General features: G+C 37.2%; 2 protein-coding genes and 2 long non-coding RNA genes across 7 annotated transcripts; 3 read left to right on the forward strand and 1 right to left on the reverse strand.

Annotated features, from left to right (window-relative positions):
• The first annotated feature begins 36,561 nt into the window (after positions 1 to 36,561).
• LOC113056542 (uncharacterized) lies at positions 36,562 to 40,048 on the forward strand. The gene is made up of 3 exons (XR_003277705.1): positions 36,562 to 37,874; positions 38,009 to 38,086; positions 39,435 to 40,048. It is a non-coding gene; the product is annotated as an uncharacterized LOC113056542 (long non-coding RNA).
• A 5,199-nt stretch (positions 40,049 to 45,247) lies between these two features.
• Positions 45,248 to 48,027, reverse strand: LOC113056140 (mRNA decay activator protein ZFP36L2-A-like). Its single transcript, XM_026222683.1, has 2 exons — positions 47,780 to 48,027; positions 45,248 to 46,948 (listed from the first exon to the last, which is right to left on the reverse strand). Exons 1-2 carry the CDS (start codon positions 47,819 to 47,821, stop codon positions 45,869 to 45,871), a joined length of 1,122 nt encoding a protein of 373 aa, XP_026078468.1. The 5' UTR covers positions 47,822 to 48,027; the 3' UTR covers positions 45,248 to 45,868.
• A 20,071-nt stretch (positions 48,028 to 68,098) lies between these two features.
• On the forward strand, positions 68,099 to 107,860 carry LOC113056141 (protein phosphatase 1B-like). Of its 4 annotated transcripts, XM_026222687.1 has the most exons (7): positions 68,102 to 68,476; positions 93,844 to 94,689; positions 95,759 to 95,876; positions 96,351 to 96,462; positions 98,799 to 98,856; positions 105,749 to 105,811; positions 106,066 to 107,860. In XM_026222687.1, the coding sequence occupies exons 2-6, from the start codon at positions 93,859 to 93,861 to the stop codon at positions 105,776 to 105,778; spliced, it is 1,149 nt and encodes a 382-aa protein (XP_026078472.1). In that variant the 5' UTR covers positions 68,102 to 68,476; positions 93,844 to 93,858; the 3' UTR covers positions 105,779 to 105,811; positions 106,066 to 107,860. The 4 variants fall into 4 exon arrangements, with proteins under 4 accessions (XP_026078469.1, XP_026078472.1, XP_026078471.1 ...); XM_026222684.1 differs by lacking the exons at positions 105,749 to 105,811; positions 106,066 to 107,860 and adding an exon at positions 99,469 to 103,791 and having other exon boundaries at positions 68,099 to 68,476; XM_026222686.1 differs by having other exon boundaries at positions 105,749 to 107,860.
• A 4,568-nt stretch (positions 107,861 to 112,428) lies between these two features.
• On the forward strand, positions 112,429 to 116,167 carry LOC113056142 (uncharacterized). Its single transcript, XR_003277664.1, has 4 exons — positions 112,429 to 112,854; positions 113,938 to 113,978; positions 114,071 to 114,185; positions 115,535 to 116,167. It is a non-coding gene; the product is annotated as an uncharacterized LOC113056142 (long non-coding RNA).
• The last annotated feature ends 25,544 nt before the right edge of the window (positions 116,168 to 141,711 follow it).

Raw genomic sequence — 141,711 nt, forward strand, 5'->3', positions numbered from 1 at the left:
TGTCTTTTTAAAAGTCTTTGTCTATTTTTCTTAACAGGGTTTAGAGGTTTGTGTTGGATGTTGATATATAAGCCTAGTCACCCAGAAACATGTCATAGCAATGATTTCATATGTTTCTATTTAAATGTATGTTCTTGGCGTGCATTTACATGTAAACATGACATTTACAAATTTACAAATCTTTTGCTATGATCAGATTTCATCTTAGCTCTAGTGTCATGTCAAAATCCCACAAAACAACTGCTTTTGATTTTTTATCCAGAAATAGTCCTAGAGCAGAATTCAGAAATAAATTATTTCACATCTATCTATCTATCTATCTATCTATCTATCTATCTATCTATCTATCTATCTATCTATCTATCTATCTATCTATCTGTCTGTCTGTCTGTCTGTCTGTCTGTCTGTCTGTCTGTCTGTCTGTCTGTCTGTCTGTAATAAACTAATTATATAAACCCCCCACCATAAACAGGTTTGTATTTAACATTAGGCAGTCCAATAAGTTTCAATCTTATACTTTTTATGTTGTTCAGCAGTTAGTCATATTTTAAACATGCTCATACTTTTTAACTAGGCTATCTAAACTCTATCCAGCAACCATTAGGCCTATATCATATGAGAAAAACTCTGAAATCATTGGGGGGGGATCTCCCTCCTCTACCTCCTCTACCTTTATGTGAAGAATTAATGAGCATTTTTAACTTCTCAAGTTTTATTTTGTTGCCTTATCATGGCTAATGGATTACTATTAAAACACCATCAGCACAAGTGCTTGTGTATGAGGTAAGACCTGTGCTTGTAAAGTGTGTGTGAGTATGTGTTTGAGTGAACATGTTGAGTAATCAGTGGTTAAAGAAAGGAGAAATTTATGGGAACCAAATTTCAAAAATAGGTTTAGGCAAATTTTTGGAAGAGAAGAGTAAGAAAGTAGATAATTGAGGAAGCAAGATAATTGAGAAGAACACACACACACACACACACACAATAAAGGAGGCGGGAGGCGAATGGATTGTCTGGATCAGATTTCTGTGGTAATGGTTGGGTGGGTCATTGGTTAAACTGCTCTCACAAACACATTCCAGAGCTGAGGCAGAGCGCATCTGGTGTGCAAGTGCAGACAAGCAGAGCCAAGAGCTTCATCACAGCACTTCTCTTTCTACATCCCTCCCTTTCTCTTTTTCCCTCTCGGGCTCCATTTCCACATCATTCTTTTTTTTCATTAATTCTTTAACACCATGGTTAACCTGCATGTTCAGTTTGAGGTCTCAAAGACCCCAGGGCCATTTTAATAGCTAAAAAACATACTTAACATAAAGTATCAGGTTGACATCCCCTAACGTTATTGGAATCGATTTTAAACAGAATTAATAGCCTGCTTCAAATAGTCTCCTATAACAAAATGCTACATTTAAGCACAAGCACAATTAGCATCACCAATACCAGACTGGAAAGTTTGTCCACTTTGCAGTAAAATAAAAAACGGTCCCTCGATGGGAGTCCTTACAGCTCCCAGTGAGTTTGGCTAATACCATTTTGGAGGCAAATCCAGTTGGAGTTATTTGAAACATTGTCTTTGATCTTTCAAGTTGTTTGATTCCACTCAGCGGGTGTTACACTGCATCGGTTCATGAGAAGTTTAATAAAAAATGCATCCATTAAAAAAAAGTGTCTCACACGGGTCAACTGTCTGGCTGAGGCCACTGCTGCTTGACAGGCCACTGCTGCGTGTTGTCACGAAAGCTTATCTTTTTCACGTGTTTTTAAGTCTTGCAACTTGCCAATTTAAACATTCAAAAGAGTTTAATGAATTCAAACACAAGACGCAGAAAAGCTCAACTGAGTAGCTGGTTACTCAATCGCTGTGTTCGCACGCAGAGAACAGACAGCAACATTAAACTGGGCTCTCCTTTGCAAAGTTCTCCTCTAAGTTCCTCCTGCAACAGAATGAACAAATCACAGTTTAAACAAACAGAAAAGGATGTGAAAGAGTCCAATTCAGCACCGCGGTGTCCTGGTGTTCTGGTGTTCAGGGCTCACGCACAGAGAGGCGTCTAAAATGCTTGAACACTGAATTTCCCTCTTTTTGCTCTTGTACCGACAAATACATACAAAATATGTCTTGGAAAGTATGTTAAAAAAATGGTTATGTCTTAAGTGCATGTAAACAGTTGAGAAAAAAATCAAGTGTGTATTATATTGGAGGCATTCATTGTATCTTAAATGACCTCGCCTAATTTAGCTACTGGTTGCTGTAATGTTAATCCAAGAAAATGAAAGAAAGAAAATCACTTACTGCTCTTGAATGAATTACTTTGTAGTTTTAACAAGAATTGCTACACAGTCAAACCAACATTTAATCAGACACCAGTTATAATATTTTATATATATATTTTTACTTGGTGCAAGACACTATAATTCATTTATGTAAGTGTGATATATCATTCCCCCAAAATTCTTCATACAGCGGACTACTAGTGAAATTGATATAAAAAAATAAAATAAAATAAAAAATTGGGACCAAAAATTATTGAGACACTTTGACCTGACTATGTTTTGCTTACATGTTTTTTCCTGAATTGCTAATGCAACCTTTTCACACCACAGACTGAACAAAATTAAGCCTTACTTGGTAATTGGTCAACAAAGTATTGTGTAAATATTATCATACTGTTATCTGAAGTTTTGGTTGATTGTAATCCATTGTATGAGGTCAGCGTTGCAGATGTCCCAGTGAGTCTTGTGAAAACCAACGGTTAACAGGAGCAAAGGAAGCAAAGTTTCCTTACTTTAGCAACTTAGAAAACTAGTTTCCTCTTGGCTTATATTGAAATCCTTCTGAAGTTCTTCTTTACAAATCCTCATTTTGTGAGGATCATCAATAGTGACCGTTGTTTTGTTTTGATCTCTCTGCTACATTTCCGAGTGCATCACTTCTGAGCGGCACATGCGCAAAGCTGACCTCATATGTCATTCTCCTGCTTCATTTACAACAGTGAGCTGTTTTGTCATCCGAAGGTTTTAGATCCACTGTTCTCGACTGGAGCTGCTCCCATCGTTATTGTATTCTATGCACTGATCTATTGTAGATCCATTATTGATCAGTGGTTCCATGTGTGACTCAAATGCTCTCCAACCAAATATAAAAGCTGCTGTCGGTTAATATTATGAAGGTTTGTTGGAAGAACTCAAGGCTCGACTAACTCAAAAAGTGAAAAGATTTTCCAGTTTTATGAACGTTGCCATCTTTGATACAACTTTGTTCCCTGTCACTTGACTTCTGTTACACATTCATACAAACAGTATCTGAAATGCTATTGTAAGTTACTTCCAATGTTTTAAAAATCAATGTAATAATCATTTAAATAATAAGCTTCTTGAAGCAGCGTTCTGGTTGCCCATCAGTGATTTATGAAAACAGCATAAATCTTCACTCGGGATTTAGTGCTAGTTAACCAGTTTCGTACATCTGTTACTACTCTGTGTCCCACAAGAGTTTATCTATAAAATACGAGCCATTTACACAAATGATAAGATCAGCTTTAGCTCCTTCACACAAACACACATGTGCCTTTACCCATAATGCCCTGTGGACAGACTGCTGGAGTTCTTCTCTGGGGAAATAATGGCTTAGATCAGGGAATTGATGCTTGGGCCTGAATGTCCATTGCCAACCACACTTTAGTTTAAAACATTACTTTGAACTACTCATTTGAACAATAATGCATAATGCAGTTACAGTTAATCAACCTTACTCATCTCAGTCCATACGGTAGCCTTCTGCACATCAACTGATCTTTCAGTATGACTTGTGTTAAGATGTTTTTTTTTCATTTGACTGAAGGTGATCAGATACATTCTCCACTTACATGTTCACATTGCTTACGTTGTGTTTTCACTCGGCAACAGTAATAAGACCCTTGGAACATTACGATTCTGTTTTGTCTCACTTTGGCGGAGTCTCTAACAGCTGCTTGGGTGATTTACGCATACAACATTCTGTTCCTCCTCTACTCCGCTGAGACATCATTCGGTGGTGCTTCATATTCCTCTTCACACTTTCTTAAAGCGTCATAGTCACAAAAAGTTCGTTAGATTTCTTCCCTTTCACAAATGAAATCTCTATTCCACCTCATGGGGGGGGGGGGGGGCATCTGGTTTTCATTTTAGGTGTGAGTCAGAGATAAATTAGAGAACTATGTGGTGAAATTCCTGATTAAAACATTGGCAGCATCTTGAATCTCTCAAGAGTCATGAATCTTGGTAAAAACTCTAAAATTGTCACCTTTAACCCAACAAAGTTGAGTGTTTCAACCAAAAATTATCATTGCCTTTGTCAAAATGCAGAATTATTGGCCAAACAACAATAATAATAGTAAAAACATGACACAACTTGCATTGTATGTGTTTTATATCAGGATTTTTAGAAAGCTCATAATGTTTCGACATTGTCCAATAAAACTGCCTCGCAAAAAATGAGAAGTAGAAGTAATTTAATATTAATACAAAGTAGTGAAAACCGACATGCCGAACTGGCTTGATTTACCTTTAAGATATACCTAATGCTGGTTTCTGCATGAAGGAACTGACGTTTTCATAATCACTCTCTTCTTATCTCTTTTTCCAGTGACTGAACCTCATTCCCAATCGCCCTTATTTGAGCCAAGATAACCTGCGCAGACATATCACTGAGGAATGCTTCACAGAGGCCTTTTAATCACAAAAGCTGCACATTTTTCTTCTGTTGGCACATGACTGAAAGAAACAACAAATGGAAGTTTTGGACAACTATCTCTAATATCAAGGCTTTTGCTTATGCTTAAGGGTCAAGACAACATCTTCACGGAGCTGACAGCACATGGGAACATCTTGAGCACTATGCATTCTTCCTCTGACATAACTGTTGTCAGATTGACTGACAGGCTTCATCATGTGCTACACTGCTAAATGCTTTGTAAAGTTGAAATAAAACATGCCTGTGAGTTTTCCAGACAGTTATTCTTACCATTCTTGTCAATTCCTGCGGATGATAGATTGTGGGAATGGAGATAATGTTTCTGGAAAAAGTGGTTTATGTGGTCAGTGAATAAGTGTCTGCACTAGGAGCCCTGAGCCATGCTGTTTCCAGAGGAGGACATGCCGTTCCTGTCCCTCCAAATGCTTGGGAATAAGTAGCCGCCAAGCTGTGGCTCCAACGAACCATAAATTCTGCTTTTTTTCACCCGTTAGGCTGCAATTATATAATTTTAGATCCGCTGAGTAACAGACAGAGAGGTCAAATGTCCATGGTTCATATTTTGAGCTCTGAATAAATGTTGGTCATATGAGAAACCACAGTTGCTTAAATCTCCCTCTCTCTCAATATGCTGCCATTTCTGCTCCAAACAGGGGGAATATGAATCGAGCATTTTGTAGGTCACACACTGGATACAGTACATGCCAAAGATAAATGAGGCTATAGATTCATGTTAACACAATTAGTGACAATGAAACGGCTTAATATATTTCTGCTTATTTCATTTGAAAATGAAACCTATGATCTTGGCCCAGATACTCAGTGCCCCATGGTTGTGGTTTATTGTTATAGGAAGTGGAATTATTTCCAGAGAAAATGGAGCTGTATAAATGCATAAAGCAGGCCACTTGGACAATGCAGTAGCAGGATATTCTTTTTTGTCATTTCCTGTCACTGGGATGTTTTTCATTTGCTGTCATGCATTGTTTTAGATGAGTCTGGTGCCAATAGGGGGATGGTGAATATGAATGAATTTTTGCTCTCTGTCCTCTGGAATCAGAATCATTTTCTTTAAAAAAAAAAAAAAAAAGGAAAAAAAATGAGTTTTCAAGCCTTTTGATGCCATATAGATCACCTTGTGAGTGACTTCCTTCTTAAAATATTTTTATGTATAATGATAATTATTTTTTTATTACTAAATTACAGATTACAGATCTAAAACAAGAACTGTCAATAAAAGTTTAAAAGTCCTGATATAAAACAGATTTAACTTAAATTTACATAAACAGGCAATATAAAAGCTTCATTTGAAAAAGAATTTTCGCGTTTCAGACAGAGCCCATGTGTTTCTTGTATGGGATCTCTATCCTCAAAGACATGATCTGTATACTGTCAAAACTCCTCCAGTGATTTGTGCCATCGACTTTATTTAAAGAACATCAAACAATGCATTGAAAGTGTTTTGAAACTTGGACTGACTTATGGTAATGAGTTGGTGCAAAGCTTTGTACAATTCATTGCGTGTCAATCCTAAAAACCATGAACATGTCTTGGGATCAGCAGGCTTTTAAGATGAACTCATTTGAGGTTTCAATGTTTTTTGTACCATCATCTGGTTCAGCTTTTAGCCCAGCCTCCCTCCTTCCCACCTCCCCTGGTCCCATATGATATTCCCTGTGCTGTAAGGTCTACTAATGACATCACAGCACACATATCGATAGACCTCAAACATTTTTCACCACAACCAGGCTCAGATGGCACAACTAATGGTCTCCATATGAAACATCTACAGAAAAAAAAAACTCATGGGGGCTGAGGGGAATAGGGATTTACTGAACAGTACTAACCCTTGAGAATCCCACTAAAACCTGTATGACATATAACATATTTCCATATATAATCCAGGGAGACCATTCCTGATTGTTAGAATTTGGTATTTGTTTGATGTACAAAAAACTATTAGAAGAAATCTTGATCTCATTATGAAATAAAAGATCTGCAGTGTTATCACAACCAATAATGCAACGCTAATATTACTTTCACACTGACAATAATTACATCATTGAATGTCACTAAGTTTTTAGCAGGCATTCCTGTGCCTTGGTGGGTTTTTTTTCCTTTTTTTTTTTTAATAACTTATATAACAAAAAAAAAAAAAAAAGATTAAGAAATTCCATTTAAAAGTCATGTTGCGTTTCAAATTGTAAGGGCAGACTTGCTTAGTATAGAGATGGGGAGTCGACTTCAAAAGAGTCGATTCCTCGACTCAGAATAGCTCAATGTTTAATGCAATGCAATTTGCTTTTCCATGCAGGTTATATGCAGCTCTTTTGTTGATTTTGATTGCTTCAATTGTCCTCATTTGTAAGTCGCTTTGGATAAAAGCCTCTGCTAAATGACTAAATGTAAATTTATTTTATTTATTTTTAATATCAGTGCTGTTTATAGCGCCATCGCCTGACTATAAAAAATGTGAAGAATTCATAGCGCATTTAAAGGTACCGTCACGCCAAATGGAGTAGAAGAGTCGATTTATGTAAACAAACAAATATTTTCGCGGGCGCGCCAAATTCGAATTGGTGGAGATTTTGTGTGAATAACGAGTTTAACGTCGGTCTTTTATCCACAAAAAGCTATCATATGAATTGAAATGTAGTAGGTAGGCCTACTTATATGGATTAGTTTTTTGTGACATTTGGAGCTTGTCAGTTACAATTATCACCCTCCCAATCCTTATCCTTGAGGTTCAATGAGAAAAACATCAAATGAAGGTGAGTAAATGAAAGTGTTTTTCCCCTTTCATATAAATCCTTTAAAAAATATTTTATTTATTTTATTTTTAGAGATGTTCCGATACCCTTTTTCTCTTCCCGATACCGATTCCGATACCTGGGCTCAGGGTATCGGCCGATACCGAGTACTGATCCGATACCTGGGTGTATATCTGTATATACAGCTGTATATACTACTAGCCCTGTGTAAATTGCTAGAATTTTTTTATGGTGTGCTTCAGACAGATCCCTCAATAAAACATGAACAAATACATGGTGAACTACTGTATTTATTACAGTATTTTTATTATCTAACATGAATTTGACAGTATTATTTATTTTCTTATGCAAAAAAGAACTTCAAATGCAGCCAAAAATCTAACACCGCAAACTAAAAAAGGTATTTAAGTTTTACAATATAACTGTATAAAAAAACTGCAACAAAAAAGATCTATTAATCAGATAATCTCTTTACAACAAAACAAGTAAAAAACAAGCAACCATCTAGGCATAATTATTATTATTATAGAGACGTATTATTATTACTGTAGGCTACAACAGTAGCTTTATATATTGTCAATTTACTCATGTAAACCAAACATTTATTTTAATGGGCTGCCATGAAGATCTTTGAGTGTCTGTGTTTATGATATGACAGTATTCTCAAATGAAACGGTAAATTCTCATGAAGTGACGGTTTATGCGTTCGTGTCCTCATGACACACAGCAGAGACTACAAAACAGCGAGCTCTCGCGCATCTGTGCCAGTCACCCACAGAGATGTAGATTTTGCGGGAGTAATATTTAAATAGTATTTTGCAGTTTAATATTCACAGACACTAGTATATATTCGGCTACTGTCTGGAGCCCTGCGCTTTGACTTACACGGAAGCGACTGAACGCAGCTGCCGGTACTGAATATACTCGAGAGTCTGTAACTACCGGTACTACAGAGACATACTGCTAACCACTGATCTATAATATAGTAGCGGCTTCACTGTGTTTTGGCAGTTTAGAATGTGATGAGTGATCCAGTCATATATAGATAAGGGCTGCTAACGCGTTTTCATTTCTTCTTCGCTGCTCTAAACAGGGGTTGCTTGTGGCAACACAGCACAACTTCCTGTGTTTTCAATGCATTTTGAGCAGCGAAGAAGAACCGTGCAGCGGTTAGGCAAAGCTTGCGGTCATAACTAGGTCTTTTTTAAGAAAATGGTATCGGATCGGTATATGGGTTCATGTACTCGCCGATGCCGATGCCAGAATTTGTTGTGGTATCGGAGATATTTCCGATACTAGTATCGGAATCGGAACAACTCTATTTATTTTACAATATCACGACAGGTAGCCCAATTTATTTAACATTTTTATGTTTTTGCTCACTGCTCATTTAATGGCTTTCATCTTATTTCTTCCCTGGTTTCTCACTTCTGCCTGGATATTTCCAGATCTTCAGGGAGAGTGTATGAAAATCTCTCTTCCCTCTTCCCTTTTAAAATGATGATGCTTACTTTTAAAGCATTGCATGGCCTGGCACCACTTTACTTTACAGAATTGTTACATCCATACACTCCTAATTTGACTCCTCTCAGTAAAATGGTTGTTCCTCAAACACGATTAAGATCTAAGGATTTTCTCTTCTTATGCTCCCGTCCTTTGGAATACTCTGCCTCTCGAATTTAGAGAAGTTCAGATTAAGACATATTTAAAAAAAACAACAACAATAACACACACACACACACACACAAAAATTTTGTATTGTTTTTATTGTATTGTTTATACTGTGTTCAGCGCTTTGAGAAGCTGCTTTTAAAGGCGCTTTATAAAAGAAAGTTTATTATTATTATAAAGTCCATCATTTCATGGGTATCAGGGCTTCAAATTATTGCTGTTGATAATCAAAAGTCACATACACACAGTGTTTTCAATAATTTAGTTGTTTGAAAGTCATGTTCCCATTAGCTAAATGTGTGTGGGTGTATGCTTTTATTCACAGTATCATTTATGTTTGATAACAAAAGGCCTGGTTGCCTTGTACCTCATCATTAGGAGCATTCATCAAGCAAAAGACACCAGATGCTGGCAAAAAATAAATAAATAAAATGTTTGTAAAATATTGATGCCATTTTCCTTTTGCAGGTTTAGCAAATACATGTTACACACAGCACAACAGATCCCATAAATCTGTCAAATGATACCTAAAAAAGATGTGCATGCACAGATCTTGTGAGTACATCTCTTTTTATTATTTATCTGTGTGTAATTGTTCTTTTTGCTGTAAGCCAGGTGCCACTTATTTATTATTTCACAGTATTCCTCCATTTCTTTTCTTACATATTGATGATGTTATTTTAATGTAAAGAAACCAAACAAACCAGTATTTACCATTAGGAATTATTTTTTACACTTGACACATAACAAAAGACATAAGGATATGATCAAAAAGTGCTTGTACAGCTTTTATGATATGCTTATACGATATATTTTATCACTTACCACAGACCAAAACAATGCTGTCTGCTGGGCTCAATGCACTCATTGTATATGTGCAAAAGATTTTTTTTAAACAAGAATTCCTCCATTGCACACACACACACAAACACACACACACACACACACACATAAATATCTTATCTGAAAATGTGGGTTTCTGTCTGCTTGTTTGATGCACATCATGACACGTCTCTCTAGCTGGATCTAGCTGGATTTGGTGGTGATTTCCAATTTTTTTTGAATGAGATGGCAGCAAAGTTTTTGGCTTCTGTCTGGATATTTTAACTCTAGGATATCAGCCTGAGATCACCAGTGAATTCATTATTTTCTGAAATATGAAAACACACGCCGACACCGCCACAGACTTTTGCACCATTAGTCTACATCTTCATAACAAAAATGAGTGTGACACATCAATATTTTTCAGATTATGTCAGGAAACTGGCTTTCTAAACATAAAAATCCTTGTTTTTCTAGTTTCTGAAATATGCTAATAACTTCAGAGAGCTTATGGAAGTTGAATGTAGAAAGAAGAAAAAAGGAAGTTGGAAGGGAGGGAAGTAGATGGGGTTTGTACAGTGTACAGCTGGAAAGCACTACAGTAGAGGCCAAATGTGTTAATTGTATACTGCTCTTGGCTATTTGGTACACTGTAATCACTGCATTGGGAACTCCCTGTGCTTCTGCAACAGAACATTTGCTTCCTCTATGAGATCTGTTTGTGGGGCTGCTGTGGCATGTGTGAAGCTGGGTTGACCCTACACTGAAATATGTTTCTCCATCAATCTTATTTTTAGTTAGCGGATGTCGTATAGTATACTGATGCACAGCTTGGCCATATCCCTGTTTATGGTTGGATTCCATCTGTAATCTAAAAAAAAAAAAAAATCCATATCAGTCAACACTTCTTAAAATACATTTTATTGCTGTCTGTTCTGTCTGGAGAAGCTCCAGTTCCTGGAAGAGCTGAGATGTTTGAGAGTGATGTTGAATACATATGCAGTCTATCTGTCAACAGATAGCTTGGTTTATATTTGTTGAATTTTTTTTCTTTTCTTTTTTTTATATAATGCCACCTGATTGCGTGCACACACATGCACATGAAGATGTGTCTACACAATATTCATCTGCCTCGATCATGTCTCATAAAAGTGTAACACAGGCCTAGTTTTAAAAATAGCTGCAGTCTAATAAAAGCAGATGAACTGGTGTGTCAGGGAGGTCAGGTGAGGTGATGTAAAGAGAGACAGGGTGAGCAAAACGGTGGGTGACTTGCTCAAGTAAACATGAGCTCCCTTAAAGTTTTACTTTCATAGAATTACTCGAGAGAAGAGATATGATTAGACTTCCAGCTGATCCCTGGGAGGTTTATTAAGTTCAAGGTCTCGTTTACAGGCTGTTTACTCTATGCATCAGTGTAAGGGTTAGCTGATGTCTAGGCCCAAATGGAATGTACCAACTTATTTAGCAACTGAAATATTCTCAAATGTAGAGTTCTACACTATTATAGATTGCTAAATACACAAGTTAGCCAAATATTTAACAAGCAAACATTCGAGGGGAAGTTGGCACGTTTAGTAGGATTTTTGCTGGCTCCCAAATTATGCACTTAGTACACACAATATACTCTGCCATAGAATGCATAAATTATAGAACTTTGGCCATTTCATATGGAACATTTAACAGTGTTTTGTTAACAGAAGCATGTGCTGTTTTCCAAATGTGCTGTGCTAGCTTATCACTTTTAGCCCTTCCCCACAGATAAAGTTGCAACTCTCAAGTGCATAAAGTGTCCAGTACACTTTGTTCTGTACAGTATCATCTGGTACTCATAGTGCACTACACCTCACTTTTTTATGTGAGCACACCTTTTGAACTATAAAATGATGTAGAAAAGTTCATAAGTATCAGACATCGGAATGACAGGCTTTTAAATATGCAGAGGTGAATGTGCACAGATTTCATGGAAGCCTGATCATGTCTTAGAGTTTTACTGTGTCATTTTGTTCAGTATTTACTGTTCTCATTTTTCATATCAAACATGATTTCATGACATAACAAAAGTGCACAAATGTAAAAAATTATGGGGTCAATACATTTTTTTTTTTCAAGAAATTAATACTTTTATTCAGGATGTATTACCCTATTAAAAAGCCTATGCCATAATTTATTTTAAATACATTTAAAAACCCCGGAATGTGTTATTTGTTCATTCTCTTTAACCTTTATTTACAGGTGCTGGTCATATAATTAGAATATAATCAAAAAGTTGATTTATTTCACTAATTCCATTCAAAAAGTAAAACTTGTATATTATATTCATTCCTTACACACAGACTAAAATATATTTCAAATGTTTATTTCTTTTAATTTTGATGACTATAACTGACAACTAAGGAAAATCCCAAATTTAGTTTCTCAGAAAATTAGAATATAACTTAAGACCAAAACAAATAAAGGATTTTTAGAAATCTTGGCCAACTAAAAAAGTATGAAAATGAAAAGTATGAGCATGTACAGCACTGAATACTTGTTGGGGCTCCTTTAGCCTGAATTACTGCAGCAATACGGCGTGGCATGGAGTCGATCAGTCTGTGGCACTGCTCAGGTGTTATGAGAGCACAGGTTGCTCTGATAGTGGCCTTTAGCTCTTGCGATATGGCATATTGCTTCTTCCTCTTCACAATACCCCATAGATGTTCTATGGGGTTAAGGACAGGCGAGTTTGCTGGCCAATTAAGAACAGGGATACCATGGTCCTTAAACCAGGTACTGGAAGCTTTGACACTGTGTGCAGGTGCCAAGTCCTGTTGGAAAATGAAATCTGCATCTCCATAAAGTTTTCAGCAGCAGGAGGCATGAAGTGCTCTAAAACTTCCTGGTATACGGCTGTGTTAACCTTGGACCTCAGAAAGCACAGTGGACCAACACCAGAAGATGACATGGCACCCCAAACCATCACTGACTGTGGAAACTTTACACTGGACCTCAAGCTACATGGATTATATGCCTCTCCTCTCTTCCTCTAGACTCTGAATCCCTGATATCCAAAGGAAATGCAAAATTTACTTTCATCAGAGAACATAACTTTTGACCACTCAGAAGCAGTCCAGTCCTTTTTGAAGCGAGACACTTCTGACACTGGTTGTTGTTCAAGAGTGGCTTGACACAAGGAATGCAACAGCTGAAACCCATGTCTTGCATACGTCTGTGCGTAGTGGTTCTTGAAGCACCAACTCCAACTCTTTGTGAATCTCCCCCACATTTTTGAATGGGTTTTGTTTCACAATCCTCTCCAGGGTGTGGTTATCCCAATTGCTTTTTTCTACCACATTTTTTCCTTCTCTTTGCCTCTCTATTAATGTGCTTGGACACAGAGATCTGAGAACAGCCTCTTTTGCAACAACCTTTTCTGTCTTGCCTTCCTTGTGCAAGGTGTCAATGGTCGTCTTTTGGACAACTGCCAAGTCAGCAGTCGTCCCCATGATTGTGTAGCCTACAGAACTAGACTGAGAGACCATTTAAAGGCTTTGCAGGTGTTTTGAGTTAATTAGCTGATTAGAGTGTGGCACCAGGTGTCTACAATATTGAACCTTTTCACAATATTCAAATTTTCTGATACTAAATTTGGGATTTTCCTTAGTTGTCATTTATAAACATCAAAATTAAAAGAAATAAACATTTGAAATATATCAGTCTGTGTGTAATGAATGAAATGGAATTAGTGAAATAAATAAACTTTTTGATGATATTAATTATATGGCCAACACCTGTAACTGACTAAAGTACAAAGAAAAAAATTATTCCAGTCACATATTCCAGTTACCGATATCATTTGCTCTGCCGCACCCCCAGACCATGACAGATGTTTGCTTTTGCATCTGTCGCTGATGAAAGTCTAGATGGCCCCTCTGGTCTTTGGGACTGAGAACTCAACGTCCATTTTTCCCAGAAACAAGTAAAAAAAAAAAGTGGACTCATCTGAGCACAGCACACATTTCCACTGTCTTTTTGACTGAGATGAGCTCTGGCCTCAAGTTGCATTTATTGATGCAGTCGCAGACTGTGTGAAGTGACAGCGGTTTACCAAAATACTCCTGAGCCTGCGGCTATATTTAACAACGCAGCATGAGGGTTTCTTAGGCAGTGCCATCTGAGGTCTCAAAGGTCATGCACATTCAGCTGAGGTTTCCTGCCTTGCCCTATACAGACTGAGATTTTTTTGGATTCTCTGAATCTTTTCACAATATTATGTATGGTAGTTGGTGAAAGACCTAAATTATTAGCAATTTTGCATTGAGAAATGTAATTTTTAATTTTCTTGACACTTCTCTCATGAAATATGTCTCAAAGTGATGAGCCATGTGTCATGGTTCTGTTTAGTTTCATCATGGACTTAGTTGTGTTTTCATGGACTTGTCATTGGTTTTCTTCACAAGTCTTCCTTTTGTTCAGTTTTCCCGCCACTCTTTAGGTGTCATGGTAATTCATTTAATTTACTCAGGTGTTCATCATTATGGCCCTTATTTGTCTTGCAATTAAGTTGTTGTTGTGTGATCTTTCATTTGTCTGTGTAATACACAGCTGTCTCACAGTTTGGCATGCTGTGGATTTATTCAATAAACCTCCTTTAATTTTCATTATTGTCCTCATCCTTGGAGTATTTGTGACACCATGATGCTTGCAAAGACTGAGATGCTCCTTTTATACCCAAACATGATACCCTCACCTATTACCAATTCACCTGCTTACTGTGAACTTTTTCAAAACAGTTTTCTATAACCCTTTCACTTTTATTTTGCCTTTGTCCCAACTTTTTTGGAGTGTGTTGCAGCCATTAAAATCAGCATTTCTTTGTATTTACAAAATTCAAGGTGGTTATATTCTAAACATTTTCTTTGTACTTTTGTCAGTTAAATAAAAGTTAAAGAGCATTAACAATCACTGATTCTTGATTTTATTGCATTTTACAAAACGTCCCAACTTTTCTGGAATTGGGTTTGTAGTTCCTCTGTGAGCTGATCTCGCTGGCTAGCTGCTGGGCAGCAGATAAATATTTGAAGAAAAATGAAAGAAGGAGGCCTGAGCCAAGTCCAAGTAAGTTTTCCAAATATTTAAGGAGTTCTACTGTGAAAACAGTCTCACTTCAGATGAAATGCCTGGAGAGCTAATTCTAATAAAAGCTCAGGAGGATTATTTATTTTTGATCAGAGAGGTTGGATTAATGAGAAATAGGGCAATGAATGTGATTATGAAGTATTCATCAACCCACAATAACTGGGCTCAGGTATCATCTCTCAGTAAGATAGCAAGCTTCACTAATATCAGCACAGCACCTGCATCCACTAGGGGGTGGTCTCATGTCACAGGACTTACAGGCAAGGAAAACAGTTGTTTTTTCAGCAAGTTGTGCAATATATAATAAAATGTTTTTTTTTATTTTATGTGAAGGTCTCAGTTTACTGTTTTTAAACACTGCTTTAGACTTTATTTGCTTTGTGCCTTCAAAGAAATCTGTTCAGGCTATGCATCGGTGAGGGGGCCTGGCTGTGATGGCTGCCTGGTACAGTCTGCTGGCAGGGTGAGGTAGAACTGTCCCTCCAAATGAACATAATAAAGCAGCCAAGGGCCTTTCAGAGCCTCACACTCTGTGTCCACTGCACACATGGGTCTTCTAATCTTTCCGGTAATCACTATAAACTCAACAGGTACATTCTGGAGTGTTATCTGAGAGCGTGGTGCAGGACGGCCAGCTGACTCTGGCAAACACAGCAGCACTCTCTTGCCAATGCAGGGTCAGAGTCTCACCCAAGACAGGAAGAGCAGCACAGAAACATCAGCTGCTGCATTCCTTTTATACATCTAAGACAGGAGGTGCGTTCCATTCGACCGTAAGTGTACTGCGAAGTGGACTTCACAGGGTATTCTGCCATCTTAAGAGAGATTCCAATGTGAAGTGAGCGAACATGTTCAGTTCGCAGGGCACTGTTGACCGTTCTGACTCTGCTGCTGCGCGCACTGACAGTTGGTGGATAATCGTGTCGCGCAGCAGCAGAGTCAGAACGGTCAACTAACGATGGAAGAGTTTACGTATGTTTGTAGGTATCCATTCATTTCGTCATTGTTATACAAACTTTATTTACCTCAGTGTTTACTATGGCTGTGCACGGGAAGAAGGTGCACGAGACCACTATGCAATTATATGGCCATTTATTAGAAACACATATATACACAGTTAACCAAATAGAAGTTTATTTTCATGTTTGCCTGACAGTTACAGCAGGGCTTCAATTCTGTTAATAGTCAAGTAATAGCAGCAATATCAATTAAAGTGTATAATAAACATAAGTTTTTCATTATATAGTACTCAATGTTTTTTTATTGTATAGTGTAAATATTTTAAATGTGATTGTAAATAAAATTTAAAATATGAATGTAGTCCTATATATTTATGTTAGATCATAATCTGCGCGACCCCATCATTGACTTATTTTGATGACGTTTGCAGGGCATTCCAAATGAGGGATTATTGTCAGTGAAGTCCACTTCAACTGATATACCGTGCTCATGGAGTAGGGAGCAGTGAACACTGCGTAGGGACCCTGTCGAATGGAACACACCTAGGGTTATTCAAATCTTGTCCTGGAGGGTCAATGCGCTCCAGAGTTTAGCTCCAACCCCGATCAACACTTAATGTAACACTTTATGGTCCCTGATGGTCCATTTTGAACATCCTGTTGATAGTAAGTAATGTTGCACCTACATGTCTTCTAACTCTCATCATATTAGTAGACTGTTTGCTTAATATCTGCTAACTCTTTATTGTTATGGTCTCCCAACAGACATTCCACTAACTATATCCAGTTTAAACATTAGAGCATGATGTTAGCATAGCTAATATTATGATCTAGATTTTCCACTAAGCCATATCATGCGTTCTGTTTTATTTTCGATTAAATGTGCCCTAGTCTTAAATCTTTAACTCTCCACTGCTCCCTGACATCTTATCTCAATGGTGCCTCCTGGACCCACCGAAGTACCCTTCTCGTCAGCTCCAAACTCTGCTTTTACCTCTGTATCTCTGCAATCTTTACACAACTTTGTTAAAAGATGAAAGTCATCTCTTTGGAAGCCTAACATAAAAAGTTCTGGAGGTGGGGATGGAGTTTGTCTGTGTTAATGGTATTGCACCAGTGCTAGTTTCCTATGTCCTTTCCAGCATTGAGGGATGAGTCCTGAGAAGGGAAGTGACCCTTTTGCCATTGGCTGTGCTAGTGCTGGTTGCTCAGGTCTGTCCACCTGGAGAGTGTAGGGGGCAGAGGCGTAGGTTTGATTTTGAGATTGGTGGGGACATTCCCGGAAGCTGAGGATTCAGGAAATGAATAGTATAACAAATAATGACAAGGAGGCAGTTTGGCTGACTTATTAACTTTACTCCGCTTATAGTGTAATGCAATAATTAATTATGTAATGTTACAGGTAACAAATGACAAGGAGGCAGTTTAACATACTTATTAACTTTACTCCGCTTATAGTGTAATGCAATAATTAATTATGTAATGTTACAGGTAACAAATGACAAGGAGGCAGTTTGGCTGACTTATTAACTTTACTCCGCTTATAGTGTAATGCAATAATTAATTATGTAATGTTACAGGTAACAAATGACAAGGAGGCAGTTTAACATACTTATTAACTTTACTCCGCTTATAGTGTAATGCAATAATTAATTATGTAATGTTACAGGTAACAAATGACAAGGAGGCAGTTTAACATACTTATTAACTTTACTCCGCTTATAGTGTAATGCAATAATTAATTATGTAATGTTACAGGTAACAAATGACAAGGAGGCAGTTTAACATACTTATTAACTTTACTCCGCTTATAGTGTAATGCAATAATTAATTATGTAATGTTACAGGTAACAAATGACAAGGAGGCAGTTTGGCTGACTTATTAACTTTACTCCGCTTATAGTGTAATGCAATAATTAATTATGTAATGTTACAGGTAACAAATGACAAGGAGGCAGTTTAACATACTTATTAACTTTACTCCGCTTATAGTGTAATGCAATAATTAATTATGTAATGTTACAGGTAACAAATAATGACAAGAAAGCCGTTTAACATACTTATTAACTTTACTCTGCTTATAGTGTAATGCAATAATTAATTATGTAATGTTACAGGTAACAAATAATGACAAGAAAGCCGTTTAACAGACTTATTAACTTTACTCTGCTTATAGTGTAATGCTACTTATCCCGCGATTGTCATACATTGAAAAAAAACAACACTGTCCCAGAATCAATATTTGACGCGATTTGTCCCGTATTTTGGTTCACATAGCTGTTGTTTTCTTTCTCCTTCACTTACCGCATCTAGGTTTCGGAGGAATTTTGCCGCTTCTCACAACCGAATTAAGCTACAGCCTCTCACAAGTTAGAAAGAAAAAGCACAGCCAATCGGATTAGCGATGTGGGTTCGCGAGGCGGGACTTCTACGAGATCACCAATTGTTGTGTACCAGGAATTGCGCTTTTTTCACAGAACGCTCTTGTAAGAGTGGTTTTATATATAAATATATTTTAATTTATATATAAAATTTTTTTTATATAAATATATATATTTAAAAAATCTAAATTATTGCAAGGGACAAATCAGTGGTCATTGGATATTGGTAGGGACACGTCCCTAGCGTCCCTACTAAATTCTACGCCCCTGGTAGGGGGCACTAGGGAAAGGGTCAGTTACACTGCTCTCAGAGCAGTTTCCGGTCTTTTTCAACATCTGCAGCCCACTGGGGTTACATCACTCACCGTAATCTGCAGCTGTCAACCCCAGTACACCAGCTTCCCCATTGTGCATGGATACTGCTCCTGACCCCCTTCCTGCCTGCCCCACACCGTTTCATGTACCCCCCCAACCCCAGAGATAAACGGCAGCGAGTCAGATTACCCAGAGTCCCTGCTCCTCTGAAGCAGCCCATTCACAGGCCTCTGGATAGCGATAAGAAGATGAATCGTAGCACTGTTCTGTGCACTTTGTGGAAGCCGCGCTGCTCCATCTAAGAGACTCTCTTTGTGTGTTGATGCTTCAGCTGTGTGTGTATGTATCTGCATCCATGTGCAATGGCAGAAGGACTATTTCTTGTGTATTAGAGGCCAAGTTGAATGACTCTTTAAATTGTAACAAATGACCTGGGACAGAATGAGCTGAGTGGTTTGTACAAGAACATGCTGAGCAGGGCTCAACAATAAGGATGGATGCTTGCTGGCCACGGGCCAGTTTAGGAGAATTTCTGATGAGACTGGTTCTTGCTGTTTAGGAACACTGTTGCACTGACATTGAAAATGTAACATTCATTGATCTAATACAATAATTTTAAACTTTGCTAATTTAAACAATTGGTAATTTTACATTGGTGTTGCAAATTTTGCTGATTTGTTGCTGAGGTTTTCAAAAAAAGTCTCGGAAGCATCAGTTAGAATATGATGAAAATGGCTAACCAGTCATTAATATTTTGCATCGAATACCATTGTATTTTTAGCAAAAGTGTTAGACAAAAAAAAATATTTGTATGAAAAATAACATTATTTATAATACAAAATGCAGAAAATAAATATAAATAAATGTAACAAATATAGGTAATACTTTAGTTTAGAGTAAAATTCACATTATTAACTAGTTGCTTATTAACATGCATATTATTAGTGTATTTGCTGTTTATTAGTACTTATAAAGCACATATTAAAGCCTTATTCTGCATGACCATATTTTAGATCCCTAAATCCTACCCCATACCTTAATGTAACTACAACCTTACTTAAGGAATTAGTGATGAGGGGCCGTTGAATTTTTAGACAATAAACCTGAGGTGGTGCTGTAGCCACAACATGAAGTGGATTCCCCGTTACACCTTGGATGTGCATTATTTTAGAATAATTCAACGGAATGAAGTAAAGTATTCTGCTTTATAATATGTACAGTTTACCACACCTCAAGACATTGTTCAGATGTTGTATTTCAAGACATTCATCAGTTTTTGTCCTTAAAACGCTCTCTTGCGTATAGACTAATTTCTTACGGTTGGAATATACTACACGACTTTTGCCCTAATTTACCTTGATTTTCAGTTTTAGACTATTACTTCATCAAGTTGGAGGATATCAAACATTTTCAGGGAGAGAGAGATTAAGTGTGTGTGAATCACCTGAGTCTGTACGTGTCTCACCAGTGTTCGGCAGCAGCGTCTTTCCTAATAGCATAACTGTAAACTCATCTGCTTCAAGAACGGTGCCGTTATTACCTTGTTAGTTAAAAATGGCATGTAGCTTTTTAGTTGCTAAACTATTTTAAAATCATCAGCGCAGCACTGACAACGTGTTTCTGTTTGAGTGTGTGTTTGTCCTGTACAGTATGCAAGTCATTGAGTGGGAGAGAGCGGGAAAAAGAGAGTGTGCTTTCCATGCAGCTACTTGGAACTACTTTAGCCATGCGTTTCCCTGAAGATAATTGCTGAACTTAGAATGTTCATCAACCAATCAGATTTAAGCATTAAACAGCCCTGTAGTAATAATTACTTATATGCAGCAAATTAAATATCATTCTGAAAACAAAAATGTTGTCAGGTCAATTAACACTGCTTATCTTGATAAGGCAAAATACACAAGAAACTATTTGCCCCTAACTGTGGCAAGTTAAATAAAGGTCAGGTTAGGTACAGGGTCTAGACAGACATTAGGTTTTACCCTGTCACTCCATCTTTAACGTGCGTTATGAGCCTATGTGGAGACCGCAGGCTTGTGCAGCCATAAGCCATAGGCCAAAGCAACCTGCGTGCCAGACTTGAATGTGCACTTGGCAGAGATAGACAGTTTGTGGCTGGATGGGAACTCTATTTACAGATGCTCTGTCAGCCCAAACCATATTCAAAATGTCGGATTTCCCCTCTTGCACTGGATTGCTATGTTTGTAATCAAGTTACTCATCCACATGGCTGGAGTCATTGGCATTTAGTCATAACGGTTCCATTCAATTCATAATTTTCAGTTGGTTTCACTTACAGTTTACATCAAACTAGTATGATTGAGATGATGTCAAATTTGACTTGATAATGTTAACCTTTTGCTTAGACTTTTTATAGGAAATTGACTATTGAATATTTGACTGTTTGAAGCCTATAGTCTTTTTTACTGAAAGGGTGGTGAATTTGTACCTTAATCAGAAGGATTCAGCAGGTAATTATGAGTAATTTGTCAGGAAGTAGCAGGATGAACAAAAAGCTTAATTGTAACTTTTTTTAGTAAATCTCCACCTTAGCTGATATTCCATGCTCTGTCTCACCTGATTTTGATTCTCACAGGTATGGCCGCCCTGGGTAACCCCATCTTCTGTTTTAATAACATGATAACCCTTCATGTAAATCTTCATGTCGTAATCATTCAACCTGACACAGACAGGATAACAGGAAAAAAATTCGAGAAAACCGCTAATCTATTCTTTGAGTGGATGTGGTGTGTGAATTGTTTTGAAGTTGTTATCACTCTGAAGTAGCTTTTTCATGGACTATGGTGTAAAAAACAAAACATCTGTGACATTTACGGTAAAATACCAGGAGTTGTGGTTGCCAGAACTTTGCAGAAAAAAACAAATATGGTAGTTCACATTTCAGAGTTCACAGTTAAAAAATGAGCATTTTAGTAACTGTTATAATGTTAATATACCAACCTATTGAATTACTTATATCAGTTTTGTTCCATTGTAACACATTTACAATCACCAAAACACGTGTTTTCACATTTGAAAGTGTTTTACAGTAAAATAACATCAAATTACAGTTAAACAATTAACGTTTTTTACAGTTTAAATCATTATATTTTTTTACAGTGTATGTTTGATATTTTTATTTAGTTCGTTTCATTTAAGTACCAAGTTTGTCTTAAGTGTATTGCTAAAATTATCACAAAACTCTCCCACTGTTAGAAACATTGTCAGACATGAATTTTATGATTTTTATGAAACCAAATCCAGACCTTAATAATTACAGCAGACACAGCAAATCTGATGACAGGTCAGCATAAAAAGGGAATTTCTCTTTTATGCCCAGGCTCTGTGCCAAAGAACTGGCAATGCTCACGTTGGAAAATAGTTTCCATAAGATGACTCCCATGGGTTTATAAATAAAGATAAACTAAGTGAGTTACTCATAATCTTCTCCATGAAAAATCAGTATGACTTGTTTGGAAAGAAGTTGGGTGGGGGTAATAGAATACTGTAAGCCGTGCTAACTTGTACCATCTGTGGCAATCTCTCTCTGACTTTCAGCTTTTGTAAATCTAGAGTTATTTTTGGTCCAAGCCATAGCGATGAAGGACATATGGACAGCTGCAGTAAATAATGATTCTGCTGATGGTTTTCCTATTCGAATTGAGATGTTATGGTTTGGTATCATTAAAAACACATTAAACAGTTTCTTTGACAGATATTTTTTCATGATTAGATTTGCAATCAAGCCGAATGTATATAAACATACAAATATATCACACAGTATTGGCTAAATATATATATTTTTCCATTTGATTGCTATTTCACATGGTAAATAAGTCATATTTTATCCAAGTTTGAATGTTGAATTTGAAATGCTCGTTTTCACTCAATATCCTGTTGATCTTGAGTACCTATAGAGTAGTACTGCATCCTTCATAACTCCAAAAAGTCTTTAGTTTTATTATATTCATAAGAGAAAGATAGTCTGTACCGATTTTTCCCGGAAAAACACGACCGACTGGAGGCGTGACGTGTGGGCGGGGCTAAAAAAATCACGAGCACTAGTAGGCTTTTGCGTTGAGAGCGTTTGGAAGCTTTGACATTATCGTGAGGACAAAACCATCATCCAAAACAAACCATGGTTAACAGTCAGATTCAGCCGTTTATTTATGATCCAGAATCAGATCCCGAGGCTGAAACTGAACGAGAGCAGCAGCAGCAACGACTCGCTCCGAGCGGGGCTCGAACCCGGGTCCCCGGCATGGGAGGCGGACGCACTAACAAGGAGGCAGAGATATTTGAAGCAGTTTTACTCACCACCTGCGGTTCCAACACACGATCGTGACCCTTTTTCGTTTGGGACTGCATTATTCTTAAGAAATAAACGATATGCAAATCCAGCGTCAAACTGGGCCTTGTTTGTAAAACAAAAACACCTGCACAACTCCGTTGATGCTCTGTAAAAATAAACTCCATCCACTGGTCCCTTAATGCTGTTTCTCTTTTGGTAATCTGTGCAGGGTTGTCTTGCCCTGGCAACCAAAAACACACTCCTTTAGTGACATTTCGCGACGATCTCGCTCTGATCAGTGAAGTCTGTTGTGCTCTCAGTGCTCTGCTATACGGGAGCAAACCGGAAGGAGTATTTTTGGAACAGAATTTTTGGAATGCATGAAATAGCATTTCACCCCCCCTTTAAGGAATCTGAGGAATCATTCATTGAATATTTTACTATGTATTTTTCATTATTTCCTGTCCCAGTGATAGAATATTTTAATATATCTAAGCTAACAGAGTGTGTTAAAAATGTAAAAGATTGGATGACACACAATTTTCTCCAATTAAATTCGGATAAGACAGAGATATTAATTATTGGACCAAAAAACACTACACAGAATCTTGTAGATTACAATCTGCAACTAGACGGATGTACTGTTACTTCCTCTACAGTCAGAAATCTGGGTGTTATATTAGACAGCAATTTGTCTTTTGAAAATCATATTTCCAATGTTACAAAAACTGCATTCTTCCATCTTAGAAACATTGCCAAGCTACGAAACATGTTATCTGTTTCTGATGCAGAAAAGCTAGTTCATGCATTCATGACCTCTAGACTGGACTATTGTAATGCACTTCTAGGTGGTTGTCCTGCTTCTTCAATAAACAAGCTACAGGTCGTCCAAAATGCAGCAGCTAGAGTCCTTATGAGGTCAAGAAAATATGATCATATTACCCCAATTTTACAGTCTCTGCACTGGCTACCTATTAAGTTCCGTATCAGTTACAAATTATCATTACTTACCTATAAGGCCCTAAATGGTTTAGCTCCAGCGTACCTAACTAGCCTTCTACCACGCTACAACCCATCACGCACCCTAAGGTCACAAAACGCTGGACTTTTGGTCGTTCCTAGGATAGCAAAGCCCACTAAAGGAGGTAGAGCTTTCTCACATTTGGCTCCCAAACTCTGGAATAGCCTTCCTGATAATGTTCGGGGTTCAGACACACTCTCTCTGTTTAAATCTAGATTAAAAACACATCTCTTTCGCCAAGCATTCGAATAATGTTTCTTTTTAATTGTGAGTGTAGTTGCATCTGTTCAAAGTTGCATTTTTATTCATTAGCTTGGGTTAAACTAATTTTACTTTGTTGGATCAGCAGCTATGCTAATGATGTCTGTATTTTGTTTCTATGTTTCGCCACGGGATTTACATCCCGTGGTAACTAGGATTTACACAAGCTCCAGTCTGGATCCAGAACACCTGAGAAGAGATGATGCTGACCCTCAGAGGACCCCAGATGATGCTAACCTTGAATCAACAAACAGAACTAACAATTATTGCTAAATGTGTGACTGAATCATATAATAACTTAATAATATTGATAGTTCATCGTCTAGCTGACTACGTCTTGTATTATTATTATTATTTTTTTCTAAAATCCTGTCAAATGTGCACAAACTACTAGCTACTACTAAATATTGTAGAAACATAATTTTCTGTAAAGTTGCTTTGTAACGATTTATTTTGTAAAAAGCGCTATACAAATAAACTTGAATTGAATTGAATTGAATATATTACATAATTGATAAATTAAATATTTTATAAATAAACAGCACTACGTATGTGTATGTGTCTCTGTGTGAGCTAACTCTGACAGAACTTTCCTTTGGAGACATTCTCAACTGGAATGTTGATTCATATATATAAAGCAGATGCTACTGTATAATGTAAAAAATACTCCTTATAATGTACTGCAATAGCTAAGGGAGGGTTTGTTTCATATGTAACCATGCAACCAAATGAATTGAACTCATGCTGAATGGAAATTAGACGCTTGTAGCTTGTGAAGTGGATTCAAATCAGAAAATTTATACCTGGCATTAATCAAAAAGCATGGGATCAGATTAAATTAGGTGAACTTCAGAGAAATACAGAAGCCACATGTGGCTAAATTTATGTGCTCACATCTGTATTTTTACATATATGGATATGGCAAAAAGACAAGGGCTGATGGATAATATTCTCTCCAGATGTATTTCATCTCAGGAAGATCTCCTCTCCCCTGACCCAACTCCCTCCTCTGCTTCTGATGTCGTAGGCCATATAAACGCCTCCTCTCATAAATATTATTTCAAAATGGATTTAATAACCAGCCCATGACGCATTCTTCTCTCTTGAGATCCTTCAGTGGACATTAGAGAACACAACAGGGAGAGTGTGCTCCAGAAATATCTTACAAACTAAGGGTAAGATATCAATCATAATAACAAATATCAATTCTAATAAGAAGTTAGATGCATACTGAAAATTACTTTGAGAAAGAATGTGTTTATAGACTATGCTAAATCAAGCACAATAAATAATCTAAAGGTGGTAAGAGGTTACCCATCTGGATTTCCCTTTTCATCATCCAAAACAGGTTACAGCCCCCATCAATGTCGAGCCGTCAAATATATAAAGCTTTCTCTCATTTTCTGTTTGATCTTTTGCACCAACCTTTGTCTTTGTTTTCAAGACTTCATTCTTCACACTGTAATGCATTAAACAGACAGGCTTTAAAATAGAGGCAGACATAGGGAGGTTTGCAGGCTTGATACTGTGTGTGCAGGACACCAAGTAGAAAAAGATGAAGTCCAGACCTCTGAAAAGGCCCACATGTGGGGAGGGTTTGACCCAGAACCTGTCTAATCTCCAGCTGAATTATCCAGAAGAAATATGTTAGAGTGCTGCATGCGTGTGTGTGTGTGTGTGTGTGTGTGTGTGTGTGTGTGTCTGCACAGGAAAAGAAGAGGGCAGGTCAGTGGAAATAAGTTATGTAACTAACTCAAGGGACACAGAGCAATAGGAGGTCAAAGGAGGGGCCGACAGTGAAGCTGTAGGAGTAAGGGGGAAGGGGGAAGGAAAACTAAACACAGAGCTCCTGTGACGCCTAAACATGGTTTTAATCTGCTGCATCAACACATTAGGCCTAAACCAAAATCAGTGGATTGAATTCATGCTGTTTTTCCCCCCTTAAGCTATTGTATACTAAAGCTGTTCAGTTTACAAAAGAAAGGTCTATGCCACCACCAGCGTAGCAAAATCAGCACAATGTTCCTGTTTACAAAGAGCTTTTTAGAAAGCAAATGGATTTCTCACACTTTTTCTGGCCGTATGCTTTATCCATGTTCTGGACTACTACTGTAGCTTTGCATGCAAGCGCCGATTACTTTTTCCACTTTATTTAAGAAGCATTTCAGGCCCGTTTTCATCTTTCCTTGCAGACTCTGTCTTTTAGTGAAAGCAAAAGGCTTTCATAAGAGCTGTGTAGCTGATTGTCTGCATAAGACTGGACATCAAAAGCATCTTTGGGAGCTCTTTTCTCTATTAGAGGAGAGAGTGGAGCATGCTGGGGTTTGGGGCTACATTCCACAAGATCATTGTTCCCAGAATGCACCTTCATCTTCAACTTGGGGGACCCAGAGGAAAAAGGGTTTTAATCACCGCAAAGCCTTTGCAGAGAAATATTGTAAGGGCTTGTGTGCACATGAGAGGGAGAAGAAGAAGGGGGAGAATTGGTTTAATTTTTTTTCTTTCTTACATTCAGGCACCATGGTCATCATTCTCACAGTGGAAATAATGGTAATAGCTGGTAAGTCGTGGTGGTTTATATCTTGCACTTGCCACATGCATTAACAAACCTTAGGTGTGACATAATGAGCAGTTGTCTTTATTAACCAGGAGAGCTGAAAAACACATTCTTGTATTAAGGGTTTTGTGCATGTGTGATCACACACACCTAATGTGATGCATCTAAAACTGCTGGCCATTTTAAAGTGAGGGTTAACCCAACTTTGAAACTTTTGTTAACATTTACTCACCCTCTAGTCATTCCAGTCAACCTGTGATTGCCATGAATTCAATATTCAATAAACCTGAAAGGAATTGCAAACATTTGTACATCTCAAAAAATGTTCATCCATATAGTATGCATGTTTTAGATGTTTTCAGTGTTTCAGTGATTTTTTCAATGATTGTGCACATGCATTTAAATGTATTAAACACAATTCACAAATGTGATTATTAATGAGATCGCAATGCTTCATTAGACTTCACACCATGAAACGTGGACTTCACATTAATAGCACCTGTCAAAAAAAGACAAACACGTATAATATCTTCCTGCTAATTAATGATACAAGTGTCTGCCCTGTTTGACTGGTTTGTGTGCTACTGTTCACAGTCATGAAGCAGTAACACCATCACAGAACTTACAATATCTCTTGTCAACAGTGAGAAATTTTAATTTGTGTCTGTTTGTGGGGGGCAAGTCTCAGCTGGTTGCAGCGTGTGACTGTTAAAAACAGGTGTAGGCATGCCTGTTGCTTTAGGATCAATTGTAGATCTCTTTCTACATACTGCATGCCCTTCCAATTCCAGCCAGTCTCAGCTGTTGCAGGGCAGCTCAGAAGATCAAGCACTTTGATGTTGAGGATCCTGTGATTGTTTGTTGCAGGAACGTCATGTAGAGGTCCCATCAAAAATATGGTAGCAATTGGACACCATTGTGGTGGAGATGGTGTGGGAAGACGAGTTGTCAGTGGTACCATTGATGACCCACCTTGTTCTACTTTGCTCAGTGACGTTTCTTCTTGGTTGAGTTTAACTGAATTTATAGTCCCCCTCTGGGAGTCTTTCTTCATCATGTTCAGACAGAGAACATTCTCTAGGTGTGCACTGATAGACTGGAGATGAAAATTGTACCCCAGCGATCCATATGTTGCTTTGAAATACAGCTTAGGTCAGTTTTGTATATTTTTTATGTCCTTACTGGATTTTAAATGAGGGACAGTAAAGAAACGCAAGTCTATAAAACTTCAGGATGGCAGATTACATAATGCTTGAATTATTGAACCTTGACAGTTTTATTGCCATCTAGTATATGCTGCATTCATATTCATGTTTTATATGCTTTATATTGCTCAACGTGACACATGTTCTTCACACCTCAAATGAATGTGTCAGTTAACTGACATCTGTTCTTCACATCTAAACTGATTATTATTATAGCACCCATATATGATGTTGATGGAGCGTTTAAGTTCACATAGGTTGCGTGTTCAAACACGTTGATTTTGGGTGAACCTGTTTTACTCCGAGGTTTTATATATTTATTATTGTGACTTCTTGACACCAACTGGGAGGAACAAAAATCATGACACTTCAGAGAGTGTTAGGATACTGCCTGTTCGTGCATGTTAGTTTATTTTGGCACTCTGGTGTGTTAAAACTTGCATTTGACTCTAGTTTTAATCATGCGGCATTCTTAAAGAAAATGCTCACTTGGACATACTAATGGCATGCTAGCCACACTCCTGCTGCAGAGTAGGAGACCTCATGGTGGATTTATATCAGGCTCCAGCTTATTGGGCTGGAGACCTGTCCAGATGGGCCCGGTAAAGATCCCAAAAAACTAGCACACCTGCTCCTGCCTGGTCAATCTCCATAAACCACCAAATGAGATGCACAATACAGTCAGCACCAATGTGGGGAAAATAAGCCCAAAATGTGAAACACAAAAGCCTTGACTGTCCATCCACATCCCCAGACTGGACAGCAGGCGATGGGACAGGAGGCAAGAGAAAGAGTGGTGTAGATACGTGCATGTCTGTCTCCGTGACAGCCTGTGGGACATTCAAGGACAATCCCATGAGGCTTCATTGCCAAGGCCTGGTGCACATTGGCATTGTGGTCCAATGGTGTGTCCGCTACTATCTGAGCCTTAGAGTGAATGGAGATTTTAATCAAGACATTGACATAGAGTTTGCGAGCAGTGTTTACAAAGAATGACAGTACCTTACAGTTGGTTTCGAGTGAAGCTTGATTGCATCTAACTTGAACTTGGACATTAAGTTCTTCGATAAATTTCAGCAAATGTGTGTTAAAAATGAAAACGGTCAATATTTACTCACCTGCATGTTGCTCTAAACCTGTATGACTTATTTTCTTTAGAATGCTGATGATATTTTGATAAATGCATGATGACTAAAGCTCTCAGTCATAAACGTATCATAAAAGTAATCCATAAGTCATGCTATAAAATTATTGTTATCACTGACAATCTTTGAATAAGTGAGTTGAACTTGAGAATTAGGTCACTTTGATCTGTGAATGAATCAGTAAAAACTATTTTTGTGAACTGGATCAGTGGATAAAAAAAAAAAAAGAATGACTCAAAAGAATTAGGCACCACTACATCTCTTATGATCTTGAACAGTGGGGTGAATGAATTTTAAGTGATTACTTACTTTTGGTCAATTCCACACTAAAAGCTTGTATGACTTTATAATGCTTGAGCTGCTTCTGAAATCACATACTCAGTAGTAATTACATTAGGTATTACTTTGCTACTAAAAAAGTAAGTTTTATATAGTATTAATGAAATCGAGCATCGCGTTAGTTCAGTCAGGTCACGTGAGTCACGCTTGCATCAGTTGACAGTCAGCTGTTCCTGACGTGTACCAATCCAGTCTTGACACCTATCTCCTGCGGTGTATTTAAATTCTCATTATTCAGTGTCTCTCCATCGCATTGCTGCTTGCAATTAACTCCCTCCTCCAACCCCAACTCCACCAACTGAACCTGTCATCTGATCTAATTTGTTCTTTCTTTACAGTGTCTTCATTGGAAGCAGTCTCCATGACATTTTGTTTACAACTCATGTAATTGAGAATTGTAATTATGTATGCTTATGGTTCTGTTCTGTACCCCAGTGGGGTTTGTCTTGCTGCTTTCCCTGCTCTGTCCAAGCATGGCTGCATGGACAGGCGTGTGGAGTGTTGTCCAGAACATAACCATACCGCCAACACTAACTGTATGCAATTATAATTGTCATTAAATATACTTGACAGAAGTGGTCCTGATTGAAATCTGGACATACGACATCCACCATGTGGTCATGCGTTAATTGCATCACTTTAATGCCATCCTCTCCTGTGGCTACATGGGACAGTAAAGTGTCCATCAGATGCACACTTCAAAATCTCTGAGGATGTAGTAGATCATCTGGCAACTTTTTTTCTTACTGTTGTATAAATACTATGAATTCCGACATACAATTCCTTCCATATTCCTTTTTTTTTTTTTTTGCATAGTAGGGAATTAGGCATATTCGGACACAGGATTGGAATATAGTACGAGTCATACAGTATGTACCACTTTTAGGATAGTGTGTCATTATAGAGCTTGTCAGCCCCAGTCGTCATTCACTTTCATTATATGAAATACCTCAAAAACTCACCTTTTCTATTCCACAGAATAATGAAAGTCATTTGAGTAAATGATGAATCTCTTTCATATTTTTGTTTTATGCTAATTAATGAGCTAGTTTTGCTGTTTCTACATTTTGTTTCCAAAAGACTGCACATCATAGCTTCTGCAGCCCACTATATATCCCAGCCGGGGAGAATGGATGTGGAGATCTGTGACCTGAGATCTTAATTCCATCAGGGAGTGCATTCACTGGAAATGTTAATGACAGTTTTGCCATGCAGTTCATTACAGCACCCATGACTCCTCTAGTCCCTCGCTCAGATGGACAGAAGCAAGAGGGAAGGCCTTTGAAAGAGGGAAGAAAAAATGAAACCTTTTTGAGACCAAGCACAAAAGACACAGGGAGATGCTGAATGTGGTGGCTGCCAAGCACTTAGAATTCATGATTGGGTTTTCTTCCTCCTCATTGGCAGTGGTTCCTGCTTGAAAAGAAGGTTGAGGGGGTTAGTTTGCTTGAAGCGACAGATTGCAGATGTCTGTATTGGACTCTTTGAAAGTGTGCACCCCTCCTCTCCTCCACCCCCAGAAGAAAAGCCCCATACAGTACACTGTTCTTTACTCATTCTATCATAAGAGCTCAGGAGGACCAGACACTTTTCTAATAGAGTTACCCTTAAAAATCTCCAGAGCTGAATACAACATGGAATTTTAACTCTAACTTAGTATGCTGGCAGGGCCATAAGCACCATAGGCATCAAAAGCCGTGTTTCCACTGTCGAGCCAGTGCGAGCCAGGGCTTAAAACGGGCCGGACGGGGCTAATAGCCTCGGGCCAGTAGCACCGAGGCAAGAATAGCGCAGCGTTTCCACTGTCTGTCCTGAAGCACCGCTGCGCTTCACTAAAATACGCCCTTTACATGCCTCTCAGGAACAACGTCACGAAATCCCATCATTTCAGCAATAAAGAGAAGTTATCAGAAAACTAGGAAATAAGTCACTGGAACTAGCGCAATCACAAAACGAACATGATTAAAGTGGCCGTTTGTTAGCATGCTTTGTTAAATATTTAAATTCAAAAGCATCAACGTTTTACTATAGAATATGTGATACATTGATCATAATGAATTCATTTATCAGGACTCAAAATTAGTCACACAGAAATAATTTTTTTTCTATTTGATTTATTTATTTTTAACGCTTAAGCGTTATGAGAATAGTCTGCTTATTAAGTCAAGTCTGTTTATGTTTATTTGTAGCCTATAAGTCACATTTAAAATGAATGATAATATCTCTATTTTTATAAAAGCTCCCCAAAAAAAACAAAAAACATTCTTATATTTTTATGTGGAGCTAAACTCTCGAGATGAGATTATGACAGATAATATAAATTACTAAATAAATACACGATTGTGTTAGAGAACAGGGATGCTGCAAAAGATCCCAGGCCCTATGCATAGGCAATCCTAATGGGCCCCCCTCCACTTATGAAATATATATGAAATATATATTCCAGACTTTTCAAGGGCCCTCTCTTCCTTTGGGGCCCTGGGAACCAGTACTGGTTTTACCCCCAGTCTGACGCCCCTGATGGAGAATAAGAAGCTGATGTCTGATTTCTTCAAGTGGTCATATTTACCATGTTTACTATGGTAATGTTAATGCCTAGTGTGCACAGTATTTTGTATCGTTTATAAATATTTCTAGCTTGTATGGTGATTTATAATCCACATCGGATCAAATTATTTCAAACACACGCTGCTGACTGAAAGTGAGTTTTGAGCTCAACTTATTTTAAAAAAGTTTTTAATTATAATTTTCGATTATAATTTTTTATTATACTTATTTACTTCTTATACTTTTTGAAATGATCCACGGATCCACTAGCACGCCCGTTTTAAGCTCGACAGTGGAAACGCGGCTAAAGAGGGACATGTTCCCCTCCAATACTCAGAATAGTGGTTGACCAATATGGATTTTACTGTGGTTTGTTCTTGAATTATTACATTAGGTCTTCCTGATCTTACATATGTGGTTACATCATTATCTGCTGAAATAAATATACATTCTATTTATTTGTACTTTGTTATAAATCAACATTACATTGAAATGAACAAGACTAGTCCTCTCAGTTCTCATTCTACAGGCTTCAAGAGGTTCTCCAGTCTGTGTGTACAGCACATGTCAAGCGTTGACAGTGTAACCTAGATAGAGGGAAGAGAACACAGATCCCAGCTGACTTTTCCCTTACTTTCTCACGCACACACACACACACACACACACGAACCACAGAACCCGTCTTAGCATGACAGATTAAACACTAAAAAAGGTGAAAGGGACAAAATGAAGGAGTATACTATAAAAATGAAGTGTAATTTTTCCACCACTAGTGGCACCATGCAAACTGAATTGTTTGTTTGAAACCTATATATATATATATATATATATATATATATATATATATATATATATATATATATATATATATATATATATATATATATATATTAAAAAAAAACAAGACTACATTAGTTTTGTGATTTTCTTTGGTGCAGATAGTGTCACACATAATGTTCACTTCACCTTTAAAAACAAACATAATTGTCCTAAAACACTGTGGGTTTTTTTCTTTCTAGCATCAGTCGTGGAAAAGTTGATTTATGTCAGTAATTCTACTCAAATATTGAAACTCGTGTAATAAATAAATTCAATGCACACAGACTGAAGTATTTAAGTCTTTGATTATTTTAATTGTGATGATTTTAGCTCACATTTAACAAAAACCCACCAATTCACCATCTCAACAAATTAGAATACTTCATAAGACCAACTAGCAAAAATAAAATAGAATAAAATAAAAAAATTTAGTGAATGGTTGGCCTTCTGGAAAGTATGTTCATTTACTGTAGATGTACTTAATACTTGGTAGGGGCTCCTTTTGCTTTAATTACTGCCTCTGCCTCAATTCAGCTTGGCATTAGGTGATCAGTTTGTGCCACGGCTGAGGTGGTATGAAAGCCCAGGTTTCTTTGACAGTGGCCTTCAGCTCATCTGCATTTTTTTGGTCTCTTGTTTCTCATTGACAATACCAGGTCTGGTGAGTTTGCTGGCCAGTCAAGCACATCAACACCATGGTCATTTAACCAACTCTTGGTGCTTTTGGCAGTGTGGGCAGGTGCCAAATCCTGCTGGAAAATGAAATCAGCTTCTTCAAAAAGCTGTTCAGCAGAAGGAAACATGAAGTACAGTGACTTTGGTTTTCAAAAAACACAATGGAGCAACACCAACAGATGATTTTGCACCCCAAATCATCACAAACTGTAGAAATTAACACTGGACTCCAAGCAACTTGGGCTATGAGCTTCTCCACCCTTCCTCCAGACTCTAAGACCTTGGTTTCCAAATGAAATACAAAACTTACTCTCATCAAAAAAAAATAATACAAAAATAAAAAATATGACTTTGGACCACTGGGCAACAGTCCAGTTCTTCTCCTTAGCCCAAGTAAGACACCTCTGACATTTGTCTGTTTCAGGAGTGGCTAAGCAATCGGAATATGACAAATGTAGCCAAATTCCTTGACACATCTGTATGCCTTGACCCCAGCCTCAGTTCATTCCTTGTGAAATTCACTTAAATTCTTTAATCGATTTTGCTCATCCTCATGAGGCTGCGGTTTTCTCTGTGGTTCCACACTTTTTCATTCCACTCAATTTTCTTTTAACATGCTTGGATACAGCACTCTGTGAACAGCCAGCTTCTTTGGCAATGAATGTTTGTGGCCTACCTTCCTCATGAAGGGTGTCAATGATTGTCTTCTGGACAACTGTCAGATCAGTAGTCTTCCCCATTATTGTGTAGCCTAGTGAACAAAACAGAGACCATTTTGAAGGCTTGATTAGCTGTTTGGCATGTCACCATATTCTCATTTGTTGAGATAGTGAATTGGTGGGTTTATGTTAAATGTGAGCCAAAATCATCACAATTAAAAGAACCAAATATTTAAACTACTTCAGTCTGTGTGCATTGAATTCATTCACAATTTGAGTTGAATTACTGAAATAAATGAACTTTTCCACGACATTCTAATTTATTGAGATGCACCTGTATGATCCCATTATAATGGACATCAAAACATTATAATATTCCTTCCATGTTTATTTTTCTTATGTTTCAAATACCTTAAACAAATTGTATTGTTTTATCTCTGTCCCAGGCCCAGCTTTAATATGAAGCTCCATCATAATAAACATAAACCATTTCAATATTTATTGTGTGAAGATGATTTATCTCACCCTCTAACAATTCCACAGGGCCATAGTTGAAGAAAAACTTCTCAGTTCTTTTGTGCTTACATATCTTCATGGATATGTATCAAATCAGTTGTGTTAGGAATGATGTGGTGGCATACACCAGAGTAATTCCACAGCCCCTGAAATTAAGCAAGAGAGGCGAGTAATGGCAGCTTCTTGCATGAGTCCAGATAGTAAGGCACCTCTTTGAGGGGAATGATACTGTTCCACTACATCAATTTAGAGCTGGAGGAGGCCTCTGCCAGACTGCACCCAAGGGCCATGAAACGCAAATATTTTCATCAAACTGCTAGACAGATTCTCAAGAGGGTTTACACTTCCTCCAAATTCATCAGTGATGATGCTAAGTCCCAGGGGGACACTCAGATCTGTGGTTCATGTCAGCTTCTCACGATTAGTGATTATCTGGTGGATGGTTCTTTCATGCCTCATCAGCACTCTGACCACAAGTGTCTTTGCTTCTGTGTCCCAAACCATGGTCATGTGTATGGTCATAGTGGTTGTCTATCTATTCATCTTTAAGGCAGCATTCAATGTTTGTCTTAATGAACTTAGCTTTTCTAGCTTTTCATTTTAATTGAATTTAGATTTCCACTTCCTTACACTCAAATTTGACTTACTTACAAATCCTGTCTCATTTTAATTTCATGAATCGAATAGCAAATTAAAAGGAATTCAGAATTCATTTCATAAAATAGTAATCACTGAAATAGCATAGCATAGCACAGCTTATATCTGAGGAAAGTCTTTGTTGATATTATAACAGGAGTAAATCTACTAAGCAGTGTAGTGTTGTTTCTACTGGAAGAAATAATTACCGTAGCAAGCATCACTGTATTATTTTATAGTCTTTTTAATACTCTTGGTCCGGGTTGCTTGGTCTGATCCCAAGTTTGATTCCACCCTCTCTCTGTGGAGCTGCTGTGCATGTAATTTATTTGGAGACAAACAGCAAAAACAAATAAATTAGACATTAATAAATCTGATGGAGGATACAGAGATGCAAATTGCATAGTTAGATTAATAGTTTTTCACTTTTGTTAGACCAGATTGCATTACCATTTTAGAGTTTGTATAAACCGTACTCCAGACAACCTTTTCAAATGGACTCGGCATGCACCCAAGTTCAAGAAACAATTTGCACATCAATCAAGCAAACTGAACCCTGACGTCAAATAGACTTGGGTTTGTATTATAAACTCTGGTGCTTGTGAAATTAAAGCAACTGAAGAGAAATGGTTGACCTTTCAGAACAGATGTTACCTTGGTATTTTATTACTTTCTAAAGAAATGCAGCAAGCAAAAAACAGTTTGAATTGCTGAGACATCTTGACATCATGTTTGATTTGTCTGGTAATGATCTGTCAAGAATTTTTAAACATATGTAAGATAGACAGTACGTGGATGTCTGTACATTCTAAGGACATGCAAACTTTCACAAAATTACAGCCACAATTACAGTTTTTTACAGATGCTAGGACACGTTTCTCAATACTTAGGTCACTTTTGCAAAACTCTTCACACAGTTTTCCTAACCAACTTTCAGCTTGGCAAAGCAGTTCATTTCACATTCAAAATGCACTACAACTACCAAAACACTTCATTCAGGTCTAAAATCAACTCATTGAGACCTGAATGAAGTGTTTTGGTAGTTGTAGTGCATTTTGAATGTGAAATGAACTGCTTTGCCAAGCTGAAAGTTGGTTAGGATTTTAGGACGAACTGAGCTTTTACGGGTTTGAAACGACATGGGGGTAAGTGATTAATGACAACATTTTTATTTTGGGGTGGAGTAACCCTTTAATAGGCAGCCTGCGGACCACATCCGGCCCATGACAGAAAAATATTTGGCCTACACTAATGTTAAATAATGTGGCATGATAATACAAACGCAGCATCAGAAAGCGACATTAACTTGCAACGTGTCTACACTGGATGCAAGCTGCGAGACGCAACAAAATACAATAGAACCCATTATAATCAGTGATGCTGTCAATATTGGATGCAGCGCAGTGTGACGATTCTCCAACAGTAAACTGCTGCCGACAATAAACTGCTGTATGTCAGTGGCCCTTGGCTTGGTAATTCGGACCCCTGCAAAAATAAATTGAGGAAGCCTGGTCACAGTGCTTATCAAGTGAGAGAGATTTTATGAGACAGGCCTGTAAAAACAAGTGAAGAAATAGAGCAGCAAGACACAACCTAGAATCCAAGACTCTAGAAGCAGTGTGGCCACACTATAAAAATCTTATTTGCTTTGTAAACATAATTTCCAGAGAAAATGAGGGACATTCCAAATGTACTGTTGAAATTCTAACCGGTACCTCTGACTGTTTTGATTGTAAAGCTTTGTGTAAAGTGTAAAGTACAGTTAATAAAATAATCATTTACCTTCTGGGTTGACTGATTATCCTTCATTGTAATTTAATTTAAATTTATAACAGTGCACAACAGCAGACACACTGATGGGGATGAACGACTCCTTTGTCTTGCTATGGGACATTTTATAGCTGGCTATTCATGGGTAGAACAATGACAAATCTACACATTAGTCATTATTAAATGATGTAAGTAGGGAATTAAGTTCTTTTGAAAGGTTTGTGACCTTCATAACAAAAAGGAAAAATACAATCAGATGTTTTAAACAAATCAATTCCTGGGACCTAAAAGTGATTGTATAGACTTCTGTAGATTTCTCTACATACTTGAATACATGCACTTCCACACAGCCAGTTTGTAGTGTCAGTTCTTTCAAGTTCTTTTCCTTTTTCAAGTCTTAAAGACCAGCGGTTTACTCTATAAACACTTCGGTGTGTTTTCATTTCTTTATCATTACATCAGATGTGTGGTTTTGAGATCCATCCAGTTCAGAACAAGATTCCTCAGCATCTCTAAAGCCTGAATCCGGAATTATTCAAGGCAAAGACAGGTAAGATATTTAGTATAGGTATAGGTACCTCTGGGTTAAATACAGACAAACTCATTTGTCATCTTCTCCTTCAGGGCTGAGGTGTTGTGTGGACATGTCTGACCTGCAGATCAGGTGAGTTTCCTGATTGACTAATAAGAGCTGAAAGTCTTGAGAAAGCTTTTCTAATATACTGTAGATGCTAAGCATATTATTTAGTGAAAGCAGTATTTCATATATATGCATCAAAACTTTTCTCTTTATGACAGGATAACTGCAGAAATGTTTAAACTGATGCAGGTTAGCAGATCTCTAGTCAGATCCTTCAATGTGAGAAACCCCAACAGGTAACCTTAATATCAAGTCAATTCAAATCGAATTCATTTTTATATTACTTTATACAATACAGTTGTTTCAAAGCAGCTTCAGAATATAAAAATAACAGAATCAGTCACAAACTTCAGATGTTGATTTACTGTTGATTCAGTTCAACAACTGCTGTTGCAAATTTAGTCAGTTATGAATTAATTCGATTTAGCTATTTCATCAGAACTTTATCTTTTTTTATTTATTTATATTGTAAAATCCATGAAGTTTTTTGTCTCAAATCATGTTGATTTGAAAAGGCGAAACTGATCAAGCATATGTTCAACTCATAGTCAGACGATGGCTGCTTGGTTTTTAAAAAACAAAAAATTTGAATTTAACAAAACATAAAATGTTCCAATCATATTTCTAAATAAACTTAATAAAGAAACAAAACAAAATATAACCACTTTGCATTAAAACCTGAACTATTTTAATGGCAGCAACAGCAGCTGTGTAATGGGAAGAGAGAGTGAAAAGACATGGGCAAAGAAATCTGTTAAGCTGTTGGACAAGGGCTGGGCCCGTGAAGGCCTCAATATTCATTCCCTCGTTTCAATTAACAGTTCCCCCTCGGCTCGGCAGGCCCCCAATTTGCCCAGGCCCATATGCAACTGCATACCCTGCATACCCAAATGCTAAGCCTAGGATTCGCTTTTCAAAAATCTTGTTAACTCCACTTGAGTTTGATTTTCATATAATGTTAGGTGCAAATGTCTGAAACAATACCAACACTAAAGAGGCAATGTTAATTATAGATTTTTTTCCTTTTCTATCTTTTCTCCCCTGTATTTCAGTTCTTCAGTGTGCTGTGGGATTGTTTTAATTATCAATTAATCACCCCCCATCTCCACACCCCACTTGCCCTATGGTTTTGTGAAATGCCGCCACTGACAGTGTCATCGAAATTCAATAATTTTACTTAACACAAGTATCTTTTAAACCCCAACTAGCAAGCCAAAGGTAACAGTGGCAAGGAACCCAAACTCCATCAGGTGACAGAAATGGAGGAAATATTGAAAGTTTCCCTAAATCAGCAACTATAAATTAATCACAAGGTGGTATTGCATATAATTTTTTATAGCAGTCTTATCTGTTTGACTTGATCTGTTAGCTTTTATATGCAATCAACTCAAAGTTCTGTAAAATCGGTCCATCATGCTTTCCTCGGGGAGCAAAGTCCCAGTTTGTGAGTCAGACAGGAAATTGTTTATATGCACTGATATTCTCTCTGAGCTCAGTCGTCCTCTAGCTGTCTCATGCATGTATGCTGATTTGTGAGAAATAAGTCACAGTTCGATGACTGTGTGGTGTTGGGTTTCTTTCCAGTCCCTGGAGTATGTGAAAAATGAAGCACTCATGCAGCAGAAGTCCAGAAGAACACCCAAACAGCCTCAGAGTTGTGTAAACATGAAACACAGAAAAGAAGGAAGAAGTATCTGAATGAAGTCTGAATGTGGATTCAAATAAACATCTGGGGAGTGGTCCAGACTCAGTGTCTTTGGCTCTCTATGATGGTTTTTACCACCAAAGTGTTGCAAAAGGCTGCGGCTAGTGCTGTGGCCTTCAGATGGTGACTGTATCTTATTGTTCAAGAGTTGAGAGAAAGTATGTCTACTCTTTCAGTCAATTTTTTTTTGTGTGTGAATTATCTGTTGACATATGCCTGTGTGTACATGCGGACAAAACGTCTTCTGAAATTCAGAATGTGTCTATCGCTCATGACTGCGGTTGGTATGTGACAGCCAAGCAAGCAGTTACAAGTATTTGTCAGTTACTTGAAAAAATAATATTTAATCATGTCTGAATTGGAATAAAGTCGCCTTTAACTTTAGCTCTGTTCCAAAACCTATTGACCTATCTCAAATATCAATCTCCACCTTATGATTCTAACAGAGACAATGTGAGGAGAACAACATGGTTGTCTTAAAAAGCATAACTTATAGTTTAAAACTTTGATGATATTCGTCTTAATTGAATGAGTTGTGAGTAATAGGCAATAGAATGGACAGTATACCATGCACACAGTTTCAATGGAGGGACTGAGAGCTCTCGGACTAAATCTAAAATATCTCAAACTGTGTTCTGAAGATGAACAGAAGTCTCACGGTCAAGAGTCATTAATGACATAATTTAGATTTTTGGGTGAACTATCCTTTTAAGTCACAAAGTATTAAAGGTACAGTTTGTAGGACCTGCCATGAGAGGGCACACCACCAAAACAATAACAATCGTGTGGTTTGATGACCCGAAGGAGGAGCGTGGAATAATAGGATTTGTTGTCTTCTACCCAACCGCTGACGGCCATCAGTCAGATGGAAAGATAAATCATGGATTTAACGGATGAGGTAAAGTTTTGTAAATGTTGTGTTTGATGTCATAATTTCAAACGCGAGTTCAGCGATTTGTGTGAGTAGATTATGTACAAAGTCAATGCAAAGACGCGATCAGACTATGGATCAGACTCTCCTTGTGTGGGTCTAGAGACGTGATTTGGCATGTATGCCCAATAATACTAATCTTGTTGATCGTTATAGCATACGTTTTCTGTAAAGATACGAATCATAACAACTCACCTGTCGATTAAAACACAAGCGAGATCGGCATCTCTTTCAATGTTTACGGGAGATGTCCTTGTCGACAGAACCAGCGGCAGATGGTAAACAGAAATTAAGTTCCATAAATAAGTAACACAATCCACCATAAGAAGAAGTAAATAAGGAACTGCTTGAAGCAAGCTAGTGGTTTGCTGGATGCTAAACTACTTCCGCATTTGTCCACGACACTGTTATCATGTGGTTTCTACGTCAGTAAAGGTGGTAACAAAGGGTAACTGACGTCATTGACAGGCGACTGCACTGCCCCGTGTCACGGTTTAAAATGGGAATTTTCTCATGATTTACAAGTAGTTGAAAACATTAGAGATATTGTTAGTAATCAACTGGACTAAATATATAACACTAGCCTAGTGGTTTTTGGATATTTCACTGCAAATATCTTACAAATTGTACCTTTAAGTCACTTCGCATCTGCAAGCAATGGAAGTCAGCTTCTTCATAAGAAAAATAAATATGAAAAGATTAATTGGAAATTAATTGAGTGGAAACAGTATATTTAAGTTCAAATAAGAAATAAAGTCACATTTTAACAGTTACTATTTTTGAGATATAAAGTCAGAACTGTGTGATATTGTGAAAAATTTATTCAATTTTGAGAAAATTGCACCTATGAGACTGAGAAATAATATACCTTTATAAAAATAAAGTTAAAATTTAAAAGTATAAAGTCCATATTGTGGAAAAATTGCACTTATGAAAAATAAAGTTTTAATAAAAAGAAAAAGAAAGAGAAAGAAAATTGCAAATATGATACATTACATCGTCCCATTTAAAGTTGAATCTGCCAGAAATATTTAGTTTTGAGATAAAAAGTAACAATTGTGAAAGATCACAAATATGCAAAATAATTTTGCACTTACAAAAAATGTTCTTTGTTTTAAGAAAATTGCAGTTGCGAAACGTCACATGATCAAAAATCGCAACTGTGAGAAATAGTCTCAATTTTGAGATATACTTTAAAGAGGCAGTTTTGATATATAAAGTCACAGTTGTGAGATATAATTGTGAGTCTCTATTGTGCAAAATATATTTTATGCTTAAAATTGTTCTTGTGAGATATAGACTCACATTTGGATTAGTCACATTGTTACATACAAAGCTGCTACCAAACATCACCACATGAATTCTGTTGAGTGAACCAGTTGTACCATTGTTCTGTGCTGTAGTATTCTGATTCAGATCCCAGATGGGCCTCTCATTTCCTTCAGTTTCCTTTAAGTGCTCTTTGAATTCATTGTTTTGCACTGTGGGCATTGCATGACACGGCAGATTCATCATGCGTGACAGTTTATTTCTGTTTTCCTGATTCTACTATGGCAGTGAATCCATCCACTGTAGAGACTTTCTGTCTCCTAGAGTCCATGTGGTGGAGTTTGTCTCAATCCATGCATCACTATAGCTCCATTGGAATCCATCATGGAGGAAACTAAATCAAACAGCGCAATAGCCTTATCAGGCCTGTAAACTCTTAGCCTGCCACACCCCTCTGAATTCGTGTTTATGGATGTGATCTGCTCTAACTTTTCTTATGATTCACTGAACTATATTGTTTTGGCTTTCCCCCGGTTGCTCTCAGATAACACCTTAGACAATACAGCTACCACTGAGGCAAAACACATGGGGTTATGAGTATAGCGTTGTTTGCTCAAGGAAGGAAGTGTTCACTTAGTCCTTTTTAGACTCCAGAACTTGGGGAAGAAGAAGAGGAGGGTGGGACTTCCTTGGCTTGTGCACAGAGGCACTGAAACTCGCACCAAACACACATTTCTGATAACAAAACAGGAAAGGCACAGACAAGTTGGTTTGTTTGTCATAGGTGCTAAGTTGCTGAAGATAAGCCTTAGCCAAAGTGGAGCCAGTCCTCTATCCTTCAGTGCAACAATCCTGTTCCTCAAAATTTCAGACTAAGTGCTCTTTGTATTAAAAACAACCACACCCAATAGAGACTGACCAATTTATTTTATTTTATACTATGATTGTAATTCATGTTTTACTAATTGATCACTGACAAATTGTTTGTGTGTATGTGCATATTACATATATATATATATATATATATATATATATATATATATATATATATATATATATATAATTTATATGATTTACTATTAATAACTAATGAATACTATATATATTTTTATTCAAAAACTAATTTATTACACATTTTATATATAGTTTATTTAAAAATGTATCATATTATATATCATCATATTATATTATATAGTTAAATAGTTTATATGATATATGTATGATATACCAAATATACTGTTTTATCCAAAAACGAATCACACACACACACACACACACACATATAGTAACACACACACAAACTTAAGAGGGTTCATAATGTATGGCCTCTTACAAGCATAAGAATATGGATGATAAATATTTGAGCATATCTGTTTCCAATATTTGTATGTGGCTGTGGTGGTGGTTGTGTTTTATTGCATAATTCAGTTATATAGAAATAAAAAATATATTGAATAATACAATATAATAAAACAGTAATATGATATATTATTGAATGAGAGCATGGATTATTTTAAATCCTGATGATTTTAGCTTTTTTAATCACTGTCAAAAAACATAATTCACTCGGAATCAAAGTTTGACAAAGTGTATGCAGGCATATCTGAAGAATGGCCTTGTGGCTCAAACTTACTCCACATAAATCACAAAAGAAGGGTGTAGGAAAAAATATCCAAGAAGAATAGCTCTGCTCCCAAGAGTTCCTAATCAGCAAACAGAGTGGTTTCCTGCTTTTGTGAAATCTGGTTCATTAATGGCTTGACAAGCTTTCTTTTACTGACACGCAAAAGATCTCCACTACTCTCTCACACACACGTGGATCCAGATATGTTCAAATATGTCTTCACATATAAGCTAATGCAATCATTTGATCATTTATCAACCTTATCATACAAATGCTTGTGAGAGGCCATACCTTACAAACGGTTTATGTTAAACGTCTTTGTCTAAGAAGTTTTTAGTATGTAAATATTAGTAAAATGCCTTATCTTCATAAGCAGACTCTTAATACTGACAAACATATCTGCCTGTGTTTTCCTTACTGCATTTCAGTCATGGCCTAGTGGTTAGAGAGTTTGACTCCTAACCCTAGGGTTCTGGGTTTGAGTCTTGGGCCGTCAATACTACGACTGAGGTGCTCTTGAGCAAGGCAGTGAACCCCCAACTGATCCCCGGGCACCGCTGCCCACTGCTCCGGGTGTGTGTTCACTTCTGTGTGTGTGCACTTTGGAAGGGTTAAACGCAGAGCATGGATTCTGAGTATGGGTCACCATACTTGGCTGAATGTCTCGTCACTCACTATAAGTACGAAGAATTTCAACTGCAGAAGGCTCTTTAGGTTGTTTTTATATGACACTGAAAACATCTGTATAAACCTAAACCTAAAAAATAATAGTAAATTCCAGTGGAAGTTCCTTTGAGTTGCACCATTGGACATTTTTGCACTTCTAGCAGGGAGGGTCTATAGACTACCTCCCAAAGATCGCTATGCAAGGTCCTCTCCCTCCCTTACTTCACTTTCCACCATTTACTCAAACCAGGCCTCTAAGGAATATCCTACATGGAGGAGACCAAACGGTAATACATTAATGTAGATATTCTTCCTTGAGAGAAAAGCAGGAGGTAAGAAAAACAGACTAGAATAGAAAGTAGACAATAATTAACAGGACACTGAATGAATAAAACTGGTCCTGAGCATTAGCAACTCTTATATTTCATCGTAAATCAAAAAAAAAAAAAAAAAAAAAAAACCTCTAAACATCCAGATCTTGTATAAAAAAATAAATAAAAAAAATAAAATAAAAAAAAGCAAGCCTTTATTAGAAGTTCTATGAAAAAAAAAAAAAAAACCCCATACAGTACAAGTTAACTCTGCACACCTTGTATACATACTCCAACTCCAGCTGACGATGACTCATTACATTCAGTGTTGTTTTACTTAATTTTTAGATGAAGTAATAGTTATTAACCAACTGCTAAACTTAATATCCCCAGTCAGCAAGTATAGAGAAGCACAAATGAAAAGCAGAATATCTTTCATTAGGAATGGTGTGTTCAAATGTTCTAAAAGTAGAAAAATAAACAATGAAGTGGCATCTCAGTCACCATAAAAAAAGAAAAAAAAAGAAAGACATCTTGATCTATGAGCTACATTCAAGTCGATTGGCTTTAGATATACACCAAAGCAACTGTTTTATTAAGTCAAACTATGTGGTATCTTTAACCCCAGCAGGCACATATTAGTTATTAAACCTCTAGGTAGGACCGTGCTACATTCTCTGGCATTAGACTGCAATCTTCACCCAACTGTGTGCAAACAGATGTAAAAAAAAAAAAAAAAATGTGGCTGTCATTATCCTTGGTAAAAGAGAAACAGTCATGCTCATAGGTGTGAAGTTAGTTAGTTCTTTATGGCCAAAGACCTTCTACAAATGCCCACAGATCCTCTGCCACTTCCCTCCCTCCCGCACAAGAAATCACAGTGTGACCTCATCGGACGATCCCAGTTTTTAATATACACACACAGTGTAAACAAATTTAAATAAATAGCATACAATCTTAAGTTATTTACCTATTTACACTAAAATAAATGAGTTAACAAAAATATATTGAGACAAACCCAACGGTTTCCAGATTAATATTGACGATCACAATTTAAACAGGTAAATAAGTGTATTGCTTTAGATTTGATAAATACCATATGGACTCAATTTATCCTTGAACGCTGTACTTGCACATGACAATAAATAAGTTAAATAGATTTCAAAGCATGATGCAAAATGCAGCTATAACACACAAAAAAAAAAAAAAAAAAAAAAAATCTGCAGTGACATTCCATGACCAACTTATGAGTCCCAGTTCTTGTGCTCTCACACGCTTTCCAAACTTATGGAATGTTTTCCCAAAGATAGTTACTTCTAAATAGACCTTTTTCCAGACGGTTGAAGCCATCATCTTGGTTTGTCATTACAAGGGAAAATGAGAAAGAAGAAATCATATAATCAGATCTCAATCATGAGACAAACACTCAGAGAGAACCAACGGCTGAGACTGATATTTGACCTGAAACTGATGTTGGCACTACTTGGATAAAAGGCTAACAATAACACCAAGTCAATCGTCTGAAATCGACAGCCTGCTGAAGATTGGCAAACGTCTATTTGCATCCATACTGGGCGACTCCGAGCCGCTGATTGTGCCAGAGGAACAGCAAGAGCCACTCAGGTATCCCTCAGGATCTGAGAGGGAATCCGGCGGGCTTGGTGGAGAATCGAACACCGGAGACTCTGAGAGTGGATGCATGGAGGGCAATTGGCTCATTTTGAAAGGCGGCGATGGGGGGCAAGCGCTGGTCTGGATGTTACCATACAAGCCACCGCTGCTCTGACTTTGGGTCTGAGGGATGATGGGTGCAAGAAAAGCCTTAAGATCCTGATCGGGGAAAGTGAACGCATTCAAAAAGGGTGAACTGGGAGTGAGTGTGCAGGTGGGCGTGCATGATGTTGGGCTGTCAATCAAAGCAGACTCAATGCTGCAGGAGCTGGAGAAGCCTGAAAAGCTCAGGCTGTGGTGTAGCTTCGTTCTTTCCCTCGGTCTCAGGAATGGGTTTGATGATTCCTTCTCTTCCAGGACACCAATCTCCCTGCTGATCCTTGGTTGAGAGTTACTCATAGCAGCTCTCCGCTCATCCGCGTTGTGAATGAAGTGGCAGCGGGGGCCGTATGGACAGAAACCTATAGTGTGGAATGTGCGGCATGGCTCGGTCTTGTACTTTGGGTGGCGGGACAAGTTTCTCAGTTCGTGATAGCCATGAGCGAACTGACACTTTTCCCCATACTTGCACGAGCCGTTTTCCTCAAAAGGCCTGCAAAGTTCGGTTTTGTAGCGGGTCAAGTTGATCTGAGAGCCAGGCTTTTGTTGAAGGATTTCCTCAAGTTGTTGACTGGGTACTCCTGTGTCACTGAACGCACGGTCTCTGTACTTGTTTTCTTTATTCATGTAGGCTGGTGTCGAGCTCTCGAAACCGATCTGGAGCCTGTTGCTCATGTTGAAGTCCATGTGGTTTGTTGAGTTACTCCTGAAATGATCAAAAAACCTGTTGCTGTTGGTATTGGAAGCAGCGAATGGGACCCCAACATTCCTCTTTTCCAGCATATTGTGGAAATAGACTGCATTTGAATTTGGGACTTTTTCCTGAAACAAAACAGAGAATTCCTAAGCTTGGATGTCAAATAGGTTTAGGAGACATCACCATTAGTTTAAGCAATAAAAAAAAAAAAAAAAAAAAAAAAACACAACACTAATGTACATGACCACATACAATTATACAATGTTTATAAAAAAATAATAATAAAATATATATATATATATATATATATATTTTTTTTTTTTAAATGACAGACTTGGTATAATCTGTATCAGCAAGTTCTTGTTTAAATTGATATTAATGGCCTCTTTATGAATACTTTTTAAATATCTATAAAAATATATGACATGACAGACCTTATGGTTTATGCATTTCTGTATTTGTTTTTATGCATTTCAGTATTTGTTTTATATGCTATCTGGAGTTCAAAGGTTTTGCATTTTAGATAAGAGGTTTAAAAGTGAATGAGTGCTGCATGCTATCATTTTAAATATGTAGTTAAATACAAATTCACCCACAAAACCTACAATCACGCTTTTCGAATGATGTTAAAGCTTATATCACTACTGGGGTTGTCATAATAATCCTCATTGACATTTACAATTTGTGTCCAATATATACATTTAAAAAACTACCTTAAAATTGTAGCATACTGTGTGTGTAGATGCAAAATCAAAGTTTGTAAGCATAAAGTACACAGTCTGTAACAGTTACAAAAGGTCAAACTAAAGAAGACTAGCGAGTAAATGACGAGTGCTCACGTTACAAGTTTGCAAGCTTGGATAAATCGACAAAACAAAACAAGAGAAACTAAATAATAAGATAAGCTGCGAAAATAAACCAGCAGAAGCGAATATAGATAAAATATAAACTCTTACCCTGTCGAAATCATATATTGAAGACAGCACCGAGGCAGACATTTTCTCGACTCCCAGCTTAGGGGGAAAAAGTTTTCGGACCGAGAAGGATCCTCTTGTGCTCAGAGAAATCCCCGGCTGAATGGAGTTTGCCTCTTCAAAAGGAGTCGGAAAGGCGCTGGAGTTGAGCCCCACAGGTTTTGGGGAGTGTCGTACATGGGCAAAGTTTGCACATGTGTATAAATGCGTTGCAGCTGCTAAAGGGCGGAGCTTGACAAAGTTTCAACATCCCGAAGCTCCGCCCTTCCTGTCAGTTTGGTTTCGATAACTCCTCCCTCTAGACGTCATCAGCTCCAGGGCGCATTGACTGCCTCGAGAGAGACAATCAACACTACATAAATTCAACTCAGGTGCTTGAAATCCGATTCTCCTCTCCTACTCTTCTTGTTCTCCGCAGGAGGTCTGACACTAGATTCTTCCTTTTTAAAACTGAATTTTAAATAGTGTCTCTATCTAAGCTACTTCCAAAATTGCACACATGAATAATGCACCACTGACTGCATATTGTTTACAGACTTTTGCATAGCCAAATATAGTGTTTCTTAATCCTGGTCACGGAGAAACTCTCAGCCTTGTACATATTGGAATGGATATCTCCTTTATATTTGACACATTCTTTTCAGGTCTTGTAGCCTCTACAGCGCCCCCTGTGTTGAAATGTGATTTGACATTATAATGATTTTTTGGAATGTATTAGCCCAGCTCTTTTTATGTGGAGTTTGTCAGAAATTAAGATTTTAGATTTTTTTTTATGGTTCTGAAAGAAGGCTCAATGTCTCAAAGTTTGTTTGTATTTGTACAATAATATTGTGTAAAAATACAACAGTTGAAAATAGCTGTTTTCTATGTTAATATATTTTAAAATGTAATGTATTCTTGTGATAACAAAGCCAAATTTTTAGCAGCCATTACTTCACTCTTCTGTGTCACATGATGGTTCAGAAATCATTATAATTTGATTATTGTTTGCTCAGGAAACATTTCTTACTGTTATTAATGTTACTGCTTAATATGTGATACATTACATTACACAAGGGAACAGCAGATTTGTGTATTAATCCGAAACTAGTTTGACCAGTAAACCCATTCTATTATATTCAGTTACAGTTTTGTCTGCCTAACTGGTTAAATGTATGCATAATAAATTCCTTGAGTGGAAGCATTATTTGTTTCCACACTAAATTCATTGACTCATGGAAAGGAGAGCTGCCTAGTACAAGCTCTGTTTGTGGGATCCTAATTCAGTGGCTATTTAAGTTCAGTCCATGTGAAAATCCCATCACATTACATTGGCAGTTTCTCTTAGAAGTCATCACCACAGTGGCATCCCAAATGTAGGATGATCATATTCATGTATTATGTAATATGTTACATGGTTTACAAGGCCATCTCATTTTGCATGATTCAACTTGTGACTATAAACTACAGATTAACTGCTCATAGTGGATAGGAAATTGGAAGAACACTAATCATAGTAGATGCAGTTCTTGGCTATGCAAACCTTCTATTTTCTTAACACACAAAGTGCAAGCCTTAGATCTTGTATGGTCGATGGACAACTGAATCAACCCACCAAAAAAATGTGTAAATAAACAAATAATAATAATAATAATAATATAAGAAGAGGAGGAAAACTGTCCACAGAAACCACTCATCCGTTAGACTAACTCGGGTTCTTGCTGAGCTGCTTCAATCATTCCAAAACATTACATCATTGCACAGAGAGGGAACATCGCTACTATGGCCAGAGCGGCTGCCAAGGCGTCTGCACAAGACTGTACACTGGCTCCTTTGTGATGTCCACAATGTGTCTCCAAGGCAACCACTATGTAGAGAGGACGGCCCATAAGGGAACGCTTCTTGTCTTCCACGACAACACATGTTGACCATTCTTTTTTCTATCTGTATTGTTGCTGTGTCGAGTCACGCTGATTGTTTGAAGATGCTGCTGCTGATGTCTGCTGGAGGTTCATGTTGTGTGTATTCTTTGCTGAATATGGACCACTGATGTCTCCATGACGGTAGTGTCTAGGGTGACTAAATGTGCCATTTCCCCAGGACATGTCCTGGCCAGGATTTCTATATTGCCTAAAATATCTATGTTTTGGCTTTGTTTGCGCTATGCAGACCAATTGTTGACAAAGTACCATGAAAGCTCTTGAGAGCAAACGGCTCCTTGTGCTTTTGAATCGCTCTCACAGTACTTTGATGTCATGCAATGATCGGTATGCTCAGTGCTGCTTCAAGCTGATCACTAATATGTACAAGTATTTGCATCGCTTTGACCGTTCTCTGTAGATCCCACCTTCTCACGCACTACGATTGGTTGATTGCGTACATTGTCTGTTTGTTATTGGTCAAACGATCGTTACCTTCATTAAGTATGAAAACCGGAAACCAAAGCCAAAACCTAGATAGTTTAGCCAATATAGAAATCCTGGCCAAGACGTGTCCTGGGAAAATGGTCCCAGGATCTTCCCTATAGGCCATATAGCATCCAGAAGCCATGTTTGAGGTCTGCTCTGCTTGTTTATGTACGGTTACACCCTGAGCTGAATTTAAGCCCAGCTTCCATCTGCTGCAGCACCCAGGGCCCGATGGAGATGAGACCGGTTTAGGTCGGTCTGCTCCGCTCGCTTGCTACTAAGCACAACTTGCTCGTGTGTGTTATTATCGTCAGAGGCGTCTCCTCTGTTGCAATATTCTTTTTTAGCCTTTTTTTTTTCTCTTAAGTTGACCTTAAGGTTCATTCAAGGTACCTTCTAGCCAGATTTCACGTCAGTGTGACTAAAGTAAGTCTGAAAATATTAAAACAGTAAATAAGGAAATTATTAGCAAAAAAAATGTAAAAAGGAGTGAAACACATTATTAAAAAAGTTTGTAACACTGTAATATTTCCTCAATAGAGTTTTTAATTAGCATTTTCTATTATTGTTTTTAGCTGCATTTCAAGTCAATTTTATGGTAAATAAGTACATGTTTTTTCATTTTGACAGTTATTTTCACCTGTAAAACAATTTTCTTTTAGCATTTTATTGAGTTTTGTTTTAAGCAGATTTCATGTCCTTTTTTATGGTAAATATGAGAACATTTCAATAAAAATGTTAAACAGATGGAAAACGTGTCTTTTCTCATTTTAACTTGTATTACAGTTTTCTATTATTCAATTTTGCCAATTTATACTAATATACTAATTTGCCATCCTTGTTTTCAGATGACATTTTGGGAGTCATTTCTCAGATGGTGTTTTCCCCTCTCCTCGTCATGCCACAGAGCTGGTATTCTGGGCTTCAGTGTGCCCTATTGGCCTAGCCACAGCCGGCAGCCTTTCATTACCCTAGCCGAAGGAGGTGGCCTGGACATCCCCATCGAGCACACCATCACCACACCCCAAAGCGTGCCCTGCTCCGAGCTGTTCCCTGGATACATCAACTCGAGAGATGAGGAAAAATAGCCGCTCTGTATGATCATCATTTAACTGGCAGTCATCAAGGTAGTTGAACCACTTCTAAATCTAAAAGCATTAAAGCTGTCCTTATTGTAGCATAATCTGATGATATTTTGGTGACATAAAATAATCGTTTAATTGTGATTATTTGTGATGTTTAATGAGAAAATAATAAAATGCAACTGCTTGATCACTTACAGGACGATTGTCATTCATGAAATTTCAGTTGTTATTTCAACATGACATGTCATGGATGGTCCTGTGATGGATTGTTCATTCATCCAGGGTGTTTTCCCGCCTATAGCACGAGACTTTGGGAATTGGGAACATTCCAGCAACCCTACAGAACAAACGGTTTGGAAACTGCGTGGAACTACACCGCCCCCTGCTGATGAAATAGAACTTACACAGCAGTTCCTTCTTACCACGTACTACAAAAGTATGTACTTCATTAAAAAGGACATATATAATATACATCAGTAATTTAATTAGTGAGACTATACCAGCTATTATAGTGTAATAATAGGAAGAGTTAAAATGTGTATAATTAAAGATGGAAAGTGTGCCTACAGCTACAAGTTGACAATTTAACCCTTAGTTTGGAAGTATAATGCATTTTAGAGTCAATGTAAAAGGTAGATTTTAAATTTATTATTATTATTATTGTTGTTGTTGTTGTTGTTATCATATCATCATTGTTGATTCTGTTTTATCTGTGTGCCAATATTATACAGTTCACCAGAGGGCAGTATGGTCATATTTTACATCAAAATGGCTATTTCAGTCTTCACAATATAGTGAAACATGTTAAAAACTAACTTATGAGAGCATCATGCATGGTCTTTAGTATTTGAAAGGTAAGCCTTATTTGGTTTGTCTCTCTGCTTTAATGACAGATGCGCTGGAGATGCATGAACTCAATAAAGTGGGCATCTTGCGATTCAGTTGAAGAATATCTGACCGTCTATACAAACGAGTTCATATGATCAGTGTCACATAATTGCTTACTCTTAGAAGAAAAGGTTCCTGGAGATTGCAACTGTGGGGGAACCTTAAAGGTTCATTTTTTAACCTTTTTGAAAAGGTTCTAATTGGAACCTTCACTTAAAGGTGCATTGCTAACCCTCATTGGTTCCTTTTTTTAACCTTTTTCGAGATAGCAATAACATTAGTATCATTGTTGTTCAACTTTGAACCTTTTTTGATAACTAAAAGTTCATTTTTGCACTTAAAGGATCTTTTTTTTTTAACTCTAAAGCAGAGATCCTCAAATCTGGACCTCGAGATCCACTTTCCTGTAGAATTTAGCTCTAACCCTAATCAAACACACCTAAGCATGCTAACCCATGCCAATCATTGTCTTCAGTATCATTAGAAAATCACAGGTAGGTTACTTTGATCGGTGTTGGAGCTAAACTATGCAGCGCATTGGACCTCCAGGGCAAGATTTGAGGAACCCTGCTCTCTTCTAAGAGTGTAGAGATAGATGGGCAGAATCTGAAACAGATCAATTAAATAAGTAGAAATACAATAATAGTAATTTAATAGTATACTTTGTTTTAAATTTTTAGAAATCCTAAAGCACTGTTTAAATACTATTACCTGAAATATTTATTAAATATAAATTTGATAACAATTAATATTATTTACAAAATAATATAATCATTTTCTTGGTTTTAAATGTATCGCAACCCCCAAAATGCATTACTTTGCAATAGTGAAGAATCTGAGATATTTATTTAATAAATACAAGTAAAATATTGTCAATGAATAATACTTATAATAATAATAATAATAATAATAATAATAATAATAATCTTTCCTTTACATTTTTAAAACCCTGATAAGTAATAATAATAATAATGCAATAATAATGCATGATGTAATTATAATGTAATAAGAATAATAATAAAACTATAATATTTATGAATATTACTTAAAATAATAATAATGGTATAATAACATTATTTGTCTTACTTTTTTTTTAAATGAAAATTTTTTTTTTGCCAGGTTTAAATTAGACATCCCTAATTCAAAATGGTCTCAGAATTTTGGACACAATGCACACATTGTGTTTTTGGTCATAAATGAGTTTGAAGAAACATCTGGAGTTGGTGTGTGAAAAAATACCTCACAAATATACAGTGAACAATTAAAAAGAGTACAAACCAAAGCACACCCTGTCCACACAACTGTTTACCCCGGCCTTATTTGTGCCTTAAAAGCAGTGACTATTTGCTGACATAAAACTTTCATTTGATGCATTAAAGCTGCCGAGTGGATCAATGTGCAGGGCGCGGGAGCTGGTTGGCCGAGGCGCCCAAACGGACACTGGATGTGAAAGCTGTCTCATGCTTGATTGGACCTCACCTCCTCGTAAACTCACGCACCCTGGCAGAGTGAACTCTGACCCCCGTCTGTGCCTAAGCTATAGTGACACAGTCAAGGTGACGTGGCAGAGTGGAGCTGACTGAGGGAAAGGCTGTGCGCTGGTCTGTAGTCCACCAGTAAATAATTGAGACCAAACAGTCGCATCAATGCAAGCATGTTGTTATTAGCGTTTCACTTCAATATTTATAGCTGCGAGAGGGGAGGGTGAAGAAGGGTAGTGAGGCGTTTATGCATGTGTGGTCTATATGTGACTCGTGTGTTTTGGACTGGGGGGTTTGGATGAAGGGGTGGCCGTTATAGTGCCAGGTCATTTTCTTCACAGCCACTGACACCTAACCCAGTTTAAAGAAATAATCCAGGTTCAGTGCAAGCATTTGTGGTATATTAAAGAAAAATTTTAAAATTTGACTTGCTCCTCATTAAAAATAATAATAATTTATGGCTGATTTTTGGAGGATTTTAAAAAGAAGTCTTCAGTAAAACAAGTATTATTTCAGTTAAATAATTTTACAGTCATTTCAGTTTTATGCCATTGTGTTGTCATTGTGATTCATTTGTAAAATTTAATATAACAAAAAAAATTTACACACTTAAATCACCTTTAAGTTACAGTTCACCCCAAAAATGAAAATTGGAATAAATTTACTCACCCTCAGGTCATCCAAGACGTAGAGGAGTTTGTTTCTTCATCTAAAACAGATTTTGAGAAATATAGCATTACATTACTTTCCCACCAATGAATCCTTTGCATTGAATGGGTGCCGTCAGAGTGAGAATTCAGTCCATCCCCTGTTGTCCTCTAAAAATCCAACATGAATTTGTTTACCCCTGTTTGGGTCTGTTTTCACGTAAACAGTGCTTGATTTGTGCACATTTCTCTCCTGATTCAGATAATACAACATTTTCACTAGAAACAGAATATTGTAGATAGAGGACAGAGGATCCACTGGTGAGCAAGTAATGTAATGTTAGAGTTCTCAAACATCTGTTCCAATAAAGAAACAAACTCATCTACATGTTGGATGGCCTGAAGGTGAGTAACATTTAATCCAATTTTCATTTTTGGGTGAACTATTCCTTTAACATAATTTATGTGGTTTTCATTTGAAGCGTTTTAACAATTATTAACCTGCCCCATGCTTCCATCAGGTCCTTCACAGTAATCAATTAAAAAAAAAATATATATATATATATATTTATTTATTAAAAGGAGATAAAAGTGAACATTATTTTTTGGGGTAATCAACATTATGCCAAAAACTTGTACTGAGCCCAAAATGTTCCTTTAATAAATTGAGATTGTGTTCAAAATTATATTGAAAACAAAACATAATTTAATCTCAAACACTAAATAAATTCCGTCACTGCCATATTCATTCTATAAATGTCATTTGCCATGCTCTAAAAATGAGCAGAGCTTGCTACAGTAACACATTCCTCAGCTAAGCAGTACCAAGCTGCTTATAGGGAACACTCCAAAACCATAAACAGTGTGTTATTTAACTTAAATATCATGGAAAGAATAATCTTTCCCAGATAAAGATCCAGTACAACTCAAATATAGATTAGGAAGTGTTTTCTCATGATGAAACTAGAGATATATCCAGTGCTCTGGATTCATCCCACCCCCCTTACATGAAGCACCCAGATCCCTTCATTTTTCCCTAAGCGTAAGTCTCAATCAAACTTGCTCTGCGCCTTATTTTTTTAATACAGTCTCTGCAGATTAATCTGGCGGCTGAACTGAGCATCAGCAGCTGCTCCTTATCCTTATCATCACATAAACGACCGGCTAGCTGTCGCCTCCCACAGAATCCTGCGGGGACCTGAATTAATACTCGGCATAATTCCACACAATCCCAAGAATAAAATCTCATCCTGCTGCCAGGCCACTTGACTCGTGTGTTCCAACAGGCTCTGGATGCCATCAGCAATCTCTGTAATCAGTCACTAAGCCCCTGCGCTGCTCAGTTCAACTGCTTCTTCAGAGCATTAAAAGAAAAAGAGCAGATCTGGGGTGCATTGTGTGTCAAACGTATGTTTATCCTGTCCACTAATTAAAATGGGGTCGCTTAACATGACTTCCACATGCAGATACATGAATACACATGCAAACAAACACACACATATGCAGCATGCACACCACATACTAAATTAAATGTAGTCTTTCAAAACCATTTGATAAAGAAAAATATCTGCTCATTTATTAAAATACAAGATTACTGTTATAACTTTGAATGAACAGACAATTTTATATAGTGTTACTTAATAAATTGAAAAAAAACATACAAAATATATTTCTATCATTTAAAATGATAAAAAAAATTATTAAATAAATAATAGTATTAATTATCAAATAAATAATATGCACCATGTATGAAATGGAGACAAAAGGTTTACATCTCAAACAAATATCAAATTCATATTAAAGTTTGAAAAATATTAGATTTGAAAAATATTGTTTGCACATTATAATATTATTTGCAGTTATATTGTTTAAGACAATATTACACTGAAAAGAGTGCCAGACAGTCTTACAGTGCTCTGAAATGTCACTATAATGATCTACAATACCATTAAATATATATATATATATATATATATATATATATATATATATATATACATTTATAAATGTATAATTTTCAGTGACTATAACTAATTACTGAACTGCAAACATGATTTTAGGATATCAAAAACTGACCAGATGAAGGCATTATAGATGCCAAGATATTATGCAAACATTGAATTTGCACGGGCCATGATTTGGTTGTTTATTCAATATTTATTTTACTTTTTGGCTTCGATTTTTGTTATTTGGACTTAAGGTTTCATCAGTAGTCATTTTGCTAGTACTTATTAAACATCAAAACTATATAAATTGTCTGTTGTCATTGTCTGTATATAAAAATGTAAAAACTGTAAAATCAAAACACTATAAAAAAAATAAATCCTTTAAATAACAGAAAAAGTTCATTACAAGAGACATTACATTAATTTGGCAGACATTTTGGTTAATCACAATGCACTGCAGTGTAAATTTCAAAATACTGGTAAACAGAAAAATTCCCTCAAATTATACAGTAAACACTGTGCCCTATATTTACAGATTTTTACAGATTCTCTGCACTGTTTGCGTATGTGCATTAGACAGGTATATAATGTTATATGTGCAAGAACAAGCAGGCTATATATCTGACCTAAATGTATGTCTCCTGGTCAAGAAGAAGTGAAAATGAGAGTGTGGCTTTGTGTCTCGTCTCTGCAGTGACATAATCAGAGTCCCAGATTTGTGAGCAACCAGATCCCTCCTGAGGCTTAGCGCTGTAAACAACTTGGATCAGGCCACAGATTTAAGAACATATACCACTTGCACTTGGTACTTTTGGTCAAAGAAGATTAGACATGACAATTTTTAATTTGTTTCTGAATCCGTTTTATAAGACGATAATGCCTCAAGGATCTTTTTATAGCAGAGGATCTGATATTCTTATAAGAGGAAGCCAAATCGGGGTTTGAGCAATCAGAGATGAGAACCACAAGAGATGAGGATCATAGGAATCACTGGCACTTTACAAATTAAACTGGTGAAAACTGAGAGTCCTTCAACAATGCTGTTGTTGCTCAAATTAAACTTAAATCTGCACCACACATAAATAAATACACCATCGCACTGGTTTGCAGCACAAACACAAAATGTATGTTTGTGTGTGTGTGTGTGTGTGCTGTATATATATATATATATATATATATATATATATATAAAACTTTTAATAAAAATAATATTATTATATACTAGATCACTATGTACACTCACATTATATATAATTAAAATGAAACATATTTTTATAATATGTAAATTTGTAAAATAATATTTACATTTGTATTAATATATAAAATGTATAATATATAATTCGCTAATATATAAATATAAACTATATAAAAACATTTGACATTTTTGGTTTTGGCCACTATACCATATCTAACGGATATTCAAACACATATAAACACACACACTTTGGACTGCTCGGCTTTCTGATGTGAAAGAACAGAATTCCACCATAAATGCATGGACAGAGAGCATGATCTGCAGAAGTGTGGCTTTAGTCCATGATAGCTATCTTGTAGACTTGAATCCCTGACCCATGCAGACAGAATTATTCAGGCCTGGCATGTATTTAAAACATCACAAATCTCTCAGGGACCTTTCCCAGCTCTGTCTCATAAATATTTTCTTATCCTGCGTGAGCAGGAGCTGACATCCGATGAGTTTTTCATTAATAAGACTGGGCTTAATCGCTCTATATAAACGGGAATAACACAAAATGTCAATGGCAATAATAATCATATTTCTGCACGGATAAGGCAAGGAGAATAATCTTGATGTGACACGAATGTAATCCCAGCTCTAGCACACTGTCTGTGAGGTTCTAAAGCCCACACATGCACACAAAACCACCTAAATGCTGTGCAACAATTAAACTCCACTAACAAGAAAAAATAGTGTATGTCAGCACCATTCAAATATGAGTTGGAATTATAAATATGGGTTTCAAAATAAATAGTGATCTGTATGCTTAATTAGTCCCCTGCCTGAGTGAAAGGAATGATCGCTCTTTAACTCACACATTTGACTACGTTATAAGGCCTGCAACAAACATAATTCATATATCAAATAAAAGGGCCCAATCTGACAAAACATCTCAGCGTGAGTCAGAATATCTGGGGTGCTTCTGAATGGGGTGCTTGGGGGGAATGTTTTCACCACTGCCTGGCAACCAAATACAACTGAAGAGACATTTAACCTTGCCATTTTGCACCAGAAGAAAAAAAAAAAAAACAGACTGCAGCTCCGGTGTAGATTTTTGCATTTGAATGATTTTTCCCCCATACATCCCATTTGATTTTAGTTTTTTTTTTCTAAGCAAAAAAGAATGACCATCATACATTTGAACATGATTTACAGAAGACAACAACTAAAATGTCATTCAGTATAACAACAAAATAATAATCATCTTTTCAGGCATATTTAAAGGTGCTGTAGGGAACTTTTATAAAAAAAAATATTTTTTACATATTTGTTAAACCTGTCATTATGTCCTGACAGTAGAATATGAGACAGATAATCTGTGAAAAAAATCAAGCTCCTCTGGCTCCTCCCAGTGGTCCTATTGCCATTTGCAGGAACTCCATCGCTCCCGGTAAAAAGTAACCAATCAGAGCTGCGGTCCGTAACTTTGTTTGTGTTCAAGATTTAGAAAAATGTATATAATAAGCGAGTACACCATGAATCCATTTTCCAAACCGTGTTTTTGCTTGTCCTGAATCACTAGGGTGCACCTATAATAAGTGTTTATATTCGGACTATTTTAGATTGCTTCGGGGATACCGCGGCGGAGTAACACAGTACCTTTGTGATTCTTCATAGACATAAACAGAGAGAAGTAGCTCCGGCTACAATGTTCTTCCGCAAGATGCAAGCAGTTCTGTTTATTAACCGCTAGAGCGTCAAAAGTTTCCTACCGCAGCTTTAAAACCAGAATCATTAGATGACATTAAAAGACGTTAAGGATCCATCAAACCACGAGGTTTTACCCATTTGTCAGCAAGAAGTTTTTAATAATTTAAAATATAATAAAACTTAATATGACCACTTTCCTTATATATATATATATGGTGCTGTAACAGGCACTATTTTGCGGTGAGGGGCGCACACTCTTGTGCTGTTTCATTCCCATTTATTATGCAAATGAAGCCTAGCTTCTTTCTACTGCCAGAACAATAAAAGCGGGCACAGAGTGAGGCAACATGTGGGTCATGCTGGGTTATAAAGCTCTCGTTTTTGTTTGCTGTTTGGCATGGTCTTGCTCTATCAGAGGGTCATTAAACAGTAAAGTGGGACATGCTGGAGCTCCACCACTGAGTGAGATGAACAGACCGCTGGAGCTCTGCCCAGGTGGTTTGTGTGGATGGTTAGAGATCACTCAATTAATGCATGCAGAATTTCATTTAAAACCGTCCTGAATTTAGTCAAGAGCGGCATCCAGCACTCTGTACACGACCCTCTCAGCTGAGTGGTTGATGGTTCATGTTCCTGACATCCGGAGGTGGCAGAATAGGCGCAGATGCTATTAACCCTCAGCCTTGGGGTTTGCATGCCGCTTCAGCCCAGACTCCTCAAAAATGCCAATCCCCCACAAAAACACACCCAGTGAGGCACATTGAACAGGGGTGACAGGTCAGCTGGTAAGCAGCCAGGTTAATGGCAATGCCTAGGCTCTATGAGTGTGTGAAACACTCAAAACGTTCCCCCATTACTTTCTATGTGATCATTTATAAAATTTTTGAGGTTACGTGTCATTTGGTTAGCCCTAAAACAGCTTATTTAATGCAATTATTAGCTATTTATTTGAAAATGAGCAAAAAGACACACTCGTTTAAAGTATTTGAAGGGTGTCTTTAAAGGGAAAGTCCCCCCAAAAAATTTTATTCTGTCATACTCATCCTAATGTTGTTCCAAACCTTTATGGCCTTCTACCTTCTGTGGAACACAAAAGAAGATATTTTGAAGAATATTGGTAGCCATAGTTTTGGCTCCAATTCACTTCTGTTATATATATATTTTTAAAGTGAATGGGAATCGAAACTTTTTCCAACATTCTTCAAAATATCTTCTATTGTTTCCACAGAAGACAGAAGGTCATACAGGTTTGGAACGACATCATGATGAGTAAATAATAAAAGATTTCTCATTTTGGGGTAGACTATCCCTTTAAGAAGTTATATATGATTCACTGATTATAAATACATTGCTAAAAAGAATCCTCAGATGAGTCCTTGCCTCCAGAATAATGGTTGCTATTCATAAATACTCCTGAAGGGGGCAGAAGCGAACAAAATCTGTCTGTGGAAAACACTAAAACAAACAGGCCTTCACATCCTATCACACTAAATAAGTGGTTGACTTGGAGAAAGCATTAAAAGGACTGGCTTTTCAGCTAATGATCAGTGGAAGGAGGTGCCTGACCCTCAGAAAATGCTGTTTGCTGAAAAATTGTTTTAGAAAATGCTGTTTGCTGTTTGTTTAAATTAAACTATGCCTGAATTAATACAAATTTAGCCTATATATTTAGCTACTGTGCAGTGGAGGATAGCTTGTTTTGAAATATTGGTTTACATGTATTGATGGAATTATATTTCCTTACAATTAACAAGCAGTATTTAAGGGTTTTCATATACTCTTCATACAATTTGTGTAAAAACTCAGAAAATGTATTGAGATGGATTACCCATTATTGTTAATTTAGTCATTAAAGTATGTTATATCATAATATTTTAGAATGTTTACTGGAGAAAACCATACACTAACAAAAGCAAAACATGGACTGCAGCTAATATGTTTATTAATAAATATATATATTTTACTTATAAATTCAACTGATTATAAATAATGGCACTGATGTATTATTTAAATTGTTGATTAAGCTAAATTGTGGAAAGTGCCCATTATGCACCAAAACCATTCTGTACTTTTCTGGAGGCTTGGTTTCAGTAGTAAGGTGGGCAACAGGACTCACAAGGTGGGCTGGAAAATTTAGGCAGAGGGTGGGAGGTGGTTGCCAGGGTGGGCCCACCCAGACCCCCTGTAAAGCCAGGCCTGCTTCGCTGGTGACACATGTGCATGCTTTTGAGTATATATTAAGATGGCAGTATTAGGACACAATGCTACATCATATGCATGAATATGTCACCACCTATAAAGCCTACTGTAGCATTTAAAATGCAAATCTCTAAGGCCTCTAAATTATGAACATGATCAAAATCTTACAATCTTGACTGCATTCTACTTTCTTGACAATCTTCTACAACCCCTAAGTTTTTATTTTTTTGCCATTTAGCTTAACTTGATTATTCATTTTATTTTTTTATTTTTTTTGAAAATCATATAAAAATTTTAGTATCACGTTTAAAACGGCAGAGCTTTGACCATACAAAATTTAAATGTCATATTATGAGATATTATTGGAAGATATGACAAGTGACAAGATAGATATAGCGTACTATTGTCAACTTTCAGCCGTTGACAAGTTTACTTACCTTGGTAGTACACTGTCTCGTGCTGTGCACATAGATGATGAAGTTAACATCAGGATTGTCAAGGCCAGCGCAGCCTTTGGACGTCTGCGTGACTCGGTATGGGAGAGGACTGGCATCAAGCAGGATACAAAACTGAAGGTCTACCGGGCTGTTGTCTTACCAACTCTTCTGTATGGGTGCGAAGCCTGCACAGTCTACCAGCGCCATGCCAAAAAATTGAATCATATATCCACCTGAGCTGTCTGAGGAAACTGCTGAGGATCAAGTAGCAAGACAGAATCCCTGACACGGAAGTCCTCAGCAAGGCAAATATCCCCAGCATCTACACCATGCTTGCGAAGGAACAGCTTAGATGGACTGGCCACGTGACCAGAATGCCCTACGTGAGACTTTCAAAACAAGTCTTTTTTGGCGAGCTGAAAAATGGCAAGCGAGCACAAGGTGGCCCCAAAAAGCCCTTCAAGGACACCCTTAAGCTTCCTTGAAGAGCTTTGGACTCGACCTGAAAAGCTGGGAATCCCTAGCACAGGACCGACCTGCCTGGAGAAGAAAAGTCCAGGACGGTGCAGTCCTATGTGAGAGCAGGAGAAGCTCCTGTGCTATCTTGAAGAGGAAGCAGCGCAAATCTACCAAGGAAAGACATGTGGCTGTACCTCAGAGCTCTACATCCTCCCTGACCTGTCCAGTGTGCCACAGGGAATTCCGGGCTCGGATTGGCCTCTTCAGCCATCTGCACACTCATCAAAACCCAACAAAATGACAAAACATGCCATGGTCATCATCAACTGTGATGGACGAACAAGAAAGAAGAAGACGCCTATATTAATATGCATTTGATGTAGGTAGTCTGCTGTACTGTTATAAAATATACTGTTATAAAAATGTTATATTTAAATTCATTAATTTATATTTTCATATTTATATGATATGATATAGCAGCAACTGCATCAAATTGCATTTTCTGTTGTCGGTTTGGGCATCTGAATAAAATTAAGGTGTTTATTCCTCCTCGAGTATGAGCTTCATATTCTCCTATTTCAGTTTATGAGACATAAAAGCCTGATGTATAGAATATAAAACTCAACAAAAACACATACACTGTATGGACTTTAAAATTACAACTACATTTTTTACTTCTTTAAAGTTCACATTAGATAGAAATAGGAAAAAATGACTGTGAAGAGGATTATATTTTTCTTTAAATTGCTTCAGTTAATTATTTTTGATTATTTTACAAGAACCATTTTATACCAGTTTAAATGACTACAACCAAACTAACCATTAACTGTTCCATCAGTATTCAAGAGTAAAATTTGTTCATCATATACGCTTCAAGGAGACTGGAGATGCCAAAGGGTAAGGAGTGAGATCAACCATACACTCATCACATCACTGGCTCACTGATTCACACCATTAAGTGCGTCTGGGCCCCACAAGCACACCCGAGAACAAGGCCTTCACACTCAGGGTCTCGCCTGAAGACAATCCATAAAGGGTGCTGAGCTGAATATAAGCCCCGAGCTTTTGTCACACAGAAACCAATGCATATGCAGCAGGGTTTTAGGCTAAGGCTTTGGTCCGCATCTTGTTCAGAATGTGAAAAATTTTAATGTGTTTCCATGAATCCTGGTTCACACTCTGTTTCAGTACTTCAGGAAGAGAGAAGCCTGCTAAACACCGACCTCTGCTGCTTTAACATTATGCTGTTTGAATATTCAACCTGCACTGAATAAAAGATGAATTTGCTTTTAAATGCTGTGGTGCCACTTAAATGTTTAAGGGGGAAAAGGGATCTGGAAAGCTTGAGTTAACAACCAGTAATACAGAACATGCCCCTTCCATATCTCTGCCATCCATTCATCCTTAAGTTAAAGGAAAGTAGACTGACCCTGACCTTTAAACCCTTGAATCAAGCTGTTGTTTTCTTCCCGGACACTCCACAAACAAGCAATTTCCTTCTCGGTTTAGCACAGTGGAGAGAACACATGGCACAAGGTTGAATGAGAAAGAGGCTTTCACAAGGACAAGGCATGTAAGAGCTTGGAGAAAACAGCCTGTCGTGGTAGAAAACATTCAGATGTGGCCAGAAACAAAGGCAGGCTGGGGATTGTTGGCTATCTGTGTGCATGCTCTGTGTCACAAGTGATGAAATAAACTAGCCTGTCTGACTAAAGCCTCTAGCTTGCTTTGTTCACTCATTTGACGGCTCATCAAAATGCAGTTACCTCTTGTGGTCTCTAAGCTCAGGCTGCCAACAGCACCTGTGGCAAGAGAAATTATAAAAACAAAAGACATGTTTAACAATGTGGGGACTGCGTGCTTAATGCAAAGTGAATCTCCTCAAAGCATTCAAAATTCACAATGGATTAAATCAGACTATGAAGGAAAAAGTGAGGGTCAAATGGAATATGTGAACTGAAGTATCCTGTGTGATACAATGAAAAAAAAACATTGGGGCACAAACAGTTTTCACTCAGAAATTGCTAGTAAATTTGATAAACAATAATTAATAAAAAAGGCAAGTAACACAATGAATGAAAGAAAATTCCACCTAAAAATACACTTTTTTGAAAATCTACTTTCCCTGGGACAATCCAAGATTGGAATTTATCATAACATCACTTGCTCACCAATGGATCCTCTTCGGTGAATGGGTGCCATCAGAATGAGAGTCCAAAGAGCTGGTAAAAGCATCACAATAATCTGCAAGTAATCCACATGAATCCAGTCCATCACTGAATGTATTTTGATGCAAAAAGCTGTGTGTTTATAAGAAACAAATCAATCATTAAAAAACAAGACGCTTTTAACTGTTGCTTTCAACTAAAATAAAAGTCCTCTATCTATAATATTGCTTTCTCCAATGAAAAGGTCATCTTGTCAGAATCAAGAAAAAAATGCCTTACGGTGGATTTGTTTCATATGAGCACTTTTTCTTCTCAAGACATAAATGTCTGTATGGACTCTCTTTCTGACGGCACCCATTCACCGAAGAGGATCCACAGGTGAGCAAGTGATGTAATACAATTTTTCCCCAAAACTGTTCCGATAGAGAAACAAACCCGTCTACATCTTGGATAGCCTGAGTGTGAGTAAATTTTCAAAAATGATAATTTTGGAATGAACTTTTGTTTTAAAAATGAAATTTTGAATTGAAAAACTGAAATAGTATTTTCTTGTCAAACATGCTATATATATATATATATATATATAGCATGTTTGACAAGAAAATACTATTTCAGTTTTTCAATATATATATATATATATATATATATATATATATATATATATTACAGTTTAGAATACCACTCATTCATAGTGACAGAAGTCAGAAAAAGATTTGACTGTTTTGCCTGTACAAATTACACCATCTCCATGTACACACAAACACACAGTAACGCATTATTATTCATGCATACTAAATGCATTAATGCAGATATTCACAAATATTTAAAGGGGGGGTGAAATGCTATTTCATGCAGTTTTTTACACAGTTAAAGAGTTGGATTCCCATGCTAAACATGGACAAAGTTTCAAAAATTATGTTTGAAGGAGTATTTCTGTTCCAAAAATACTCCTTCTGGTTTGTCACAAGTTTTGGAAAGTTTTTTTCGAGTATGGCTCTGTGTGACGTTAGATGGAGTGGAATTTCCTTATATGGGTCCTAAGGACACTTCTCCCGGAAGAGCGCGCGCTCCCGTATAGCACAGCACTGAGAGCACAACAGACATTCACTGATCAGAGCGAGAGCGTCGCGAAATATCACAAAAAAAACTGTGACAACCCTGCACAGATTACCAAAAAAAACAGCATTAAGGGACCAGTGGATGGAGTTTATTTTTACAGAGCATCAACGGAGTTGTGCAAGTGTTTGTGTTTCCCTGCATTTCGAAGATGCTTGTTTTACAAACAAGGCCCAGTTTGACGCCGGATATGCACATCGTTTATTTCTTAAGGATAATGCAGTCCCAACTAAAAAGGGTCACGATCATGTGTTGGAACCGCAGGCGGTGAGTAAAACTGCTTCAAATATCTCTGTGTTATTAACTTAGCTATCAGCGCGTAAGCACATCAAGTAAACAACATGGGATGTTGTCATCAAACTGCACTTTCCACATGTACAGCTTAAAAAAAAAAAAAAAAGACGACAAAGTGGAATTTAGTCATTTTCCAAAACTGCTAAGCAAATATATACAGTTTCAGTACATACCACATAGAGACGTTGTTGCTGATGCTGCTCTTGTTAAATTTCAGCCTCTGGATCTGATTCTGGATCATAAATATACGCTGAATCTGACTGTTAGCCATGGTTTGTTTTGGATGTGTTTTTCCTCATGGTGTCACAGCTTCCAAACGCTCTCAACGCAAAAGCTTACTCCACACCTCCAGCCGGTCGTGTTTGTCCGGGAAAAAACGGTACAGACTATTTTTCTCTTATGAATGTAATTAAACTAAAGACTTTTTGGAGTTATGAAGGATGCAGTACTACTCTATAAGTACTCAAGATTAACAGGATATTGAGTGAAAACGAGCATTTCACCCCCCCTTTAAATATGCTCTTGCTTCCAGACAAAACTGTGCAGTCAGCAACAGCTGCATGATGTCACCAGTAATAATGATCTAACTCCTTCAGAGGAGTGCTTTTATATGCTGCTATTTATTGAACTGCACAGCTTGTTATGATTAATAGTTTGTTGCATGATTTGCGGTTACTAAAAACCTATGTTTTGACTCATAGTCGTGACTAGGCTCTGGGTATTTTCCTTTGTCCAGCCTGTTTACAGTAAAGTACTGACACTGGAAAAAAGTATTTTCTTCCTCAGTATTTTTGTCGTTCTCCAGTACAAACACCTAAACACTAAAACAAGATACAGTTATTTGAAAAGCAAAATGACAAGATTACAAGTCATGTTTCTGAAATACATCTAAATTAAGTGATTTTACACTTAAAAAAAAGTCTGCCACTTAGGTAAGAAAAATACTCTTGTTTTCGCCAGACATTTTTTCGCATTTTCAGCATCAAGTCGTTTAAGGAGCTTCATAGAAAACAAGTTATACATAGGTAATTTTGCTTCTCAGGTTAATGTATCTTGATTTAAAAATGTTAAGACTTTTGTGTTGGAAAACAACGAGAATACTGAGAAAGAAAGTATTTTTGGAGTAAAGTATAACGGCTGCCCATGACCACTTGATGGTGCTGTCAAGCAGAAATTGGTGGTCTGTCCTTTAAAAAGTTGATAAAAGATTCATAAAACAACATAGGGACACCTACTTCTGTTAACCATTCAGCTCTCAAGACATAAAGGCACCTGTATTTCTGTGTTTCTGGGTGGTTAACCACAGTTTAATGTGGACACACAGCTGGCCAGGGGTTTCCAATCCTGCTCCTGGAGGGCCACTGTCCTGCAGAGTTTAACACCAATTGCACACCTGAACCATCTAAACAAGTTCTTACTAGGCATACTAGAAACTTCCAGACTAGTATGTTGAGGCAATTTGTCGCTAAAATCTGCACGAAGGTTGAAAAAGAATGCATGGGATCTGGAAAAAAGATCAAAAGGAAATAAGACACTGTTTTTGGTTATACGTACCTTGGACTCATGGCTCCTTATTCTAGGATTGACATACAACAATCTGACACTTGCACCATATGGCATTCATCTTGCTCAAATGCTGCTACTTACAGGAAAAAAAATTGATTTTACTTAGTTGGATCAAGAATAAACCATCTTTGATTTGTTTGAGAAAAGCTTCAAAATGATTCCATTTGAGAGAACCAGTGTTTGACTAAAAGGGAATGTAAATACGTTCAGATATATTTGTTCAGCTTTTATTCTCTATATGCCTAGATGGTATATTTTAAAGGTCAAACAAATCTGTGCAATGCAAAACACAAATGAGCCATGTGAGGGAAATTGGTTTATTTATTAACTTTACTTGTTACTGTTGAAAAAAATTAAATAAATAATAATAATAATCCATGACTATTAACAAGAACACACACACGTACATAAACTTTATTACTTATTTAAACAAACACCCATACCCTATTCTTAATTAATAAATAAATACATTACATATTACTAATCAAGCGTAATAACACTAAGCTAATGTTGGCTTATTACTGTAACGTTAATTAAAAACTCGTCGCCCCAACAGTGACTCTCAGCATGACAAACTTAGTTTTGCACGTAATGTAGCTACTGTTCAAGAGTCTTGACGGTAAATGACAAGACGAAAGCCAATCAAATCGTGGGATTGGCCATCTGTAGGTTTAGCTCTCAGCAAAATAATCCAATTAGGAAACACGCCTTGTGGAGTTTTGGCCAATCATCGAGCCACTTGAAGAGACTATCCCTCCCCTCTACCAAGACGCACAAGTCTCTGAACCGAAGGATATCTCGGCCTCCCTACAGAAGCTGACTATTCGGATCTATGTAATGATTTATCCCACACCATGATCCCATACTGATACGAAATTTAGAAATATTTAGTCAGTAAATCGACAGATTTGTTCAAGGACATTGGTTGGCGTCAACCATGCGCAAAAATTCACGCTATCAAAGCAGAGAATCGCCGTAAACGGAATGATCGCGTCTCACGTGAAGTCACCCTGATTGTTTGTTTTTAAAGAAAGCGACACGCACATCGGCTCCGAAAATATCCGCAACCAAGAGACCGAAGTGGGAACGAACGCTGACATCCGCAGTATATCTGGAAATGTGAGTATGGGGACGTGTGGGCCTCGGGTTTGTTCGACGAGAGCTCCTGCTAAGCTAACCAGCGCGAGCCTGCGCGTGATTTCATTGCTAAGTACGAGGCTTGTTGTGTAACGAACGAGCAGACACCCAAGAGCGAGTATAACGATACTAGACTGACATTAACGACCACTTTTAGTTGGGATACAACAAAGAAACATTTGTTGTTGTTATTGTCTGTAAATTCCGAGGTTTAACGCTGTTGTTTGTCCGGTAGCAGCGACAGACAAACAAGCGCGCGTCAAAAATAATCCCATCGGCTCGTGCTCACTGTTGGTACGAATCCATTGCATTATGTAATCACCTCGGGTCCTGTCAGCTCTCCTTCTGATTCTCTGACATGGTTAAAGCTTTTCTCACTCTCGTTTAACGCTCCATTTGTTGTTTTACCATACATTGTGCTGGCTTACATTACCATTGGTTTTATGCTTACCACAGTTGGTTACTTTTGCCTCTTTGGGTGTTTGCAAGTAAGGCCTGCGATTCATGCTGAAATTGTGTCGTTTTATCATCGGATGTCTTGCAAAGCCTCCTAAGTTATATTATTGATTTTTTTGTGCTATTAATTAAATGCAACAAAATGTGATTAATACGTAACTGTAAGACGACTGCTCACTTTAGGATTAGCAAAAAATGGAATTGATGGAGAGTATAAATTTGGAGTCCTTCATAATGTGTAATACTTTGACATTATATATCTGGCTTCAAAAGATGAATGGTGGCCAAGAAGTTAATGTCTTATGTTCTTCCATTTATCTTATTTTTTTTAATGCATATTCATGTTCACTTTACCCCCGATACAGTTTGTAGAAGTGTCAGACTCATTTCTGGCTACGAGGTTGTCTAATCTTTATTTCACTTTTTATATATTGCAGCAGTGGCATCTAGTTTCTTTTGCAAGTGATGTTTCATATCTTGTCTAGGACAGCATTTTTTTTAGGCTGAGTAGGAATTGACTAGGCATTAGAGATAACTTTATGACTTCAGATTGTGTTCTCAGATGCACTAATGTTCAAAAGTTTGGGGTCAGATTTTTTTGAATTCTTAAACAATGCCTTTATTGAACAAGCATGTAGTAAATTGATAAAAAGTGACAGTTTAATGTTGGAGTAACTCAAACTTTGGCACTGTGTTCATCTGCAGAGAGATTAGATGTCTGATTTTAACTGTAGATAAAGTGCTTTGGTCATCATTTGTTAACCCGATCGGTACGGCGGTAGACTGTAGTCATGACCAAATGACGACAGCAGTTAACTTTCTTTATCATGATTGAACACTGCAAAACTTTGACCCAGCCTGCAGTTCAGATAGTGCTGAGTTTGCAGTTGTTGGTTTGATGCTTATTGCTGAAGCATGGATTTGTTTGAGTGGGGAGGTTGGAGGATTGACAGTGTAAGAAGAACAGATGAGGGGACCCCTTTGTTTGCTCAGTGGCTTTCTTAAGGTCCGTCCAGATCTGTGACAGGCACAGAATTATTGGCAGAAACTGAAGCACAAGACTGCCATGCAGATCTGTTGTGATGGCAATGGAATGGCTTGCACTGTGGGAAAACGTTTTGCCCAGTGAAGCTGAACGCTTGTGCAAGTTAGTTAATGTGAAAATGAAAATTCTGTCATTTACTTACACTTTTTTTTTACAAACCTGTATGACTGACTTCTGTGGAACACAAAAGAAGATATTTTGAATAACTGTTTGTGTCCATACAAAAAGTCTTAGGTGTCTGGTGTTGTTTTGCACCCCATTGACTTTCATTGTTTGGACCAAAATAGTTCTTAAAAATATCGTCTTTTGTTTTCTGTAAACAGAAACAAAGTCATACGGGTTTGGATGTGTGTTTGACTTCATATTGGTTGGGGTCATTACATTACAGAAGACAAAAGTCATGGAAAAATATATTTAACCGCTAAGAATTGTTGACACCTTTTAGGTGTTGTCCTCATGATGGTTGGATTGGGGCTATTATGTAGATAATTTTAAAATGGCATTTAAATATGCATCATCATAATGACAGTCACAGGTATCACTCTTATTTTCCTGGCATGCTCTTAATGTGTGTATGGGTCACAATCAGGTCTTGTGGATCACCCTCTTCTTGCTGTCATCATGTTGTCAGCGCTGAACCAGCTCTCCTTCTCACAGATTAATGTCAAGGCCTGAATAGGTGGTGCGTGAGGACCACAACAGTGTGAATGCATGGACAACGTTTCCTATACTCTGAGAGTATTTGTATGTTTTATGGGTTTGGCAGGGTGGTGTTCAGAATGACTCAGGATTAACTCTTTCTTGACCACTTCCCTGTGTGTGGGTGTGTGAGAGGGTGTGCACGCATGTTTATGCTGAATGTCTGACATAAAGAGGAGCTTTAGTAAGGCCTGGCTTAAAAAATGCATGCAACATATACTACCCTTCAAAAGTTTGGAGTCAGTTATTATTTTTTAAGTGATCAAAACTAACCATAATGGCTCAAAAGATGCTGTTTTCTTTTTTTCTTTTTTTTTTTTTTTTTTTTTTTATATAAAAGCTTTCAATATATCACACAATCCTTCTTGAGCACCATCCGCATATTAAATGATTTCTAAGCATCATATGTCACTGAAACTGGTAAATTGTCAGCTAAAAATTCAGCTTTGCTGTCACTTTAATAAATTACGTTTTAGGATATAATGAAATAGAAATGTGGCTATTCTTTGGTCATAAAACTTTTTAATATATTATTTAATATATTAAAAAATATATATTTTTTTCACAGTGTCCTTATGTTACAGCTTCAGGGTAAAAACTTCATCCTTTCTGGTTGTATTTCAGATGACTGGTAGGTCCATTGCTTTTAATCTTAATGGAATCTGCCTGTTGTGTTTTAATAGCCAGAGTTTGTGGAATATTTCTGAGTTGGCTTTATAAGTGGATCAGTAAATGCAATACGTCAGATAGCTATAAACAGCATGTTCAAGCACCTTGAACTATTCACTAATGGATGTTAAGTAGTCTAACCATTTTGAAATCAATAATAATTTATCTTGCAGTTTGTTTAATTTTGTAACCGTGCTACTACAGTATATACCCCAGTTTATAATATTTTTATTTCAAAGTAGCAGTTCTGTTTTGTCTTAAGTAGGTTGTATATAAGTGGATTGTTTAGTGCTATAAAAGCAGGTTTGGCTGACTGATGCCAGCTGAATGGACAGTTTTCATTAGATATTGATTCAGAAGTTTCATGAGTTACTGAAGTACTGTCTCTTCACATTCCCTTGGCATCTCTTTGTAAATTTATACATCACGGATAGTTCACTCAAAAATAAAAACTCCTCATAAAACATTTGCTCACACTCATGTCATTCCAATTCTAATTGGCTTTTCTTTTTTGCAACCAAAAATATTAAATTGTGAGTGAAGTTTTTGCTGAGGTGGCTAGGCCTATGCATTTACATTAGGGATGTCAACGATTAATCGATGATCTATTAATTGTCGATAAGAGATGCAATCGATTAAGGCTATCGATGGTCGGTTAACCGATTCAATGTTGGGCTGCGTGCGGCTCATGCGCACTCAACACGTGCGAGCGGCTGTGAGTGACGGTGACGATATATAAAAGCATCATCATTCATTCACAATGTACAAATTAAGCTTTTAATGTGATTTAAACTTTAAAGTACATTAAAATAGAAACAACATAAAAGTTCTTCAACATTAAATGCAATAGAAATGTAGTTACTAATCATTTCATCAGATAACTGTTTTATATCGTGCGCTTTGCAGGGCTGTGGGACACAGTGACAGGACAGGTAGTCTATTCATTCCTACAACTTGTTAATTCATTCCTACGAATTATTAATGTGGCAATTGTCCATGTTTCATTAATTTTGTTCCCTAAATAACCCATGATTTAAGTGAAATAGGGGAACAAATTAATAAATCGAACGAATTCTTAATTCATGAAATCTTTAATTTCCCTTCCCATGTTTACCACAGTAAGAGATGCGAAAACAGTTATTAAAAGCGAAAGATAATAAAATAAACCTGGGAAATTAGAGGGTTAGACTATGAAGATTTAGGAAAAGAAACAATGCCTAAATATACTGAATTTGTGGAAATTCGTGACCAACCGGCAAACCAGAACAAAGCCGCGTAAATGAAGACTATTGGGTCCAAAAGCTATTATTCCTCTAATAAACAAAGCTTTTATACCACACTTGTCATAATCAGATCTTATCATTTCTAAATAAATAATTGCTGGATTCAAAACAGCGATTAATAGGCGCTGTGACCGACACATTCCTGGAGCATTCACTGCGGTCACTAAACGATGACGCCGAGCATCGTTCACAAGTTTCTGCATGGACCTGACTAGGGCACAGGTTCTAAGCCCTGGGACAAAATGGGATGCTTTAAGGAAAATGTATAGCCTACTAAGTAATAGGCCCAACATAAAAATAACAATTTGTTTTCATGTTTTTATTTTTTTTATTTTAAATAGGCTATGCGAAATATATCCGACTTAAATAGGCTAATTAAGATTAACGGATTTAAAACAGAAGTGTGGGCGCTCCATAAGTTCACAAAAAAAAAAAAAAGGATGACAACGCATTCTGTTTGTTTGCTTTATTTTACAAGAGCACAAATCTTCTGTTTTTATTGTGAGTGTGCACAAATGAAAGTAAACACTTTTGCGGAAAATATATATATTTTTTTAATGTCTCAGCTGTTTCGATCGCCCCGGAGCCTGCTGCACACGTATATTCTAGCGATTCAAACTTACATCGCAGTCTGTTCATTATCAAAATAAAATAGTCAACTAAACATTAAAATGTTACACTGGTCAGTTTAAATAGACCGTAGTATACCGGTCCACTCTGCTGTTATGCCAAGGACGTTTTTGCTCATATGAAGAGGATAATATTTTCCGTCTATATGCGAATGCGTGTTAAGTACAAGCCTAGTTTACATTATAAATAATAGTTTAACATTCAAATACATTGCGAATATGGAAACATTTCGATTTGTGCCGAATGAGACATGAGCAATAACTGTCAACTGTCAACAAAGTAAAATGACCTCAAAAGTATGGCGCGCTCTCTTCATTTTTTCAAATGATCATAATCGCATCTATTCATTTTATAATCCTGCTACTAGCATTTTATTCAGACTAAAACCTCTTTAATTCAAGTGAGAAAGCGTTTTGTGTGTGTGTGTGGCTTTTGCACATCCTGTCATACCGCTGACTGCGTGCCTGCAATAGACGCATTTTGCAGTATTATGGTTAACGATTAATCGATTAATTGATCGTTAATTTAAACGACGATCGATCATGGAAATAATCGAAATTTGACATCCCTAATTTACATGTTTTCTTACTACTATAGTACATAATGAAGATGAGTTAACATCAAAAGGTAGGCTATTTTATAAGGGATCCTGCAGTACAACTTACTGAAATGTGTTGTGTAAAAGCTCATTCAGTGTTTCAAACTGCGGAAAACGTGTAAAGCTTGTAAACATTGCAACATAATATAAATTTACTTCAGAATAACCATTCGGTGTCCAGAAGCTAGAAAGAATAATTACAAAGAGCATAAATTTTCTATAATTATGTGCTATTGTATTTTCATATTTTTACTTTAAACTGTGTCTACATGTTTCAACTCAACTTATAAAATTGCATTTTACTAATTAAGAAAAACAGACTGAAAGTATGTAAGACATACACTTTTAAAGACAAATGTGCTTGACCATTCAGTCAGAGGTTCTTTCAAAGAACCATCTCTTTCTCAACTTTTTATAATCCGAAGAACCACAAAAACCTTTTGTGAAACACAAAGGTTTTTCAGATTTTATTAAGATTCTTTGGCATCATGAAGCATCTTTGTTTAATAGTGTATGACAACATTTACAGGATGTTGAAGAGGAGCCCAAACTGGCCAAGTGAAGCTTATGGTCCAAGATAATGGTACAGATAATGAACAATTCCTTGTGACTCTGTATTTCAAGTCGGAAAAGACATTTAGTAGACAAGAAGGATCAAAATACTGATAAAGTAAAGATGATGAGACATAAACAATATGACCATATCATTGAAATGTAAAAAAATGAAAAATAAATAAAACATGTTTATGCTGTGTCACCTAAAAAACAAAATTTGGCACCAGTGTAAAAAAAAAAAAAAAAAAAACATATATATTTGTAATTACAGTAGATCTGTATTCACCTCCATTATGGATTTGCTTGAAATTTACAACCATGCAGCAGTTACAGATTATGGTTGGGCGATATAGTGTTCACTATATATTATCATTGTTTTGCTCCTAATATAAAATTAGGCAGCATTATGAAAATGTAAAAAAAGAAAAAAAGGAATCAGGTTTAATTCAATATCACTTAATTTTGGATGTATATCACTTATAATACATACAATACCCCCCCAAAAAACAATCTCAACTATTGCTGTAAAATATACAGCAGTTGGTACAACATTACAATAAAAGGGCTATTAAAGGTTAAAATTAACTGATTTATATACAAATGCTAAAACTACAGTGTTTTTATAATAATAAAGTTACAATTACATAATTATATTTCTACTCCATTTTATTACATCTAAACATATAAATGGTGGCTGTCGTAAATTGACAGATTTAGCCTCACAAATGAAACCCTGATGAATAGGCCTATGTTGTAAGGTGTCTGCATATATTTAGCAAAATGCTCCTCTAGAGTGACTAAAGAGTTTATGGTCACAGAATAAGGTTTTCTTAGGTAAATGTGACATTATTTGACATCGTTTACAAACTGTTATACTGACATATTTCTGCGGTTGAAACACTGATTGAGTGCAGGATACAGATTTTGGTAAGTTAAGGAGTTTGTTTCATAACAAAAGTAAAAAAGCTTATTGCCAATTTATAAATTTTTTTTTTTTTGGGATTGAATGTGCGCTACAATGTTCTGTTCATTAAAGGGGCCATATGATGCGATTTCAAGTTTTCCTTTCTCCTTGGAGTGTTACAAGCTGTTTTTGATCAGATAAGATCTCTAAAGTTGCAAAGACTAAAGTCTCAAGTCCTAAGAGATATCCTTTATAAATTTAAGAATTGTCGACAACCCCCTAAAACGCCTCGTTTAAACACGCCCCCATGTCTACATCATAATGTGGGAAGATTTGCATATAACACTGTCCAAATGTTCACGCAAAGAAAGAAGGCTCAACATTCTCGCTGTAGAATTGTTGCTGCCTCCATGTTGTGGAGACCCTGTGTGATTCATTGTGAAAGCGAAAACACTTTGATTGGTCTTCCAAAAGAGGACATGAATAGAAATCAGTGGTTAAGTTGTATTAACAGCACTGTTCCAAAACAGTTCAACCCAAATTTTCAGATGTGTGTAGCACATTTTTGGAGGACTGTTTCGTGATCCTGGGAGAGAAGACTACAATGCTGGCTAAAGTGCCTTTAGGCTACATGATTAAATGATTTTCCACTTATGATTCAACTGTGAGTTTTAAGCAGTGTAGAGTAGCCCTTGTTTGTCATTTTTATGAATGCAGACATGGTTTTATGTTTACGCGTCGTGATGCAATGTGTAAAAAGACAGTATAAGTAATTATAATCCATAATTATGTCCCCACTGGATGCAACAAATGGCTTGTTTGTAATGGATTTTATTGGTATTGTCTTGTCGCGCCGGTGTTCTGAGCGGGACGGTTTTTTTTTGTTTGTTTTTTTTCACTTTCACATGGCATCACAGTATGATGAGGGGTGTAACACTTCAGTCACGCGCTTGAGGTATTCGACCAATCACAATGCACTGGCAAAGTCGGGACCAGGGCATAAAAACTGCATGTATAGAAACAGCAGTAAAATATGGTAAAAATCTCTGAAAAAGTTTAACTTTGCCCAAAAATAAGGTATACAACGCCTTTTTCCCCACAGGTTATACTTTTACTACTCAGAATTCTTCACAGGTCCAAAATTTTGTGCCCGAACCCGAAAGAGACCATTAATGTACTACACAGAACCGACCCGGACCCGTCTATTATTTCAAAAGCTGGACCTGGACCCGTGTAGATCCGAGAAATGCCTAACTGGACCCGACCTGGACCTGTATATTATTTGAAAGCTGGACCCGCACCCGCCGGGAAGACACAGACCCGACTGGTCCCGATTGTCACACATTCCACCTTAAATTGCTATTACAAGTCAATTAAACCTGTTGCAAAAAATACAGCTTTTTATCTTACCTAATTTAAGGAGCCGTAGTCTCTCTTCCTTGTACCTGACTGCCTGTGATGCATCAAAAGTCCACTTGATGTAACGGTGATGGATGACAAATGCAACTGTGCACATGTACATTCTGACTCGAGTTTACTCGCATAATAACTTTGACTGTTTGTCCTTTTGAACTATAATTACACCACTGACGTTATTTATTTGCTATCATCTCTCTGCTCTGCGTCGAGTCTGAATCTGACCAATACCAACACTTTTCTTTTCCTAATTTTACAAGTTGCAAGTTACAAAAAACACAAGCAGTGTCTCCGAGTCCGATGACTCTGATCGCACGGGTATTACACACAATGTTAAACAGACCCTCGACCCGAGGTAATGGATTCGGACCCGACCCGGACACGGCTGATCATTTAAAATATATACCCGAACCCGACGGGTCTCTTGTGCACTGTGAAGACCTCTACTACTCAGCACAAGGGTTCTTTTGCCAAGAACTGAAACAAATCCTCAATGTCATGATATAAAATGCTTTAACTACCTTGGTAGCCCAGTGCCTTCTCGTTATCACCCTCTTCTATTTGAATTCCATATGATCTTGCACACACCGCATCTGTCACCAAACCGTCTCCGCTGTCGGATGTTTCCTGGCTTGACTGTTAAAAGCAGATGATTGGCTTTCCAGCGGTAGGGGTGGGACATATGCATACAACCGCCATCTTTGCCATTACGGGTTTTCCTTTATATAGTTGTATTGAGGATTGAGAGAGTGGCATGTCTCTTATAAATTGTCTCTGGCACTGGATAGCTGGCCAGTCAGAGCACACCTCGCTTTTCAGACCAATGAGCTTAGTAAAAAACGATGTGTTTCCCAGAAAGGTGGGACATAGAGGAGAAACAATAATGTACAGTATGTGGAAAATGTGTTTTTACATTTATTCATTTAGCTGACGCTTTTATCCAAAGAGAGGACCGTGGAACCAATCAAAAACAACAAAAAGAGCAATGACATAAGTGCTGTAACAAGTCTCAGTTAGCTTAAACACAGTACACGTAGCATGGGCTTTTAAATAATATAATAAAAAGAAAACCGATAGAATAAAAAAAGAATGGAGCAAGCTAGTGTTAGAGGTCTTTACGCACACACATTTTGGTTTGAAAAGTTTAAACTTTTGAAACTTAATCCACAAACACATTTCATTACACCAAATACACAAAATAATGTGTTTTTCATATGACCCCTTTAACTGAAAACAGGCTTGACTAATCGATCCTTGTGATTTAAGATCGATCGATCCAGCTCTAACAGGGGTTGATGAGCTTTTTTTTGTTATATTTGCCCAAATAACCAAAAAATATGCACGTAAGTCTCTCTAGCATATTTTGTGCATAAAAATGTATGTTGGCAAATACTGCTTTCTGTTATTTACTGTATATTCACACAAAAATTAATTTTCATTTCCTTTAGAATCTCGAGAACAAAAATCCCTTTTATCCTTCTCAAAATTACTAGGTGTAATTGTATGTAGTATTGTGTAATTTCCCTATTTGTACTCCATTTTTGACTATTTCAGTTCCTTGACAGCAGTAAAAATATTTTGAAGTATTGCCTTTACACTTTTGTCATTACTTGAAGCCAGTATCAGGTCATCTGTGCTCTAACAGAAAGGAAGCGCTACTGGTTTTGGAATATCTTGTGATGATGTTTTACTGACTCATTTATGAGGATCTTATTGGGTTCACCCAAAAATGAAAATTGAGGCAAGTTTATTTATATAGCACATTTCGTACTCAATGGTAATTCAAAGTGCTTTACATAAAAGAAAGTAAAATAATAATGAAGAAAAAAATCACAAAAATAAAACCAGCGATTTAAAAACTTTGAAAATGATAAAATAACTTATTTAAAAACAATTTTTTTGAAACATTTATTAATGATTTGACATAATATACAGTGAACACATAAATGCAGTGCAATCAGTTTGGATAACCAATATCGGATTAACCAATAAATTACTCGCCTTGAAGTCATCCTAGGTGTTTAAGACTATATTCCTTCAATGAATAAAAAGAGCATCTTTTTAAATTAAAAGTCTCACGTGGCTCTTGGGGGGTGAACAAAGGCCTTCTGTAGCAAATCGATGCATTTTTGTAAGAAAAATATCTATATTCAAAATGTAATCCCTTTACTCTAGCTTGCTCTCACTGATGTAAAACAGAAGCAGTTCCGAGGGAATGACATAAAAGTAGGGCCCTATGATTTCTGCGATGCACGATTCCGTCCGTGTTTTCTGCAATCCAGGCATAAAAACAAAATTTACAGTTTAACGCGTAATATCAAGGAATTTGTCAAATTTTGAATGAATTAATCAAATAGGTCATTGCACTTACTTCAAATCGCGATATGGACTAATCTTGAAATATTACGCCAGAAAAGTATTTAAACATGAATCCTGCATGTCTGTGTTAATGAATGGCGCAGAAGCGCTGCTTCATTACACACACGGAAGCGCGCATGATGCTCGCGGTCATTTCTGCGTCTTTCCTCTCACTAAAAGAGGGCGTGAACACATGAAAAACATCTCCAGAACTGCACTGAGAGTCACTTCATGAGCATCTGACCGTTTGATCTTAGTAAAACTAGCGTCATATCACATCATAAACTGTAGTATCACATACACAGAACTGTAAAGGTACAGTAACTAGAAGTCAACCGACCGACCGTACATATCGGCCATCGGCTGACCCTGACCTCTAAACATTGGCGTCTGCTATAGAAAAACCCATATCGGTCAATCTCTAATGGTAACCCATCAAAATAAAAAGTATTTGCCGCAGAAAGTATTTGCCATTTGTTCTATTACTATTGTTCAGCAGAATGTACATGGCCCACTACTTCTACTAAAATGAAACAAACATATTTTTTTAAGGAATAATCACATAACATTTCTTCCTGGTTTTATTTTTAATAGTAAATCCCCTTTTTTTTACAAAAAAATAAAGTTTGCTTAATTTTCAATAATTAAAAGATATATTAAATGAATGTTTTATGCCTTCATTTGATAACCAGAAAAATGTAAATTTCAAACAACAGAATTTCAGAGGGGAAAAAAACATTTCATAAGCCTATTTTAAGATTTTGTTTTTAACAAATTAAGTTGTTTTTATGCATTTAAATAAGTACACATGCTAAAACATAGAATTAGGTAACAATAAAACATATTGTGAAGAAAAAATACAACATTTCATAGGGCCCAAAACATGTAGTTTTTGTTAAACTTAAGAAATTGATGTGAAACTTTTTATAATTATGATTTTAATTAATTGGACATGCTTTTTGATTAATACAATTTAATTTAACCATTAAAGATGAGTTGAGAGAAATTAAAACGGAAAAAAATAAAATGGAATTTGGGAAAAAATAAAACTGATTTCATAGGGCCCTATATAAGGTCAGTGTTGCGCATATCCATATTCTTTTGGATGAACTAACCCTTTAAATAGTCTCATCTTTCGTAAAACAAAGTTTCTCTTTCTTCTTTTAACAGCACAAAATTGTCTTGCCTTTTCTTTTCATGCTGCTTTCTTTCCCCCCAGCATACCATTTAGTTCACAGAGGAACTTCTCCTTCGCACGCTTGAGCATCACCATTGTGGCGAGAAGAAAATGAGCGTCTGCTGCAAGTGTATTTGAAAGATTCACAAGGTGCAGTTTTGAGGTGCAGTGTTTTGAACTTAAACAGCTTAGAGGACTTACCAGCAGTATTTGTTCACATCACAAAATCAGTTTGTATCCCAATAGACCATTCAGTTTGTGCTGCCACTGCACCAACTTGCTTTGGCTCTCTTACCAGTTTGTGTGGCCAATATCAAAGCCATTTTAGTGAAGTCAAACACTGAGAAAGCTGTTTTAAAGAAGCGTTGCATTGTTTAATCTATTGCACTGCTGCTAAGTTTCTGTTTCTGATTTTACTGTAGTCTAACCCTCAGGCTTCACGCCTACAGATCGTCTGATGCATATTGCACACAAAAATGGCAAGAACTCTACGCTACAAATCTGATTGGCTTCTGCGCAGTTTCTAGGAGTGAATGTGAGCTTGGCTTAGGCCAGTAGTCAGAAATCTTTCTACGTGAGACTAACAGTATTGAGGTGAGTGAAAAATATAAAAATGAATAGCACATGTAGTGAATATACAATCGAAAAACAAAAATAAGCTTTTTCCTTATTTTCATTTTGGGACAAAAAAAGTCATGCCTTGAATATTTTTTTGAGTCATAGGTACATAGTTGCATTGAACTTTAGCTCAAATGTCTCCAGCACCTACTATAATACGTCTTGCATTGCTGTAACATCATTGTGACACAGTATTGATTATTTGTATACTTCTTGTACAATAATTTTTTTTGTATACTATAAACTTTTTTTCATTCACAAAAAATGTGAAATTAATTGTTAATTTTGAATTTTCCCTTCATTTTTTTGCCCTCGTTTGTCTCTCATTTTCCTCTCACAGACCTTTTAGACCTTTTAGCGAGCTGACTGTTAGCTCACACCCACAGTGGTTGTGTAAGCCTGCCAGAATCCACTTCCCTCTTACAGTGATACAATGTATTTTGGCTCCGTTTGTTCAGTATGTATGTTTGTGCTTCAAGTTTCGTCGTGTGGTTTTGATACAAATGACTGGCCAGTGACAACAGTTTCGAGGGGAAAGATGGCGAGAGTTTGCGGTTCCAACTGTGATAGAGTGGTGTGGGTGTTACAGTGTGTCTGTGAGGGGGCATATAATTTGTACAGTAGATGTGATGCTCTTCTGTACTTGACGTGTGCATAGGGAGAGGAACCCAACGTTGCATCTTTCATCCTGCCTCCAGAAGAGCAGAGGCCACATATGGTGTCAATGATAGAAGAGGGGTTGGTTGTCGTTCTCCAAGCTCTGTGTTTACTCAGCTGAGGCTAACTGGACAGATATAGCTCTCTCCATACAGGGCCTTGTTGCTCTTCTTTTGTTTTGGTGCCTTGGCGATTCAACACATATTCCTATAGCTAAGGGAGTACCCTGAAACTGTATGATCTGGGGTGCTCTGTAGCACTCTAATCATAAGAACATCTCTTTGTTCTTGACCGGTTCTTGTATGCTATCTGTGAACCTCTGTCAGAACCAGTTCATGTATTCACCGACTTGAGAACAAAACGTAGATGTAACTGAATTTAATACGTAATCTGACCATAAATTTGTATAGTGTAGTGAAAATTAAGTGTTATTTTGGTACAGGGAACATAAAGTGGCTAGAACTTCTGTACAACATGGCATACAGAAGTCCAGATTGGATACATGTATATACGTGTATAAAACATATTTTTAGCGTGAAAGACACTTGGGACAGATGACAGAATGTATAATTTGCACATGCTTTTGAGTCTTACAGTTTTAAACATTCTAGTGCTAAATTCGGTACTTGGGAATTCTCTGTGAGACCTCTTTCTGTGAGCTCACACTCAAAGCACACGCTCAAAGATTTTTATTTTTATTGTTACCAAATTCTGTGTGTTAGCATTTCTAATTATTTAAATGCATAAAACTTAATTTATAAAAAAAATTCTTAAGGTAGCCTTTCTTTTACTCAGAAATTTCTGTTAATCGAATGAAGGCATAAAATACTAATTTCTACTTTTTGTTAATTATTGAAAATTAAACAAACTTTATTTTTTGGCAAACAAAGGGGATTTACTTTAAAACCTGGAAGAAATGTTGTGTTATTCCTTAAATCATATTTGTTTTGTTTTAGTAGTAGTAGTGGTAGTAGTAATTGGCTTCAGACTGCAACTAAAACAGCTGCATTTGCGACTAAAAATATTAATTTGTGAGTCAAGTTTTTGCTGAGGTGGCCACTGGCTACTATAGAAATATCCGTTATGATTTGAAAATTAGCATTTAATGATTTTTTTTTCTGATTGTGTTGCAATCACATCTTTTGTTATATTTAGTCGATGCACATCTAAGTTTTATTGGAAAATCAGCCTGCTAAATAGCAACATTGACCTGATAAAAGCAGCTCCAGATGTGCAGCACGAGAGAGCAGAGATGAGCAAAGTGTGTGCAGAAAAGCAGTGTCTATTTCGTGCGCAACTTGAACAAACTGCAACAGGTAAAGCTGTCAGCTTTGTGTACGTTAGCAATATCGGGCGCATCATTGCAAACCTCATTTTGATGCAGGCTATATAGACCACAAACAAATTTATATCTTTGTCAAAACATGTTTATTGCATTAATTTCAGGTGAGAAGAAAAAAAAATGAGGTACTGTTTTACTTGCATCCACTGCTAGGTTTCAGTGCAACTTACAAATGAGAGACTTTGCTTTCTTGAAAAAATCCTGTTTGATTTGAAAGACAAGTGTTTATTAAATCGATTGTAAAATCGATTTTGCATGTCTTAATAGGTTTTATAAGGAAAATAACACCAAATATAGGTAAATCCACGGACAACAGGTAGGACGAATGTAAAGATTCAATATATTGGTAAAGATTCAATATTTCTGATGATTTATTGGTGTGATGTTTCATGCACAATGACAAACAGGAGTGCAACATTCCCGAAAAACAATAAGCAGAGTGGACTGCCATAATGCAAAACATTTACTGCAGGCTTCAACATGGCTGTTTATGATTAGAAATTTCAACAACAAAAAAATCAAATAGGCGATTCTAGCCCGAATCTGTATCTGTATGCATGAGACTGAATACTGGCAGAATTCACATTTCTGTTTTAAAAAGAGAAACGCTGTGCAGAAGTATTATTTGCTGTTGTGCGTGTGTGTCCGAAGCTGCAGTTGCTGTGTGACGTAAAAAAAAAAAAAAAAAAAAAATCCTGGACGCGCTCCGAGAAAAGGTAGTTAGAATCAATTTCATATTTTCGTTTCCAAAACTTGTTGGTTGGTCCAATTGATTCATGCAATAGATTTTCGAACATAAAGTGACACAGTCGACACAGTCACGGTTTTAGACTTGACAGGAGAATGGATGGGAAATGATCTGGGCACAGTTTTTCCAGAACTTCGTGCCAAGGTAAAGCGGTATCGAGCTGTTTTTAATGAATTTTTTTACATGTATTATGGTGCCCGAACCCGTATGACTTTGAACAGTGATCGCAAACATTTTGTTTACTGCAGCTGCAACCATCATTACCAAGCGTGAACCATTGACTCTGACAGTGAATGAGAAGAGACGAAGCGAATGCACAGGCCATAGTGTGACATCCGTGTAAACCTAGATGTCATCATGGGTTTTTTTGAAGAAAGAACATATCCTTCGTTTGTATGTAGGCCTAGGCAATTTATATATTTACAATACTTACTAAAATAGAATTAATATTATTTTATTGCTCTTGTATTTGTTGTTTGAAGAGTAAAAAAAAAAATTGGTTGGTCTTAACGCAAATTTACAATCGGACTAAAAGCAAAAAAAAAAATAGACTTTTAGTCTGTCCTAAATTGAAAGGGTCGGTCGGGTTACGGCAAACAAGAATATTTTTAAGGATGGCCTTATCAAGATATTCAGTTTATATGCTGTGTTCTGTTAATGCGTGAGCTTCATATTATTTGTAGCGCACTTGCTGTCCAGTAATTGCAATAAGGTTTGTGCTTTGTTACATTTTATATTGTACATTTTCTTGTGATGAATGAGTTGATGAATTAATCATTTCTTATATAAATAAGAAGTTTGAAAAGGCTGAGCGCTAGTATACCGTTTTAACGAACTTTCACTCACTGCTGGAGGTGGGGTGTAGGTTAATGTTAGGGCTGGGTATTGTTCAAAATCTTTCGATCCGGTGCCAATTTCGATACCTCAGTTTCGATACCGGTTCCTAACTATACTTTTTTCGATACCATATGTTTTGAAATCCATTTCAACATCAGCACAAATACATTAAACACAAAACTTTTATTTTTCACCTTAATTAAAACAAATTCTGGTAACACTTCACACTCAGGATAACATTAATACAACTGGTTGTGCTTTTTGGATAGTGTGCTATTCAGCGGCGGACTGGGACCAAAAAGTTGCCCAGGCTTTCTGGCCCACAGCAGCCACCACATCATAACGCAAGCGCCCCTGTTTTTATATCATTTATTAATTTTATATTTAAGTAAACAGTTTGGGGATTTTAACCAATAGGGCAACTGATCCTCGGTTGAAAAAAAAAAAAAAAGAACAACAGCTGTTCATTTAGCGACTCCAAGTGAGCATACATGCTCATCAAGACACAGACATTCTTCTAGAACTCACTCTTTGCATTCAGTTAGTAGATCCATGCGAATCATGCATGAAATAGACTCAAACAATAGCTTTATGTGCTTTACAGATGAACTTGAAGTCTTTATTCATTCGAGATGTTCAATAATAGCTCATCTTTGACTCTGTAATACAAGTTCATGATCAGATTAGTGAACCCATGATTCTTTTGAGTCAATGTTTTAAAATAATCATTTATTTTGTTTAACGAAACCAGTGTGGAAACCAGTGTTTCACAAATAGATATGAGGTGCAGGTCTCGCAAAATCGTTAGCCCCACCTCCTGGGGCTATTGTGTTTTCAAGTCCGATGGGCTATCGTGAATATTGATGTGAAATTCCTAACTTCACTTGCTTCGCGTTGTACACTCGCTTGAAGGGGTGAAACGGATCATAGTTCGGAGCTTGCGCTCACTCATTCAAAGCACGCGCTGTGAGCAGCATTTCAGACAATGCGTCTACAGAGAATGAACTCATCTTTCGAGTATCGAAATTCGCTGTACCGGATAAATCTGTCTCTTTCTCTCTGTTTTTTAGACGCCGTGAAAGGGGGCGTTTCAAGATACGCAATAGAGTAGACCAAACTAAACAGGGAGGGAGGGAGGGCAAAAAACTCATCCAAACAAATGCATCATTAACACACCGGCTTTGGTTGCAATACTATTATTGCATATGTTGCACATTGCTGACTTGGCATGACTTTAATAAAGTGTAGCCGGAAACGTTTTGTGAAAAAACAACTACAGTTGTGTTGTGTGACTGCGAGTTTTTTCAGAAATCCTCCCCGTCACGTCACGTGGTGGTGGACAGCCAATCACGGCGAATTTGGGTCCTTACATGCACGTTGGTATGCTACAAGCTCACACAGACACAGCCGCTTGGCAAAAAAAAGAAAAACAGCCGCTTTGTTTTTGGAACAAAAATTTGGCACCGAAAGATAAATAATTTTTCGATACTTATAGTATCGAAGTTTTTCGTTGGATACCATAAAGGCATCGAAGTTCGGTACCCAGCCCTAGTTAATGTAAATGTCACCACCCTCATGTCAAGTATCAATACAATACAATAATCAATGCTATACAAAAGAGCCATTCCATAATCAGTCCTTTATGGGAAGTGTGATTGGCTCAGAGTCTGAGAACTTTTCTATGATGTGAAAAAAAAAAAAAAAAAATCCAGAAAAAATAATTTTATAAAAAGTTATAAATTGATTTGCATTTTCATGGGTGACGTAAGTATTTGATCCCCTATCAATCAGCAAGATTTCTGTCTTCCAGGTGTCTTTTATACAGGTAACAAGCTGAGATTAAGAGCACTTTCTTAAGATCCTAATCTAATTTTTTACACCGAATCAATCAGATTCCAAATTCTCCACCATGGCAAAGATCAAAGAGCTGTCCAAGGATGTCAGGGACATGATTGTAGACTTCCACAAGGCTAAAAGATGAGGTGACAACAGTTGGTGTGATTATTAGCAAATGGAATAAACACAAAATAACTGTCAATCTCTATTCCAGATAGCCCGTCTTGCAGGGAGGTAATACATTTTGGAGCCCGACTGGAAAACACAATAGCCCTGGGACGTTGGGCTAGCAATTTTTGCGAGCCCTGCACCAAAAGATCTATCCACTTTGTGAACCATTGGTTTGCACACTGGTTTCGTTAAACAAAAGAAATGATTATTTTAAAAGATTGACTCAAAAGAATAATCTGTTCACGAATCGGATCATGAACTTGCATTACCGAGCTAAAGATGTTATTGATCATTTCAAATAAATAAAGACTTCAAGTTCATCTGTAAAACACATAAAGCTATCGTTTGACTTTTACACTTTTATTTCATGCATGATTCATATGGATCTGTTAACTGAATGCAAAGTGTGACTTATGTATACATACACACATACACATGCACAGAACATTTACATTTGAACTACATTTGAACTGAAAATAATTTATTTCATTAAGTTATACCAGACATACATGTTTAATCTTGCCTCTTAGTTTGTGGTGAAGGGATGAAGCTAAACTCTGCTGTCCGGTTTCAACCCTCTCTTCTTCAGGTCCACATCAAGCCACCTTTCCAAACCCCCCTCATTTCCTGCTGTTGTGCCTGTTTATTAGTGTTTGATCTGATACAGTCGTGCATTTACTGCACCTGGTCTTGTGCGCTTGTTTTGAAGCCTGTGCATTAACAAAGCTTCCTCTCGAGTGTATCTGCCATGCTAATGGCATGGTTTGATCAAAGTGAGCGCTGCATGATGGATCAGCCCATTTACTCCTGACAGAGATCATCCTAGCCTCAAGGCTTCAGAAAGAAGAGGATCTGACAAGGACATTTGAGTGTGAATGTTGGGAAGAAGCCCTTCATAAATGACAGCCATAAGGATGCAGCACTTCGCCCCTGCCCACTTTCAAGAGCAAGTAACCCAATCTCGGTTTTGAAAGGATATAAATAGTTATGCTCAGAGGGGGAGGACCGGCCAAGTCTGGCCAGCTGAGCCATGACACTGCACAACAACCTGTGCCCTCATCCAACCACACACACTAACACACTCTTCAGCTCCCAACCGCCTTTTTTGGTCACATGCCTTCCATGCCTGTCGTGTGTGGAGTAGAGAGCACAAAAGCTGGCTGTGAGCACCACCCTTTTGGGTAGCTTCAATCCCCGATGGGCCACATGCTCTGGTTTGGATGAGCCTGTGTTCCTCTGAATGCTGGAACTTTTACTGGATCTCAGCCCTGCTGACCGCTACTAGTTTTCATTCTCACAACAGATAAACAGACCTGTGAAGAGGGACGCGTTAAGAGAATGAGAGCAACTCTAATTTGACCTGATTGTAATATCGGCTGGCAAACCTTGACTTACTGCTGGTCAGTAGCATACTGGCTTTGCTAGGTCAAGGTCCCAGGCGATGATTGCATAGCTTATGAGTCGGCTCCAGTTCCATTTGTCTAATGGCTTATTTGGGCTTGTAATACATTTCAGTGGCTATTCCTGGAGTCATGTAATGGTCTTATGGGTGAGGTTTGCCCAAAGCAGCTTAAAGCTGCTCCACACTTTCTAATCCTGCATTCAGACTCATGAAAAATACATTTTGCCTTCTGTCTTATTAGTGATCAATAATATAGTCTTCCTCTGGCCTTGTATGTTCTGTTAAGCTCCCTTAAAAGAGCATTTTGCATGCATTTAGTGGTTGTACGGTACACTCGTGTGATTTATGTCTGTGTCCTTTTCTTGAGAATGAGGCAAAGATAGCCAAAACCAGTATGTGTTTTTCTTTAAGCGTAGTTCATGTAAGAGATGATACGCAAGATGTAAGGTGATGCAGTAGCTTGAGTTACCGTCCAGACACACCCCATCAGTCAGTGTAGCTTATTTGTCCAGAAGCCTTTTTTGACGTCCTTATTCCTTAAACTTTATTTTAGGTACTGCTCCTTTTATAATGCTGTGAGGAGCTAGATTCAGCTTTTGACAGGAAGCTTTCATTCAAGCTGTATCTCTGAGCTTCACCTTCACTAAAATCCTAGTCATGCTCACAACTCATTGTTTGAGAATAAAGATTGATCAATATTGTTGAAACAGCATTTGTTCATATAAGTGCTCGTCTTTTGAACTTTCTGTTCAGCTAGGAAATTGTGATGTATCACAGTGTTCATGAAAATATGAACTTTTTTTCAACATTGCTTATAATAAAATGTTTTTTGAGCATACGCTTCAATCAGCATATTAAAATAATTTCTAAAGGAGCATGCCACAAAGACTGGCTTCTGAAAAAGAAACTTTGCTGTCTAAGGAATCAATTCTGGTTTAAAATATTGAAAAGGAATATTTTATTTTTTTTCAATTGTCTTTTCTTTTTGTTGAGCATTTAAGACGTAGGGCTGGGCAAATGGGCTTTTTAAAATGACGTTGATTCTATATCAATTCTCAAAAGCTGCAAATTGATCTTTTCTGGTATGTATTTTGCCAAACAATTAAAAGATCTGATTAATATGAATCTTTTTTCATTAGACTTCTCAACTAGATGTCACCCTCTTATTTACTAGTGATCGTTCTTGAAGGATTTTTTCATTTTGAACAAATCTTTAAAGTGACTCTGAACAAATGAGTCGTCTCTGTGATTCGTTCAGTTGAGCATGCGAAACATCCTATTTCTCCTCTTTTGAGACTTCTGGTTTTTCAAGTGGTTCGTTCATCACGTGACCACCCCATAGCTTAATAAATGCAGTTTGTGCCGGAAAGAGAATTGATCAATCTATCGAGTCTTCTGGTTTTGCGAGTCATTCATTCATCACGTGACAACCCCATAAGCTTTACCTATGCAGTCTGAGCCTAAAAAAGACTTAATTATAACCAATAATAATCTTTATTACCTTTGTCACCACATTCAGTGTTATGGAAGAGAACCATCATGACAGAAATTCACACATTTCTATACTGTAACAAATAAAAACTAAAATTTGAGACCAAAAACGCATCACGTAACTGTAAGAGTGGATAAAAAATTATGGAGATGATAATAGTAATAACTATGCACCTGTTTAAGGAAATTAATTTCTCTATTCAATGCTGTCACATCACGTGACAAAAAGATCAACTCGAAAGATGAACTAATGAATTTTTTTTTCCGGCTCAGACAGCATAGGTTTAGTTTATGGGGTGGTCACATGATGAAAGAATGATTTGGAAAAACCCAAAGACTCTATAGATTAACTAATTCTTTTTCTGGCTCGGCTGTCACGTGATGAAGTAATGAATCAAACCTGAAAACTTTTCAGATAAGAGGTGAAGTGAGCTAATATAAGGCTAAAGACCCAGGTAAATAACAAATTCATATTTTCTGTTTGTTATAGCTTTATAGTTTCATATTGTTTGTAGTGTGATCAACGTTTGCTTAAGTACAAGATGTGTTAGGAAAGTAACATGTAACATTTTATTTACATTTTGTTAAAATGAACGTTGCAGGACAGTCGATCGCCAGGAGCAGGATTGGGCACCCCTGATAAGAGATTAAAAAAAAAGGAATGGTAGTGTTTGTGTATATTTGTAAGAAGCAATTAGACTAAAACAGTAAATACATATGGAATATAATTATTGTATTATTAATAAGGACATATCATGTAACAAGTGTCATCACTTAACTTTGCATAAACATAATGGTCTGTGGTAAACACTTTTGTCGTTAGGTTTAGACCATACTAATGAAGTAGAAAGGCATGAACGCTGGTAAAAAAAATATCAGAAATTTAACCGCTGATTTCAAATTAGATTGGACCACAACAGTTTTAAAGTGTCTACTCTACATTTAGACACACCTGCTGCATATCCACAAATTTGACATCGCCTGTCAAATAATACTTCCTTAGTGCCTTGTATTGTGGGTTATGATGTTATAGGTCAAGTTAATAAGTAACATAAATCAATTCATTCCACTTCTACAAAGACATTATCGTTTAGCGTCATCCTAAATGTTTACCCAATTTTTTTTAAATTGCTGCCTACTCCGTATGACTGATGTAGTCTGCTAATGCGCTTGTTCATTGTATTTAATCAGTCATGAACGTAATTGCTAAGGCTTGTCTGAAATATTGAGTTCCTTTTTATGAGCTTTTGACAGTTTGTCTGTTACTATCTGCTGTTACAGTAGCCTTTATATCACATCAAGGTCTGTCAATAACTCAGTAGGTGGTTGTTGCTTCCACAGCATTAATTCTCATAATACGTTTATACACACATTAGTTTTATGAACAAAAGAGGATTGTTGACTTTGTGTAATGCTAAAGAAACATTGTTGTCATTGCTTTGCTGGTGTGCTGATGTGTTTGTTTGGATAATGTCCTGAAAAACCAACCAGTGCTTGTTGATTTAAATGGTCAGTTACACATTCAGTTATAAAAACATACTTTTGTTATAGGGTTTGTTCACCAAAAAAACTTTTGTTGCTCCAAACCAGGTAGGCAAAACTTAAGATTAGGGGTGCGCGATAAATATCGTCCGATAATTAGCTATGCAAATCCACGTTCATTATAAGCATTTATTTGTGCAGCTAGTCAGTTAACAACGGCTCCGTGAAGTAACAGCTGCTCTGTGAAATCACGCACCTGATAGAATTTACCACTGATTAGAGAACTGGCTTTACTGACGAGATGCACATTAATTATCGTACGATATTTATCACGCACCCCTCCTTAAGATCCAAAAATGTTATAAAGAAGTCATAAGTTTTGTGAAGAGATCCGGTCTTTGATTAAACCGCTCAATTCTTATGGTTTCATTTTTATGCTGCTGCTATGACTTTACTGGATCTTCCAAATTTTTGGACACCAGGACTTTCAATGGAGGAACAGAAACCTCTCAAGTTTAATTTGTGTTTTGAATATTATACGAAGGCTTATGTTTTTGGAATGACATGATGGTGAGTCAATGCTCAATACTGTTTATTACTTGCTGTCAACTTAATTTAAAGGTTGCAATGTCAAAATTCAACATATATTACTGTATACAAATTTTCAGGTACCGATTCCGGTTCCATTTAAATGAACTATTATGTTTTTTACTATTTTACCTTCACTGAATGTAGTGTTGCTGGAAGGTAGTAAGTAATGTTGAGTAATGCTAGTCCATCAATCAGCAGGTGCTTCAAAGTTTATTAGACTATCAATTAGGGCGTAGATCACTGACAAGCTACGCCGTATCGCATAATCGAATGCGATTAATCTGCGATTATGAATGTGATATTGTGTAGCTTGTCAGTGAACTACGGATCTTTGTATTAAATGCTGCTCCATCTGAACACACGTGATGGAGATTTACTACTAATCAAAGAACTGGCTTTACTGACAAAATGTGCATGATGATCCCATGCAATTTATCATGCAGCCCTACTAACAATAACATTTTGCTTTTCAAGCAGGAATAAGATGGTTTGGCCAAATAGTCCATTGAGGGGCCAATACACTTGTTAATTTCCCTAAGTAAATGAAATCTAAACGTTATACTTATAACCATGTATACACACACTCCATAAAGCCCATATTTTACCAATAATAATGCAGTCTGGAAATGGTGTGGTTTAATAAGTGGATCAGTTATCCACTAGGGTTGTGCGATTAATCGAAATTGAATTGAAATCGCGATTTGAGACGTTGCGATTTGCTAATCGCAAAAGCCTGCGATGTTGACATGATATTACTCTGTTCCAGAGCATATGCAAGACTGTCAGCCTTGAGTGAGTCTTACTTACCAATAGAGTGAGGGCACCTCCGTTCCCCCCAATCAGCTCTGCTCTAACCAACAATGTAAACGCCCACCATTTAAAAAATAAATAAATAAATAAATAAACTGAAAGCAGGAGAGTGGGATTATGGCTTCTACAGGGTTAAATCAATAGTTAGGCAAATTAAAACTAAACAAAAACGTTATGTAACTTAAGCTTTGAAAAGACAAGAGCATCTCTTATTGCATGTTCGCTATTCCCCATTTAGAAGACCGCACACACAGCCTGTGTCTCTGAATGCTTGTTATACTCCTCTCTTCCCCACGTGGGGCGAATCCCACATCACGGACAAGCCGTTCACACTTGCCGCACACACAGCCCATTTCGCAACGCTCGGTTATATTCTCGCGCGACCGTGCACCGCGAATCTCCACGAGCGCATTTGGCAGTATGGATGAGGCTTGACGCACGTGCGCAACCTGCGTGCCTGGCTCCGCATTTAAAACTAATGTAAATTCAGTCTAACCGCTTGCTAATTTCACTTTAATGTAATGAAACATTCAGCTAATTTTCCACTTGTTTTTAAAATCCCAAACACAATGTAACACATAATACTTTATTAAATAAATTTCTTTCTTTTAATAGTTCTTTTATATAAAAGTAATTTTCCAGTGAAATTCAGTAACTAAGTTAATTCTATAAAATTAATTACAACATTATAATCTTGATTGCTGAAAAAAAAAATATATATAACCCCTCCCAAGACACAATTGAAAGGATTTCAGGCGTATAATGGTAATTGTATTGGCTAGAACAACAGTAATTCCTTTTGGAATAATGCCAAAAACAAAAAAATAATTTCCTTTTTTTTTCAGCAGGGTAATGATACTCATACTGTGCTGCACATTATTGACAATATTGAGCTGAAGCTTGACTTTGCAAATTTAAAATTGCAAATCAAATCGCCATCGCAATATGTCAAAGAAATCGCAATTAGATATTTTCCACATATCGCACAGCCCTAGTTTCCAAATTTTTAAACATTTTAAATGCATGAAAATATTTTCTATCACTTTGTTTATCATTCTTAAAATGACCTGCATACTAAATCTAACCCTCATACTTACAAAACAATAGCATTCTATTTAGTGGTCCAAGTCGTAGTCAGTATCTATATTAATGACAATATGGGACAAATAATAATCGGTCGGTACATGTACAGCCAGACAAAACATGTGCATACAATCATGGGAAACGTGTTCGGCAGTTAAAGACAACGCGGCATGTCTGTTTAGTGTGTGTCATTGGAAACAATGTGCTTGGTGATTAAAGAGGCAGGGCGGTGTTTCTGTTATTTGGTTTGTGACATCCTTTATGGCAAACGCTGAATCATCAGAACACAGGCGCAAGGCTGCTCGCAGCGCTTGGTCATGTGTCGCACCACAACCATTTTCGGAAACCGAAATTTAGAAATTGCTCATGGTTCCGGTTATTAAAAAAAAAAAAAAACAACCGGTTCACGGTTCCGAACCCTAGTTAGTACAAAAGTGTCTCATATTGCTTTTTGTCCCTTAAAGCAACTTTGCATCCCTCTTTTCTTGCAGACGGTGTCCTGAGCCATGGGGGCCTTCTTGGACAAACCGAAGACAGAGAAACACAATGCTCACGGAGCGGGCAACGGTCTGCGCTACGGCCTGAGCAGCATGCAGGGCTGGCGGGTAGAGATGGAGGATGCACATACGGCTGTTGTGGGTCTACCACATGGCCTGGATGACTGGTCCTTCTTCGCAGTGTATGACGGTCACGCTGGCTCCCGCGTAGCCAACTATTGCTCCAAACACCTGCTGGAGCACATCATAACCAGCAGCGAGGACTTCCGTTCAGGGCCCGACACTGTGGAGGGAGTTAAAAGTGGCATTCGTTCTGGCTTCCTGAAGATTGACGAGTACATGCGCAACTTCTCAGACCTACGTAATGGCATGGACCGTAGCGGTTCCACGGCAGTCGGTGTGCTGGTGTCCCCTGAACACCTCTATTTCATCAACTGTGGAGACTCCCGTGCTGTTCTCAGCCGTGCCGCACAGGTACGGTTCTCCACACAAGACCACAAGCCATGCAACCCACGTGAAAAAGAGCGCATTCAAAACGCGGGAGGTTCTGTGATGATCCAAAGGGTGAATGGTTCTCTTGCTGTGTCACGTGCCCTGGGGGACTATGACTACAAGTGTGTGGATGGGAAGGGCCCCACTGAGCAGCTGGTATCTCCAGAACCGGAGGTGTTTGAAATCCCACGCATTTCAGAAGAGGATGAGTTTGTGGTGCTCGCTTGCGATGGTATCTGGGATGTGATGAGCAACGAGGAGCTGTGTGATTTTGTGCGCTCTCGGCTAGAGGTGTGGGATGACTTGGAGAAGATCTGCAACTCTGTGGTGGACACCTGTTTACATAAGGTGAGGAGATCACAGAAGAAGTATTTAAAGGATAATTCAGGTTATTCATCTTAAACATTTAGGAGCCAAATGACTCCTAATGTAATCAACATCACTGTCACTCTAGTGATCTTGATTACATTTGTGATGCAAAATATGAAGAATTTTTCTAGAACGACATAATTTTGGTTAAAATTTCAATAACAATGAAATCTACGTTTTATAATTTGTTTTTCAAAAAATGTATCATTATAGAAACTGACTCATTTAAAAGAAACTATTCGCCAAGTTCATATGTTTTTTAATTAGACTTGACGGCTTTTTCGGTGCTTGTTCTGTGCATTAAACTCAAACTGAGTAAATGGTGACATTTTTGGGTCAACTTTCCTTTTAAATATTTTAGTTTTTTTTTTTTTTGCCCAATGGGTTCCTTCTAATTATGTTTAATCTGTTTTACATAAGTTGCACAGCCTTATGAAGCGGAATCATTGAGTCTTTACATAATTGTTACAGTCCTGTTAGTCTCATTAGACAGACCTGCTTTGCTTCTATAAAAACAATCTCTCATCTTTTCCATGCTGCATTTAAGTGTTTCATTGATGGTCTCAACAATCCAAACCCTACAATACCCTCCAAAAAATAAAATAAAATAAAAACACACAAACCTTCTGTCTGTGTAGACACAAGCTCTCCATATGCTCAGACAGTGCCAGGGACCTTGTGAGTGATGTTGCCGCTCTTGTATCTGGCATGGATTTGCTCAAGTTGATGTCAAGGCTTTCCATTAATAGTCTGTAACCTTCTTTGTGGTTTTTTTTATGATGCATGGCTCATATATACATTGGAAACTAAACTTTTCCCCCCTTCCACTTGGAAGATTTGAAGGTCTGCTTAGTGTCTAACTAGGAATAGATATCACACATTTCCATCCGAGGTAAATATTGGCAAAATTGAAGCTGGTCTAGATTTATAGTGGTTTACAATAGAAGTGTGTGGTGTTATAAACACTTGCTTGACAGGTTGGATTTTTGTCCAGTGAACTGTCTTTTTTTTTTTTTTTAAATGTACCATCTCCTTTTTTATTAACCAGGGAAGCCGTGACAACATGAGTGTTGTTCTAGTATGTTTCCCCAATGCGCCGAAGGTATCAGAGGAGGCTGTCAAGCGAGAGGCCGAGTTGGACAAGTTCCTGGAGGCTCGTGTGGAAGGTAAGAGGCAGCACTTGTTCATTTGTCAGCCAGTTTTCTGCATTGTATATCCAGTGTGGAGGAAATGGCCATTTTGTTATTCCAAAAGTCCTAATACAAGACCTTCGTTTCAGTCATGGGGTTTGAAATTGCTCTCTGTGTGAGCACTGTTTGGATTGCAGTCCTCCTCTCCCTCTGTTTCTTCTCTTTCAACATTCTGGCATGTTCTAAACTATCTGGAGGCTTGCAGGATCTTTCCTAGATGGGGAATATATTAATTCTGAAAACAATTCTAGAGTTTTTCCATTTGACATGTAGTTAGGACAGCTGTGATGAAACCTTTCTCTGGCTGGATGTTATTTTTCTCACACTGTCTCTATAAGTGGGATGGTTGATCCTGCGCCTACATCGTTCTAAGGTTTCAGGGCAACTGTCATGGTGGTGAATTAGCAGTTTGTTGCCCCACATGTGTAATGTGATTGCCTCTCTCTGCAGAAATCATGGAGAAGTCAGGGGAGGAAGGCGTCCCAGATCTGAGCCATGTCATGCACAACCTTCGCCCTGAGAGCATCCCCAACCTGCCTCCGGGAGGTGGTCTCGCTAGCAAGTAAGGATCCAAAATTGCTACATTTGTCCTTGTGGTCCTTCATATCACATCTATCCTGGTCAAGCAAATTTTGTATTTGCCATACTATTGAAATAGGGGTTGTAAACTGCAGACACGTGACGGTGCAATATTATATTGATATCTGGGTCGTGATAAAAATAAGTGATTCTTTTCATGTTGAATTAAAGCTATAATAATTTGTTGCTAAATTTTCTTTGAATAGAAATAATATCGTGCATTTATTTTAGGGGGTGTGCGAAATTGGTCCAAGATATTTTTTCCTTTATCAATATTTGTTAATATTTATAATATATTGATTAATATTAGATATTTAGTTGTGCATGCTAATTATTTTTATTTAGAACCCCAACGTCATTTCTTAATTTGCACAGGTTCTATGCCCTGCCTACAAGCACTCGAGTCTTTGAAAACTGAACACCCTACAATTAGTAGTATTATAAAAGAAACAAGATTTCAGCATTATTTTTAGTTGGATACCCGGCGATATGTGAAAAAGCAGATAAAGTGGCTAAGGATGCTCTTCAGTTGGAAATAACATAATTTAATATTTCATTATGTGACGTAAAACCAATACATTAACAATGGATGGTGAATGGAATTAATGCATATACAACAAACTATATGAGATGAGTTAGTTAGAAGTAATTTCTGTTTTATAATAGATCTGACCAGTTTGTATAGATGTCAAATAGGACATACTCAACTCACTCATTCATATTTATTGAAAGGACAAGAGAGTTATTTGAGTGTTAAACACATTTTAATATAATGTCCCATTTTAAATGATATCAGACAACGAGAGATATATATCTCTATTTGTCTGATATCATTTAAAATTGGACATTTTATTAAAATTTGTTTTTTTCCAAGTATCTCCTGGAAGAATTATCATCACTGATTAAACTGAAAGATTGTATATGATTTTTATCAGTACTATTGTTGATTCTTTTATGTTTTTGTGTAATGATTGTTTAAGAAAATGTTGTGTTATTGTAAATGATGTATTGAAATTCTATTGCTAATGTTGCCATGAATATAGCCATTTTTGCTGATATGGCATTAAAACATAAATTAATTTAAAAAAAATATATATTCAGTTTAGCACTTCAATCTTTAAAATAATGTAGTCCTGAACCAAATCTCAAAATGAAATCCATTTTTCATATTGTGCAGGTGTACTGTAATATTGTGATGCCTAAATTTACAGGTAGCATAGCACTTGAGAATATATATAATATAAAAAATTACTGGATTCAAGAGGTAAAATATAGCAGTGCTTTTTTTTATTACCCCTGCTATATAATGTGTGGATAAAGTGATATATTCATTTATATAAATATTTATACTTCAGTTAACAAAATGTTGATTCTTAGTGCAGTAATTTCAATACAGCTGAAAATATCACCTACCATATTTTTCGAACTATAAGTCGCACCAGTCCATAAATACGTCATGATTAGGAAAAAAAAACATATATCGTTATGTATATCGCGTTATCGCGCGACTTTTTTACCGGCTGTTTTGAAGGAAGATCAACTTTCGCGACGAAAAAATATGTGTAAACTGTAATGAAGCAGAGATCAGTTAGTTCCTCACTTTCCGCGCTGACGCAGAGATCGTTCGCTTGCTTCAGTTAAAGTATAACGTGCCTAATGTTTTCGACTCATACATTACACGTCACGCCCTGATGTCACGTGTCGTTACGCGATCTTTACGGGTTGTGTGTGAAAGCACGCACATATCCCGGGTCATCACTGGCAGTCTGAAAGTGCAAAATCTAGTGACCCGGGAACAATTGCCGGAACACTTTACCCATGTGTTTGCCGGAATGGCAGTGTGAAAGGGGCTTAAGTCGCATTTATTTGGAACCAAGAACCAAGAGAAAACATTACCGTCTACAGCCGCGAGAGGGAGCTCTGTGTGTTCAGTGTAGACTACAGGAGCACTGAGCAGCATAGATCGCCCTCTCGTGGCTGTAGACGGTAACGTTTTCTATTGGTTTATTTCTCTTGGTTCATGTGAAATTAATTTTGATAAATAAGTCGCACCTGACTATAAGTCGCAGGACCAGCCAAACTATGAAAAAAAGTGTGACTTATAGTCTGGAAAATACGGTGTATGTAGAAATCAAGAGCTAATAATTTTGCAATGATTAATGTTTTTTATTATTCTCTTTTATGTTTGATATAGTGATTTTATGCTCCATTTTTTTATGCTCAATTTTGGACCTCTGAGTTTTTGCTGTGAACCAGATAAACTTTTCTCACAAGTAGAGTTTTTAGAGCTCTGTCTAATCTGTTTCTCTTCTCTTCTAGACGTAGTGTAGTTGAAGCTGTTTACAACAGGCTAAACCCACACAGAGAAGAAGATGGGGTGAGTGTTTCCTTGCTGTTGTGATCTCATGAGAACAGAACAAAAGGTCACTTGAGTCTTCTTAGACTTGAGTCCATCCATTTACTCATCTTACATTTCTTTTAATGCATCACACCTGCAAATATTTGGACTTAATGTAGGTCTAGGTGATGTTTTCATCCATACATTTACTCCCCTGTTCGTTTGAGAGTGATGCATTTAGCAAGTGACTAGCAAATGTCCTACTTAGGGAAGCATGTCTGGTACTTGGAGATGGCTTTATATATAGGGCAGATTAAACATCCAAACAACAATATGTTTAAAAGCAGTGCCTCTGTTTGTCCGTCTGTGCTTGTTGCCACTCTGTGACGGTTTGTTTATGTCCACATCTTGGTAATGCATACTTCAGCGAGTTTATTGCTCTAAGACTTTTGAGAAGAGACATGTGTTGTCAAGCACCTGGATCTTTTGTAACCTCGTGCACACACATTCGCCACAACTTAGTTTATTTTATCACTTCTCAAGCGTGCTGCTTTCTAAATGAAAAAGCAGTGTAAGGTCATGGGCAGGTGGCCCGCTCTAAGCAGGGTCTCTTAACCTGCTCTGTCCACTGACACTGGCGTCTTGCATCAGGACAGCCAGGGAGGAGCAGCTGGCGGTGAGGAGGAAGAAGAGGGCAGCTCCGCCACCGCCCACCTGCTGGAGGTGCTACGACAGTTCCGGGTCAGTCACCGAGGTGAATATCGCCAAGTGCTGGAGCAGGCGCTCTCCACTTATCGGATGTCCTACGGGACGGGCGCCACGACACGGACCGACCCCAAGGAGGAGCCTCCCTCGCCTCTACCATCCCCAGCCACTGAACCCCTCAGCTCTGAGGAGGGACAAGACGAAGCCGCTACATCACAGTCTCTGGACGAGCTCTCTGGCGCCCCCACTGCATGACCCTATTTAGTACCTACTAAACCCAGCCTTGCTATTAAACCCCTTTCCCCAGACCTTCTCTCTGGCCCAGACTGCTAGGTTGCTTTGGGCATTTTTCCTCCTTAGAGCACTTCCAGTGCAGGTTTTTGGTTGTCTTTATGGATTTGTAATAGCACTTTGGGTGGTATTCTTTTGTGTTTTTGTGTTTGTGAGCTCTGAAAACAGTAAAAGTAGCATACAGAGGAAGTTTTGCACTGAATTCTTATCACTAAAAACCTGCTCTGCAACTGCAAGTGAGGTTGACCTTGGCATATCCCAGCTCTGTCTGCAGTAAGCACCTTCTCATATCTGCACTTAGCCTAGTCTTTTTAAAACGAGACATGGTGGTGTCATCTAATAGATAGATGTTAAAAGGATTTTTACTTTCTTTCTTTCTTTGACATGACATGAAAAAAATCAATGTCACGACAAACAGACATCAAGGTAAATAATTCATTTTTGGTGAACTGTCTTTTTGAGGAGATTTGAATACTGTCACACACCCCTGAATGATTTGATCATCACCCTTTCACACCCAAAGAGTTTACCCATATAAGTAGTTAAACATTTGAAATAGCAATGGACAATCTGGGCCATGCCAAGAATACATTAAATCAATGCACCTGACTCTGTTCTTCTCTTCAGACACTGCGGACTTGGTCCGTCTGATCAGTGTTATGGCTTTACAAGACAATTTTACTATTTCTGAAAGCTGCCTTCCTAGCTTTGTACTAAAAATAAGTTCAAAGAATGAATCCTCTATTCAATCATCTAAATCACTTAAGCTGAGGTGTTTAATTGTTCTGTTGCTGTTGATTTCAGGAAATGTGCAACCTAATCCAGGCCCAGACTCTGCTATATGTCTCAATACCCCTGCTGATTTTAAATCCAGGGCTGGCCTTGGTTTTATTCACTTGAATGTTCGTAGTTTGATTGCAAAGATAGATATGATTCGTATTTGGGCACACTCAACTGAAGCTGATGTAATTGTTTTATCAGAAACTTGGTTAAGCAAATCTGTTCTGAATGAGGATATCAGTATTGATGGTTACAACGTGTATAGGACTGATCGTCCCAGAAGGGGTGGGGGTGTCGCGGTATATATTAAAAATAAGTTTCATGTAAATATGCTTCTCTCTAAATCAGTGAGTAAGCAATTCGAATTTTTAGCTCTTGACCTCGAGGTCTCTAGGACTCTCCACATTACGGTAGTTGGTTGCTATAGGACACCATCAGCTGTCAGGGATGCTCTGCCTTCTTTAATGCAGCTTTTATCAGGACTAAATCAGAACGAAATTGTAGTCATTGGAGATCTAAATTGGAACTGGTTACATCCAGTATCTGATGAATTTAAAGCTTACTGTGACTCGCTAAATCTCTTTCAGCTCGTTGACAGTCCCACTAGACCTAACCTGAAATGTCCAGATAAATCATCTTTAATTGATCTTATCCTAACCAACGTTCCTCACAAATACTCAGCAGCTTCTGTTTTTGCAAACGACATTAGTGACCACTGTGTTGTTGCCACGGTCAGAAACACAAAAATTCCCAAAACCAAACCACGTATCATTATTAAGCGTGACACAAAACATTTTTCGGTACAAGGGTTTTTATATGACCTGTATTATTTTGATTGGGATAAAATTTATCTTATTGCAGATGTTGAAAATGCTTGGAAATTTTTTATGATGGTTTTAAAGAAATTGTTGACAAGCATGCTCCCCTCAGAAAATATAGAGTAAAAGGCCGAAACAATGCATGGTTCACTGTAGATTTAGCCAACTCTCTTCATGAGCGTGATAAGGCCTGGGCAAAAGCCAGGAAAACAAGTCTGGATTCAGATTGGCTGCTCTTCAGGAGACTGCGCAACTTGTGCACTGTGGCTATCAGGAAGGCCAAAGCTGACCACTTTCTTATAGAAACTTCAAATAATTTAAATAACCCCTTAAAATTCTGGAAGACGATTAAATCCTTGGCTGGAAACAAAACTGGCATTGAGCTGCCACCATGTATTCTTAAGGACTCACATAAATTTTCCGATAAGGCTGAGATGCTTGGCTGTTTTAATGAGCATTTTATTGCCTCTGGTTCATTATTTGATTCCCTCAGCACTTCACATCAGAATCATCCTAAAGGTAATTCTCATGGTCATTCTGGAGTCAGTAATTATTTTAGTTTCAAGCCATTTTCAGTTTCAGAAGTGCATAAAGCCCTCACACTTTTAGACATTAGAAAATCGGCTGGTCCTGATAACTTGGAGCCTTATTTTCTACAGTTAGCATCTGATTTTATTGCACCGCCTTTGACTCATCTTTTTAATCTTTCTCTGGACACGAATGAAATTCCACTTATATGGAAATCCGCATTTGTTTTTCCTCTGTTAAAAGGAGGAGATCCGACTGATTTAAATAACTATAGACCCATCTCGAAACTGTCTGTCCTGGACAAGGTTATGGAAACTCTGGTGAATGAACAATTGAAAGAGTTTCTAACTATCAATAATATTCTGTCTAATTTTCAATCAGGTTTTCGTAAAAAACACAGCACAACTACAGCAGCCCTAAAAGTAGTAAATGATTTTATTGACTCTTTAGATAAAAAACAACATTGTGCAGCTCTCTTTATTGACCTATCGAAGGCTTTTGATACTGTGGATCATGCAATATTAAAACAAAGACTTCTCAGTGTCGGGTTGTCAGAACAAACAGTTTGCTGGTTTGAAAACTATCTATCAGGTAGATCCCAGTGTGTACAGGCAGATGGTCTCACTTCCAGCCCTCTTAGTATATCCAAGGGTGTGCCCCAGGGGTCAGTGCTGGGACCACTTCTATTTATTTTATATATCAACAATCTTGATCAAAATGTCTCCAATGCAAATTTTCATTTTTATGCCGATGATACTGTGATTTACTGCTCTGCATCAACTCCAAACCAAGCTCTTTGTCAGCTTCAACTTGCTTTTGATACTGTACAACGTACCTTGTTCGATTTAAAACTTGTTTTGAATGACGACAAAACAAAACTTATGTTGTTCTCAAATGCAAAATCAATGTCACGGAATCTTCTACCCATCACTACTTCTCAGGGCTCCGAGATTGAGTCTGTATCTCAATTCAAGTATCTTGGTATCCTAATTGATGATTCACTCTCTTTTAAACCTCACATTCAACAGTTGGTAAAAAAATTAAAACTGAAGTTGGGTTTTTATTTTAGAAACAAGTCATGTTTTTCCTTTGAGGCCAAAAGGAGGCTTGTTGCTGCCACTTTCTTGTCAGTGCTGGACTATGGCGATGTCATATACATGAATGCTTCCATCACAAGCTTGAAACTGTTGGATACTGTTTATCATGGAGCTCTTAGGTTTATCACAAACTTTAGAGCACTTACTCATCACTGTTCTTTGTATGATCGGGTTGGTTGGTCTGCATTGTCCACCCGTAGACTTAATCATTGGTACATTTTTATCTACAAGGCAATTCTTGGTCTGCTTCCCCCATACCTCCAATCTTACATTGAAAAGAAAAATACAGGAAGATATTGTCTTCGTTCTGAGGACTTATTATTATTATCTGTCCCTCAAGTCCGGACCGAACTGGGAAAAGGGGCGTTCAAGTATGCGGCACCCTGCACTTGGAATCAGCTGCAAAATGTCCTGAATCTTAAGGAGCCAGTTTCATTGACTGATTTTAAATTACTTTTAAATAACATGGAAGCTACACAAACTGGCTGTAGATGTAATGACTGACTCAGTTATGACGGACGATCCTTGCTGTTGTTTATCGCTTGCGATAATAGGTGAAATTCAGATTTCTTATGATTTTATAATTATTTATTACTTGTATAAATTGTTATATGTTGACGTTATATGTTATATGTTTTTATGTCTGTAACCTTGTTAATTGTGCTGCTGCCTGTCTTGGCCAGGACGCTCTTGTAAAAGAGATTTTTAATCTCAATGAGTTTTATTCTGGTTAAATAAAGGTAATATACATGTAACCGTTTGCTCTCGTGCCATGCTATGGATATGTACTCTGTATTCTGGGTTGTCTTGTGGCTGATCATAGTTATAGGATATTAACGTACTGTAGTAAACATCAGGTACAACTTCTGGTGTGCTCTGTCTAGTGTGCTTGAGTGTGTGTGAATCAAATGTTTGAAATGCGAGATGATTTAACTGATCAAAAGCAATTCTTTCCATCTAATGCCATTTATGTGTATATCTTCCCCTCTCTCCATATCGCTTTCATATCGGTGTAGAATTTGAGCTGACCTCTCGAATATGATTGTCCTGTGTCTGCTCTTTGAGTGTTCACCGTTAACTACTCTCCAGGTGTCTCCTTGAGAAAGAAGCACAAAATGGAAATACCCTGGCTTTATGAGCATGGACCATATGAGATATCAGAAACTTACACAATCATTTGTTCTTGCAAAATTCTTCTTTCGTCTGTTGTGCTGATCCAATCAGTCAGTGAATGTCAAAGTCATTAACTGAAAGGGGACAATACCTTAAGAATGACTTTTTGCAATCTATAAATTGGGCAACGCTACTACATGATCATTCATGAATGTCTGTACACTGCAGTATTTGCACAGGGCTTCTTATCACACTTCTTATTTTTATGACCCAAGTTTTTGGAAAGCAAGCTGAATTCTGTCCATGTGGATTATGTCATGTCGCAAAATATCTGATGTTCCAAACTGCTTTTGTTTTGTGATTTCTTTGGCTGATTTTATCAAGCCATTTGAAGCTGATTACTTAGCTGATTTGGAAGTTAATGCATAACACAAACTGTATAATCTTCTTAACAGTTAGCGTAAGTGCATGCATAATGCTGCCATTGTTATATTAAACTAATGTTACTAAAATACAGGCTCAGCAGAATCAAAGAGCTTTATTGTCCATAGAGCAGTATTTGCTCTATTGGGTTCATTTATTATTTTATTTTTTCCTGGGCAAAGGTTTGTATACATTTTGTTTCACGCTGAAATTCAAAATAAATCAAATTTAACTATTAATCTCTGTCTTTGCTCCAATTCATTATTACATTTGAGATTACAAACCACATAGAATGCTGTTAGTTTCATGGGTGCTAGTTATAGCTCTTATAAAAACTTGTTCACTCCTAACTCTCCTTCATAATCAAACATGGCTTGTGTTTTTACTCATGAGTTTTGTTAGTGGAGGTTTGAGGCTGAGGTAAGTGAGCTTCAAATGTGGCTTAATTGTTTAAAATCCGGTTTTAAATTGGGGAAATTAGTTTTCTTCAAATACGGAAATACAACTAATTTCAGAAAAAGTATGTTGGTCCGTCCTTGCAGGTCTAAAACCCAACACCCCCCTCCACCCCCACCCCCCTTTTTAATGATTAAGCGTATTATGTTTTTTTTTGTTTTTTTGTACACTGATTAATATAACGACTCTTGTTTTGGTTTTATACTGTTTTTGGATAGTTTTTTGGCCCACATTCTACATTGGAGTCACCTGTATGTTCAGAGACACTACTGATACAAATTTTGGGTCTGTATTTGTTGTTTTTGAAAAACATTGTTGAGTATCAGAAGTTCATGCTCACAAAGATTATTTTGGTTTAGTTTATTTGATCAAATATACAGTAATATTGTGAAATATTGCATCCTGGCCGGATAAAAGTATTATTTTTCAAAAAAATAAAATAACAATAATTTAACTGACCCTGAACTTTGTATTATTATTATTCATTTATTTTTATTCAGAACTATGTAAAACCAAGTCCATGCTTCATTTTTCATGATTCAAAAATTAGAAAATCTTCCTTCTCTCCTTTTCTCGTCTTTCACATCCTCACAGGTTTCATTATTTCTTTTACACCCCACCCCCCCCCCCCCCCCAGTTCTCACTAGTAAGTGTTTTACCTTTTTTAATTTTTCTCTGTTTGCTCATTTCTTTCCCTTTCTTGTTTTCTCCCTGTCGCAGAGCGGAGGTGACCTGGACGACCCCTGGTAGCCTGAGCAGCCAACGGCTTCTGAATCCACACGAGTATGTCCTCAGTTCACACAAGAAAAACCTTTGCTCACACACTTTTTGGTTTCAATTCGGAGAGCGTCATAGGAAATGCAAAACGACGAGTTTGAGAATACGTATGCTTGTTTTTTAAAGATGAGAAAACTACAGAAATCGTATTGTGTTTTTTTTTTTTCTTTTTTTTTTTTTTTTAGAACTGCATTGTACAGTAGAGATTTATTTTTACTCCCACCCCCCTCCCTCCTGAAATCTGTGTCAATTACGAGCAGGGATGGGACTGCTCGAGCAGAAGTTGCTGGATGCTAATTTGGAGGCGTGGACTCTGAACTCAGCTGGAGGAGGGCGGGGCCAGTGAGCTCTGAGAGGGACAGGGACCCTCGTTCAGACACGGCTCTCTTTGAACCCCTTCACAACCACGCATGTGCAGCTTTTCGGAGGCATGATCACCGTTTTTGCCACCCTCTTTAACCCTGCGACCCTTACAAGCTCTATCCCACCAGCTTGGACAGCAGCCACAGAAATGTAATTTATCTGTTGTGGATTTTTCTTTTTCTCTTTTGGGGCCGAGGGGACTTTGTTCTAGTGTCATTCATTTTGGGGCTTGCTTTTAAACATGAAAATAAAAAAAAAGAATAACCCTAGGGCACTCTTGAGACTCAATCCTGACAGCAGGAGATTACTCTCTGAATGGAGAGAACTTTATTTAGAGGAGCTTGTCACGGTGACTTCCTTACAGTCGCCTCAGAGACCGTACACAAGAACTGAACTCCTCCTCTTTTTCGCAGCACACTCCGTCACCTGCTCTCCCCACTGATTTATCCCCATCAGCTTGCCTTTTGGTTTGTGGTTTTCTCTAACAAAATAGTCCAGTTTCAAATGGGTTTCCCCCTCTATCATTTTGACTCATCATTTTAAAAAATGTTTTTTATTGCAGATTATATGGCGTATTTGATATTGTTTGATTGCACTCACATTTGATTATGAAAACAAAAAATACTGAAAAAAAAAACTGAGAGCGAAGCTATGAGAGTGTTTCTAAAGTGAAACTGCAGAAATATGTATGTGTATATAGCTATATTTTTTTTTTCTCCTTTAACAGCGGAGTGAAAGAGTGGGAGGGGACGCTCTCTCCTCAGACTGACTGATAGGTACTTGAATATTCATTATGAGTGGTTCTGATGGGTTTTTTTTTTTTTAGTAATCCTTACTGTAGGATTGTTTTCTAACTGTGCCTGTAAAAGGTGAACCATGCTCTAAGGGTGTACTTACAGGATAGTCGGCTCTGAATGAATGTACCCCTTATTTACACTGATACACAATACATATACCTTCACCCACCCATTTGTACATTCTCATGCATAACATTTTCATATGTGCATTTATTGTTTGATTAGCTTCATCGTATACATTCACATTCTTACTCCATTTACTTCACGTGAGGTTTTTTTTCTGCGCTGTGCGATCACCGGACATGCACATGTTCTGGAGGCCTTTTTCTTCCTTCCTTTTTGTTTTTGGTTGTTTATTAATCGACTTCACCTGCTCTGGTGTGTAGCTTTAAAATGAGTGTTTAATTGAATTTTATGAGATGATTATGTATGTATATATATTTTTGCAGTTTTCCCCTCTTCTGGTACACATAACTTGTAGCCATATGCTGGAAAGCTTCATTTTAAGATGAATAGATTTGAGTCCATTTCCAGTTGAGATGGTAAAGAGATATATTTTGTGCGGTGAGTGCTCAAGGACATTCATTTGCGTTGTGTATATCAACAATTATTGATGCATAGAATAACTGAGACAAAGTATTTTATTTATTCCAAAGTCTGTTGGCTTAAGAAGAGAGGGTTTTGCCGGAGGGGGAAACTACTGTCCCGTGTGTTTTGGAGAGTGTGATTGAATGCTTTTGCTCTCACGTCCTTGCTCTCTTTCTCTCTGATTCTCTCTAACCACCTGACGAGCTCATGTAATGAACGTCCCCAGTATGATGTTGTGATGTTTCAGTAGCAAACCGTGAATATGATCTGTTCTCCTCAATAAAGGATTGCTAAAGTTTGATGTTAACACAATGTCTTGCTTGTCTTTGAAATGTTATCTCACAATATTCTGAGAAGGGAATGAAGGCCCCAAATCTTGAATCATTTCAAGATTTCAAGAGTGAAATCATGGGGGTTTCTTTGTTTTTTGTTTTTTTCTGTTTTCAGGAAACTTAGCACTACCTTATATTTTAATGCTGGAGCTATATTTTTGTGAAAGTATGAGACTTCCAATTATTATTCCAGCTGTAGAATACAACATCATCTTTCCAGTTCCAGTATATGTGTATATATATATATATATATATATATATATATATATATATATATATATAATATATTTACATACATATATATATATATATATATACACTGTTAAAAATTTATTGTAATTTTACAGGAAATTCCTGGCAACTAATTGCCGTGAATTTACAGCAAGTAATATACAGGTAATATATTGTTTTTTTAATACAATAGAGTCCTGTATTTTTACAGCAGTGCTACTGTGATTAAAGTAGCATTATTACAGTAAAATGCTGTAATTTATTTAAATTTACTGTATATTTACTGCAACTCAGTTGCCAGGAATTTCCTGTAATTTTACAGGAGACAATTACAATATTGTAATTTCTAAATATAATAAAATACTGCAATTTTCCATCTTCCAAAATTAAAACCAAAACAATGGCAACTTTTTATTATTTTTTATTATTAACACACTATGCAACATCACATATTACAAATGTATTTTATCTTTTTTTTTTCATACAAACAAAATTACAGTTTCACTGAAGAATCTAGCTCACTTCCAGACAGTTTATCATCAGGGGGAACATGGTAATAAATAACAAAAGGTCCCAACCAGTCTTGAACTGGGGAAGCTGTGGGGTGTGGGTGGGCATCAATACTAGCCCATCAACTCAAAACCCAGGAGTCTTCTTAATAGGGTGCAGACAGGTGCGTTGATCCTCCGTCTCTTCTCTGCTTTGCTGACATCTTGGAATTGATTCCACAAAAAGCTCTGAAAACAGAGAGAGTAAAAACAAGTTTTCATATCAGGTAATGATAAATACTGTGTAAAAAAACAAAACAAAAAGTAAACTTGCTTGTAGAAAAAAAATGACGTTGATGTATTTATTTAACATCAACACATTTAACAACATAACATTTAGAATTACATTGGCTTTTACATTGTTTTTCTTAAATATATAATGTCACTGTATGCACTGTAAATTGAATGTCGCTTTGGACAAAAGTGTCTGCAAAATGGGTCATATGACGTTGCTAAAAAGAACATTATTTTGTGTATTTGGTGTAATGAAATGTTTAAGCGGTTTAAGGTTAAAAAAACACATTATTGTTTCTCCTCTACAGGTACTCCTCTCCTCGCCTTCTGAAACGTGTTGATTTTTACAAAGTTCATCGTTCTGAAAAGCGAAGTGTGCTCTGATTGACCAGCTATCCAATCTATCTATCATGTGACTGAAATGTTATGCCACTTAACATACTGTGCCCTGTCCGGCCGAAGCAACGAGACAAACATTTAATTATAATGTTTATTTCATTATAATGTCAAACCCATTATAAATGTGATATAAACATGATTTCTAGTCGTGTTCTCTTTTGGAAGGCCAAACAAAGTAGTTTCCCTTTTTAAAGAAACAGCGTTTAAGAGTGACGCTTCAATTTAAACGAACGAACAAACACATGAGAGCAATTTCAAAAGCTTAAGGAGCTGTCTGTTCTGCTCTCTTTAGCTCTCGATCGACCTGGATGTTTTAGGCAATATTAAAATCCTGGCGGGGACGTGTCCCGTATGAACGGCGCATATGGCCACCCTATACAGATCTTCTTCATTCACCAAGAGCTTGTAACACTCCAAAGAGAAAGGAAAAAGTAAAATCACATCTAATGACTTTAACCCCCAAAATTGACTTAATGAAAATTGTAATGTTAAACTGCTGTCTGTCAGACTTCTCTGTGTTTACATAAATGTCTTGCAGGGCAATACCAACTCTATGTTAGACACTTAATAGCAATAGCTTTGTCTCCATCCAGCTTTTTAATGCACATTTTAACATTTTGAAAACAAACAAAAAAATCCTGAATGGAAACGGTTCAAATTCACAAAATATTCTAATGTGAATAAAACTTTTTATGTGGATTGACTTGCTAATAAATGCAACATAAATGCACATTTGTTGCAACTCTATCGGCTGTTTTAAGTTGCCCCTTAAGTTTTGATCCCACAGCGTTTCATGACTACTCTCCTGTCCATTTCTAATTTACATAACAGAGCTGATGGAAATGCTCTCCAGTTATAGGGTTTCTTTGCCAAATTTCTACGAATGCGCTTAAAAGGTGCAAAGGAATTGGATGGAAACCTGTCTTTTGACATCAATGCATAGAGTATATCGTAGAGTCTATTTTCTTTATAAGTGTGCAAACAGTTTAAACATACCTTTAGTGTTTGAGGCCTCTTTAGGATACTGTTAGTTAAACATGTAGACAGTGAAGGTCGCTGCACTCCATTCAGAAGGTTGTTGTGGGGCCCCATCACAGTTGTCCCTTCCAAAGACATCATCCATTTGTCTGCACTTAGTGCCTCTCCTGAAATGCATACACAATATGATAACTAAAAGAGCACTAGAACCCTTCACTACACACGCATGAGTGGCAGTATTGGCAGGATGGGCAAAAGTACCAATTTTATCAGGTGGGAGAATAAGTTATGGTATGGTTTTTCCTAATTTAGACTAGGCATTTTAAGGATGCAATAGGATTATGTTGAATTACAGCCTTTCCTTTCTTCTTTGACATATAACCATGTGACAATTATTAACAGGGCTTAAAGCAAGCAAACATATGTTCCATCTAGCAGCCAGTGTGCAGCTGATCCTGCGGACGGTCTACAGCTGTTCCCGCTCAGTCTTTTCCTTCTGCCTTGACCGTTCATGACCGTGGTACAGTTATGACGCGTTTCCACCGACCCCCCCCTCATTTCAATAAGACGAAATATGATATCAAACACCACTGCCTCCTTTCGTTCTCATTTTCATTCGTTAAACATATTAATAGCCGCAGAAATAAAGTTCAGGGAAATGTGTAACGTTAGGCCTTCATTATATAAAACAAAATATTATACCAAACAGTAGCCTATTGTCTCCTATTTTCATTTTAACATATTAAAAGATTAACTGAATAAAGACCAACGATTACCTGTTCGGTTCACCCAAAACGAATTATATTTTATGCTTTACCACTAAAGAGACATCACAGCCAGCGGCAAATGTCAGATGTCTACCCGAGTTGAGAGTGCTCCCGACGGATTAATGATCCCTGAGCTCCCGCTGATCGCGTGGAGTTGACCGTCTCCGACATCAGCGAAACACATTTTTTAATAGACGCAGTCTTTATAAATAAACTGCATATTTGAGTTTTAAACAACTACATTCTCGCCTGAAATAGTTAAAACACTAACGTTATACCTTTCATGACACGATGTCAGTAATATTTTAAAAATTATCAAAAGAAATGGTGGTTGAAACTACAATGCTGCATTGCCACTCCCGAAAGTTCAGTAACGTTACCTTTGAACAAGTACCTCGCGAGCAGGGACTTTCTGAGGGGCATTTTTTTTACCCAGAACTTTATTTAGATCATGGTAGCTGCGGTGGAAGCACACCGAGTTCCAGCTCAAAGTCCATAGTTTCTGGGTAAAGTTCTTGCGATGTAAATCTGGATCGAGTATGAAGACGCGATTTTAACTAACTTCACCCTATTCCACTGAATTATACCAAATGAAACAATCAGCACTCACTCAGATCACCAGTATTAATATATAAAGACTTATAAAACAAATTTTATGTTACATACCTGAGACATGTTCTTTCTTCCAAAAAGTACCGTCCGTTGGCCGCGTAATTTCAAAATTCAAACAGCAGCGATCCCACAATGCTATGCGGTTGCTGTAAAAAAATGCTTCTACAGTGTAGTTACAATAATTTTACAGGACTGTCCGTTAATTTCCCATAATGCACTTGCATTTACAACAAAAACATGAATACAGTGCGTTGTTGTAAAATTTATTGTAAAAATTACATCAATTGCTAACAGTGTATATATATATATTTGTTTTTGTTTTTTTGGTCATTATCCTCTGATTGGAGGCGATTTCTTTGCAGAATCATGGGTTATGTTGTCTTTTCACCAGGATTTCTGCTGCCAAACACTAAGTTTATATAAAGCCGCACTGTAAAAAAAAACTGTAATTTTACGGAATTTTACTGTTTTATTTTACAGTTTTTTCCACGTAATTTTGAAATACAGTTTAAAATTGTAAAATTACAGAAAGAGACTGTAAATTTACATATCTTATGTAAAATCACATGAAAAACATGTCAATGTGCATAACGTCCCAAAAATATTTTTGAAGATTTATTTCACATAATGCGCTATATTTATATGTAGTATGTGCAGTATGTGTGTGTGTGTGTACGTGTGTGTGTGGCATTAATAATATAATGCCATATTTTTTAATAGATTAAAAATATAAATAACAACTGTACAAAAGTTAACGTTCATTATTATTATTATTATTATTATTACTATTGATATAATATGTTGTATATGTAGCCTACATTGCGTGTTTGCATAAAAGAGCAGGTTAATCCTTTTTTGAACAGGTTTGTTGAAAAATCCTTCTCGAAAGAATCGTATTTCCAAAGTACTGTCAACTGACCACATCTTCTTCCGCTTGTCAAAATAGTTCTGCTCAGTTTGGTGTTTTATTACGGATTTATTCTCATAGTACCGTTTCATAATTTGATATAATAATATAATAATATGCTGATATTAAAATTAAAAAAAATAAAAAATGTAATATTCGAACTGAAGGAATTCCCGCCCTAGCGCAAGGACACATTCTCCTCCAAGCACGCAGTGGAGCTGCTGCGCGCGCAGAAGGAATAACTCGACCTTCAGTTTCACGGTCAATCTTCAATCTGAGGCGAAAATAAGCAGGTAAAGTTCATGTTTTCTCATTTTGGTCATTACTAAATGCTATTTCTACTATATATGAGTTCTAAAATTTAGAATGTTTACCTTTTTGAATCGTTAAACCAGTATTTCAAACTTCGGCGCTGACCAGTGCCGTTAGTCGTTAAGTGTGGGTAACGTTAACTTCTAATGTTATTTTGTCCCTGAGGGAAAAACAGGCTTACTTTAAGGAAAGTCGTTAGCTGGTTGTCTACGATACTGTTATTAAATATTATTATCATTTGTGGTTTAAGAACTCATAAATTTAACAGTTAGCTCAGTTAATGTTAAGTTCGAATATGTAGATGTTGCCAACTTTACCGAACTTCGACGCATAATGCAGTGTTTTTAATCAGTTTTGATATACATAATAGTAGGCGTCGTCTAAAAGCAAAAAAAAAAAAAAAAAATCATATTTTTCGAGGCGAGATTGGATGAAAATTCTGAATTTAGAAACAGACTCATTAGGACCAGCGCTTAAAGTGACGCGCGATTTGAAACGTTATGTTCGTCTGCATTTCTCCCTCTTCAAGCACTGGTTATTACGCTTGTATAATGAAATTCACTTAACTACTTTAATTTGTCTGCATGTTTTACTCTTTTACTTCCAGATATAGTCTTATTGAGGGTCTGAAATATCGTTACAGTCAGTATTTAATCACTTTTTAATAAATTATTTCTGTTGGTTACCCTTTATATCTGTCTATCGGTTAAGCAAATATTTAAAATATTAAAAGTGTTTCAAAAAGCTGGTGAAACCATTGACCAGTTAAAATTGTGAATGAAAAAACAATGTCTGCAGTGTGTCATCTGAGAATTCATATAACCTTGTAATCTTGTAATCTACGCCTAGGGAAAAAAGTTTCACAACTTCTGTTTTAATCACCCTTCTATAATTAAAGACTGTTATAGCTTATAGGGATTATTGATAGACTCACTGATAGGGATGAACAGGTGGCGCAGATAAGGTTCAGAACCATAGATATAAAACATTTATCAATATATTTCTTTGTATTTTTGTAGATTTCCTTAAAATTTCACATTTACATGCTTTTTTTCTCCTTACAGATAAGTTCAGTGAGTGCTAAAACCATGGTCAACATGAAAGGGTGAGTTGCAAAATGCAAAGATGTTCACATATTACACTTGTAATAGTTGTGGTGTTTATGGTTTATGAACTTTATGTTTTCTGTTCACCCAGTCATAGTTAACGACCACATCACCATCTTCTGCAACGCTCTGATGTTTGCTTCATACAACTGCTTGAACATTTCATACCCAGGAAACCAAGGAGAAACGCAAGAGATTGTGCAAAGGTAAAAACACACACTCATACACTCACTCTCACACATATCACACTCACACGTGTGTTCTCACACACACTCACACTTTTTCAACACACACTGAATTACGCATCCTTACATACACTCACTCTAACACACACACTCTCACACACAGTCACACACGCACCCACACACAGTCACACATGCCTACTCACACACACAGACACTCACATACACGCAGTCACACACACACATCCTCACACTCACATACACATTCTCTCACATGCATTCTCACACACACACTCAATGTCACATGCATCCTCACACTCTCACATATACACACGGTCACACACACATCCTCAAACTGACACACTCTCACATACACACACTCACAAATGCATCTTCACACTCGCACACTCACGTCCACATTTGCACACATGCATCCTCACACACACACACACACACACTCACTCTCTCAAATGCATCCTCACACTTACATACTCTCAGATACACACACTCTCAGAAACGTTTCCTCACTCATACACACACTCTCACACGCATCATCACACACACAGTTACACAGTTTCACATACTCTAACAAATGCATCCTTACACTCACACACTCTCACACACGCATCCTCACACACACTCTCACACACATTCTAATACAAACATCCACACACTCTAACATAGACAGTTACACATGCAACCTCACACACATTCTCTCTCTCACACACACACACTCTCACACGCATCTTCACACACAGTTATACACTTTCACATATTCTTACAAATGCATCCTTACACTCACACACTCTCACACACGCATCCTCTCACACACACTTCCTTATACAAACATCCAAACATTCTCACATAGACAGTCACACACACTCTCACACACACTAACATACTCTCACACGCATCCCCACACAACCTTCTAGGGCTGCATAATTAATCACATGCGTTTTTCAGGCGTGTCTCGTCATTAAAGTCGGTCCTGTGATTAGTAGTAAATATCCATCACCTGTTTTCAAATTAAGCAACATTTAATAAACAGAGCTGTAGTTCACTGACAAGCTATGCAGTATCCTGTTCATAATCTAATGCGATTCATCTGCAAATGCATCTGACAACTGCATGTGGTTAATTGTGCAGCCCTACATGCATCCTCACACTCTCATCCTCACACAACACACTCTCTTACATTGTCACAACCTTCTTAGTCTGCCTCACACACAACTACCTCTCACATACTTCTTCACAACATCCACCACAAGCATGCCCTTTACAAGTTCTTATTGTTCTGCTTTTATTTTAAATATATTCACAGCATATGGTACAGTCCATGTTTTATTACTAAATATGTTTTTTTTACTCAACAGATTCCTTTTTAAGATGAACCCCGAGAAGGGATCGAAAGTGGAGAAGACCACATCGAGAAAGAAATCAGCAGTCAGTCCAAAGGTTCTTTCACTGATTAACAAGATTGCGGACTTTGAAAGGATGGAGTAAAACTTGGAGTGTCAGATCTTCCTACATTGCCTAGCAGAAATTCTTGACAGTGTCAAAGACTTAAAATACTTGCTGATTATTTGCTTTCATGGTTGATTTTTTTTTTTTTTAATGCATCATCTGTTGTCAAGATGAATTAATCTGTTCACAGGTGGTTCAGTTTTAAGGACAAATTAATTCTTATTTTTTATTTGTTTACCAATTTGCTATATTGTTGCAGTTTTGAACAATTCTTTTGTGTGTTGTTGCAGTTATTAAATATATATATATATATATATATATACTGTTGCAGTTATGAAAAAAAACTGAATTGTATGTGGTTGCAGTTGTGATCTAATTTAAACTTTTGGGCTTATTTTTTTATTGGAATATTGTTGCAGTTTAGCTATAATCTCTATACTGGTATATTGTTGCAGTTTTGTACAAAGAATATTAGTAAATTGCAGTCCTGAACAAACTATTTGTATATTCTTGCAGATTGGTCAATAAATTATTAAAACACATTTTTGCACTTACGGCTGATTATTTGAATTAAAGCAGTGTTCAAACTTTATGATAATTTAATGGTTTTTTTCTTATTAACTTTCCACAATATTTATGTAAAACATCTTATCAAACATTAAAAGCTGAAGAAAATACAGAAAATATGTAAAATTACAGCAAAAAACTGTATTTTTGAATTACGGAAAATTACTGTTACTTAATGTGCACGTTATTTAACGGTAATTTTCCGGCACCCCAGCTGCCGGAATTTTACCGTTTTTTTACGGGATTTTTTTTTACAGTGCGACTGATGGCTTCAACAAAGCAAATACCTTCAGTTAACCTCAATCTATAGTCTAGTCTCAGTCGGTCCACTTTCAACCAGCCAACTGAGATGAATCACAACGTTATAAACTTTGATTCGAAACAAAAGTATTTGAAAAGACTGTACTTGAGGGCTTTAATGAAGGAAAGTCAGAGTTCCCATGGAACATTGCAAACGACAATCAAAATAAAACGATGGATAAATATAAAATCAGGTTATTTGAAAATATTGATATAGAAAGCATATTTTAAATGTATTACAAAATAGTCATATACACAAGTATTTTGAGAAGAACATAAAGGGTAATGAGTTTTATTTTTTTAAACTTGGAATTCTGCTGTTGAACAGTATTTTTTAAATGTTAAATTAATGCAGGTGGGTCGCTTCAACAAAAGCTGATACCAGTGATTATCCTCAGCTCAAAGTTAATCTGTCTACAAAGGTTTATAAGTTAATACATATAAATCAATTCCCCTATGGGAACAATAAATACCATTTTTACTTCCGGAATCCAACTGCTGACCTTTAAAGTTGCCCTATAAAAACTCTTTGCGTTACAAACCAGTGTGTTTATGATTATCATAATAGTAATAAAAAAAACAAATACCGCTTTTGCAGCATAACAGACTGTTTTTGCATTGCTAAGATAACTGGAAGCAGCTGAGACTGGAAAAAATCGAGCTAAAAAGAAATGTCAGTGGACTGACACAAGAGGGCGTGATAACGGAGTTAAAGGAGTCAAACTTTCATCAGAGTTGTGAGTGCTGATAAGCATACTATATATATATATATTTAATATTAATATATATATATTTAATAATATTATTATTTTTTTTAAACCAGTATTTAGTTTTCTTACAAGTCTTGAGTCTTTCCATTCCCCAAAGTCATTAAAATTAAGTTGATTTTATTATAGAAAAAGAAACTGTGGTTTAGCTTTAGAGGCAGCAGTGTATTTCCTCTTGGTGAAAAACGGTTGTCTTTTTGAAACTGAAAAGATCCTGTTTCATTAAGAGGATGTATATCACTTTACTCTGGTAGTGTTTGTAAATGAAGTGTTAAAAGATGAGGAACTGAGTGCATTACACCACAGCTGACTGCATGTGCTCACCTGACTGCAGGGTGTCGAGGGCTCGTCACCTCTCACCCCATCTGCTAATCAACAGCAGAGACATCCTGAACTGTTTTTCCACACATCTGTACCTCATTACAATGTCTTCCACTGCAAAGTCTAAATCCCCTTAATGATCCGGTGTAGACCCACCCCAATCTAAAGTGTCCTTGCATGGTTACACAGTATTGTTTCCCTGGAGCAGGATGCCAAACCTGTGGATTAAGGTAATCCACACTCTTCAGGCTGAAGCGGTGGGGAACTTGAGTGGATTGTCCACAACCTCTCAGGTTTGTGGATTGGGAGATTAAGGAAGGTGGTTAAATGGTCTGAGGAGTGTTATGGGGAAGCTAGTTTAGTCGAAACACCTGTTGATGGAGGCTATATGTAAAAATAACAATGTTGTAAAATGTCTGGTGTGAAGCAAAGCAGGAAGTACCGAAGACATAGATTTAAAGGGATAGTTCACCCCAAAGTAATTTTTTTTATTTGAGCGCCTTAATGTCTTTTTAAAACTTAGACTCTGCAAGGATTTTATAGACTCTGGGAAAATTTTATTAATTGAATAGTTCATTTATTTATGAACAAATTATGCCTTTAAGCTGGCTGTACCAAGTGTGGGGGTTGATGTGTTTTTTCCCCATGTCACATGAAGTTCTTTGACGATTTGACAGCCTAACAGGCCAATCACACAGAACACATTTTTACGTTTAAATAGGCAAGACAGGATAATGAAACATAATAAATAAAGCGTCTAAAGGTGCTTTTTTTATTGAGCTTTTAATTTACATACTGCATTTTTAGAATGGCGCTTTTAGACACTGCTAAAGACACAAACGCAATATGTCCATTTAGCATGTTTGCATATAAAAACATTGGAAAAGCAATGAGTGGAATTCCAAAAAAAAAAAAGCTGAGCTTTTAATTTGAATGCAGAATGGTATTTTAGACTTTGCAAAAGACACAAGTGCAACAGTCAAATGCATCCGTTTAGCTCATGCTTACATATGAAAATCAATGGAAAGCAGTGTGTGAACTCCACTTGATATGACATAAGATGCTTCTTAACTGCAGATCAAACTCCTAGCAGCTCAATTCCAGAGACAAATCTTATTTGAGAAAATTCAAAACAAACAATCGGTCTAGAAGATGTCTAAACTGTTTAGTCAACAAATCGCCTCATTGTACAGCTTAAAAGACCCTTTAATGTTTAGCTCGCCTCTCCATTGGTTACTTGTGTTCTTTCAAACATCTAATATATAAAGCTAGCATCATTTGTAACCTCCTGCTAAAATATCTTAGCTCTTGAGTGTATAGAGTTAGCAGCAGGGGTCTGAGCGGTTGATCAGGAGGGTGGGGTGGGTGTTAGGGATTACCCCCTTGTCCAAAGCCTAGTTACACTGTAGTAGTAAATGAGCTGTTGAAAGAATGCACCCAGGGCAGGAACAGCCGTTCGTCCTGGGGGCCGAAGCTTAACCGCCGCCCGATTGCTGAGATTACAGAGGAAATGAGAGGACAGAGCAGGGGACCCGAGAGCCAGGTAATTCAGCTCTAATTAACCACATTCACCAACCCGCATGTATTCTTCCCCACCTTTTCTTCATTCCTGCAGGATTTGCTCCTACCTGATGAGACACAGTTGCTCTGTGAATTCTCAGACATCATTGTATGGGAGCAGAATGCTGTTCGTTTGGATCGAGGCAAGAGTTCATTTTATGAGTTGCTTCATCTTGTATCGCAGATCACCGTCCCAGATCACGGCTCTTTCGAGCAGCAGGTGTTGTACGGCTGATGTACTTGTGTGATAAACTTACTCTCAGTCTTATCTGACTCTGTATTTGTCAGTGACGTTAATTACGACTCTCCCCCGCTATGTCTTTCTCTGTTTCTCCCTCTCTGAGCTGTCACCTCTGTGTCAGTGGATATCCGTGAGTCTCAGCATGCGGCGTCCATTGGAGCTGAATGCGCCCTCCCTCTCAGCCACCGGCCCACCAGCCGGCGCTGTCCTGACATGACAGCCTATTGTGTTTGTCCAGCCAGGCCGAAACCCCTGGCCGCAGGAAGGAATTAAGAGAGGATAGGAGGGGAGAAGTAATTATGTTTAGTCACTGAATTCTGTAGATCCCTGTGTTAATTATGCGATTCACCACAAAACACTGTCAAGTCAAGTGAAAAGAGCAGGAATGCCGGTGAGAGCGGATCAGAACATGACACCTCGGAGCCCCTGTGAGGTCAGGGCAGGACCGCGTGTGTTTGTAAGGGTAGGATAAGCTGCTCACGTACACCAGGCTCCAATTTCAGGCTTGCCCATTCACATGCGTCTCTGCTCGGCTCGTCTGGTTTGTCAGCAATTTTTTTCGCAATTAATAGGGCGTGAGAATCTGTGTATGCTGCGTAAAGGGCACTGTACGAGGTGTAACCACTCTGCAGCACATTCAACTGGATGAGGACATCCTGGTGCTCTCTGCAACACGTTTTTAAGAGTCTCTAGTTCTGTAGACCTGGAGTTTTCAAATTGTGGCCCAGAGATCCACTGCAAGAAATATAAAGAGAAAAACCTATAAGTATATATATGAAGTATGTATTTGTACTATTATTATATGTAATTAATAGAATATATATTTCAAACTTGACTATAATACTTAATTAATACTGAATTAATGTTTAATTATATTTTATATAATTTTTTTTATTATTATTTAGGATGTAATGTATTTTGTGTGTGTATATGTGTGTGTAGTTTTCCTTAATTATACAATAAATACATATATAATAATAATAATTGCTGGGTTGTTATAATAAATATTTGCAAGGTGTTATAGCTAAACATTTCTTGCATATTTTATATAAACAGATAATTTAGTACATATTTTCTAGAAATATTTTCAGTGTACTGATTACATAAAACCGGATGTATTTATTATATTAATCGTATAATTTTTTTTAAAAGATATTGATTTCATATAATAACTTTATAATTGTTATATTAAGTGTGTGTGTTTTCCTGTATTCACCTTTATTTTATAAAAGAATATTATAATTTGCTTATTTTCCATAACTAATATATTTGATTACATGAATATAGTTTTTTTAATGTTGATTTAATACATTAATTTTAGAATTAAGATTTTTTAAAATCAATTTAATCAAGATTTTAAATTAACTCAATAATTTATATAAAAAAAAATATTTGACAAGCAACAGTTGGTTTTTAATTTTATCACACATTATTATACTTGTAGAATATTATAAAATACATTTTAGACGGGTTATTTGAGGATCCTTGGTTTCCAGCCGTTCCATAATCATTTAAATTCAAGTTTACTTGTATAGCGCTTTTCACGATACAAAGTAGCTTTAAAGAAAATTAAGTTTAGTAATAGCTTATCAGTGGTGACTGTCTAATTGATGTACATATGGCAGAAATGTAAGGTAAAATTCAGTTAATGATGTAACTAGACAGGCGATGAACACCATTAACAGCAATGATTATGTTAAAATCAAACTTTGGTAGTTTCTGTTGTTTCAGGCTTGGCATCATCTGAGGTCCTCTGAGGAGACTGCATCATCTCTTCTCAGGTGTTTGGTCATCTCAGGTCTTTGTATAAGGGCTGGATCCAAACTGAAAATTGTTTAACTCTTAGTTAGAAACAGATAAACATAATTAGCGTAGCCGCTGTTCCAACCAAGCAAAAAATATTTGTTCAACCCAAAGCTAAAGAATAATAATGTGAATTTGATCAAATATGACTGCAGTACAACATTGGGAGATGCATTATTTGAATGCTTGGCCAAAGAGATGTCTGCTGTTGATTGATTTTAACGTGGTAGAAGACTAGTTTGGTACGAAGGCCCTAAACTATTACAGGCCTTGTAGGTAAGTAATAATATTTTGTAACTGAACTAACAGTCACTTAATAGTATCAGTGAACATACTATTGTGTAACATGTATTTATATTCTCCTTCACAGATGTGCTCTAGCCTGGGGAACCAGACCAATGCGCTCCTAATATCTATCTCCATATTATGGCTTTTCTTTTGTAAGTGAGGAGAGAGAGGCAGATACGATCAGGTGCAGGAGCCTCAGTCCGCGGGCAAGACCAGGCTCCGGAGAGGACAGGAGAGAAGAGAAGAGGAGGAAGTCATTTATGAGCTGAGCATGTTTCATGCCTCAGAAACCATGTTGAATTAAATGGAGTAATCACTGCTTGAGGCCACCCTCTCTCCGGTTCACTCTCTCTTTCGCTCTTTGTACCTCATTTGCTGCTGAGAGGAGTGGATTATCACAAGATCACCGTGGAGGCCGGCCCAACAAATCCACTGTACTCCACCACAGTCGTGGGTCTGGAGACACTAAAGCCTGGTGTGCTTCACTTTTTAAAAGTTTTATTTGGCGTCTTGGAATCACTCACTTTTGTTTAGCAAATCGAAAACTCGCAATCAACCGTTTCATTGCGTTTGATTTGTCCACCAACCTGTTAGTCATGTGACCCTGTGTGCTGCATCCAGCTGAAGGAGACGAACCACAAGGTCAGAGAGAGAAAAATAGTTTTGATTCAGATCAACTGAAGCGTTTAATTCTGGAGGTGCCCTCAGGCCACTTCCGTGAATGCTCTTAATCCACTTCTATAATGCACATTGCCCAATTGTGTATGTGCATTATCTGGACGCAATGTGTGCTTCTTTGGGCGGTCATTGTGAAACACAATGCTGAGTGTCTCCTGTGAGCCGTATGAATTTAGATGATGACAGCTGAGTGTGGAGACAAGGCCATATATCTTATTTATTGGGTGGAGGGAGAGGTAGCAGCAGGACATGGGTGTCATGATGAGAGACTGAGATGAGGAGGCAGAGGGAATGAAGGTGACCCTCTTCCACTAGCATAAGCTACAGATGCCACAGAATGTCTGAGCGAGGATGGTTGTAGCACTTTTTTAATTGTTGTAAATCATTTGTAACTTTAATTGTTGTAAAACTTTTTTTTTTTTTTATCTTTTTACCTCAGACTTTGCACATCACATTTAGTTTTTAGACCTTTCCCTGCTCAGCCTTCGTTTTAATTAATTAAGTTTCAAAACTTAATTTGTTTTAAATAAATGCTGTTCTTTTTAACTTTGTATTCCTCTAATCCTGAAAAAAGTAACACAGATTCAAAAATATTAAATAAAATGCAATAATATTTCGCAATCTTACGGTTTTATTATTATTATTTTTTTTTCTGAATAAAGAAACATATATAATAAATTTTACTGTTCAAAATGTTGGGGTCAGTAGAAATCAGAAGAATATATTTTATTTTGCAAGGATACATTAATTTGATCAAAAGTGACAGTAAAGATTTCTATTCATTAAAAATATTCTAGAAAACATCGGCACAATAAAGTATCGGTAAGTGGCACAGCTTTTTTCAACACTGATGATGATAATAAATATAGAATGATTTCTGAAGTATCACGTTACACTGAAGACTGGAGTAATGGCTGCTGAAAATTCGGCTTAGCCATCACAAGAATAAATTGATAAATCAGAAAAATATTTCACAACAATTTAGTTTTACTGCATGCACTTGGTGAGCACAAGAGGCTTCTTACTGACCCAATCTTGGTATCTTGTTACATCAAATAAAATTAAACTTATCACATTTTACAAAAATCCTTTGATAAAGATGACACAAGTGCTGCAAATTAACATTTAAAGGGTTAGTTCACCCCAAAAGGAAAATTATGTCGTTAAAGACTCACCCTCATGTCGTTCCAAACCCGTCAGACCTCCGTTCATCTTCGGAACACAGTTTTAGATATTTTAGTTTTAGTCTGAGAGCTCTCAGTCCCTCCATTGAAACTGTGTGTACGGTATACTGTCGATGTCCAGAAAGGTAAGAAAAACATCTTCAAAGTAGTCCATGTTACCGCATCGAAAATACATTTTGGTCCAAAAATAACAAAAACTACGGCTTTATTCAGCATTGTCTTCTCTTCCGGGTCCAGAGAGTGTCAGCCACATTCAAAAAGTTAACAGCTTAATTCATTTGTTGATTAATGCTTATTGGAGAAGCGAACAGTTTCAAACGATTCAGTTCGATTCGGTGAACTTGTTCAAGAAGACCTGGTTAAATCAAATGATTAGTTCGCGAACCGGATATCATACAGTGAACACGCTCACAACAGACCCGAAAGAGAAGACAATGCTGAATAAAGTCATAGTTTTTGTTATTTTTGGACCAAAATGTATTTTCGATGCAATCCTCTGATGTCACATCGACTGCTTTGAAGAGGTTTTGTTTTTACCTTTCTGGACATCGACAGTATACCGTACACACAGTTTCAATGGAGGGACTGAAAGCTCTCGGACTAAACCTAAAATATCTTAAACTGTGTTCCGAAGATAAATGGAGGTCTTACGGGTTTGGAACGACTTGAGGGTGAGTTATTAATAACATAATTTACATTTTTGGGTGAACTAACCCTTTAATAAGATGATCACGAATGAAATAATTCAGTCAAAAGTGTTTCTACCTCACTTTTCCCCACTTTATATTTGTACAGAGATACTTCTGGAGAATGGTGGTTATGTATTATTTTTAGTGTTTGAAGTGACAGTGGTACAACAATCTCTGTTCTCTTTTCTCACTTTTAGAAAGGCATTCAGACATTATAGCACTGTGTTTAACCAATAAAGCCTCAAACTTTAGTTTCAGTTTTGAAATAATAACATGAAGTAACATAACTGTAATCTAGTCCTATGAGAACAGTAGTGCTGCTACATCACTTTTTGGCCTCTGTCTGGTTATATCTCAATTTACACAATTAGATTGGATAATTGCACTTACTGAACAAAAGCCTGTGAGCGTAACAGGGATTATTAACCTCAATCAAGCGAGGCTTCCCAATGATCGGAACATTTACGGATCTGTGACTCTGAGTGCTTTATCCTACTTTACTATTCATTGTGGAATGTTTTCATCCAATAACAGACACGGAAGTGCAGGCGGCGGTGCTGTTTTACCGTGTGTCACCAGCGGGTGGCAGCAGTCTCCACTGTTTGCATGGGAAGCTCATATAGGGGTCCTCTGGTGGTCTTGGAGAACCTGACAGCTCCTGTTGGTAAGAGTCTTCTTGTAAAACATGCAACATTCACAGCTTCTAATTTAGGCTTTTAGCTCTGAGCTCATTTGCAGGGTGCCTCAAAGCAAAAAGCAATCTTGTCAGAGAAAAGCTTACTTTAAGTCTGACGTGCAAAACACACTTACCGAAATACCAAGGGAGTGTGCATTGGTTTAAAGGGACAGCTTATGCAGAAATAAAAATTCTGTCATCATTTACACATTTCAAACTTATATAAATTATTGTCTTTTGCAAAACACTTTCTTTTTGCAGATATTTTGAAGAATATTTCAACTGTTGTTGTGTATACAGTAAGTCTATGAGGTCCAACACAATATTGGTCTTAATTGCCTTTATTGTATGGAGAGAGAGAGAGAACTTTATTTATTTATTACTAATAATTTTTTACAGTTTTATCACACTATATATCTAGATAGATAGATAGATAGATAGATAGATAGATAGATGGATAGATAATTTCCTCTTGTGCTACTCAGAAGAAAGTAAGTAATACTGGTTTGAAATGGCATGAGGATGAGTAAATTATTTATGTATTTAAAAGAAGAAAGAAAAATGTAAATTCACATTATTCAGTGTAACATGATGTTTTTATATTTGTAAAATGTACTGCCAATTTCTGAGCCGATTTTTTTTTTGCCAGTGTACTGTGGTGAATAACCAGAAGACTAAAGGGTAGTTAATGCATATGAAAGCGATACCTAAAGCCTTCTACTCTCAGACCTGTTCACACAGCACTCAATAAGGGATTTATAACTCCCCCATCACCATTCCACCTGTTACTTTTCTCACTTTTCCATGGACAGAAATGCTTCTCTTTCTTGCTTTAATCCCTGAACTTTGTCACCTTCCAAAATCTCCATCTCCCCTTCTTTCCCTCAGATACACCTGCGGAGGTCTTATCTGTGAGTGTGCTGTGTGAGTGTGGTATTATGAGATTAAGAATGGAGCTCTGATGATCGGATGCAGGTCTTAATTGGAGTGGAAGGTGTGTTTGGCTCTGGCCAGTGATTTTGGCTCAGGGATGAGATAGTTGAGTAGGGCTCAGATCAATAATACTGGACCTGGTTGGTGGAAGGATGTTAATATAATTCTCTAATCGTTTTTGATTGGCCCATGGAGCTCGGTTGGGATTGACGGATAAGGAGAGTGACTCTCCTCTCTCTTGTATTTCGATGTCTTCGCACTCTCTCTGTATCCACAAGCTCAATGATGGCCTGCTGTCTATCATAATGCAATCATAACTGAAAGGTGTTCTCAATCAGGATTCTGGATTAAGAGATTACGCTTGCATTGTCGCTGCCCATTGTGAGGGGTCAAACCCATGCAATTTTGGTGATGGATGACTGGTGCATTTCTGTGTGCCATTTACCCAGGTCACCCTGATGGCATTGTGGCAGGTGTGGCCTCTCTGATGACAAAAGACCATATTGATATAATTGCTCTTTTGTGATTAATTTCATATTGTAATGGGACAGGATTTAGCAAAGCTCTCTCCAAAACTCTCAAGCTTCTCATCACAGGAAGAGCCCTGTCACAGCGTCTCATTGCTATGTTAATATAGGACATCATAGTAAACGAGCACACATTAGGATATTGTATTATGGCTTGTCTTTTAGAGGTGCTCCAAAACAGACCAAATTAGGGTAAGCAGCTCATGGAAAGAGTTGGTTTCCCTCGTCACTTTTGCATGCACAACAAGTCCCTGGTTGATGCGTTTGGAGACTCTGGGACCGTTTCGAGCAGGTGTTCTTGCTGCACAGATTGCGCTTGCTGCGGGGCATCCTGCAAGCGTCCAGGGCGGCCTCTTAAAAGCCTGAATAAGAGCCTCTGAATATTGCATGCGTGTAATGGGGTTTTAATTTAGAGATCGCCAATATTGTTCATTATTCAACAGGGGCCGTTTTACACTAGTGATCGTGGGCGAGCTCCACCTGAGGATTAAACAGCCCCGCAGGTAAAAATTGGATGGTAATTACGCCATGACCTCCTATCAGCTGGTCAATCCCGTTCACTTGGCTGTGTGGATTGGGAAAGCACGGGCATTGTAAATTTGGGAGGCCTTTAACTGAAATGGCCTTTGACAGGACCCCCTTGTCACCATGCACTCTTTTGCACTCTGCGTCACGCTTTCCTCCATTGCTCTCCATTCATTCCTCCCTCCACAGCAGGCCTTCATAAAGAAACAGGCCCAACCACTGACCCCACCATTCAGACTCTCTGCTGTGCCCAGTATGCCGTCTAACAAGCATCCTCAGCGCCCCATTTTTGATGGTTAAAAATTCACAGGACACAGTTTGGGCAAAATGCAGGTCTGGCATATGCCCATAAATCGGACCAGTATGGAGTAGACACACCTGAACCCTCGCCCGCTTACTTCCAAGAGTTTTAATAGCAAAATGCAGTTAATGAAGACAGGCTGAACCAAGCTTATCGCAAAAGGACTGGCAAAAACGAACACATTAAAACAATGACTGTCACTTTTTAAAAAAGTTATGTGTTCTGTCAAAGCTATGATGTGCCTGTTGCATCCCTTCAAAAAGATGGCGCGTGAAGACATTACTCAATTATTGCCCCTAAGTGCCTCTTAAAATGTAAGTGCTGCGCTGTCTGTCAAGCTGCCATTATGTTTAACGGCTGTTCCCCTTGTGTCTGTTCATCTTATCACTTTTAGGGCAATTTCATAACAGAGCAATTTAATCCACTGTGTGATTTCAATCCATCGAGTTCTCCAGCGGTATCACTGGAGTATACACACATACAGTATGCACACAGTTTTCCACAGTATGTTGATGGCCAGTGAGGTCACTCTCTCTCTCTCTCTGATAGTGAAGAGTGGAAGATGAGCAGGTCTCTGTGGAGTGAATAAATGTGTAAATGCAGGTCGTTCTTCTCTAATCCACAGAGGTGGAAAAGCACTGAGCCGTTAAATAAGCAGAGAGCTGAGCCGCTTTGCTCTTCGCCTGCATATTGACCAGAGACTTAAGATGATTAATGCAGCACTTTAGCACTGCAGAAGAGAGAGTGTGTGTGAAAATACAGAGAGATGGATGGGGAGAAAAGAATAGAGATGTAGAGAATCTTAATTGTTTTGTTTAAACAATAATGACTGCTTGAAGTCTGAGATGGTAGATCTGACATGCAAAAAATGGTTTTAATCAGTATTTTTGTTTTGTTTAGCAAGATTAATTAACTTGAAGCAAAATTGCATACAATTTTCTGAAAATATGTCTTTAATTTTTTTCTTATAGCATTGTCAAAAAATGTTTCCTTGTTTTAAGCAGGGGTGTTTGCAAATTAAAAGACAAAAAAGACAAGAAAATAACTTTAGAGAAATATATTTTCTCAAAACAAAATATTAATAATAATACTTTGGCACTATGCATTTAAAAAAATTCTTATGTATCTAATAACAAATAATCTGAACATTTCTTGAATTATATTTTTTAATCTCATCATTGAGAAATATTTTTTTTCTCTTGTTTTAAACATGTTTTAAGCAGGATTAAAAAGGGAAGAAAAAACTATTTGCAAATGATGTAATAACCTAATTCAAGACATTCTTTTTTTTATATTATTTTTATTATGTCAAATTATATCATATGAATTTCATTATGTTGTTATATTTATAAAAAAAATAATTTAAAATATAAACATATACAATTCAATTGTTTAATCATATTTTTTTATACCATGTTGTGAACACATTCTAAAAATATGTGAGCATGAAATACTCACCGCCATAAAATTCACTGGTTTGCAGCACATATGAAAAATAGTGAGGTCATGAGATGAGAAAAATGACAAGTTGACCGTACAAACAAAGCTCAGAGATTTTGCGTAGCTCTATTCATGAAGTTGTTTCTGAAATCCCAGTCCCAAGGTTGTACTGTATTCGCAGAGAGGGGTTGTAATTGGCTGCTGACAGCAGGGTGAAAGGTCAGATGTAATCGGGACTCATGTAATTTACTGGTGGAAGTGATTTACGTGTGTGTTTGTTTTTCATATTCACCACTCCATGAGAAATTGCATTTTTAACAGCACGGGAGGGAATGCAGAACAGTTGGATGCTGATTGCAGATAGTCCACATGTGCTGTGTGTGTGTGTTTTCTATGTGCATATTTGTGTGGTCACTTAGTCACTCTCCCTCTAACACAACCTTACTGAATGCCTCAAAGCATGCGTCTTTTGCATTGTATAAAAATCTAAATAAAATAGTAAATGTAGCAGTATGATGCTTTTTGTTGAAAAGATGTTGAAATCAGAAATACTCTGCAAAGAGGGTAAAAGAATAGCTGGGTAAAACATTTGATAACAGGCTTTTCATTGCAATGGGCTCTGCTGAACAGTGCACATAAAGACTGTCCTTTCCTGCAGCCGCATGTCACAATAGGCCAAAAGGTGAATGCCAGTAGCTAGACTGAACCAAACAGGCAACGTTAGATCTCACAAAGCAATAAACCTTTCATAATACAAGAGGTCATCTTTCTCTCCGTAGATCATCTGTACAACTGCAGATCCATTAACCTTGAGTGGAACACATGACCGTTCTCTGAGCATTTTGGGTAGGAAGCCAAATCAAAGTCGTAAGGAAGAAAATGGGAGCTGGGAAATCATGGAGAAGCGTTGCATAGAAAATTCAGATCTGAACATTTGTTTGATTCTTTTATTCATTTGATTGTGAACATCTGGGGTTGAGATGCGCCAACGTTTCATCAGATAATATTTTAGATTGCGTCCTGTCATTCTATGAATAGTTCAGCTAGTTGAGATGGGAAAGAGCAGATTGAACATGGCACTAAGCTATAGTTGAAATCAGTTGAAGGTTTTTTTCGCATGCCAGTTCTCAAGACCTTTTTTTGAGTGGCTTTGTGAAATTCTGACCATTTGTAGTTGTAAATGGTCTCCGGAATCCTTTTATGCTCCCTTCGGTCATCTTGCCAAAGTTAAAGTACAGTATTGACGTATTGATGCCAAAAAAGCAAGAAATGGGAAAACAGGTTCATGCACAAGATAAAAAACAAGCATTTATTTATCTGTTAATCTCTCTCTCTCTCTCTCTCTCTCTCTCTCTGTATATTTAACATTTCAAATGACATAAATAACATTATGGAAATGAGTTATGACTGAAAAAAACAACTTTCAATGCTGTAAGCATGTTAATTTCTACTTCGCTTATTTACTAATGTTAATGAATTGAACCTTATTGTAAATTGATTCTCGGTATTCCACCAAATTCTGTGATTGTTTAAAAACCTCGTTCTTATATCAGTGACAACTGTTACACTGCAAGTTAGCTACACTTACAGTCATGCAAGTTTTTGTGCCAGTTGTGTCTCCTGTAATTAGGGATGCATGAAGTGGAAAATTGTGAAAGTTGAATCTGCCAGGCAGTGACGAAGAAGCGTCTGTGGGGAATAGCTGGAAAGAAAAGGCAGGAAAATGCAAAGTGCTCGAGGGTCCCTGGGAGCCATTTCAGCACTCTGACAAAATCATTTCTGCAGATAAAATATTCAAAAAAGCAGTTATGTTTTCATTTAAAACATCATGTCCTCTGTAAGTTCTATTTAATGTCAAACCAAACACTTGGGCTTATCTCAGACTTTCGTTGTGTTTTTGTAGCCGCTTGTTCGCTATCCATTTTAACCATTGAAAAAAAAAAAAGGGTTGTTGACTCTTCAGCTCTTGTTTGGTTTTCTGCGCTTATATGTACTGTGTAACAACAGAGCAAGGCTAAAGAAGTGTGCATGCCTGCTCTCTTTTGGAGAGTTACATTATACTGTTTTAAATTCTGTTGACATACATTAACCTTAATTGCAAATCACTGTGAAAAGGAAAAAAAACATATACAGAATGAACATTGTACAGAATGTGCTGCTATACACTCTTAAACATAAAGATGACACAAATAACCTTTTAGTCAAAGGTTCTTGAAATAAAATCCCTTTTCGTCATCTAAAAAACCACTTTTCACTATTAGAAATAAAGGTTCTTTATTGGCATCTATGGTTGCAGAAGTGTCCATGGAACCTTTCTGTAGCATAAAAGGTTATTTACAGTAGAAAAGGTTTGTTCAGATTATTAAAATCTTCATACTGAAAACAAAAGATTATGTTGAGAACCTACTGTAAATTAGTTCTATGCTCTCTTAAAAGTAAAGGTTCCTAATTGGCATTTATAGTTCCATGAAGAAAGTTTAACATCCATGGAACTTTTCCATTGTATAAAAGGTTCTTTATAGGGAAAAAAGGTTTGTTTTTAATGGAGCCTCAAACAAGAACCATTTAAGAAACTTTCTTTTTTATAAATGCTGTTATTCCCCTAACTTTGGAAGCAGGGATATTTTGATGAGAACCATTATTGTATAGTGACTTATTTTTGTTTATTTATTTTAATTGGGAAGATATTTTTAACTTTGGTGTAAAACATGAATTTCCCTTTCTTAAAAATGTACCATTTAAGTATTCGAAGTAGAAGTCAGTACAAACTAGAGATATTAGACAAAAGTATTCAAAAATAAGGTGGAAAAATATATATTCTCTCCCAGGCGCCTTGCGCTTCTGTCAGATGGTAATTGGGGCCAGTAATTACTGTAAGTGGAGGGTTAACAGGCAATTAACCTGAAAGAAACCACAGAGAATGTAAAAGATCAAGAGAATGGGAGAGACAATTCATGAGTCCAACTAGAGTAACATTTCCTTTCAATACTCTGATCTTTGCCTCCCCTGTCATCCAAAGGCCAGCTTTGTCATACAAAAAGTGAGCTTCAGATCATAAAGGCGGTCATCAGCACTTAGAAAAATCTGGACAAGGTCAAGTCAGACAGGACTGAAAATGTGTGTTTACTTTGATGTTTGAAGAGGTGAGTACAGCTGCACTGCCGGCTGATTTGCTTCAGCGGGTTTCTTCTGACAGTCAGTGAATGTGCAGTCTGCCATCTCAAAACACGCTTTGAAACGTTTCTTTATCTGACCTTGTAAGACGATTAGCTCTGCTAAATGAGTGCTCGGAGATGTTCTGATTCAACCTTGCAGGTCTGGTAGGTCAACTAGTAAAATGAAGTTAAGTAAAGTCCACTTTGACTCTAGAGGAAGTAGAGATGGGCCTCTTTGTCCGTCTCTGAGAGAAATATGTTCGTCGATTGAGCCTGAGGTTTCTGGCACTCCGCACAGCTTTAAAACCCTTAACCTAAGCTGACGTGAACGATCTCCTCTCGGCTCTTCTTAGAAGGGTGCTTGTGTTCGACGCGGAAGGGGTTAGTTTATTAGTTTATTGAAGCTGAAATGATTTTAGCCTTCCTCTATGTAAGGATGTGCTTACTGGCTGACTAAAACTTAGCTTACTTTTTTCCTCAATGCATTTCCATTTCCAACACCTGCATCACTTATTTATTTTTTAACCACTTCCCACCCACTTTTTTGCTCCATTAAACTCCTCATTTGAATATGGCGTGCTGGAAATACTGTATATTGCTCTGCCGAAAGCTCCTCCATAATCAGGGACGCTACAGACCTCTCTGAGCTTTGTGTGCGGCTGTGCGGGTTCATGAGGTTCTGTAATCGCACACATTCAGCGCTGTGCTCCTCACCTGTTCCCTCTCTTCGCTATCAGAAACTCATCCGTCAGTAACCTGGACAGTGTTAGAGGGCCTTTAATGTATCTGCTGTGGCTTATTGTCCTTCCGACTTTGCCCCCAAGTCCAATGAAGTGTGGAGCAATCATGGGCCTCTGTGGAGAAAGGATAGAGCAGTTTTTTTTCAGAAAGGGGGGGGGTTACAGTAGTTTGTGCATGCACATTTCCAGAGTAGCAATCTTCCCTTGCTTTTTCCGCTCTGAATAAAGGTGATGAAATCCCTCTCGCTGCCACTAATCTTGAGCTGACAGAGAGGGCTGCTATAGAAGACTCTCTCTATCTGTTGTGAGAGGCAGTGGACGCCTGCTTGTAAGCCGCTTATGATATTGACTGCCTGCTTCCTTTCCTTTTCAGTGTGGCCCAGGCACTTATGGGTATACACACACTCACACAGTCTGTCATGTGTCGTCATGAGGAAATTCTTATTTTGTTGCTCATAACTCAAACTGTATGGAAGTTGAGAAAGCTATGAGAATGTTTCTTTCTCCATCAAGTGGACTGCATTGGGTATTGATTAAGAGAGTGAATCGAGAACCCATTCTTATTCAGAATCGATTCCTTTTTTTTTTTTAAGTAATAATAATAATATTAAACACTCTGGAACTGAACGACTCATTACTTATTTGTCAGCCATGCAACACCACAACTTCTATACATAACAGCACAATCATTGATGTCTGACTGACGAACAAATTGGTTTTATGAATTGATTCTTTTTAGTGAATTCAAAACAAACAAAGGTACTAGTTTTGTTAATTTCCCAAACAAATTCGTTTTTTGATTTGGTACTTTTAATTGAGTCCAACCCATACTGCACAACTAGTGAAATCCGATTCACAAAAAAATTACCTTTTTACTGAATCAAACTAGTTAAGTCTGATTCCAGAATGACTTGTACACTTTAGTTATATTTTAATGAATTTATACAACACAATTAGTGTAGTCAGTTTCAGAGAGAATTACTATAGAATTTATAGTGAATCCAAAACATTCAGCTCAGTCAGTGTTGTCCAATTTACTAACTAATGATTCATATGAATCAGTTCTTTTAGTAAATCAAAATTATTAAAACCTACCCACACTTGCGGTCTTTGCACTTGACTACTTTTATGACATATTTCCTATATTTGGCCCAAGTGTTCAAGTGAGGATGAAGACCACAAGTGTGTCAAACTTTTTCATTACCTGATGGGAGACACTTTTATTATTGTAAAAATGCAAGTGTTTACATAGCTTTATTTTAGCTTTATACTTTGCATTTTAAAATCAACTTCAATGTCTGTTCAGTAGTCCCTATAGCATCACAATTGTAATTTGTGGTGCTTCTAATTAAGTGATAAAAACAGTTCCAAATGTTGTACAAAATAAGTATACTAATATGCAGCAATAAAAGGTAGCACTTTGTTTTACTACCAAATTGTATGTAATATCTAATTATTATTAATATTTAACTTACGTTGGAAAGGTTTCCATGACCTCTAGTGATCTTGGCAAAAAAGTCTCGCGATTTATTTCCACAACATGATGCATGATGGGATGCACTAAACCTGTTAGATATTGTGGATTTAGTGTGCGTTAAGGGCACAGACAATCTTGCACACTTCCTGTCCCGTGCACGTGCTCTCAAGTGGCCAAGACTGTAAAAATGGGTATTTGGACAATAAGGCAATACAGTGCATACAGTACAGAACATACAATGCCATTTGTGTAGTTAAATTCCTGAAAGAATTTGGCAATGCAATTGCATTTCTATTCCACAAATGTATTTTACTTAAAAATGCTTAAAGAAGCCTTGATCATGTCGTTGAAGAACCTGAATCATTAAATTGTTCACCATTCCCATTTCTATACTACCAACTGAAGGTCAGTTCAGCATTGTTTCTCCCGGAGTGGTATTGAGCTTTTGTAACATGGCTATTCCTTCAGAGAGGGTGAAGACAAATAGATAGCTGTCACTCAGCCTTTGTCCAGAATGTCCCGTACAAAAGCAAAATCTCACAATGTCTGTCTTACAATGACTGCGTCACTGAATTGTTCAAATCGTAGTAAAAGAACAGAACAGAAAAGGAAAAAGATGAAATCTGGGCTATGATGGTGACATCTAGAAAGGGTGAGGTAAATTGTCAGTGAACGAGAGACGAGAAGGGAAAGAGGGGGGACTAGAGACTGAGAAGAAGAGAACATGTTCATAAAACACAATCAATCCACTTTGGCCTGGGCTCAATTATCCCAATCAAGGTTAATTCTTTTGAACCTGGGCATGTTAAAGGGCATGAATACAAAGCAGAGAGTGGAATGTAGAGAGGATTTGCTAAGGGAAGAGGGACAAAGTAATAAATCAATTATTTCTATTCCGAGGCACTCAGATCAACGTTTGAATTCTAGAATAGTGACATCGATTGCACCCGAGCAATTGATTGATACATTTTCTTTTTCCAATCTTAATGAGTGTCTGTACACATAACAGTCAATCTGTCCATTCCAGATGAGAAAGTTTGCTTTATAAAGGCCACTTAGAAATGTGTACTGTATATTGACTTCTACAGTTGTTTTTCCACTTTAAGGAAGCCAATGGGGACCAACTGTTTGGTTACCCACATTCAAGATCCTCAAAATATCATCTGTTATGTTCAGAAGAAGAATTTTCATATTTTTCTATTCAAGTTTTTATTGAAATTGATGTGTTAATTATATCATTTGCAAAAAAAAAAAAAAAAACTAAACTGAAAAAAAGCATCTCTACTGGTCTCAGACTTTTATATCCTACTATGTTTGCAATGTGATAGAGATTTCACACATTTGATCATTAACTTAGTATTAATTATATTTCATGTCTCTGCCTAGTTAATGTTCTTTAGTAAATCACTTGTTAAGACACATTGATATTTGCAATGTAGAGAAAGAAAAAAAAAAATAAGCACCTGCAAAAATCTCAGAAACTGTGTTGATCTTAATCCAGGATCCTTCTTGTATTCCGTCCCCCACCCAAACACCTACCTCTACAAACACCAGGGTAAAGATTTCAAAATTAAAAAAAACTACTGTGCAAAGTTACATGAAGGACATCAGACAGGCCGAGCGAACCGATGGCAGAGTGACAGCCCCGTGCGATGGCTTTGACTGATAAACGCCAACCTGCAAATGAAAGGCTCTTCAGTCCCCATCATCCCCTGTCACAATGCAATTACTCTACAGGGCGATAGCAAGATAGAGGCTCGCAGGCAAGCAGATAATAAAGCTATTGACTGATGTGACTTAATGATTGCAACGCAAGAAAAAAAATAACATAAGGACACCAAAGCGCCTCCAGATTGTCAGAATTTGTGACCATTTTTTCCTCACGGACACAGATACAGTTCAAGCCAGATGAACAATCCTATCAGAGCATCTGAATATGTCCTGCTGCACTGAGCTGAATTTGAGTGAGCCAGATAGAGGGGGCAAAAAAAAAAAACATGTTTGACTTGAGGATCTGTGTTTAAGTGTTTCATTGTGTCCTTCAGAGAGCTTTTGACTTTGAACTGTTGAGCAGTGCTCCTCCTCTTCCTCCACTCCCTCCTTGTCATGTATTTACACTCAGAGCAGAGACTGAAGACATAAACGTGTAATTAGTTTCCATTGTTGTCTTTGCAGATTAGGAGCACCGTCTGAACATGTCGTTTGAGGGGGCTGTAAGTTTGCAGCGTGATTGGCTGAAGGGGGGGCTGGTCGAGGCACCCTGCCGTGGGTAGAAATAGTGTTTCCCCCGGGCGTAATTTTAGTGTAGTGAGTGTGAATAACGAGTGATTATTAATCAGAGCGCAGCAGTGTGATCACAGCTTCCTCTCCGAGAGCTCAGGGGTGATGTTCAAACTCCCTTTACTCAGTGAGGAACTGTGATGGTTTAGAGTAAGCAAGATTTAGATTGAGAGCGGGCTGAAATATGAAGTACAGTGATTGACAGGTGGCTTGGGAACATTTGTGAGGGAAAAGGGGCTTGCAGTCGGTTTTGATGCTGTGACGCTCTGATTATGTGACACATGTGGTGACACTGTCCAACAGCCACTAGGGAAGCACATTTCTGCCACCCCGTCAGTGCCCGGGGGCAACTTTGCCCCCATGACAGTTATCAGATGGTCCCCGTAACAAAGGATATTGCATCACATCATTTCCCCTCTGGTCTGATGTGACAGCATCATTTCATTGTTTTAAACATCTTCATGCATCAGTAGTCAGGGAAGAAGCGGCAAACGGTTGCAAAATATGATGATGACGCAGTGCCAAAAGGAAAGAGGAGTGAGTGGGAGGAAATAGTTCTCTTCTCATGCACACATACATTTTATAGCTTCCATTTGTTCAAGGGTTTAGATGATCTGGTGTCTAAGTAATTTTTTGTTTCTTTAAAGCGAAGGGCATTTTGAAACACTCCACTCAGTGTAACTACACAGCCTTGGCTTTCCTGAAAAACTCACTATTGTGGTGGTGCTCCAAGTACATGTGAAAATGGAAAACTATACTAGAGCATTTTAGACACATGAGCTACCTCTGGAAAATGAAAGGCGGAAGGTTTTTTTTTTTTTTTTTTTTGAGGAAATACCTTAAAGAAATGTTCAATAGAAGTTAAGCTCAATCAACAGCACTAGAATCTAGGTTACATTATTAAAAATAGAGCTTCTTTACTGGCAACCATAAAAATATCATGTTGAATTATTCAATATATTTTGCTGTAACTCTCAAATGCCTGAAACTCTCAAATGACTATATAAAAAAATATATAAAATTAAATTGTAAAATAAGATTTTAATGCCAAAATAATAAAAATTAAACTCTCAAATGACCTTAAAAATTATATTTAATTATAAAACACACACACACAAACACACACAGAAAAAAAAAGTCAATTTTTGGGATTTAAATTAAATATCAGATGAAATATGAAATTCATTATTATTTATGTCAATCGATTTGCTTGAGAAAGGACTACAACACAAAACCCAAGTCATGATTGAGATGAAGGAGAGCTCATGGTGCACCAGAAATGCAGATCGCAAGATTAAAATCTATTCAGTGAAAGTGAATAAAAAAACCCTGTCAACCCCATTAGTTCCAGAAGAGCACACATACCCATAAACACCTAATCGGTTAGAACATCAACTGGTAGCATAACTGAGAAGTGTCTGAATAAGCGGCAACATATGATTTTAGATGAGTAATTTAGCAAATGCTCTTCTCGCCCGTTGTTCCGGCCGATCACTCAGGTTTCATTGCTCTGATTAGGTGAGCGGGCGAGAGATTAGGGCAGATTATGGGGAGATGTGCGGCCAGCGTGGCAGACATCAGAGATGACCTGACAGTTCCCCCATAGACAAGGGCCCGATCGCTTGGTACGGGGCCATGGAGGTCAGGAGGGGGTACTGACAGACAGAAGCATTTAATGATGGTTTCTTCAACTCGTCATCCCTTGCGTGTAACATACAGTAGTTTAATATGTTTGGAATGAAAGCGGGCTCTAATATCGCCGGGTGCTGTAATTCCTCTCAAACCCATCACACAATGAGGTGTCCTCTCTCATTGTGCCGAGTGGCTCACACACTGCCACTCAACAATTTAGATAAATAATGCAATGACTAGATTAATACATCCTAATGCTTTAATGTTTTTCATATGCAATTTGGATTTATAGTCCTTATCTGACTGATGCCTTTGGCTAATCTATACCGAGACCCTTGGCACCCTGGCTGTGAGATAAAAGAGGGCTGTGTTAGGGAAAACATTAAGCGCTGAATGAGATTATTGTTTATCTTTTCTGGGCTGGACTATTCACTTTGATAAAGAGACACATTTGTCTGAGAAAATAAGGACCAAATTGAATACTCTCGGGGGGCTGTTCTCATTTGTAACCCTTTTTGGAAGCCCACACGCACATAGCCAGAGAGAGTGGAAGAGGGAGAAGCCATGTTCATATTTACCTCACTCATTTCTCATTTTTGCACTTGAAAATCAAGATCGCAAATTGAATCTGTATGTGCGTGTTTTTTCTGCCAATGATTACATCCGTTATGTTTTTGACTGTACAATCATATGGAAATTTGTGCCGGCTGAGTGCGCTGGAGGAGCAATCTGTTATCATGTTGTATGATTTTGACTGGCATAAAATAATTGTTTTTTTGATTGCTGGAGTTTATGGTACAGTCTGTGAGGTATTGAATGTTTACACGAGTGGTGAAGATGCTAATCTCTTTGGTCAGGAAACAGATGTGCGTGGCACACCAGACAGCTGGTTTTGTTTTTGGATATGTGTTTGTTAACCTTAAGCTTCCCTGTAATTAAAAACAGCCACAATAACATCAGTCAAATTATATGGCAAATTTACAGTCAATTTTTTTTACAAAATAATTGTATAACCTGAAAGGTTAAACATTTGCCCTATTCTCTAAAAGACATCAGTGCATGACTGGCTCAGATGTTATAAATGGTTTTGTCTTTAATCTAATATATTGTGCAAGAAGAAAAACATTTTAAAAAAAAATTGGGAAAATGCCAGTGAAATAATTTCATATTTATACAGACCCTAATATATATATATATATTCAGTATTCTTTTTTTATTTTTTTATTATCATACACTGATATTTTATGAGCATTTTATACTTCATTGCTGTTGGTGATTAATATGTTTCATATTATTCATAATAATAATACTAATAATAGCACCACATTATTATTATTATTATTATTATTATGTTATTATGGGTTGTAACAGGGGTCGACTGGCTTGGGGGAATTCTTTGCTCTTTCTATTCCTTTCATGTTTTTTATTTTAAATTGTCTGTCTCTATCTCTCTGTATATCTGCTGAGAGACAACAGCACTTAAATATCACACTTCAATCTATGAACTCAATCCGCTCCAGCCGCACATATGCTATAGATAAAAAGCAGAACGGTTTGTTTTCTTTTGATATATTTATAGAATACTTTATATTTACATTGAAATAGAAATTACTCCTTTGTAAAAAATTTGTGCTCATGCTGCAAAAATGAATTACAATGAGAGTAAAAAAAAAAAAGAACTGTCCACAAGGTGACTTTTCTTTACCTTTTATATTCAAAGACAACAATGCGTTTTAAATTAGTTGAAATTGTTGTCAGTTGTCAAAATAAATAAACATTTAAAAACCTTTGTATCTACTCCCACACTAAACACTAAGTGCTGTTAGTTTAAAACCAGTGGCGTAGCAGGATGAAGAGAGTTTGTAGTACAGGTATGAACTCGTAAAGGTTTGAAAGAGTGTGGGGGAAATCAGCACCTTTGATTGGAGTGACATGGAATACCGTCAGTCAGAGCACTGATAGATATTTTTGAGACACATGGCACAATGTGTGGCAATTAGAAATCCACATTGGTTCACCAGCTAGGGTTACCAGCCAATTAGAATGCAGGATTAATAAGTCAGGTGGAGTTACCCTCCAATTTGAGGCCAGGATCAGGGAGACAGGTAGAGTTTCACTCCAATTAGAGCTTGGGATTAAACCGTGGTAAGGTTACCGTCACGTCTTCCCAGATTTGAGTGGCTATGGTGAGGTTATACCACAGTCAGCTATACTATACTGTCACACCTTTGGTTTTTTTTCTGTTTGTTTTTGTTTGTTTATTTTTGTTTTTTTTTATGTTGAAACAAAAACACAGATAAATACAAAAACAAACAAATCTGTTTGTTTTGGTTTTATTTATTTTTTATTGGTTCATACTTTTTTCTTTGTTTTGTTTGCTTCTTTCTATTTTCTGCTTGTTTTTTTTGTTCCTGTTTAATTTGAATTTTCTGATTCTGTTTGCTTGTTTTTTCCTTTCTTTAGTTGTTTTTGTTTATTTCTTATGTTCTTATACATTTTCTTTCTATCTTTCTTTCTCCGTCTTCTCACATATACATGCATTTATTCACTCATTCCACCCATTCACATACAAACAGTGGGAACTTGACTCTCACGGACAGGATGCTGAGGTGAAGTATGCAGATGAACCCATGCGGTCTGGAATGGGCAGGTGAGGATTAGCCCCTGATTGAATCGTTCCTCTTATCTGCTGTCAAACAGAGCAGGCAGCAATACTGAGCCTGTTAAGATGGGAGCTGATTCTGTTTGCCTTTGGAATACATGCACACATAATGGAGCAGCACCTCTCACCAGTCTCTGGAGAATTGCCAAACAGCTCCATTTAGCAGAGGTCGCTAATACCAGACCTCAAGACCGCTCACTCCGCATCAACTATTTTTTATTCTCACATATTAACACTACTTCACACCCCCAATAATTCACTGTGGGAAAAACATCATAGTACATAAATTGTAATTAATGTATTCAACATTGACTGACGTCTGACCTCTGCATTGTTTTATTAAAGGAAATATTAAACTAAGTCATAAATCAACTGAAAATAAATGGATTTTCAACCATTTTTAATTCCTCTGTATTAGAAACAAGAAGTGCCTAAATGTTTTTATTTTATTAATTTTGTTTGGTTTTGTGTGTATGTTTGTGTGTGTGTGTGTGTGTTTCTATATCTCTGTTCATGTTAAAACAAACAAACACAAATAAAAACAAAGAGTTTTGATTTGTATTGTTTAAACCATGCGTACCAACCATCAGGTCACATCCATGACACCACATTTTAATGTTGTGGTGGTTGTTTTGTTGTTTTTCTGTCAGTTTTGTGTGAATGCATATTCTTGTGGGAGTACTCTGTATCCTCAGGGAATGAGGTGATGTGTCTGGAGCATGGATCATGATATGAGTGCAGAGGCAGCTGAGGTGTCCAGCAGAAGGGCAGATATCCTCTTAACCCCCGAGTCTCAGCGCAGAGAGACGGACTGCTCAGTGCAGGAGAGAAGCTGATAATGCTGCTTCTTTCTCCACCCGGGCCCCTCTTAATCTTTTTCTTATACAAATGCTGGCAGAGAGAGTCATGAATTTTAATATGCACCCCCTGCCAGCACCCCCCCCCCCTTCCCTTTTTTTTCTCAGCAGCATAGTTATACGGCCGTACTGAATCACAGACATTTCCTCGCCATCACAAACTCTTTTAAACACATTGCAACTTTTTTTCTTCGTCTGATAAATAGATATTTTCTTCTAATTTCTTATAGGGGGCTAATCATTCTTCCTTCTGATAATGTACGATGTCTGTGTTTTCTCTGTCGCTAATGCTAGTGTATCATTTCAGCCCTTGCCTTGATAATTACCAGAAACAGTTGCACAACAAAAGTTGTCTGTTATCATCTGGGGTTTGTGGGCCACGCCGGGGGTTCCTGTGGTGACGGCGCTGGAGTGGCGGTGGCCCTGCTTGTGCCCCAGGGGGCCTCTCTCAGAGCCGAGACCTCGCTAATCACTACCTCTAAC

The sequence above is a fragment of the Carassius auratus genome, chromosome 37 (assembly GCF_003368295.1).
Source record: "Carassius auratus strain Wakin chromosome 37, ASM336829v1, whole genome shotgun sequence".
NCBI lineage: Eukaryota > Metazoa > Chordata > Actinopteri > Cypriniformes > Cyprinidae > Carassius > Carassius auratus.

Bases quoted from the DNA above. Each gene is read 5' to 3' on its own strand.
- LOC113056140 (XM_026222683.1), bottom strand. From the start codon at position 47,821: ATGTCTGCCTCGGTGCTGTCTTCAATATATGATTTCGACAGG. The intron at 46,949-47,779 runs GTAAGAGTTTAT...GTTTTGTTTCAG, and splicing joins CAATATATGATTTCGACAGG to GAAAAAGTCCCAAATTCAAA.
- LOC113056141 (XM_026222684.1), top strand. From the start codon at position 93,859: ATGGGGGCCTTCTTGGACAAACCGAAGACAGAGAAACACAATGCTCAC. The intron at 94,690-95,758 runs GTGAGGAGATCA...TTTATTAACCAG, and splicing joins TGGACACCTGTTTACATAAG to GGAAGCCGTGACAACATGAG. The intron at 95,877-96,350 runs GTAAGAGGCAGC...CTCTCTCTGCAG, and splicing joins CCTGGAGGCTCGTGTGGAAG to AAATCATGGAGAAGTCAGGG.